Source organism: Gymnodraco acuticeps, unplaced genomic scaffold, assembly GCF_902827175.1.
Source record: "Gymnodraco acuticeps unplaced genomic scaffold, fGymAcu1.1, whole genome shotgun sequence".
Classification (NCBI taxonomy): Eukaryota; Metazoa; Chordata; class Actinopteri; order Perciformes; family Bathydraconidae; genus Gymnodraco; species Gymnodraco acuticeps.
Genome location: NW_022989861.1, coordinates 1057086 through 1201264, shown reverse-complemented (window position 1 = coordinate 1201264; position 144179 = coordinate 1057086). Strand labels below are relative to the sequence as shown.

Here is a 144179-nt window from a genome sequence, read left to right as displayed (position 1 = left end):
CACACACACACACACACACACACACACACACACACACACACACACACACACACACACACACACACACACACACACACACACACACACACACACACAGAGCCAGTGCGGCTCACTTTCACTGCTATTAAACTCAGTTATAGAGGTCACAGGTCAAATTCATATAAACGTGTTCAGCCCCATACGCTTTGAACAGGAGATTGATGTTGTGTTATTCTTTTATACCTGACTCATTCTCAGATATGCTTTGTATAAATCAATATGGAAGGCTGATAAAAAGCAGAGTTTTATATACATATTGAATTTATAGTTCATAGATCTTTTTCAGGGATGAACCACAAAGACAGATACTGATTAAAATGTTTGCTCAAAATTGCAAATGTTTTAATCTGACAAGCCCAGGCCCCACATTATATGCATAATTAGTTCTCTTAAATCATACAGTAAGTCTCACATACTGTTGAGATTCTTTAAAATGCTCTCCCTTTCATAACTCATGACTCCCCCTCCCTGCTGCTAACTTTTGCCATCCCTCTCTATCATCCAGCTGCTCTGTCTGCAGCCGCTTGCTTCTCTGCTGCAATGCTACATGATCTGTTTACCAACACTGTACGGAGCTGCTGGGCAGAGGAAGAGAAAAGACTAAGGGCTGTTTTTAAGGGAACCAGAATTGACTCGCACAGTTAACCTCTAGCTCAGAATCTGGCTGTGGCACAAAGGTGACTCAGCGGGTTTAGGAGAAGGAACATTGAAACACATTTTGTGTGTCATTTAATCTACAAGACTAGTTTGATAGCTTGACATGTTTGGAACTATACTTTTTTTGTTGTTGTTGTTGCAGAAAGCAAGATTAGAAGAATTTGTTACCTTTGGACGGAGTCAGGCTAGCTCTTACCACCTGTTTCCAGGCTAAGCTAACGAGCTGCTAGCTGCTTGATCAGGACCCCTTGACGTCACTTTTCAACTTTTGATGGACTAGAGTCTACGCATTAGACAAAAATTAAGTACATTGGGTGCGTAACCTAAGCCACATGCCACATCACTATTTGGTTTTGATTGGTCAAAAACACGTGATGATTTTCAGGAAACGATCATAGTTTGAGTTAAAATAAGTATGTTTGTTACATGACTTATATGTTGGATGTTTCATGTGTGACTTAAGTTATGTACGGCACCTCAATTGAATTAAGTCAGTAGGTTCAAATAAGTTTAACTTAATCAAATCTGTTCAACTTTTGTACATTAGTTAAAATTGTCAGATTTACACAATACGTTGGTTTTACAAACAGCGGTCTCCTGTGTGAATGTCCTGTGTGCTCCTTATATTAACTTACTTACTTCCCTTTTTTACTCCCATCATACGTCCACTAGAGGCAGCCATGCAAAACAAAGGGGTACATGGAGTCTCTTTTGACACGTCCAACTGACCAAGCTTTCTTATTTTACAAGTTACATAAGAGCGTGAAGTTCCATGAACGCCTGCGAGTTATGCTTCCTCTCATGTAACTCTTGGCAAGAAAGCAAATAAGAAGCTATTCTTTTAAGCTGTTAGAATATCCAGTTGAATCAATAGGATTTTCTTTTTGCATTTCCATCCCAACCAGCCAAGTTCACCCACAATTCCCTCTTGCTCATCAATCCCCTCAACATGAAACCCCCCCCACCCTACCTCTTGTCCCATGCCCCATCCTCTTCATTGACCAGATCTCTCCATTCATCTGCCAAAGCGTTTCCTGTGCCCGGGGTGATGGGGGGTCAGCGGTTTGATAAACCCATAAAAGGCCCCCAAGTTAGCCCATGAAGGCCTCGGATGGCCTCTGTCACCCGTTCCCACAGCCCGTCTGTCTGTCAGCGCCTCTGACTGACAAGCCCTGTCACCCCACGCCCTGATGTCCCGCCCACTCCAACTTCATCCTCCCCCGGGCAAAAACAAAACACATGCATTAGAAATCATACGGTCTGGGCCTGCCACTCACTAATATGACGGACAAAAGCTCCGGCCCCACGCTCTTGCCCCTTGTCAGTGCAGCAGTGGGGGAGGAGGGGAGGGGAGAGGGTGGGCACGGTGCCCAGTGACTCCACCTCGTCATGAACAGGGTCTCTTTCTGTCTTTTCCTTTGGCCTTCAAGACTCTTTGAAAAGGAAGAATGCACCATGCTAAATCTGCCCACAAGGGATGGTGGGCGGCGTGAAAAGAGTGACACTGATGCCACCCTCCCCCTGGCACAATGACACAGATGCCGCTGGCAGGAGGCGCAGAGCACAGCCCCGTGTCCTGCAACATCCCAGGATATTTAGTGTTTGGTACCAATTTGGCTTCAGAGTATCAGGCTCAGATTTGTTTTTACTTTTCAGTTCCTACCATAACACATGTTGGATGAAAAGTGGTTTCAGGACACGAGGGAAAGATCTATTCTCATGTATATCCCATATCCCTAACCCAGCATAGAGTGTACAGTACAAACTGTTCTGGAGGACTTTTTGCGATTCATCCCAGTAATTGAGCTATTAATGTACTTTAAATGCCAGGATTTGTTTTCCCCCCTTTCTCTCTAGATTTTGAAACAGGGAGTTCTCTGTTTGTGGGCCACAACCCTATTACTTACCATTTTCCTTCAAATATTAAACCTTTCTATATGTTCTATAGGCCACTCTGTGGGTATCTGTAATGCCACAAATCACCATGTGCTTGGAGAAAGTTGACATTCAATTGAGCTGTGATGGAAGTTTTTTAATTGCACCTTGTATGACATTATAATCAGTGCAAATGAGCTGTGTTAAACCAATACAAAGTATTTTTGTCAATACTGTATGTATTTTTTATTAAATTGAAGGGTTTGCTTTAATAGGGAGGGCAATAAAATCCTTGTGACTGTTTTTGGTAACATTTGTTTTTCATATGTTATGGTGTGGTGAGGTTACCTTAGTATAATGTCCAGAAGAGTGTGTCTGTTTTATTACATACTGTGAGACTGCTGATATTCCAATCTGACCTTGTTCCAAAAAGGATGCAGTGACTAATGTTCTCTATGAAGGTTTCTCAATTCTCCAATTTCCCCTCCTCGACTCCTCGAATCCTTGGTCCTCCGGTAGTGACCCGGAAATGGATTTCAGCACGCCATGTTGAAGGACATATGTCTTCCGAGTCACTTGCTTCAGAAGCGAGGCAAGAATCCTTCCTAGCCTCGGAAACGAAGAATTGTGGAACAGGCTAACAGGTGTGCAGGGATATATCCAGTCTCTGATTGTGTTATTATGAGAGTGCTTTCATACTTGTTTGAATCTGAAATTGTATATATTTATATATATATATATACAGTATATGTGTGTGTGTGTGTATATATGTCCGCATCTGTAGCCTGTTATTGTCTCGTTATACTGCACGGTGAATGAATTAAAAGTAACTATCTGAGTCATCATGAACACATCTGTCCATCAGACAGAGGGCTGCTGTGCCTCCTGTCATCTTTGACGTCTCTTTAAAATGACCGCTCAGAGGAGAGGAGTTCTCATTTCTCTAACCGCCTGCTGCTTCCCCTCCTCTCTCCTCGGCTCCCCTCCTTGACTCCTCTGCTCGCATCTCCTGTGGGAGGGACTAAGACACGAGGATAGGAGTCGAGGAGGGGAGTCGAGAAGGGGAGTTAGAGAAATGAGAAACCTTCTGTGTCTCCATCTGTCCAGGTTTGCCATCAACCGCAGCCCAGCCCCATCTCACCTGCATTGAGGGCCACGGTGGGGTATCGCAGCTAGAGGAGGCCCATCACATCTCTGTGATGGAAAGTTGCCTCTGCAGGCCAGGAACTCAGCTCACTCTGTCTGAAGCCAAGGAGAGGAGAATTAGGAGGAATCTGATGGGAGGGACAGAGGAGGCTTTCTATCAGATGATGAGATAATCTGAAGAGGCAGCCTCACTCTCACACAGGTTAAGGCAGTGGAAAAACCACGGCAATAAATGGATTTTGGAAGAGCCACATGGTGTGTTATCTTAAAACCATAATGAATATGTCTTTTCCTGCGACTGAGTTTCAGTGTCTAGTTTGTGATGGTAATTTCTGTAGAGACGACAACCTGGTTCCAGTGTGGTGATCAGGGATAATACAGGTCATGCATGACTGTCTGTCTTTGTCTGGGTGTATCTCACTCCATCTGTCTGTATATCCAATGACACCAATTACTATTGCCAATATTTTGAAGAAAGATTCAAAGGTTTATTGTCATACACAACTATGATGTAGTATGTAATGAATGAACACATTGGGTCACAGGTTCCTCAACAATGCAATTACAAAAAAGAAAACACATTTTAAAAACAACAACAATAAAAATAGTGCAAACTCAGGCATTAAATAGTCTTATGGCCTTTGGGAAGTCCATTCAATTGAATTTAAAACACAAAATATGGCATTCATCCTGCTGATTTTCCATTATTTGTGTGGCTTGGATGCATAAAAGATCAATTTTCTTACAACCACTTCTAAACTCTTTACCCCAACCAGACGTCCTTCCCCCCCTCCCCGCTTCTAGCTGCTGTATCCTGTGTGGTGAAGCTGGCACCAGGCTTTTGGAGCTTTCCTGTGCACACGTTTTTGATTGAAGCGCTGAAGTTTCTTGGGTTTTCTACATGTGTGGCGTAGACCATCTTCTTCCCTTCTCTGTTTACTGAACAGTAAAACCCGGAGGCCACAGACCGACGTGGCTCACTGAGGCTCCTCGTTCCCACCAGAAAGGAACACATTTCATGAAGAATAATACTAATAATGTGACCAGGGCCGAATACATTTCCTTTCCCGCAGCTCTGCAGATCAGGTTTTTGTTATATTATTCTTCACATTACAGTATTGGCCACGGGAATGCCTCATAAACGCTAACCCCAAATTATCTAGTGCTTTTTCAAAAGGGTGCACAAACCCACACTCGCAGTAGACTTCTTCTTAACCGCTAACAGGCTGAAAGAGTAGCTTTATGCTGCATTTTGGGGTCTTTTAGGGTCTTACGAACTTCCCTCAACAGATGACAAGGAAAATAGACGAACAAAAGATAGAGAGCAAAGAGAAGTATGGTATGTAGAAGGTAAGTTGTGTAAGTGTAAGAGTTGAAGAAAGAGGGAGAAAGAGGAAGGAAAGGCCTGGTTTTCCTTTCCCCAACTCTGGATTCCTGGGTAATGACTGGCTGTAATGGTACTGAGCCTCAATCCGCCAAATGAAACAAGAGGCCCAGCCAGCCCGATGATGTTTATTTCTCTCCATTTTTCATCTTTTCCTTTTTTCTATTTTGACATGAAAATCACATATACAGAATCTGCATTTCATTGGTCCGACAGCCCACTGTTTTCTGCCCCCTTTTTCTCGTCTGCTACCCCCTACTTTTTCTTGCAAATTCAGCAAAGTCCTCTCGCCAAAGCAGGGATTTGTGGCCGGCGAACCGACGGACGGAGGGGATATTTTCTGAGAAATCCCCTCTGCCAACATCTTTCTGCAAATGGCCTCATATGCTGACCCAAGCAAGCGTCCTTTGAATCACTGCTGAAAGAGACTTTGGTCCATGATTTCTTTGTAAAGCAGTGACCCAGAGTTGATGGAACAATGTCAAAGAAAAGAGTATTGAAATATTTCTACTTAATGTGGCTGTTTTTGTGCTGTTATGAAGGAATAGTTGGTGAATCCTCGTTCATGCATCAGTAAAGTCAGCAGTAAACCTGCAGAGAGCACTTTAAGCCGGCACACTCACGCACATTCAACAGCCCCAGCCAGCAGTGTGGAACAGTTTGAAGTTCTGTGAGAATGATCAGCTCAGCAAGCCGCTGATGGGCCTCCATCCAGCCACGGCCACGGCGGCTGCATGCCACGGGGGATTTCTGGGATCAGTGAATCTCTCCTTCTATCTTGAAGCGTGCATGATATGTGGCCACGACCCTTATTTGGTTCGATTTACGGGCGCCATGCAGAGACCGCAAAGTCAAAACCCAGACATGAATTCTCCCCCTGCGTATACTGTGTCCAAGCAAACCACATCAACCCAAATATTTAATACAATTGTGGTTACTATTGATGTATTGGCTGTTACCTGAATTCAGAGCACTGGACGTATGAAATAGATTTGCATAGTTTCACATCATTCTCATGAGTGCTTTTGAGGGCAATTTTAAGATCTACAAAAGTCTTTAATGCTTTTAAAGGTGTCAGTTGATTTAAAAAAGGGTCGGTTGAAAAGAGGACTAATTATGCACATTTTCAGGATCATATTTGTATTCTGTGCTTCAACAGTGACATGTTTACCATGTTTAAAGTTCAAAAAGTGCTTATACTGCCTGTGCTGCAGCAACAGTCTGCTCTGATTGGTTAGCTGGCCAGCTCTGTTGGGATTAGGCAGCCACTTAGAGATGTCCCGCCCCTTAGCCTACCACGTACAATGTGTTGGAGCGCTAGCCAATAGAAGCACAATTGTTACATAGTGATGTCATTACGTTTCGAAAAGGAGTGCAATGGAGACATTTCAGTTTAGTTACTGGGGTAGTAACTATAGTAATGTAGTTGCATAAAACTGCCGTGACGTCATCTTCAATGCGAACAACAAAAAAACAAAACATCAGCCGTTAGCTGTTAGCACTCAGAGCTCACAGCTCCTCATATCTGTTCAGAAACTAGACAAAAGTTAAACAAGTACAAACCACAGACTGCCTGTGTCATGGCGAATACAGTCGCTGCTTTATTTATGTCTGTAGGCCGTTGTTGTGAGTGTGGACGGAGCATACAACGTTAGCTTAGCCTGATCGATCCGATCTCCATTCAGAAAAACACTTTAAAAGGTTTTTCTCCTGCCGTCTTGTCTGCACACTTGTCAAAGCATTAATTCATGGTTTTTACTAACCGGTATCAGTATGTTGTTACTTCGGCATAATTTTGAAATGTGTATTACAATTAAATCACGGTAAAATGTGTTCATTTTTGTTTTAGTTGTAGCCCCCTTGCCAGCGATTCTCTCTGACCAATCTGTGTTTACGTCACTAGTTTAGCATATTCAGCCCGGGTTGTTGGTCCGGTAAGAACCTCGATTTTGGAGGGCCAGAAAAAAGGCCGGAACTACCTAGTGGAAAAGCAAAAAAAAGTTCAGTTCAGGTGAAATCAACAATGGAAATGGAAGTGTCAAATGACATTTAAATGTCAGTTAAGGGGTAAGTAGTGAAAAATAATTGGAAGTTTCTGTTGTTGTGAAAGCATTTGAAGCCTCAGTTTCAAGTTTAAGTCCTGACAGCAGCTCAATTGTGAGCTTGTGAAAGCATATGAAGAGTTATTTAAAGGGTAAAAGATGAAAGCATAGGTCAATAGTCATCAACATGTAAAATCAGTCTATGGAAAAGACTGCACCTTTTTCCCAGCTGAAGTATTTTTCCAATTCAATTTGGAACTACCCCACCCATCCATATTTCCTTAGTTTCACCAGCAGACACACCCTTTTCCACTGCAGCCCCATGCCTGGCAGTTTGACGACCTGTGCCCTCTTTTTTCCCAGAAATAAAAACATTTGTTCAGTTAAAGGTGGGGTAGGTAATTCATTTCAGAAACACTTTTTGTTATATTCCATAGAATGCTCTTAACATCCCGATAGCAATGAATTATATATTAAATGCTTTGACAATAAATACATTACAGAAATTCATCTGTGGAAGCCGTGGTGACGAAAATCAAAATGACCAATCATTTTAAATAACTGGATGGCCTACCTGCCTGTCAGCCTTCCATCTGTGCACAAACTTATCTCGTGCCCTCATTGGTCATGTGCACGTTCGTGTGTGTTGGAGGAGGGGCTCTGTAAGGAAGTCTGAAGGAAGAGGCAGAACTTTCAAATTCTAGCGCACTCAAGCTGGTTTCTCCAAAATTACATACCCCACCTTTAAGTGTTTCTGCAAATGGCCTAACATGGTCCCATGGGCTGTAGGGGAACTGGAGTTCAGGTGGTGTGTTCCTGAGTGATGGACATGTCTCAGGTCAGCATGATTCTAGGAAACATTAGCAGAGGCTGGCTGATGGTTCAACCTCTCAAACAAAACACTGCCCCCCCCCCGGCCCGGAGCCTTTATCAGTCCTGTACGGACATCTGACTGCACCATCGAGCTGAGACAAGACGCATTAAACATTTCTGACATTTCTCGAATGCGTGGCTAATCAGGAATGGCTTCTCATGTGTGGAGGATTCTCAAACTGGTGGTGGTGGTGGGAGGGGGTGATGCTGTACAGCTGTATAACACTTTGGAGGTAGTATACTTTCTGCAAATGATCTGCCAGTGATTTATATTTTTTTATAGGTTTGTAGGCTGTTCACGTCAATATAAATTAATGGAAATTATAAGTATATATGTCAGTCATGCTGTGAGGACATAAATCCAAGAAAGTGATATGGTGTAACAAATACCTCTTTAGCCAATGTAGCCAATTAAGAACATTCAAAAATAAAAAAACAATTGTTAGTGGAAAAAATATTAGGGGAAAGATTGGATCCTTTATTAGTTAGATTTAGGGCCAAATGCATTTAGAGCATTAAACGGGATGTGGGGAAAGTAAGGTCCTGAAAAATGTCTTGTTTTTTAAGATAATCATCAGAGATTTCCTAGGAATTTGCAAACAACATTTCCACAGCAAATTAATGTATACCACAACAACTCCATAAAGAGAACAACATTACCGTCACAGTGAGGAAAAACAACTGAAGTAATTTGAATCGGTTTTTCTGCTAAGACTTAACTTTCTGGAGTTTTGTAGCCTGCATAGGCCATAAATCTCATTGTTTTAATAATGTTAATTATACAGACATTTTCTGTTCTCCTTCATGGGCCAGCTCCCCCTCAGAACCAGCAGGTTGCCGTGGTGATGCCAAGCCCTCCCCTCTACAAGCAACAGCAGCATTCAACAGGCGAAGATTTAGAGCTCTGCAAATATTGGCTGCGCTGGCTTTCATGTGCCAAAAACTGATGGGTGTAGAAGTTTAGGAGGCGGTTGGTGTTGATCATGACTCTCACCTCTAACTGTTCTGGAAAATACATCTCCCATATCCAATAGAGTGGACGGAGACACGGAACGTTTTTCACTAGTGGAGTTAAAGGAGAGGCAGAGAGAGAGAGCAATCAAAAGAAGATTTACATTCCACAGTTAAGACAGCGCACATATTGAGAGGTGGGTTGACTCCCACCACCACCAGAAAGCACTACTCCTTTCACCCTGACACATTAGTATTCTAATGCCAGTGGGAATATGTATGACTGCCTCCGGGAGAAAGAGATGCACAAGTCTGTGCCAGAGGAGCAGCGGCGCACACAATGGAGGAGTAAACAGAAGAGAGACATTAATGTGGTAAAGACCTGTAGGGGGAGAGAAGCAGTAACACCATAAAGGGGGGGGTTCATATGATGACAACATTTATCTCCCTGCAGTCTTTGTCTGTGTCTCCATGCCGACGCAGCAGTGCTTTAACACCAGGGGGGCTCTCTTCTCATGCCTGCACACCCTGGTTCACCTTTATAGTCACACAATGAATTGATAATGATGAATTAGTGAATCACTTTTGTTCCCGGTTATAGTTTAACCGCTTGTGATCACATGCAAAATACTCCCTCTATAAGCTGATGTTCTATTATATGTCCTTTAAAGGCATGGTATGGAAGGCATGGCACGGAAGTATTATCATAATAATGTACTAAAATATCACAAGAAAAAGTAATTGGACACTGGGCTGCCACTTGACAGGGATTTATTTTCACTAACTAAATAAGTTGTTGCATCAATAAGCAGTATTTTATGGCAGGTGGAGTTGGAGCCACTTTTAACTATTTTATATACAGTTAATTTAGTCCGGTGGCTCCCGGCTCAGGTGTCAGGCCCCTCCAAAGAGTCACAACATAAATCTGTGGGGTCATGAGATGATTAATGAGGTCGGAGCTTAGAAAAAACAAAGTGCAAGATACATTTGTATTCATCTTTAAAAGTGTGCTATATTGCTGTTTTTTTTATATTGAATAGTTTTTCATCTTTAAGCCTGAAGCAATTATTGCAATAAACTGACTGATTGTTAGAGGGAAAATGTCTCTTTTGGTAGAACTGCTAACAACTCTTAGACATCTGAAACGTGACAAGGGGCCTCGAACAGCTTGTTTGAGAGTCAAGTATTTTTTATAAGGAGGTCATTATTCAGAAAGGTTTAACCTTTAAGAAGGCATTGTATTTTATAAAAATATTTTTATGTCAAAACTTAATCTGATTTATTAACACATTTGCACTACACATTTCCTTCTTAATTGAAAAATGAATATTAACAATATTTCAAAAAAACTAAATTGAATGTTGAATTGCAAATTAAGAAGGTACAAAGGATAAACAGTTTTAGGCTGCAGTGTGTAAACCTCAGCCATCACAAAGTAAGAAACCGTAAATATAATTCTATTAATAAGAGTTAATATGTTATCTTCTTATGAACTACATCATTTTGACAGTACTACTACACACAAAATGAACTCTAACTATTTTGAAAATACACTAGTAAATACTTTTCTGTTTTCCTCATGCCAGCATCACTGACTAAAAATATGTACACAACAACCTAATGCTTTGAATATTTTCACCACGTCCCACAGCGAGTTGGATCAACTTGAAGCCCCATGTCAAAATGCATTTTCTACGGTCCCTTAATAACTCTGGCTAATCACTTTAGTATTGTCTCTGGGGGCACAATGCCTCCCCTCATGTCCTGTATCCTAGCGAGGGGGCTAGGGAGCGGTCTGGTGACGGTGTGTTGAATTTGGGTGACAGGGCCCCAGTGGGAGTGGGCGCCCCCCGGTCCCTCAGATAATCCCCAGTAGAAAGGGCCTGCATTTAGGGTGCGATACGCTTAATCCGGGGGGGCCTTGCTCACAAAGGAGCCCGGCACTTCCTCTGGCCTGGGAGCTTCCGCTGGTCTGGGGGGCCGGGGGTCCAGGGCAAACATGAGCCAATAATACACGTCTGCATCACAACAGACATACACACAGACCAAAAATCATGGACAGAGTTGTGAGCATGGGCGAATAAAAAAACAAACTTGGAAATTCACACTGTCCGGGGAGCCAATCCAAACAAGCAGCCCACGCTCAACAAGAGTAAACACACACACACACACACACACACACACACACACACACACACACACACACACACACACACACACACACACACACACACACACACACACACACATATAACACCGTGGGCAGAGGCCATGTTTACATTCGGCCCCCGGGTACGATGAAACAAAGCTTGCGTGCACTGCAGAAAGATTAACACAGTGAAGGACTGAAATAGAGAGGGATCAAACAGCTCACTTTCTACAGATAGTTTTATAAATGTACAAACAGGAAGACAACGTCATGTACTCACGACGTACTGTACAGCGGATGTGACCAGGTGATGCTGGTGGATGACACATTTACTTCGACAAACATTTGTGTTGCTGTAAGGGAAAATGGATATTTAAAACAAGATCAAATCTGCTAAAAATGTTCCTTTTCCTAAACACACTTTTCCCTGTTATTTACCACAAAAGCAAAAATAATAAACAGTATGTTTACATAAACAGTTGAGGGAAATTATTCCATATTTCTCTGACATGATTACACACGAAAGTTTGGATTTGAGGTTTGGAAAAAGGGAAATACGTCAGGAATGGCGTCTCTTTTTCCTCATTAACAGACCTGCATATCCTTCCCATAGTATTTCATGCTGACACATCCTCTTTGCTCTGAGAGTCTCCTGGCATTTTCACTTGGCCACAGTACATGTGTGGGAAAACCACGGCAGATAGAAGAGGGATTAGGGAAAGTTTTGCGGGAGAAAGGATGGCGGTACAATTACTTCAACCATAAACAGTGCACAAACTTTATTAATTTAATCCCGCACTACCACAGTAACTAACATTTAACCTTTCATTTAAAGTTGTGTTTCAGTTGTTTCTTGTTTCACTCTTTAAACTATAAAAGTGCATGTCTCCATCAGGTGTGTCTCTTTCAGGCCCGGTTCCAGAACAAAATGACTCAGGGTGCATCTGAGATTAGAGAGGGTGCAGTGGTAAAGTGCTATTTTTATAAGTGGGGAGTGGACCTAACACCCTCTAGGGGGGTCCTCACCTCCTCTAGTGGGGGGGCATGCTCCCCCGGGAAGATATTTTTTTAAATATTGAAGTTAAAAGCATCAATCTGGTGCACTTTGAGAGCAACATGAAGAGATCTATGGATCTATGTGCTCTTTGCGTGATTCATGCCTTCCCAGTCCCTTATCACGTAGCCTAAGAGCATGGTGCCAGTTGTTGCAGCCAGTTGTGGTGAAGGCATCTGACTTACTTGAACCGAAATGTCTACATGCATAGCAGAAGATGGCATCTTTTTTACATGAATATTCCAGCCAATCTCTGTTTTGAAACCATGAGCTGCAAAATGAGCGCCTTACCCCACTCTACAGGTGAGTTGGGAACTTGTTTAAATATACCTGGACAGGCTCTGTTTTGCCGAGGTCCTCTGGCACTTGTGGGCCGCTGAGGGGTGGCGGTGTTTGGGGCAAGGAAGACGGCTGCGGCTGCTCCGCCCCCGTGGGCGAGGCGCGCAATGCCGGCGAGTCGCGCGTTAATGTCCACGACAGTGGCCGCGGGCAACGTAATGTCCCCATGATCTGAACTGTTATTACCTGCAGTAGATGCAGTGTTACTGCTGGCGATAAGGGCTGGTTGTTTTAACCATTTTCTGAGTTCCATCATTGACTGCTGTGTAAGCACCTTGCAGATGACGAACGCGCAGCGGCACACGTCACGCACACCTGACATAATAACGTTACTTACCGTTTAAATTGACCAACAACAAAAAAAGCAGACAATGTTATTTAACCACAATTACAATTTATTTTATTTCAACTAAATTCTTCTTATTATTATTATTATTACTACTATTATTATTATATATGTCATATTTTTCACTTTAAATTTTTTTTTTCACTTTTCATTTTTCAAATGAGGGTGCATAACGACTCAACTGAGGGTGCAATGCACCCTTATGCACCCCCGTAGAACCGGGCCTGGTCTCTTTCGGCCAAACAAGGAAGAGTTGAATCCCAACCGATTGACCTTCCCTTCCCCCTTACATTCAAGATGGTGAAGATAGCGAAAACAGGGATTCTGTCTCAAATAAATTGTTACGTAATTCAGTTGATCATAACATATCGTATTTGGTATTAATCTTCAGATGCTCCGGTTAAACATTTGTCATAACATTTCTAAAGATGTCATGTTTTCTAGCCAAGTCAAAGGCTAACATTTGGGTTTTGCTACTAAAGCAGTGGTTGATCGCTTGAGTGCTTGCGGCCAGGACAGGCAGGAATAGGGGAGTGAAGAGATAGCATTAAAGGATCGATTTTTCACATATCAATCACCGTAAAATATGATTAGCTGCAGACAGACAGATAAACACACACACACACACAATTACACAATCCCAGAAGCTCCGGCCTGGATGAGATAATAACAGTTTAACTGATTTCATTGTCTATATATATTGGTAGATAATGCTGATGCGTTTATTTCTTTGCTTCGACTACTTCCACAAGCCCACAATGCAACAGGACAGCACTAGAACTAAAGTTGTAAAAGCTTTCAGTAAATAAACTTCAACTGATAATTTGGTAACACTTTATATTAAGGTACACAAATTAACCATCAACTAGTTGTTAATTAAATCAAATCAAATCAAGTTTTATTTATATAGCACATTTATAAACGATTTTTGGTCGAGCCAAAGTGCTGTCAGGGGCGTAGCTGGAAATTCTGGGCCCCATGAAAGAATCTATTTGTGGGCCCCCAATCCATGCGAGTGCGCGTTATACATTCGGAACAGCAGTTCAGCACCTGAACTGTTGGTGGGTGAGCCTAGTAAAGGATGTCGCATTGCGTTCATCTTCAATGAATGGACCAATGCTATAGTCTACCAAAGAACCTTGAGTCGCACTAGCTAGGCATATTTTCCCCTATTCTTGTGACAATGTTTTCTGATACTCAACATACAAAAGCTGTTACATGTCCTTTCTCTCTGTAATCCCATCTCCAACACAAATAGTCTACTCAAGCACATTATTAGGTTGACAGACACTTAAATTTTGATGTGCTCTGTAGTATACAATCATTCCCTGCTTGGATATACCTTTTACGAAGCAGATTTTGAACTGTCGCGGGCAGAGCACTAGCTTTTTTGCTGTAGCGGCCGGGTTGCTGCCTTTCTCAGCAGAGTGCTAAAGCCCTACCTGTTACACGCGCAAGTAATTTGAGGAGGCGCGAGTGACAAGTGTTGAGCTATTGGTGGGGACAATTCAGGATTCTTGGATACTGGTGGGGTCATGACCTTGCGTCCACCCCCTAAACGACACGATGAAACCCAACCTCGAAAACCCTGTTGAAGTTAATGAACTGTAATGGACTGAAAGAAATCAACATGCACTGACTATCAACTTTATCTTCTGTCTATTTAATTGAAAATTACACCCAATACAGGAATGAACAAACAAAAAATCTCAACATTCTTTGACTTATTAAATTAAGATTTGAACAACACAAGGACAAAAGTATAAATTAACTGAAGATTTGAACACAATTATAAAACAATAAACTCTCAGGACATGAACACACTTACAGCAAACAATGAAAAATGTAGTGCTAGAGGACTATGCATCAGATAGTAATTGTTCACAATGTGGGCTGTAGCCTGTCAGCTTACTATAGGGAAACATCCCACAATCTTGTCATAGACTGGATTTTTATCCCTAAATCCCGAACGCCAATCGCCGGACCTTCTTGGTGGCAAAATCTTTTACGAGCTCTTTGAAATCAAGTGACAGAGCCAGCTTGCTTTCAATCGATAACATTGCAAGGCTGTTCAACCTCTCTTGCGACATGGTAGATCTTAAATAGCTCTTGGTAAGTTTCAACTTACTAAATTATCTTTTACCACCAGCTACGGTAACTGGGAGCATCAAGAAAATTCTGAGGGCAATGCAAACGTCTCCAAAAATGCTCTGGAGTTCCATCTTGTATATTGCATTCAGTAGATCAAGAGAGCTACAATCAGGGGGGAAAGTGGCAGAAAATATTTTATTGAGATGCCTTATCTCACTCTCAAACTGATCTGTGAGATCCTGTGAGTATTTCTCCCTCAGTGGCTGACACACAGAAGCCATGACACTGTCACTCAACTTCCCAATTTTAAGTATGGCAGCAAATTCTTCAACAATATTTGCTGTTGTTTGGAACCGAGTGTCCAAGTCACTTATGATCTGGTCCATGGCAGTGAAAAACACAGTGTTACTGAATGTTGTTTCTGGCCTATCCTCCTGACCTGTTCCTTCAGCAGTTTCATCATGAAACCTCTTCCTCCTCCTCTCACGGCAAAGTTCTTTTTTGAAATGAGGTGGAACCTCCATTTCCTTAGCTACCATTGATGCCTCAGACAGAATAGCATCCCATCCATTTCTGAGAGTCTGCATCTCATCTCTTAGTGCAGCAACATTACCTGCCTCCACCTCTATTGAGATTTTCCCTGACTGGAGTATCACATTTCTGTCAATAGATTGCAATACTTTCACCCAAATGGTGAGAAGGACAATGGCATCAAATGACATGAGGTAGTTCCTCAGACCAACAGCTTCAGATCTGGCCTCACCTGTGAGACTGCATGAGCTCAGTATGGTAGCAAGGGCTTTAATGACACCAGGTAGGTGCTTTGCTACAGGTTTCACAGCATCAATTCTCGCACTCCAGCGAGTGTCAGATAGCCTATGTACAGAGCAACCTGTTTTCTTTTTGTATATAGACCAACGAGATGGACTGGCACTTACAAATGTGTAGAGGTGGTTAATGTAACCAAAAAAGTTGGACACTTCAGGGCTCGATTCTGCAGCATGCACGCCTGCCAGATTCAACGTGTGGGAGGCACAAGGTGAGAAAGTAGCAAGATTATTATTTTTCAGTATTTGGGCTTGGACTCCCTTGATTTTCCCTGACATATTCGCCCCATTATCATACCCTTGCCCCCTGCAATCACTAATGTCTATCCCTAGATCCAGAAGCACACTCTCCATCATGCCTGCTATTTCACATCCTGTTTTTCCGTTGAAATCTTTGAATTCAATACATCTTTCAGTGATCTCCCATTCGCCTGTGTCTTCATTATAATGTACATATCTTATGAGCACAACATTTTGCTCGGTGTGGGAAATGTCAGGCGTTGCATCACAAATGATTCCATAGTATATGGCATCCTCCCTTTTCGTCAGAATGGTTTTAAAAACCTTTCCCCCACACAATTCAATAAACTCGTTCTGGATGTCTGGGCTCAGATAATGAGTTAGCTGGCTTCCTTTTTTGGATGTCCTGATTTTGTCTAAGTGGTCTTTCAAGAGTGGATCATATCGTGACAAAAGTTCTAGCGTACCTACAAAATTTCCATTGTGGACATCGCCCAAAGCATGCGTTTTACCTCGGAAAGCTAAATTCCTCGTTGCCAAGTGCAGAGTGACATCAAGGAGTCTCTGCAAGATAGCTTTGTTTTTCTCAATTTCAGACTGTAGCTCTCTCTGCAACTGATGATCAACGCCACATGCAGTCATAACCGAACACTGTAGGTGTTTCCATCGCAAATAACAGTCCCTGTGATTCCTACTTGTTTCATGGCTTGGGAATGTATCATACATGCGACGCCACTCGACGTCACACATCTTGTATCCCTGGTCACTACTCAAAGCACTAAGAGAGGGTATTTTTTGCTCCTTGGAGAAAAGAACACATGGTATGCAGAACAGTGCATTTGCACTTTCACTGTGAATCAACCAGTCCCTTTTCACTTTTCCCCTACCCTTATCTGCTTTGGTGTATTTCAAGTAATCTGGAAATCTCTTTCCCTTTGAATCATGTGGAAATTCTTGATCTGTTTCTCGCATTGCTAATTTCTTTACAATAGTTTCCCTGTCCTTGTCACTCATCCTAGCTGAGAACAACCCTGGGTCAAGTGATAGCAGATCTTCTACCTCAGACACCACTACAGGTGGCTCAGTATCTGTGGCATCCTGTGTCGGAGCCTCACTTTGTCCCTGACATTGACTGTCCATAGCTGCTTCCTCCTCATCTGTGCTGCTTTCATGGTCCTCGACCTCTTCTTGTACTGGTACTTCTGCCTCTTCACCTCTGCTCTCCTCGTTGGCTGCCTTGCTCGAGGGCCCTGGCTCTAGAGTATCCATAGTGTACATAATTTATAAAATGCGCTATAATAGTAATAACACAGTACAGCTCGAGCTATCTCTTAATTGTTATAATAATAATAATCATTTGTATAGATATTTTCCAATTGCTCAAATCTAGCTATAGCTACTGTAACAACCTCAATTTAATGTGCCAGTGGTCAATGGTATTGCAATTACTGGAAGAACTAGAGTAACTAAATGTGAATATTACCTAAAGTTGTATTCAATGCATGATAAGCATATTTAAAATCTGTTTGTTAACCCCAAGCCCTGCTGCTTTACCTCCCTCTCCTTCAACTGGGAGCTGGCCTGAGGGAAGGGGTACTGATCCTGAAGCCGCATCTGTGCATTAGAGCGGATTGTTGTGCACCGTCAAAAGTGCTAGTCAATCATGTTTCATGTTTATTTTGTATTGTTTTTCACTTCCTGTTTTGTTTTTGTCACGTCTCATTTCAGGTCCCTTGACTCCCTTTCCTCATGTGTTCTCCCGCCCTCATCAGTATCAGCCCCGCCCCTGATTGTGTTCACCTGTGTCTTGTTGTTGAGTGTTTTAAATTCCCCAGTCTCCCAGCGTTCAGTGTCAGTTCGTCTTGTCCTGTCCTCATGACAGAGCTATGCTCTTCAACTCATTTTGATTCAAAGCCTATGTTGGCTCCTGAAACTTATTATAAGTTTAGTTCCTCACGTTGTGAGTGATTTTCTGTTTTGCCTTGCTCAAACCTTTTTTGTCATCTCTTAAGAGTGATCTTCTTTTGTTACCTTTTTGTGCAAATAAAGTATCTTAATTGTACTTTACCTTTGGCTCCCGGGTCGTGCATTTGAGTCCTTATCCTTGTGTAACCAAGTTCATAACACGGATGTGATTAGCATGTAACATTATACAGGTTAGGTTAGCTAGCCATAGCAAAAGGGCATAGCTGCTGGATACAAATTCACTGGGCTCATCTACACTCATCTAATTTTTTATAGCAACAGGTAGCTAACGTCAGCCACAAAATGTTGGCCAAGCTGTTATGGGCTTCAAAACAAGTTCTGTGAATAAATACCTTTCTTGTGAAAATACTTGGTGACTAGCTGTCGACCTCTTTTATTATTTTCCTCTTGCTGACGTTTTTTCTTTCGTTTCTGAGCTCCTGATTCATGAGCTGTAGAGGACATTTTCCTGTCAGTCTAGCTGCAAGCTGCTGGTGCGCTGCTGTGCCGCCTAGTTATAGTTGAAAGTGGGGGTGCAAGATTAGTAACTGGCAGGCATGGGGTGGTTTGGAGTGGGTCAGGCACGACCACCTCCATGGCAGAATTTTTTTAATTTAATGAACACCTGTACGTGCAATTTCCTGCAATATAGAGCACAGAACTGTCTCAAAATCCTATGGGATCCTAAAGGATTCCTATAGGGTTCCAAAAATGTATAGAGATTCCTATAGCATTTTTTGACCAGGGATGTTATCCTACACTTTAAGCTGTCTGATATCCCATTACCTGTAACTCTTGGGTCTCTTTCTCACTTCCTCTGCCTCCTCCCTGAGTCTGCACAGTCACCACATCATTCTACATTAAGGAGAGCAATACACTTATGAGTACACTGAACTGGTTTGAATACACAATCTTTATGCTACTCTGTAAAGAAAGGGAGAGAGGGGGGAATATATTATCCAAGTATTTGTGTCTTAATTTGTTATGTTATCCTACACTTTAAGCTGACTGATATTTCCATTACCTGTAACTCTTGTGTCTCTTTCTCTCCTTCTCTGCCTCCTCCCTGAGTCTGCACTGTCACCACCACATCATTCTACACAGGAGAGCAATACACGTATGAATACACTGAACTGGGTTGAATACATGATTTTTTCTTTTTTCTGCCATGTTCTACCTGGTTGGCTGGCTACACACACAAACACACACGGTGTGCAGGTTAGTTACAGTAGGAGATGGGCTTCTATCATATTATCTTCTATCATTCTATAATTCATTCTTCTTTTATTTTCATTTCAGGTAGTTGTAGAATTGAAGGCTGGCATCTGTAAATGCAGATAGATATAAGTACTTTATTCTTATTTTATTATCATTATCATTATTTTCTTTCCAATAAAATGAAATCAGAAAATAAGTGGTATAGGATGGAAAATATGAATGTCAATGCTTGAAGGAAAATGGACTTCGGAAATCAGTTTTTTATTTTTTATTTACTGTTCTGTAAAACAGTTCTGTTCTGTCTTGTCGAATGTAATGTTTTGTGTGGACCCCAGGAAGACTAGTTGTTGTCATGCAACAGCTAATGGGGATCCTAATAAACTCAAACTCTAATGGGCTTCGATCTACCAGGTAGCTAGCTAGTCAAACACACACACTGGTTGATGTTACTAGCTAGCTAGCAAACGTCAGCTAGCCGCTAGCTAACATAAAGAGTGACCAGTAATTCAATGCAGCGAAAATGAAGAGAAGGTGATGATTATAAATGTGTTTTATTGTATTGAGTGGTAGAAGTAAAGACATGTCTTACATATTCTTTGTTTGAACAACTTACTGAAAAGGTCTGCCACCAATGACAGACTGGTCGCGGTGATTTACACTCAGCCTACCTGCATCAGGACTGCTGTGGGTGGGAGGCAGTTGATCAAACCATTGTGAGCGAAATGCGGAGGGGGGTCACAATCTTTGGAAACTTAAAAACTCGCTATTAAGTGTCTATAATCAGCACAAGTTGTTTCATTGCGTATTATTAATTCAATTGAAATTACATACTTATGTTTACAGTGATATATTGGGGGGGGGACATATCATATTTTTCATATGATCAAAAAGTGGGGGTGCAAAAGCACACGTTTGCTCCCCCAAGGTCAATTGTGGGGATGCACCTGCTCCGCTTGCTCCATTGCTCAGGCGCCCATACCATGCAATGAATGAAGGGAGGGGTGCTCATTCTGTCAAACAGAGTAACAAGCACCTGTTTGTTTCTTTTGTGACGTTTTTTTTTAATACAGGCAATTATATTTTTGAGTCATCTACATTAACTTACTTTAGGATAATAATAAAACCATATTAAGTGCTGGGCCCTTGGAATCATCCTAACCTCCCCCCCCAGCTACGCAATGTACATATAATAAAAATTAGCCTACAGTAGAGACACTTTACAGCAAATACAACAGCACAGATTGTTCAGAATATCAGTATGAGAAAAAACGACACCCTCTATCCTTAATTAACATGCATATTAGCAGTATATTGGCTCTTTATTAGTCATTATAAAACACTTATTAATGCCTTATTCTACATGACCATATTCTACAAGTAATAAGCCATTAGCTGAGAGTTTTTCCTCAATAAGCCTCTAATTAGTGCTTATTTATTGCAAGTAAGGAAGTTGTTGTACATGAGTTTTGGTCTTAATATGCTCTGCTCAATATGGGCCTAATAAGGCAGTAGTACCACAAGAATAGTAATTCTCCCATAATAACACTTAACAAATATGATCTATTCTTGTAACAAGACATTAAACTATAAGTGTTAATTGTGTCTAAATAACTCAAAATTAGATATTTATATCTAAGAATAACTCTGCTGCCCGCTTCCTCACCCACACCCGCTCCCGAGACCACATCACTCCCGTCCTCCAGAACCTCCACTGGCTCCCCGTCCGTCAAAGAATCAACTTCAAAGTCCTCCTGATTACTCACAAAGCCCTCAACAATTGGGCCCCCCCCTACCTCACAGACCTGCTGCACCACCACACCCCTTCCCGCTGCCTCCGCTCATCAGAAGCCAACCTCCTATCCATCCCCACCCGCATCAATCACCGGACCTGGGGGGACAGAGCCTTCTCCGTCGCTGCCCCCTCCCTCTGGAACTCACTCCCACAACCCATCAGAGACTGCACTGACCTCACCACCTTCAAAAAACTTACAAAAACTCACCTCTTCAATCTGGTGTGATTGTTTTTGTATTATTTGACTTTAAATGTAACTATATATTTATTTGTTGTTCCTTTATTTTATTTTATCTTCACTATATCTGTAAAGCGTCTTTGAGCACCTGTAAAAGCGCTAACAAATTAAATCTATTATTATTATTATTAAGAATATGTTTTGGGGTATTGACAGTTCAGCTATAGCAAGGTGATATTGACCTGTATGTTTCATATTTGCACATTCATATTTTTGTAAAATGTGTAGGCTACTGACAGTGGCGCCTACAGAAATCTTTCATAGGGGTGGCCAAATGGGGCCACTGAAAATCTTGGGGTGGCCCACCAAAACCAAGAATATAATTGTTGTAAAGGTATATACTAGATTAAAACAATGGCAAAGAGAATCACCTACTGATATACTTTGGTTTCTTATACTATTCATCTGAAGTGAATATAATACGGATAGTTAACATTTAAAAGAACCTTGTTTTGTGTTATGCATACATGTGTTAGGTGATTTATTGTTTTGTTTTTTATACATGCTAGTTGTTCTTTCCTTTTAAAAAGACAAATACAGCTTAATTTAAATAAGTTCCTTTATTGTAAGGCACAAAATGTTCAGCATTCTCAACACATACAATACACAACAGCAACACAACATGTTCTTCAGTTATATTATGTCTCTACTGTAGGTTATAAATAGTTTTAGACTGAACAAAGCTGTTTGTGTCACACTGGGATCAAAGATGATTGACATGACTTTATTAAATCAAGTTTTAAAACATGACTATTTTATTTCAACAGGACCCAAAACCACAAGGGGTATAAAATGGTAAATACATACTGTGATTGAACACAAAAACACCATCTATTATTGACCTTTATAGCAAATTCAAAACATTATAAATGATACAAAACACCACCTTTAGTATTAGACAGAAAATAGGTGACGAGACATATTTCAATTTTTTTTAGATTAGGCCACTGTGGTGAGAGTAATACATATGGCTTGTATTCCATTTGTTTTGAAAATGTATATTTATACTTTATAAACAAACTGGTTACCCTTTTTTTAAATTAGCATACAGAACATTATGAAAACAAACTTGACTAATGGTCGGCTCATAACCTCAGAACACAGAAGAGGAAAAACTGCATAGATTCTCGTTTCATTTTGAAGGAGCTGCAGACCTAAAGTGTGTAGAAGACTTAAATGATTAAAAAGGTCACAATCACATTAATAAAACTGTATTTAGGTTTTAGTTTCACTTTTACAAAACAGAGTTCCACATGTACTTTCTAGCATGTATGGCCATCTCCTCACTAGCCCTATATGCTGCTCCCCTGCCAGCTCTGTCTCTCCTTTACTCATCTTCTTCTGCAAATAAGAAGAGATGTCTGTTGACTTTCTCTTCATTTTCTGCAAATTGACATTACACACAGCAGTGATTAATAGTAGCCTACGCATTACACCAGCCCAGCATACCGACATCAGCTAACGTTAGCTTATCAAGCTAAACTAACGCTAACTAGGATAGCTGCCAAAGTGTGTTTACAGACGAATTATACCTGAAGTCAAGCCAGCCTTTACTGAGCCCCGAGCCTGTTTTCCAGGTCTTCCAGCGTTTTTCTCGTTTTAATGCCATTGAACACACATTTTGATCAGAATAACAGCTAAAGGTTAGCATATCTCCGTTTTTTGCTACCTAAAGCTAACACACTAAAGCCTAAGTGTTGTGGGGCTTAACAGGCAACGAACGTATACGACTTACCTTCTAGAAGTCCGGTGGATTTTTGTCAAGTCAGTAGAAAGAAACGTTTTGCTGCAACCTGCTGCTGTCCGTGCGAATCTCAGAGTGGTGCGCACGAGTATTAGAGTGGGGCGCGCGAGTATCAGAGTGGTGCGCCGAGTATCAGAGTGTTACCATGGTAGCAGAGGGAGAGGGAGGGGCTGCAGTATGAGTGTTGGAAGCTCAAATCAAGCGACTCGCTGGCTGTGTATTTGTTGTTAAATATCAGATAAACTACTACGCATACGTGACTGGCAAGGCGGTGTGTGTGGTGGGGGGGGCCAACAAATATATCAGGGTGGCCATGGCCCCCCCTGCACCCCCCCCTGCTGGCGCCTCTGGCTACTGAAGACAGGAAACCGGGTACCGTAGGAGAACGTGAACTGAATAGAATGGCAGATATCCATGAGTAGACTACTACTAATTTTCCCTATGCAACCTGAAGAGTAAAAGGGTCAATTCCGTCAGAAAGCAATGACTGTAAGTGTAAGTTTAAGCCTTACACTAAATTGACCTGAACAGGTTCCCTATTCTAAAGTTGCCTCCTCTTCACACTTTGTAAATACATTATAGAACACAACTACTGAAATGAACCTCAACAGCACATGAACAAAGTAGGAACACACACAAGGCTGAGAACACATGCAGCCTGTACTTTTTAATAACAACAGATTTTGAACAGAGTTTATGTATGTGTGTGATCATACGGTGTGACCTGCTTGTATGTACTAACACAATAGGTGTACTGTTCTCTCTATGTGTTGTAGCCTACTGTCTCAGTGTGAACCTAGATTAAACAGCCAGCCAAACTGTTTTGAGAGCCAGGGAATGAGCAGCCATGCTCCTTTATTGACTTATTTGCAGTCCACTGACATTCAAACGGAGTGAAACTATAAAAAAAAAAAGAAGTTACAAGGCACTTAATGATCTCATACATGCAACTGTGTAACATACACAGATTGTCACATAGGACCGCAATAGCGCGAATGCTAACACATTTTCTCATTGTGTTTAAACATCTCCAAATGTCATCACATAAACACAATACATGTTACTAATCCTTACAGTGTAATGGCGCGTTTCCACTGCAGGCCTCGCTCGGTTTGGTTAGGCCTTATTAGGCCCGGCTCACTTTAATGCTGCGCTTCCATTACAGTTTAGGAACTGGGGTAGTTACTATAGTAACGCAGTGTAGGCGGAGCCGTGACGTCATCTTCAATGAGAGCCCCAGAAAAACAACACAGCCGTTAGCTCTTAGCACTCAGAGCTCACAGCTCTTCATATCTGTTCAGAAACTAGACAAAAGTTAAACAAGTACAAACCACAGACTGCCTGTGTCATGGCGAATACAGTCGCTGGTTTATTTATGTCTGTATAGGCCGTTGTTGTGAATGTGGACGGTCGGAGCATATATAACGTTAGCTTAGCCAAGCTCCATTTAAAGAAAACACGCATTTTAAAAGGGTTGTTCGCCTGCCGTCTGTCTGCAGACTTGTCAAAGCATTAATTCATGGTTTTTACTAACCGGTATCAGTATGTTGTTACTTCGGCATCATTTTGAAACGTGTATTATAATTAAATCACGGTCAAATATGTTCATCTTGTTGTAGTTGTAGCTAGTGATGGAAATTCCGGCTCTTCTTGGTGAGCCGGATCATTTGGCTCGGCTCACCAAGAAGAGCCGGCTCTTTCGGCTCCCAAACGGCTCTTCAGTTTACCACATATTATACCTTTTAATTAAATCAAATGTAGCCCTGTTTTGACTAATTATATGTGTACACATATATCACTTACATTATTCAATACAACCTTTGTACTGAAGTATTCAAAAGTAAAAATTACATGTTTAATATAAATGATTTGCTATGGCCAATTGTTTTCATTGCATTTACAGACCCGTGTAACTCTCTGATACCACCCAATGAATGCATTGACTTGCTTGTAGAACCACGCTACACAAAACAGATAGCAACATCTATAAAAACTATTTAAAAAAAAAGGGGGCTACTGTATCGACCTATATAAAGTATATAAATATAGTTTTTTTTTTCAAAATACCAAAAAGATCCTGCATTTTAGCCATGCTCTATTTGCTCTTTCCAGCGCTGTTTTTGCAGGGGGCTGATTCTGTGAGCTGCAGCTGACCACGCCCCCCTGAAGGAGAAGGGAGCGTGCTCTGAGATCAGCTGCTGGGCTGCCAGAAGAGGGGGAGAAAAAGAGATCTCCGTCCTCCGTGTTTTATTCTTATAGAAGTAAGAAGAGAAGTATTGGGGCAAAAACCCTCCTTTTTACGCAGCGGTCCAGACATAGACATCAAACGGCGACACATATTCAGTTGCCAGTTACTTTGGCATTCGGGCAGGGATATCTAGATACTTTCCAAGGTTTGACATCATGAATTGTGCTACTTTTAAAGCAAGCAACGATGTTTTCAAATCTGTAATCAAAAAGCTCCTCAAAAACACTATCGAAGCAGTTCTTGCCGTTGCTACGTTAGTTCAAACAGTAACAACGGACTACTTTTCTTAGCGGATGCATGTCAATTTAAATCAATACATACAACTATTTTTTAAATCAATAAAATCATTTTCTAAATCCATAAAAGCATTTCAATTAATATTGGGAGTCATGTCGTTACTTTGTTGAGAATGTGGCCATGTAATAAGCGGGATAATGTGCACAGTGCATAATGTGCCTTCAAGCTGATCTAGATCCCTCCGCAAAAAACAAACAAAAAACGGCTCGTTCGCGGGTGAGAGCCGGTTCCCGTCGTTCACTTAAAAGAGCCGGCTCTTGGAGCCGGCTCGTTCGCGACCGACACATCACTAGTTGTAGCCCCCTTGCCAGCGATTCTCTCTCTAGTTTAGCATACTCAGCCCGACTCAGCCTGGTTGTTCCTGGCCCTAGAACCACGATTTTATGGGGCCAGAAAAACTGTGAATTAGGACCCGCTAGCCGGTACTAGGCCAAGTGGAAACGCAACCAAAATCGGGCCCCGCAGTGGAAACGCGCCATAATAGCTTATTGGTTATGAACCATACTTCACTTTAAAATAGGGAACATATTCTTAGATAGAAATACCTAATTTTGAGTTATTTAGACACAATTAACACTTATAGTTTCATGTCTTGTTACATAAGAATAGATCATATTTGTTAAGTGTTATTATGGGAGAATTACTATTATTGTGGTACTACTGCCTTATTAGGCCCATATTGAGCTGAGCATATTAAGACCAAAACTCATGTACAACTTCCTTACTTGCAATAAATAAGCACTAATTAGAGGGTTATTGAGGAAAAACTCTCAACTAATGGCTCATTACTTGTAGAATATGGTCATGTAGAATAAGGCATTAATAAGTGTTTTATAATGACTAATAAAGAGCCAATATACTGCTAATATGCATGTTAATTAACAACTAGTTGATGGTTAATTTGTGTACCTTAATATAAAGTGTTACCGATAATTTTTTGCTTTCTTAAACTGACACTTCGTTGACCTTTACTGACATTTTCAACATCTAAAGTGTATCAACAAAACTGCAATTGCAACTCCTATACATTGGTCACATTTAAAAAAAATTAAAGACATGTCTAACTTGTTTACAGTGCATACTTAAAATCGCACCTTTAGTTCTTAAAGGTGGGGTAGGTAATTTTGGAGAAACCAGTTCGAGTGCGCTAGAATTTGAAAATACACAGCCGGAACAAATCTGCCACTTCCTTACAGAGCCCCTCCTCCAACACACACATGAGTGACCAATGAAGGCACGAGATAAGTTTGTGCACAGATGGAAGGCTGACAGGCAGGTAGGCCATCCAGTTATTTTAGCCGGGCCGGCTAAAATGATTGGTCGTGCTTTTTACAGTACTACTACGGCTTCCACAGATGACATTTTTTTATGGATTTTTTGTCAAAGCACTTAAGATATTCATTGCTATCGGATGTTAACAGCATTCCATGGAATATAACAAAAAGTGTATCTCGAGCCGGTTTCTCAAACTTACCTACCCCACCTTTAAGGTTATCTTACTACAGTGTCATACTCTCCTTTCCCAGCTTTTTGGCAGTCCCTTTATTTTCCAATGTGACAACCCCCCCCCCCCATCTGGCACCAACACAGCCTAAAATAAACCATCAAGTGTTTAAACCATCTCTGTGACTCAGGTCTGACATGAAAATAAAGCCCTCTCTGCAGGCCCCTTTATTCTCTGAAAGCTGACCTTTGGCTGAACGGTATTTCAGCAGTGGTGCATGGTCAGTACAGACCTCATACTTAATAAGAATTATATATCAGCGTAATGTCTAAATGCTGCCATGCTGAGTCTCGCAGCATTGTGGACTCATTATAAAACAGACCGGCCGGTCCAGGCCACTTGTTTTGACAGAAAGAGGTCCACCACAGCACTGGCACAAGTCCTTATTTGCTGCGTCCACCAAGACTAACTACCCTTGACAGTGCCAGGAGTGTGTGTGTGTGTGTGTGTGTGTGTGTGTGTGTGTGTGTGTGTGTGTGTGTGTGTGTGTGTGTGTGTGTGTGTGTGTGTGTGTGTGTGTGTGTGTGTGCGTGCGTGCGTGCGTGCGTGCGTGCGTGCGCACATTAAGTCCGAGGAGAAGCATGCCTAATGTGGGAGAGAAACAGTGAATCCAACATGGCCGCTAGCCAGCGTCAGTGTTCCCTTCTCGGAGAATTAGCCTGTCAATCTGTCCTAATTCCTGAAGACACAGGCTGCCCTTAAAACTCAGGTTGAGTTTAAACTGCATAGACTGACTCTCTCAACTGTTTTCTCAAGATCGGGTGCAGACAGGCAGACCTGGCAGAATGGGTGTCAGGTCAGAGCCGCTGCACAAATACAAGTCCAGGAAGGGTCAAGCTGACATTTAAAAGTCTGCTGTTACACTTCTCATTCAGTTAGTTCTATGAGTGGGTGTTTCCAGGTGAGCATCCAGATAAGTTACTAACAGGCCTGGCTTAGAGAACACATACACAACCAGAGTATGTTGATGGCCTTATAACACAACTTGATATCCTGCCACCACTGTCCATGTACAAAGATTTCTGAGGACTCGCACAACCAACACTAAGAAACATCTTTTGTATTATGAAAAAACATTATGTCACTACAATGACAAATAAGAAATACAGCAACTACTGTCCTAGCAGTTTCTATCGCACTGTAACGACCACAGATAAAGTAAACTCGATCACTTTTACTACCAAAAAAACCATAATATTACTATGAAGGCAAGGTTTAAAAGTTGCAGCAGTTTTGCTCTTGCCTGCACAAAAACCTATATAACAGGAAAGGGAAAACCAAAAAAAAGCATAATATGGCCTCTTTAAAGTTCCCGTTAAAACACAAAGGAAGTGCATCAACAATTGTTAAACAAAACAGAAATGTAGGTTTACGTAATATCATACTATATTACTAGCCCGTTAAATCTGTTGAATAGGTAAGTTAAGTAAGCCTTTCTGCTGGCACCAGATCAGCCCTGTGGTTGACACTGTTAGAGGGCATCAGCGTTTGTGTTCTGCAGCGCGTATATCCGACACCTGTTGGTAGGCCCGATTCACAAGTCTCAACTCAAGCACTCATGTCTGGGTGTGCATGCGTTAAGCTTACTACTGTATGTGTCACTAGAATTACCGCGTCATGGTTGTAAGCCTCCGCAACATAGTGAAGTTGCAGTCTACATAAATGTCTGTCCAAAGTGTCATAGTAAGCATATCTATTACTTTCTATAATAATGTATTTATGCTGTATTTGTTCTTAAATATCTTTTGCTTTTAATCTGTAAAGCACTTTGAATCGCCACGTGCTGAAAAGTGCTATATAAATAAAATTGCCTTGCCTATTACTGAGCTAAATGACCAAAACACTTGTTTTTTTATGTGACCTTGACCATTGACATCCTAATTGTATTCAGTACTTTCCTAAGTCGAAGTTGATGTTTGTGCAAAATTTCTCTCCAGCAATTTTGGGAATATTGCCTTCACCAAAAAGTTATCCCCAATGCAATACTGTTCCAAAGATAATTCCACTGGTGAATTCAGTGTTATGTTCCAAAATTAGAATTCAAAGAAAAGCCACATAGTCCAAGCATGGAATAGACAACCCCTTTATTCAGTTAAACAAAAAATAACAAAAAATACTGTCAATATTAAAAGAAAAGCAAATAAAACTTTAAAAAATGTTCCAATGACAAACAATTATTGAGAGGTGCTGTGTAGAGAAGATTGAGCAAAGTAAAAACCACCTTCAAAAATCACTGAACATTCAAAAGAAAAAATGCTCCTCAAGTGATAACGCTGACATATGGCTGAACCTGAGTCAGCTCGGAGGAGAGCTGTCACCTGCATATGACATCATCAGGAACATCACTGCTTAAGGGCTGAGAATAGAACATAATAATCTAAATAACATCCAAGGTACAGGTCCCTGTTGGGAGTCAAATCAAACAGAAGGAAGAAGAAGAACTGAGAATGGATAATGCAGGATATATTGATGAATATATATTTCTTTTTTGAAATAAATGTGAATGAGGCCAATGGGTGAATGGCTACATACATAGATAGATAATTATTGGCCACTGCATTACACCAGCTAAGCGCGGTGAGACTACTGGAAGCAGAAAGCACTTTGACAGACAGCGAGGAGACACACAGACGTACGAGAGACACACAGCTTGCTGGAAGGTGTGTATTCACGTGAAATTGAAAGGTACAGTGGTGTGTTTTAGGTGCGGTAGAGTAAGATCCTCTCGATGCAGTCCTGGCCGACCAAGCCGCCGTACTGCTGCACCTCTGCCTCGTCGCTGGAGCCTTTACGTTTACGGGAGTAGGCGGCGTACGGCATGACGGCCCGTCTGTAAAGCACCAGAGCTCTGCCCACGTCCTTCAGCACCCGGGGGTCTCCTGAATCACAAACATGAGAATGTAAATAAGAGCAGAGCAGAATCACACCACAACACTGTCTTTATTGTCCCCCTCATTCTTATTAGTTATCCTCTTGAATGATTTGGCAAGGATTCACTATTATTCCAAGAAACTGTTGGAGGAGCAGGAGCATTTTTCTTCCCCTCAAGGCCCTAATTCCCCTACGCCCTAAACCTGGAGCCACGGTGAGTTAGTTGGCCCTTGTTTACGGGGCCTTGCTCCCTACTGGCCTGCCAGACTCAGTGTTTCATTAGGTCCTGTGTCGTGCACTGCCAGGTCCCATCAGACCAGTGAAAACGCTGCTAATATAAGAAGTGTGCATGTTCAGCAGCTAACAATGGACCTCTGGAGAGTCAGACGGAAAAATGGGTTGAGAAGAAAATATGATGCCCCCTCACTCCGACTCTAAAACCGCTGCCTCCAGGAGTGAGAGGTTGACCCAAGCTGCCCACGGCTGGCGCCAGGAGGACATGCAAGAGGTGGCACAGCGGGGAGCATTAACTACAGCTAATATAGAGAAAAATATATACTGCAATTTGTTTGTGAATGTAAATGGGTCCCACTGTGAGCTCTAATCATCTCCCACTCCAGTCAGAATTGAGGAGTCTTTCATTTTCTGTCAGAACTTCTGTCATTCTTAGTGCCCTCTTATAAAGCTTTTATCTTTCTCCTTAGCTATTAGTGAAGCCTCCTCCAAGCATTCTACTTTTACACCAATTGCAAAATGCCTACTATTTTACATTCATACCGTGCCTTCTGAAGAGTAAAACCCCATACTTCGTTCCATCTGTCTGCTATTCTGGCGCAATCCTGAATCTGGCCTTGCTAAGAGGAAGCAGATGAGAATAAACTTCAGGCCAGGCAGTGGATCGGACCCTCGCCAGGCCCATGGCGACACATCAGTCGAACAGGAGCGAGTAAGATTTGGTATTAATAGAGCACAGGGGCCTCCCACTCGCCACTACTGCTCCCCATGACAATACCCATGTGGCTCGCAGCTGACCAACCAGGTGGTACGAGCGATGCAAGCGCCAATATTTCGGCATAATTCCTCAAATATTTGCCTAAATACTGCTTAATCCCACATGATCACCTAATAAACTGGGATAACTGGACAAAAACAGAAAAAGCTGCAAAACTGTGATGTAATGCTGCAAACAAAAGGTCTTTCTCTTTTGCCAGATGTTAAAAGAATCCCCAGTTTACAAAGCAATCTTGGCTATTTATGGGCTGGATGTGATCAGAAAACCAACTTTGCTGCTGTAATCAGTTAAAATGTTTTCATTGATCATAGAAAAGACTTGACACGAGTTGAAAGGCAGTTTTTTTACAGAGAAACATCTGAGAAGCCATCAGTGGAAACGATCACCATGTATCAAGGGCCACCTTTAACCAATCAGATCAACAGAGCCAGTTAGTAAATCAAACTCTTTCAAAACTAGTTGGAAGAGGAGCGGGAAAAAAACACCTTTAATTCCATTCAATGCTCTTCTTTTGATAAAGTAATACTCCAGTTGTAATTTATAACTGATGCTGGTGCAGCATGTACTTCCTTTCGAGGCATTGCTGTTGTTTTAACACTAGAACTGCCAGGGGTCGCTGTATACCTAAAACCGCCAACGGGTCAAATGTACCCGGTATTAGAATGCATTGATTTTCAAGGTACAATGTTCTTTTATTTATCATACTAGAACACAGGGTTAACAGTGAGTTTTGATCGCACAGTGATGAAACTTATACTAATATAATCTGACTCTATAGCAACACGTCATGTTTATGTTTACGTGCAAAATCAATAGCGCGAAAATCAATGCATTTCCTATGTAAAAAATGTATTTTGTGCCTCTGCTGTGACATGTTTCCATGCTTTAATGTTCAAAAAGATCTTTATTTTCCCCTTACTGCCTGTGCTGCATCATCTCCTTTCACCCTCTGTCTGAAACCAGAGCCCAGTCTGCTCTGATTGGTTAGCTGGCCAGCTATGTTGTGATTGGTCAACCGCGAGAATTGTCCTGCCCCTTAGCCTATCACAAACAATATGTTGAAGTGCTCCCCAAGAGTGTGAGTGTTACATAAGGATGACATTATGTTACAGAAGTAAACAAAGGAATCAAATCGATGTGCCATATAACACTACAGGAAAGGGACAACTCCAACAAGCATAAAGGGCCCCTTTAACAGCCACATCTTCGTGAAGTTGCACAAACCTACACCACACAGTATTTCCTCAAAGGACACTAATGTATCACTTAGAGCCTGACAAGACGGATTATCTTGTGATATTGGCAGTATCCAGCTGCAGTGCAAGGTAAAATCAGGACAGCAGCAAAATTCAAATAATCTCATGTGTTTAGGTAGATGTACAGTAAGTGCATTTCCCAACCATTTATGTATCACTATAGCATCTAGCTCAAGCACAGGCACTACCTGAAAAGGAAGCCAGATGAAATAGGAGAGCTGGGAATAAACATAAAGCCCAGAGGCTCCTTAGCTCTCACAACCAGTAAACTATCAAATATATTCATATTTTAACCTTCCCTTTTTTTTCAAACTATCCTGCGGATTCATATTTTATTTATTAGCCTCATTTCCCTGCACAGTAATGCCCTAACCACTGTGTATTTCCCCTTCTCAAAAAACTGCTGAGTTATCCAATTGAAACATGTTTGATATCAACTTTTGTATTAAGAAAATCTGCAGTGTGAGTTTTAATAGATGTAAACATGTTGTGAATCTTCCACATAGGGTTACATTTGGTCCATGAAGAATGAATGTGCCCTGATGGGATTAAAGTGAAAATATGTAAACGTTTGATAGTTCCTTAATAACTTAAGCTGGCTTCAGCGTTGTCCCTCCAAGCTCTCTGGGCCTCCTCATGTTCTTTATCAGTGTGATAGCCCACTTACAGAACAGTTACGCAAAGGTACACTTGTCCACTCGAGCGTGACACTGCTCTGAAGCACCACTGTCCCCTCGCTGAGCAGAATGGGTAGCAGATTTAAGATGCTCTATTAACCCCAACAGTAATACTGAGCAGAAGGCCCTATCTCCCTCTCTTACTCAATCCAAACATCCGCTGCTCACATAAACATCTTTCATTACTTCTCCGCTCACTCCGTCCTCCAGCAGTGCCCCCCCCCCCCCCCCCCTCCTCACTTTGAGCAGCTCCAGACCCCGTTCCTGCTGGGCCCACCGGACGTTCAGTGACACGCCGCTCTGAGGTCGCTGCTCCTCGGGGTCGGGGGTTCAAGGGTCGGGGGGAAGAGGAGTGGTGAGGGTCGGTGAGGGAGTGAGAGGGTCAGAGCCGAGGCTTCAGGCCTTGACACCTCGCCACGCTCCTCTCTATCTTCCCACCCATTCCTACTTTCAAATACTTGCTTAACACCGGACGCCGCTCAAAGGCAGGCCATCAGGGTTATGACCACTTCCTATGACCCAATGTTGCAAATCAAAAACAGGGCTCAGGTTTGAAAGGAGAAAGGCCAAAATGGTGGTGTAGGGTAGAGAGTATTAAGACTGCTCTTTGACCGGAGGACCTGAGTTCAAGCCCCTCTGTTAAAACACATCCTTCCTGCTGACCCTGGAACTCTGAAGATGAACGTGGATTTTGAACTCCAAGAGTCTTCTCCTGGATTAAAAAGGATAATTATTACAATAAAATGAATGAAAGGTTCTTCCCCAGTGGTCAAAGTGCAGCATATCCGAGGGAAGGGCTGCAACTAAGTATTATTTTCATTGTTGGTTATTTTGATGATTCTTTTCTCAAATAACCTTTGGTCTATAAATATCAGAAAATAGTGGAAAAAAAGGTCCATTACAGATTTCTCAAAGACCAAGGAGACTTTTAAAGTATTATTTTGTCAGGGCAAAACAAAAATGTTCAGATAACATGATGGACTAAAGATAAAAGAAGGAAATCACAACATTTGAGAGGAAATCTTTGTTTTAATCGATTATCAGGTAAGTTGACGATTATTATTATGTCAAGTAATCATTGTAGCTCTTATCCAAAGGGGAAATTGAAACTCTCTCAGGTAATGAGTGGGTGCTGTCGGGCTATCACCATCTCCCCGACCTAATGTTTTGGCTTCACTTTTCATGGCTGGAAGCACAGATACTGTACAACTCAGAGGCAATCAGCTTTATTAGAGGAGAACGTGTGTATTCATTTAGACATGAACGAGAAAGAGTTTGAAAGAATATTCTCATTTAAAATGTTTATCTTAATGCAACAAAATATTGTGTGTGTATGTTTCATTGTGTGTGTGTGTGTGTGTGTGTGTGTGTGTGTGTGTGTGTGTGTGGATAGTAGTTCGGCGCCTGCTGGACATACTCAAGGTCCAGGGGGGGACTACTTGTGTCACACATTCTGCATGTGTTTATCCTGCTCCGAGGGCAATGCTCCTACTTCTTCCTCTGCCAAGCAAACACTAGATTATGAGTGTGTGAGAGATAACACATATGGTGTGTAGGATTTGAGTGTGTCTATGTGTGTGTGTGCACATACTGTATGTACATTCGTTAGAGCCTAAATGAGGCCCCGGGGCCCTCGACGTGTCAGCGTGTAATCAATGTTAGCCTGCAGCTCGGACTGAGTTGTGTAAACTTTAGATGAGCTGTCTTTACGCACCTCATTAAGACAGCTTTGGAACCCGGTCACACTTACATCAGAAAACACACCCAGCTCCCCAATCCTGTCCCCCCCCCTCGTCGTGAGGCCTGGAGTTCATGGCACGGCCTCATAACAAGCATTAGTTGGAATAAATTGTGACTTTAATTAAAATGTTTGTGAAACTGTTTTCAGGTTCATATTTGTATTTTGTGCCTCTTCTGTGACAAGTTTCATGCTTTAATTTTCAAAAAGCTCTTTATCTTTCTCATACTGCCCGTGAACTTTTCACCCTCTGTCTGAAACCAGAGTGTTTGAGCACCAGCCACCAGTGTTACACAATGACGTCATCATGTTATGGAAGTATACAATGAGTCAAATCAAGTCGTTCAGGCAGGGGGGGGGAACCCTGAAAAGCATAACAGGGCAGCTTCAAATAAAAAATGTTGGGATGAAGATCAGTTGTTTCCTTATTCTCATTTTTAGATATAACTCACTGTGACATATACATGTTATATGCCCAAAACCTTTTCTTTTAACTTTTAGCATTATTGATGCAGATTTCCAGGTGCCATCCGGGACAACCAGCCTTAAGGTGATTGGTATAAATAATTTATTCTGTTAAATGTGTAATGACAGAACAGAAACAGAGTTAAGATTAGAGTAGATATCTTGAAAGCATAGAGAACCGGCCAGAATACAAAACATCTAAAAAGTTGTATCTTTTAAGTTACTCCCTAAAAGTTAATCCAGTCTGGAATTACCCAGGATTTGCAACGTGTCTTTCTTTAGACCACACATTAATATAATGCCAATAAATAAATAGACTAGCCATCAATGTGCCATGCTGCTAACCTGAGTCTGCATTCTGACCTGGTGACTGACTGACTTTGACTGTCTTTCTGGGGGAGACACAAGCCTCCACGCAGCCACTACAGTCTGGCACCACACAGCTTTGGCAGCAGGCCTGAGAGCTAGCCGTCCAGACAGCCAGCACTGAAATGTAATGACACCATGCTTGGACAGCTAGGCCTGAAATAATGTCCAGACCCGTCCAAGATCAACAGTCCACGCAGGAATGGAGGCACCGCAAGAAACACAAACACTCTCTGGCCACGGTTAAAAAAGGTTAACCTTGTCCTCAGTCATTTGTGCAGGGATTAGTGGTATGATCGACAAGAAAGGGTTGACTAACCACAGCCTAGATTGAAAATGACCAGCCTTAGAGTGGCCTTTTCTCTCCTGGGTGTGGAGCCTTTACCATCACTTGAGTAAACAAGAAAAGCTAGCCTTAAGACTTCTGTTCCGTAAAAAAAAAAAATACAGATCAGAGGCAAAGGGCATCCGTGCCAGTTTACTTTGAAGTTCATCATTTTTACCTTTCTGCATGGCGTCCAGGCCAAGTATGACCTCATTACAACACTCTCCTAAGCCGTCTCCTCCACCTCCCTGTCAGTCTGTCTCTTATTTTATTCTACTTCTCTCTCTTCTAGTGCCAGCATACAAGTACCAGCCTTCCTCCCTTTCTTTTTCTATTTGTATCACGTCTCTCCACTCTCCATCCATGCTTATATTACTCCCTCATATCCTTCATCTATCAATCCAAGACTGCCTGATAAATCGTATTCTTATCTTCTCGTATTTTTCTATTACTTATTCCTATCCATCAGTGTCTCCATTAGATGAATAAGGAAGAGTAAGCAGGAGCTGACAAGCCCCTGGACACTCCATGCAGTCAGGCACGGGAAATATTAACAGTCAATTTGTAGGTATTAGTGAGAAATAACAATCTGGCTTTTTTATATGTATTTTTAATTTATGCGGGGGGATCTTATGATTGATAACTATCTTGTTTAAGATTGATTGAGTGGATTGTCTTTAACACAAAAAGTATTGAGGTAAGAACTGCCCTATCTGTGGTGGAAAAAAAAGATTTGTTCCTTAACAAAATGTAACATTTTTCTGCCATTTTGAAAGCTCATCAATATTGTGATGATTATTAGGATAATATCATGAATCCTAATTATTTTGGCCAGGATACTCGTGAGATGAACTACTATATAAGTCTTAATGCTTGAACCCATGCTCAAATAATTCCCATAACACCGTATTGGTCAAATAAACCATATTTTATTTTTTTATTCTGAAGTTGAGCAGTGTCATGCCCATTAGACTGTCACATACAGTAAGGTGTAAGAATATCTGCTCAGCATGCAGAGCAATTAGAGGCAAATAATTACATGTGTGTTATGTGAGAGCTGCAGGAATTTTACTGCATATTTTCCTAAAAACAGCCAAGAGCACAAACAAGCCGAACCAACACTGGAAAGTTGGCAAAGAGAGATATTAGAAATAAGGAAAAATAAAATGTATCAGTCTTTTTTTGGCATCATATGTATGCAGTAACTCTTCAAAACTCTTCTTTCAAAACTGTCAAACTCACTTACACTCCATTTCTCAGCCAGACGATGGCCGTCTGCCAGTCTACCTTCTGCATGTGGTTTATTTTTGCTAATATCACTATTCAACTAATGGCAACAAGGTCCTTTGGCTCCTTTTCTGAACATGCTGAAAGATCATGTGGAGAAAAGACTGAGAGATCAGAGCCACTGGCCCACCTTCTACCCCTGAACAGTGGCTGCCTTGGAGCAAGCCCACAAGTTCTCAATACACCATCCCAGTGAAACCGGATCAGATGTTAACACATGGTTCAAGGGTTCATCCAGAAGAGCATGTACAAAGAACTGGAGGATCCAAAACCAAGCTTACATTGGCAGGTCAGTATGTTAGAAAAATGCAGTTTTTTTTAAACATTCAATAAGAAGGAATAGTATGAGTATTGTGTTGTTGTACCTGCATCAGGATCCTGGTTGAAACGAGCATAGCGGGAGTTCTCCAGCATGGGTACGCACTGCTCTATTGGAACCCAGGCGTAGGTTTCTGGGCACACGAGGTCTGAAGGCCGGTACTGCCCCTGGGGGGGAAAACATTTGACATAGGATTAAGCCTCCTGCTAAAGCTATGTATTATCATTTTATCAAATCGACAGTTATTATCCACAATGTTGGAAATCCCCATTTGTTTAAAACAGCTTCTCACAGGCAGACTTGTTGGGATTTGTCAGTGGCAGTTTGTAAACACATTATTTAAAGTTGGGTACGGGGCACGTCAGCACGTCAGCAGGTGAAACACAACCCCATTGTGGAACAAGCTTTGTCCTTTTGGTGTTTCGCCCAAATATATTTGCATATGTTCCGATGCAGAGCCTGCTATTTCCGTAGCTTCCTCTTGGATGCTTTCTTACACTGTGTCTCCTGGTCGATATGTGAGACACCCATAAATAAATGTCCCACAAATATGTAAATAAAGACCGAAGGCAGGGTCTCTGCAGATGCGGACACTGCCCCACACTTCTACTGGATAATGTGTGATGATAGAGAGGAATTATGTAGAATATTTCCATGCATATTTCATTTTTTGGGGGGAAATCCTACTTATTCTGCGTGTAACCGCCAGGATAACCTTACATTTAGTTGTTTCCCCTCATAAATTCATCCCTGTAAGCAAGACATCATCTTGGTTTGTGAGTTTTGTTACTTCATTAATTATTACCTTTTTTCCCCTGAATTTGTATAGACATATAAACACAAACACAAAAGTTACCGGCAGTTAAATATATATTGAAAAGTATCCTTTTTTGCAGCCCTGGCAACAGCACTTTCACACTCCGCTAGTGACCCTTCAGGGTTAAAGGTTTGACAAGTTGTAAACTGACCTCAGGGTCAGGACCAGGGTTGAGACCTGGTCCAAGCTGTGCTCTGTTAAAGTTCTTTGTTTGAGTCATGCTTCTCGGTGTCAACATTGTCCGCGATACTGAGCAGCAAATGTAAACACACCAGCATATTGTAGTGTGGGCTTGTGAAATGGGTACAAGTCTGTATTTGACCAAACATTTTGGATGGGGAAAGTAAACCAAGCTGATCAAAAACAGCTGCGGGGCAGAGAGAAAAATGAGTGAGGGGTCGAATGAACAGAAAAGGAGGAGGAAGAGAAAGAGACTCCATTATCAGAGACCTGTGTTCTATCACACGGCACCACCAAACAAACACAAACAAACTGCAGAGATAGCTCTGTAAACAAGCTGGCGCCTGCAACAGCCCGCTGTACCGTCTCAACACACACAATAATATTTATCTAGTTTTAAAACATTCAACTGTAGGACAAAGACTCCAAAATCTCTCCAACACATTTTTTTGTTTACATAACTGAGGTCAAAGAGTGGTGGACGATTAAACTCAGAACAAAAGGAGAAAAAACACGGATGTCATTACGAACTCAAAATAAGCACGACAAAGGAAATACCATCCCTGGCGCTCTGACCACGACCCATCTGTCAGTGGGCCTATATGGAAAATATGCTGCTTGTTTTGACATGCAGGATGGGATGCCAGGAGAATAAACTACTGTAGGCTGCTTTGCGGCTCTGAGAAATAAAAAACAGAATCATTTTGGGGATATACTCAACAGGACTAAACTACAATTCATGCAATGAAGAGTGAAACAAAAGACACGGACATGCTTTAAAGAAATATGATATGGGTTTTGAAATGGGTTTGCATGAGGTACACAGGAGACAGCAGCAGACACGAGTAATGGCACAGAAGCAAAACAATGAACTGCTTTGGGCTGGAGCAGCAAAATGTTTCTTTACCTAAAAAAAGGCAGAACTAAAAATTCAAATGGTTCTTTTGACCTCCCTTGAAATCATATATAACCATCTTCTGTATGCTCTCTTGGTATGCTTTTGCAGAACACCAATGTAAAACGACTGTTTCGCGCTGCAGTACATTCCTTTTCTTCTGTGCCGGTACCGCTGTCCGTTTCTCAAAACTTTGGGCGTGCCGACCACCATCTACTGATTTGAAATGCACTCACTATGGATCCTTATACAAACCCCTTCAAAACATCCGAACTATCCCTTTAAGTGCTTCAGCTAACAGATGGATGGCGGTGGAATGCTATGCATCTGTAGCAGCGATGGACACACACATTGATCGGATGCTCTCCATGTCCCGACAACCTACAGCCTTCTGCAACTGTCAGCGCAGTCAGCCTGACACTCTCACACTCTGCCTCACCTCTATAGGCTCCTTCAACAGCAGAGGGACACACCTATATATGCAGAACACACCTGCTGAGCGGCAGAGACACACATACTTATCGCTATGGGTTTGCACCCTGACATTGCACTCCAACCCTACACCGGTAGCATATAGGGATGGGAGAGGCAGAGCAGGAAACAGAGTAGCAAGAACGTAAAGAGAAAGGCATGTAGAAGATGAATACAAACATGCAATGGCACACTCTTTGGGTGGATTCCTGATTTCTGAAGGCCTCTTTTTTGCATTTACAGTCTAAAATGGTATAAACAGTCCTTCAACAGAAAGATATCTTTCTAACCAACACGAGAGACATGGGGTGTTTCTCAATCTCGAGTACGCTTGCTTGGTAGCACATGTCTTCCGAGCATCTTGCTTCAGAAGCGAGGCAAGAATACTTCCTAGCATTTGGAAAACGAAGAGTGGAACAGGCGAGCAAGTGTGCAGGTGTGCGTCATATGAGAGGCCCCGCCTTACATTTTCCGCCACAGATTTGGGGAAATTGGTCCGTGCGCAAAGCATTGTGGGGATTTTAAGACCGCAGAGTCTACACATGTTCAGCCTCGAAATGTCTCCAAACGAAGTACGCCGGGCTCGGTAGAATTCCAAGTATGCTGGACATTGGAACTTCGGCGGCACTCGATGACGTAGTATGCTTGAAATAGTGGCTCTGCAGCAGCTTTACTCGAGATTGAGAAACACCCACAGTCTAGTCATGGCACAGGGACAATTCCTCAATTCTTCCCCTGGAAAGAATAAAGGATAAAGAGTATGAGAGGACACTGCTATTAGTGGTCTGGACAGGGGACAGAGAAAAGAAGAAAGAAAGATCTGTCAGCTTTCTTTTCTTTATTGGCCTGAAAGTGTAGACTCAGCTCACCACTGTCTGTCTTTATCTTCCCTCTTATTTTCTTTCTTTCCCAGGTTGGCTTGAAAGGCCCTGTAATTCACAGCTACCCCTTTGGCTCTTCTTCAGCCGAATGTGTTCTGCCTTTGTGTCAGCCTGCTCACAATAACCATCACTATATCTCACAGTTACTTATAGCAACAGAAGAAGCCGTAATAGTTTCCTGAAAAGTTACATTGTTGAGAGAGAAGACTGCTGGGATTAAAATGGCCTTTTCCTAAAAATCTATGTTCCAAGAAGTGATAGGGACTGCACGTGAATGGCCTGAAAGTTACGCGATATGTTTTTTTCAGGTAATGATCAGGATGTTGTCTTTCCAGATGAAAAACATATTATTTTGGTTTGGTCCTTCTATCTTCCCCGTTTCGAAAAGCCAAAAGCCTCCCCCATAAACCAATCCGTCACCATCCCTCCATCGTTCCCTTCTCTCTGCACTTGCATGTTCAGACGGATACGAGGTGACGCCGATGACTGACAATCTTTGAAAGGCTCGTTAAGCGAGGCGGAAAGCGAGATGGGGGATGAAAAAAAAACAAGTGGAGAAAGAGGGAAACATGTATAAACCTTGGCGGGTAGACTTGGCTGCCGTCATAGGTGTGATAAATGAGAGGGAGATAGGAAAGAGACGGGGAGGGACAAGAGAAAATTAGGTGCAGATGGGTAATGGGACGTTCGCTGGATGGAACTGATAGGAGCAGTCTGAGTGCCAGTATGGAGGGAACCGCCAATGTTGGAAGCTTTGGATGAAAAGGGAGGACTTGGAAAAAAAGGGGGAGAAGAGCTAAATACATAGAGGGGTGACATGGGAAAAGTAGGTATAAAACAAAATGGAGATGAGACATACATTTAAATCTATTGTTTGTAGTGTGATAAAGGGGCCCTATGACGCTCATTTTCAGGTTAGATATTTGTATTTAGTTCCTCTACTGTGACATGTTTAAATGCTTTAATGTTCAAAAAGCTCTTTATTTTTCTCATCCTGCCTGTGCTGCAGCACCTCTTTTCACCCTCTGTCTGAAACCAGAGCCCAGTCAGCTCCGATTGGTTAGCTGGCAGGCTCTGTGGTGATTGATCAATAGCTTAGTGATGTCCCGCCCCTAGAACATCACATACAATGTGTTGGAGCGCTAGCCAATAGAAGCACGAGTGTTACGTAGTGAGGTCAATATGTTACGGAAGTAAGCAAAGGAGTCCAATGGTGGCAATTCAGGCAAGGGGTGGGGGGGGGGGGGGGGGAGACAACTTTGGGATTTAAGCCTTTGCAGACCATTTACATGCACAAAAACCTATATAACTCACTACAGGAGAGGGGAAACCCAAAACGCACAATAGGGCCTCTTTATCATGCGGAGGTTGACGATTTTCTACAGTGCAAGTTTCGCAATGAACTGAACTTTAACGTAGCAGAGGGGGAAATTACACAACCTCATTTGAATAATGAGTCGCTCCAGGATAAACATTACACAACCTCAATCATCACAAGTAAATAAACACATAACTCCACCGGGCTTGACATGCAGTTGCACAATACTCCAGATCTATTATCACTCCCCCCTCTGTGACACAGCATCACTCATTCTTTTCAGGCCACACAGACTCTACACACACATTGAGATAGCAGGGGCCCGGCTGTCATGAGTGAACTTTATTACCAACTCAATGACTAACGAATAACTGTCACCTTGTTCCTCTCCTTCATTGTGCACCCTTTCCCTTGTCTAGTTTTCTCACACACCTCAAAAAAAGAGAGCGATGCCCCAGACCAGTACCTGTGATTTATTTGAAAAGCAATTAATCAGACACATAAATCCAGGGCCTAGCTGCGGCCGAGGAATCCTCGTGAAAACCTACTAAGCTTTTGCCTTCTGCTCCTTTTCTTCCTCCTTGCAGTGAGTTTGGTATGTGAAGGGTTGAGACAGCTTTCATCATGTTAGAGACTGTCAGCCACAAGTGGCTTTCACATCTGCAGCTTGTCCAAAATGGAGGACAGGTATGGACACAAATTAATAAAAGAAAATCTAACTTAAAGGTGGGTTAGGTAAGTTTGAGAAACCGGCTCGAGATGCACTTTTTGTTATATTCCATGGAATGCTCTTAACATCCCGATAGCAATGAATATCTGAAGTGCTTTGACAACAAATCCATAAAAAAATTTCATCTGTGGAAGCCGTGATACTGTAAAAAGCACGACCAATCATCTGAGCCGGCCCGGCTAAAATAACTGGATGGCCTACCTGCCTGTCAGCCTTCCATCTGTGCACAAACTTATCTTGTGCCCTCATTGGTCATGTGCGTGTTCGTGTGTGTTGGAGGAGGGGCTCTGTAAGGAAGTGGCAGATTTTTTCCGGCTGTGTATTTTCAAATTCTAGCGCACTCGAGCTGGTTTCTCCAAAATGACCTATCCCACCTTTAATAACAGTTAAAAAGTTCATCAAAATGTATATTTGATTAAGTAAAAGTCTGTGTCAGGCCAGTCTAAATCAGAACCCATCCTCAGGAGCCTCTGGTAACAACAACATTGGTTGTTCGGAGCAAATGCATGGATAAATACAGCCCTGCATTTGGCTTTGGCACAGCAATTCATGCCATTTAATAGAAAAAAACGTTCTCTGGTTTCAGATTTTCATATGCAATGATTTGCTGCTTTTCTGTTTTGTAGCATTGTACATTGAATATCGTTTGGTTTTGGAGTATTGGTCATGGACCTTTGCTTGTGCTTTGGTAAATTGTGTTGACAATTTTTTGTCAATACATTGACTTAGCATCAATCAGTACATGATAAATGCATGATGAGCTAAGGGAGAATCACGAATGAAATGGTGTTATTTCCGATATCTTTTGACATTATCTTTCATTGGAATTACCGTATTCCACCGTATTGGTGCAATACCAATATGATGATAAGATACCAATATGGTGTTCAGGGTTTTTTTCTAGAAAAATATAGTATGAGGGCGCTTAGGTCACTTCCAGCCAAAACGTACGGCCCTGGCCACTTTGCGGTGCAAATAATGCATTAGAGTGAAGCGGATAGTAATAGTTTCTTAATTTCTTAAAGCTGCCGAGTCATATATTGCACCTCAAACAACAAATAAATCCCTAGTTACGGTTTATTTACTTCCTCTACAGAAAAAAGGACAATAAAAGAAACAATCTCATTCAGAAATCACAGTTTGAATGTAACCGGCAGACCAACAGACAATCCCCTATTTATTCGGAGCTCCGTAAAAACAAAGCTGTCTGTCACGTCTATATTTTGGAGTTATTATACCGTTTTTGATGAATAGAAATATTGTTTTCTGGCATCCCTTTAAAAAATTGGCATTTTGGTATGAGGTCGCACAGCGAAAGTAGCACCCCCTGTTACCCGGTTTAGACAAAACCCTGGTGTTATAGGGGAGCTACTATCACATGTTGCATCATAGAGAGGCTTTGTGAGGATGAGGTCATTCATTGCTTGACTGTAATAAATCCATGTCATGGCTCCAAGTGATCCCCTTTCAGGCTTGGTGGAGGACAGCCCATGAGACAGTGGGTGTACCCAGTGTCCTATAGTAAGAGGGTTCCTCTGCCTCCATCTGCATCACTTTACACCCACATCTGCTGCTGATTTCCTGCTCATATCTCCAGTTGGGTTTTCAGCCAGCCTACCCCTAGCTGAGGTGTCCCTTTATGTGCACAAGTCAGGCACTGTGAATGCAGTCTCAATGAGCCTATTCTTGTTAACAGTATCATTGCAACTCAACAGGAAAGGGCAGTAAGTTATACAGTAATCTGCTGGACAACTGAACACCTACTCCAGTATGAGACAGAGTGGCTCCACGTTGGGCTGTTTGCAGGATAGATGAGGTCACTAATGTTAGACCTTGCTCTGTTTGCTTCTGGTGAAAGATATCCAAAAATAACATTCAACACAAAAAGGAGCCTGTTTTAAAATATAGGAGGCTGAACAAAATGGTGAATGGGATATTATGTCAGGATTAAGAATTTGTTAAGCACTCTTGGCAGAACAAGGACATTTGACCCAAACAGACAAACACGGTCACATTTGTGGTCTCCCTGCAGTACGTTATTCAGCTGGTTGTCACTCAGGACCAGCCTGAAGTCGGCGGGTGTACAAAGGGGCCTAGTGTGACCTGGAGCCGAGGAAGGTCTAACCTAGGCCGGCCTGGGCCAAAACTCTGACCCAGGGTCACATTCAGTCGATCTTCGTCAAAAAACAATAAACAGAGGCCCTGATCCCTACATCCGTACTCTCTCTCAAACATACAGCCCTCACAATGCACCCTAAGACTGTTGAAACGCATACATTCTGCCCAGACAAGGGGGCACGGCCGGGGGGCCTCTAGCTGCTGATGGACACACGTAAACAGCGCAGCGCAGCTCAAACAAACACACACACACAGCTAGACAAATAACACTAAAAAACCAAGCAGGCTGGACAGAGGGGATAGCGTCAATGAAAGACATGTCCAAACAAGCTGTGCTCGGAATAGACCTTAGAGACGCACTTTCCCCACTGTCTGAGACAAATATATACATTTGTGTGTGTGTGTGTGTGTGTGTGTGTGTGTGTGTGTGTGTGTGTGTGTGTGTGTGTGTGTGTGTGTGTGTGTGTGTGTGTGTGTGTGTGTGTTGAGGTCTCTGAGTGCCCTGAACTTGTCTGGGGTCTGCGTTTGGGGAGATTTACGCTAACTGCTGCTGTTTAAACACTCCGGGCCCACCGAGGCCTTTTCACCCTACTCAACACATTACCACAGGACAACCTTCAGGCTGCTAAGTCTCCCCCTTGGGCCCCTAGACAATCTCCTCCACCCTCCTCACTCTGAGCACTCCCTTGCCTGGCTATGTGTCACGGCTCCACGGATGACAGGTTAATGAGGAGAAAATATTTCTACAGGATCGCATTTCGAAGGCGCCCTGAGAACCGACGGCAGCGCTTTTATGGGCATCAGCTCACAGACTGGGCACTTTTATCTCTTTATCTCCTCTTGGTCTTTACGGGCAAAGGCGAGCTGTTACGCCTGTGTGACACAGACCGCAGATTAACGACTTGCAGTCAGAGACGCAGCTCCCCTAATCTCGGGTCTTAAAGCCCCACCTCAAACCTCTGACTGCAAGGGCCTCCACCCACACTCTGAATAAGTGCGTTTATGAGGGCAGCTCATTCTGTCCAGTAGTGCTTATCAAAGATCTGAAAGCATTCCCTTGCCAAAAAGAAACCAGGCGTTTCAGACAAAGTGGCGCAGCTGCAGCGGGTTTGAAAATAAATAGTGGGGAAGCTAATGGCAAGGCAAACACCTTAGGCTGGCAGCTAGAGGGCTCTGGGTCTGCTCAGCGTGACAACATCTCCGAACTCTCATTTTCACCCTTGTGACCTTCACACCTTCCCCTCGCTCCTACCCTCCTGCCACCCCTGATTCCGTCCATCCACACACAGTAAGACTGAATCGTCTGACCCGACCCCTTGAACTCTGCTCCTTCTGACCATCACCCTGTCATCGCTCCACCTAGGGGGTACCAAGCGGTGACTGCCCCCAGTCTGCGCTGTAGCCTGTTAAAGATTTGTTAAAAACACAACAGTGGCAGGGCTCATGAAAAGAAAATGAGTCATAAAAGAGAAGAGAAATTATCAAAAACTTTAAACAAATGTTTCTGCTGAGAGGTGCACTGTTGGTGGTCTCCTGTCGAGCAAAATCAAACAGAACTGTTTCTGTCAGAAAGGTTCCACTTTAAGAGAGGGGGAGGAGAGCTGGAAGGCAGCAAAAAGGGGGTATGCTTTGGCTTATACATTTTACACAGAGGGTGAAAATGAGCCTGGTTGGGTTTGATCTTATTTTGATGGGGCAAGGATTGTTGGAAGGTAATGCCAGTTGCAAAAAATACCTTAAAAACCACTGAATGTAATCTGAGGACGAACCACACAGCAGAAAAGAAAGGGGACAATAAAAGTGAACAGAGGAGGCCATCCATAATCAGCCCCCAGCAGTAAATGTATATCACCTCTCCTTGAGTTGTCATGACTTAGTGCTCCTTAATACTCAGATATGAAAACACACTGAAACACAAATATTGAACATATAACTCCTGCCTTCAAGCTTTCAAGTTTTAACAATTTGCTAAAATGAATAAAATATGATGTCATATTTGATCTCTGAATGAAATCAGTTCAAAGTTTGTTCAGTCCGATCCCTTCTCTCACTATCAATCTTTCATCCTGACCCGCATGGTGGCTGGTTTCCTTAAAAGTTGCTGAAAGACAAATGGAAACAAAAGAAAGGGGCATAAGGAGGAAAAGGGGGTGGCTGTACGGTGCCTGGACCTGTAGGGCATGTGAAGCGTAAACTCAGTTCCACACAAACACTGTAAACCTTTACAATACAACTCTATCAAAAGGGCTATAAACTTTATGCAGGGATAAAAAGGGGAAAGGAAGAAAAAACATTGCCCTCAAACTCAAAATAAAAGCATTTGTGTACTACACAGTATGCAGGGATGGGGGCCTCTAGATGCCTCAAACTCACTCACTGTCACTCTCAATCTGCCCAGATGTACAACAATGACACGCAGAATGTGAGGTCACACACGTATGCATAACACACTGTCTGAATGGGCCCCTGAGTGAAAATAACATGCATGCAGGGTCCTGATAGCTGTGGCTGGGAGCCTTTTAGCAAGTCAAAACCTGCCACAGCTTACCTGGAGAGGGGATTTAAAGGAAGGGATTCACTACATTATTATACACTGCAGGTTTTGGATGGCTCTGCACATATTCAGAATATTTATTTTTCATTTTTGGCAATTCAGGGTTGATGTGAAATTAAGTCAGTGAGAAAATGTTTACATGCTTTAACTTTCAAAAAAGCTAGGCAGGCTGGTTAGCTGGCTGGCTCTGTTGTGATTGGTCAATCCCTAAGCCTATCAGAATGTGTGTTGTGTTGATGTCATTTTATTGGGAAAGTAAACAAAGGACTATGATTGAGTCATTTCAGGCAGGGGGGAGTGTGTGGGAGATAAACCCCCTCTTTGTACACCATGTACATACATAAAAACCTGTACAAAACGATACAGGAAAGGGAAAACCCCCCAAAAAGCATAATAGGCCCCCTTTAAGTATTGATCACTATTCCAATGTCATGAGAACTAAGCTCATGCAGCAGGTGACAGAAAAGCCTGCAGGCACACACTGATTAAGGCAAACATTAGCAAAGAAGCAAGTGACTGAAACCAACATCAAATTCTTTCATATCCCGACACTCTCTTCCCCACAGTGGCTCACACCTGGATGGATTTATTTCAGGTCCACTGAATTCAAAAGCCATGCGGTAAACTGCTGGCTGATGCTAGAGAAGTGGCCGGCTCTCTGACAGTGTGTGTTGTTTGTGGGCGAGGAGGAGTTGGTTTGAAAGGGAATGGAGGTGCAGCTGCCGCAAAAGGGGCTCTTTAAAAAGTCAGTGAAGTACTGCCGGGGAAACGAATAATCCTTTTCATCTTACCTCCTTTTCTCATTTGGCACACAATTTGTCACTCCTTTTTTTCACTCTCCATCTGTCCTCTTCCTCCTTCTTTCTTCCCCTCTGTGGAAAATGTAATGGTTTCCTGGGCTCAGAACGAGACATTCTTTCACTGTGAACAATAATAACAAGAGTAAGAGCCACTTCATGAAGCTCTCTCACTCCCTCCACTACTGGGTACCGCTCAGTATTCTGGCTGTGTATGTGCATGTATGCCACACTTGAGAAGTGCTTGATCTGTTAAAAAAAAAAACAGGTACTCTTACGTCGGTAAAGCCAAGTGGTCGACCGCATCGTTTGTTATCATCAAAGTCTGCTTATTACACACACACACACACACACACACACACACACACACACACACACACACACACACACACACACACACACACACACACACACACACACACACACACACACACACACACACACACACACACACACACACACACACACACACACACACACACACACACACACACACACACACACACACACACACACACACACACACACACACACACACACACACACACACACACACACACACACACACACACACACACACACACACACACACACACACACACACACACAAAGAAATGGAAAATCACTACAACGCAGCATGGATCTTTTACTTCTTGTTCTGTCCACAATGAAAAGTGGAAATGTATCAAATGAAAGCTAATGAAACTACATTTTTTGCGAGCTGCTGAAGCTGGATGGCGGAGTTATTGGAGGACAGGGGGAATAAAATATTGTGAGAAAAAAAAGGGCAAATCACCTCTTCATGGTTTCACAAAGAAAGAAGCTAATGCAGATCATGTCAAGAGCTGAACCTCAGGTACTATAAGAAGATTAATAAATACTGCATCATCTAGACACATAGGCTTACTTGAAAATGCATGCAGTGACAGTTTATTTTGTGTCAGGGAAGCCCCAAAAAATGTGTGTCTTGTCACCAGCCTGCAGTACACGTTCAGGGTTTCTTCCCATTTGACAACAATTCTTACAAACGAGCTACACATACGCTGCGTGACATTTCAGACTAAAATCAACAAGCCGGAGAATTCAGCTCAGGGTGATTTTACAAAACATTTAGTCAGTTTAAATCAGATTGGAACATAGTAATCGTATTCTGGTACGGACAAAATCAATTGTGAGACACTGCTTGTGAAAGGTGGCATTGGACCGTTTCCAAGCAAACCGGTTCAACACCACGTGCGGTTAGTTTGCAGTATGAATATAATCCATCCCATACTGACAGAATTTCAGGAAGTTGACCGAAAACACAGGATTTGTGTTTACCTTCGAAGGCATTTGTTGACAACAGGTCAATAGGTAAACATGAGTTGGAGAGGATTACTCGGAGTTGAGAAAAATATACCCAATAAAGTCCAGAAAATAAAGTGCATTGTCAAAGTGAAAAAAACGACAGCAGCAATATTTTTAAAATCCGCAATTTCCTTGCATTAATAAAGAGGCAGATCTCGAGACAAAAGCTCCTTTGGACACACCCCAAGCAAACAGATAGATTGAGATGGTCTGATTTAATTTAAGCACTTAACTTAACCAGACTAAATTGATAAAAACTAACAAAATGATTTTCACTTGGACTACCCAAATGGATTAGGATTTGCGAGAGCCCCCTAAGCAAAAAAGCCTCAGTTTCTCTTTATAATGTGACGAGACATTAGAAGCAATGTGGAAAAGAAAGGAGAGTGGCAGAAGGGCCAAGACCTTTGGTCTCATTTAGCCTCCAACAGCTTCACCTTCTGCTCTCTGCAGCTCAACATCAGAGGGCCAGGAGCCAGGGGCAGGATGTCACGTCTCACCCCGGACCCACCAGCCAAACCAGCAAGGCTCTGTGGGACGCTCCGTCCCAGCTTTGAGAACAAAGGAGAGGGTCTGACACTGGCCATACGCCCCCTGTTCCTGGATGGACTCCAAGTCTTCTAGGACTCTTTAAGGCTGCTCTCTACAGGACCATGTCCAGTCACTGGCACTAAGAAGTTTAAACCCCTCACACATGGAGCTGTTCCCCTGGGCATGAAGAGATGTGTGACCTGGCAGAAAATACTTTCCTCCAAACTCAAAAACACTTTAAAAAGGAAACTCTTAGACAGGAGCCACATGCCTAACACTCATGCAGCAGGAGGATACGAGGGGACAGGGCAGACAAAAGAAAAGCTCAGGTAGAGGCTTAAAAAAGTGATACCTTAATAGTTTTAAATACTCTCCTGTATGTCAATGAACACTTTATATAGTCACCATAAAAAGCCTTTTACAGTGCTGCTGGTGTCAGTTACATAAACAATGCACTTGTCTTGATCCTCAGGGAATGAGGAGTTGTAACAATTCCACAGAGAGGAAACTGGTTTTAGATCGATGTGTTTAGTATTCCTCTCAGCATGTTAAATGGAAGTCAATCTGAGCTTCTACTGAAATTCAGCCAACGTTCACCATATTATCTTAGATGCCTTTAATCAGTGATTCTCAAAGTGGGTTTATTTAGTGAAGGCTCGAATGGAGGCGCAGAAATGTATTTTTGAATGTATATACATTAGTGTGAGTGTTGTTTTAAATGTGATGGGTAGAGGGAGTTTCGTGAAGAGGTAGCAAAGGGGGAAAGAAGGGGGTTGATGGGAAACATGGCGAGAGGGAGTGATGTTCAAGGGGTTTGAGAGGTGTCCAGCAGGGTTCAAGTACGAGTGTTTTGGTCTTTATAAGAGGCGAGCAGCAGGACTGAGATCCAGAGACCAGAAAACCTCCAACACAATAAACAGTGGAGTTTAGGGCCTCCCCATCTTAGCGGACAATTCCACCGTATGTCTGTGCATTAATGAACTACTTGGGCTCATATGCAAATCCAACAATGGAGCGAGACACTGTGCATATGGTGAGAGTGTGTTGGAGCGCGGGTGTGTTTTCTGTGGGAGTGTGAGAGCCCAAAGGTGGGAACTGGGCAACCTTCTCACCCTTGTTCTGTGTTCCTCCCCAAGGGTAAAATAGGAAGAAGTGGGGAGGTTGTGAACAAGACGCAGAAATGGCAAACACACAAGAACAGATAAGGGGGGGTAAATACCAGCGCAGGGGGGGTTTGGCGCTCTGGTAACAGCATGATCAAGATTCAACACACAGACACATAAACAGAGCAAACACGCTCACATGCATTCCATACTTCCAAACTGAGCTAGGCAATCCCCAAAACAAGATGTAAATGGATAAAAAGATGTGGCACTTTGCCATAATCCCCAACAAGACATCAGTCTCCCATGGACAAGAACAAGCTCTGGGAACATCTGAATGAAATGACAGAGAAATAGAGGAATTAGTAGATGGATGAGAGAAAGAATGGATGAATGGTAAATCTCAGCCAAACTAATGGACTTGAGAGGCTGCTTTCTTTCCCCAATGCTTGTGAAGCTTTAGATCTTTTAGGCGTGTTTGGTTTGAATGTGAGCATGTTTGTACGTGCATATACATTATGCATTTTGTGTAAAAGTACAACTATGTGCGCATTTGGCGAGTTACAGTTGCCGACACCATTGTGACCTTCTTCTCAACCTTTAATGTCTTCAGCAGCCTCGTCCTCTCTTCCTTGCCTGTACCTCCCCTCTGTCCTTTTTCTCTCACACACACTCCCTTTACTTACATTTCTCCTTGTTTTATCCATCCTCCCTTAAGGCTTACTGCGCATGAATCAGCTGTTTAGGTTTAATAACTTTTCCAGGTGCATTTGAGTCTGTAATGCTGACAGGGCATCCCTTTGGATTGTTACAATACTTAGCTACTACTGCTGATGTGAAATATACACTTACATTACATTTGTTGGTACAATTTACATATAATTTGTACAATCTGTAAACATTACGGGCTCTTTCCAAACTTTTGTGTTTCACTTACTTTTAAAATAATGCTACTAAATTGTTGTACTTATTTGTTATATTTGTTTATATTCATGATAAAATGGGACAAATTTTTAATATAGAAGTATACTCTTTTGCCTTTTGTTTTTTATCTGCCTTACTGCTGTGACGCAGTAAACATTGCCCCGCTGTGGGGCGATTAAAGGCTTTCAGATTCAGATTTATTGTAACCGACTGCTGCACCATGCATCTAATGTTTATTCTTAAAGACGTACACTTGATATGTATCACTAAGTTGGATAGACTTCTGGACACTTACATACCAAACTGTAATAAATGAAAAACGAGAGCAGGTGCCAGGGTTCCTGTGGAAATGAGAGAGAAAAGATCACACTGTAGGTATGCCCCTGTTGAGAACTTCGCACCTATAATAACAAAAGCAGTAGAGGAAAAAGAGGGGGGGGGCCGGTCTTCCTCTTCCTATACAATCAGGCAGTTGGGACATTCAAAGCCTCTCAGGAAGATAGAAACCTACATTATGCAAAAGTAATCAGAGGAGGATAGCACTTGGTCACTGGCTTGATAGACGGGTAGCAAAGAGACTTGTGTAAATAGTGTAAGAGGGGACAACACTAATGACAAGCTAGTTTTAGGCCCCATCCACACAGAGACGAAAACGAACCTTAGTCGTTTTCAAAAAAGTATTCCGTCCACACGGAAACGGCTCAAGAAACGTGAAAACGCTCGAAAACGCTGGAGACGCTGTAGTACATATGCCGGGCCTGTAAGTGGCGCTGTACTTAAGCTAATACTTAATGTACTTAATGTATGTACTTAAGCGTCTTTGAGTTGTGAAAAGCGCTATATAAATAAAATGCATTATTATTATTATTATTATTATTACTTCCGCCACAAAATACACCAAAAGCAGCGAATAAGACTGATGACGATTATTATTATTATTATTGTTGCTGATGGTTGTAGTAGAGGAGCTGTAGATTTTGCACTAAAATCTGTATCATGGTCAGTAGCGTCTGGATTCACGAACGCAACCCTGTGATCCGCCATTGTTGTTGTTGTTGTTGGCAAAACGCATCAGCAATGGGAGAGCAATGGGGGAGAGCAGGAGAGGTGGGGAGAGGCGGGGCTATGGCGTCATTGTTTTCAGGAAATTATCGTATAGGGCAGTGGTCGCCAACCAGTCGATCGAGTGTGGTGCGGGTAGATCGCGGACCGTTAAAAAAAAAAGTAACAAAAGAAAGAAAAATAAAATAATAATGTTTGAAAAATACGTTTTTAGATGTAAACCTATCATCCACCACCCCGTTAGCAGGTGCCACTTGATTGCCATATATATTGAGACACCTCAATAATATAATACATTAACCGTGCTTTACGTGAACCTCATCATGACACAAGAGAGGACGGCAGAACTGCAATTTCCCGTGTTCAGTGAATGCAACAGAGGCAAGTCACCAGACCAATCAGAAAGTTGCATGGAAATACACGTGTGCTTGTGTCATTCAAGCTCGGCTCTGTGTGTGTATGGCAATAGCGCATTTAGTGTGATAGAGAGAGAAGGAGAGAGAGGGACCGGTGCTAGCGGGGACCGTGATGTTAGCATCTGGTTAGCTAGCTGAACTAACGGACATAAGAGGCGCATTCACACCGCAGTACTTTTCCCACAAAGGTTCATGAGAACTCTTTTGTCACGTTCACACCAAAAAGAGCCGGTACTAAAATTAGTTCATGAGAACCTTTTTACCCCCACGAAAGTCCCTGCTAGAGAGCAGAGAGCTGCTAGAGAGCAGGGACTTTCGTGCGGCTCTCTTGTGAGAAAAGAGCTATATTTCTGATTGGCTGGGCGGATTGCAAACCATGCCCCGTAAAACTCCCAAAAAGTTTTGTGAAGCCGCCATTTTATTATCCTCGCATTAGCATTAATAGCATTAGCCCAGCGCAGAAAAGCAGAGAGACTAACTTATGGCAACACAAAATAAAACATGGGAGCGGTTGAGATGAGGAGGTGTCGGCGTCCTGGCGATTTACTCGGAAGGCTTCTACTGAAGCCAGTCGGAATACCATGATCATAACACCAGAGGGAGCTCCACAAATCATGTGAAACCCAGATTTGGCACAAAAAAGGGGGAATACACGTTTCGCAATTATGCCACATCAAGGTGGAACGCTCTTCCCACAACTGTAAAGGAAAGTAAAACTATACTTACCTTCAAAACCTCTCTTAAAGAGCACCTTCGGGGGAGAGCATTGCAAAACTGGCCCCGGTAATGGTACAAATCTCAACCTGTCGTTCAATGGACAGCTTCCCCCCCCCCCCCCCCCCCCCCCATCTATGTATATACTACTCGCATTTTAGACTCTGTTACTAACTGTATATCTGTAGACTTGGTATGTCTTAAATGTCCGGTTAGGATGTATTAGAACGAAATCTAAAATGAAAATTGTAAATAAGCAATCTGTATGTAAAAAAACCACCTGTATGTAAATTGTAAATAAGCCATCTGTATGTCAAATATGTCTTATATGTCTTAAATTACATGAATTGGAAATGGGGGACCCTGATGTAAACAAGACGAAAGTCTTTCTCTGGTCTGCATCCCCTTAACAATTGTATGTTTTGAGCTGTACTGTACTGTACCCAATATACAAGCTGTTAATAAACTTTTCAATCAATCAATCAGTCCCCAACTCCGGGGACTTCCGGCCGGGGACTTTGGGCGGCAGTATACGCCGTGAAGTGGTTTGCGGCCTGCCAGTAAACCCAAAGCAGAAGAAGAAGAAGTGACGTCAGCGGCTTCATTTGCCTAATCCTCCCCCAGGGACTTATTCCGGTGTGAACGCGATCTGTACTTAGTTCATGAGAACTCTTTAGTTCTCATGAACTAAGTTCTCATGAACCTTTGTGGGAAAAGTACTGCGGTGTGAATGCGCCTAAGGAGCTGTTTCCACAACAAACTGGAGGAGAGTCTTCCCCTGTCAGACTGAGGGGCTCAGGTGAGCTAAAGGACTCTGAGTGTTTAGAACGGTTTTGTCACAAATTTTTCAAAAGATTATTTCCGCGGCACACCTTCATATGATCATTATACAAACAATAAGAGAATAAATGAAAAACAGGTATGAAATACTATATGGCAGTAAAACAAGAATACAGTTTAAAAGGGGAGTGATTTGTAAAATATCCATAAAGAAAAAGAAAATCTGTTTACAGTTGTGTTTCATATGGGTGCTGAGAGATGTATCCATAGATCTCTTTATGTTGCTCTCAAAGTGCACCAGGGACCAAAGAGACCATCCCCCCGGACCCCCCTAGAGGAAGTGAGGACCTAGAGGAGGTGAGGACCCCCCTAAAGGAGGTGAGGTCCACCCCCCACTCATACAAAAATAGCACTTTACCCCTGCCTATATGCCGTGAGCTGATTATGGAGCCTTCATTGTAACAGTAATTCAGATGCAATTAGCCTATATAAAAGGCCTTACATTGGAAGCACTGTCTGGGCCGTCTTTTTCACTCAATTCTGCAATAGGTAGATCTCGCCTTTCACCTAGGCCGAGGTCGGTGATCTTGGGCTTAAAAAGGTTGGTGACCACTGGTATAGGGCATACACACGGAGCCGGATTTTAGTCCTCTGTTTAGGTCCGGAACAAAGTGACATCACTGTGAAACACTCGCGCTTCTACTGGCTAGTTCTCCAACACATGGTATGTAATAGGATAAGGGGCGGGACATCTCTAAACGGTTGACCAATCACAACAGAGACCCCCAGCAAACCAGAGCAAATTATCAGAGAAGACTTAGCTCTGGTTTCAGACAGAGGGTGAAAAGAGGTGCTGCAACACAGGCAATATGAGAAAATATAACACAAAACTGAGCGGAAACATTTGTCACACATTTGGCTTGCACATAAAAATGTTAAACAAACATCATTACGGCCTTTTGGGAAACACGGCAAAAACTCTCCTTTTATGTGAAATATTATAAACATAGCATGGGGATATAACATCACTGAGTGTAGTGCTAGACATCCTTTAAAACTGGTTATTATTAACAGTTGGATTCAATTTAATTTGAGAGAGGAAAGGGGAACACAAGTTTAGAAGTGTTGCCATTTAGTTATGTGTGGACACAGGTGTAAAATGTAATTGAAAAACGTCAGAGTGTATTTGATATTGCATTTTATTAGCACATATTATCATATGGTATAAATAAAGTAGTCAATGTGAGACAAGGCATACCTTATACCGCATCTTGGGACAGGAGTGAATGTAGAAGCCCAGGTAGTAGTAGCACAGCTTGGGGGACTGTTTCTGCAGCTGCCTGGTGAAAGCGAGCTCCCTGCGGCAGGACGGACACACACACACACACACACATTTTCAATGAGACACTGGAGGAAAAAAGGCTCAGGCTTTTAAAAAGAGCACATATGCATGCAGTCGATGTTGTTGCTTCATACAATGATGGCTCACTCCAGCAAAAACAGTTTCCGCTGATACTGGTTAGATATGCTGAACGGCAGTGCAGTGTTGTTTTGTTTGTGTTAGCTAAAGGGAGAGCCAAACAAATGACCATCCACAGTTGATCAGAAGTTTGAGTAATTTAGAATATTTAAATGCATCTTCCATTACCTGAAAATAGTGTTAGTGTTTTAGTGTTAACCAAAACACCGTAAAAGTTTTTTTCTCACAGGTTATTATATCAGCAGCATATAAATGAGGCCATTAGGAATTCAAATTGGTACTAGCAGCTCTGACTATAGCAGTGCCTGAGCAGAGGAAGTAAACACCCACACTTAAAAAGGCAGCTTTTCTTAGTCTCATTTCATTACACAAAAACAACTGCCTTCCCTTTATCGTCATTGGGCCCTTTGGCAGCAAAGAAAATAGTGAAAAAGGAGGGCGAGAGCGTGTAAAATAAAGATTTAGAACTTGGAGGATTTATATAGCTTCTTCAAATACAGTAAATGTCTTCCCTGCTTTATTTTTCCCCAATAGTTTCTTCCTTAATTGCATCCTTTTTCTAAAAGCCTATTTTCCCCCTTTCCCCTCGGCCGTTTCCTTTACTATTCCATAACTAAATTCCAGCTCCTCTTTCTTCTCTCTTTTTGTTTCACTCTTCCTTCCACCCTCTGTGTTTTACCCGCTCAAATGAAGGGGGAGAATTCCCTTTTCTTACAATACTTACCAGAGAGAGAAAGAGGCCTTAAAATAAAATAGATGCACTGAAAAATAAGACATGGGACAAAGCAGACCGAGCCAGGGAGGGTGGGGGGACAGGGTGAGAGAGAGAACAGGAGGAGAATATAAAAGAGGAGGGTCAAGAAAGAGAAAGGGAGGGAGAAAAGAGGCAGCGAGAGCGAGGTGCTAGAAGGTCACCCACTTGCTGCCAGGTTCCTGGGTTCCCATCCCCTCTCCACAAAAGCACCCCGGCAGGCCTGAATTGGGGGAGGGGGGTCAAGAGAGACGAGGGGCCCATTCACAAAAAGCCCTGTGTACCCCCCTCCCCCCTTTCACTTGAGGCCTTCACACCCGCACCTCCACCCCATGGCAGCAGCTTGAGTCCGCCATTATCCCCTCTTCAGCCATCTGACACTCCAGCACAAGCCAATTATCAAGCCCTCTGCTCCTGCACAGCTACACACACACACAGCTACACACACACACAGCTACGCTACACACACACACACACACACACACACACACACACACACACCACACACACACACACACACACACACACACACACACACACACACACACACACACACACACACACACACACACACACACACACACACACACACACACACACACACACACACACACACACACACACACACACACACACACACACACACACACACACACACACACACACACACACACACACACACACACACACACACACACACACACACCACACACACACACACACACACACACACACACACACACACACACACACACACACACACACACACAGAGAGAGAAAGATTTCATTACCGGACACGACAATTGATTTGCCAGATATAAAAGGCAATTTATAATCCATGAGCGATGGGAAGCACACAGAGGCTTATTCAGAAAAAATAAGTCTATTGCTGAACTTTATACATTTTTAAAAAGACTCGGGATGTACTGAATCAGTACAAAGTTGAGAACAAACACAAACTAAACATGTTTCAGGTGTAACACACTTTGAACAAGTGGTTTGACCTGGACATTTGAACTTAAACGTCCCTCCTTCTCTTTCAAAGTATGCTCGACTATGGGATAATCAAAATGTTGATGGGAAGTTGTAATGCAGATCTTTTCAGTTATCCAAAATCTCCCTAGTTTATCTATGCTAATGTAGGCTGATTGAAGCCTATATGCACATTCTGCAACTTCATTATTTAAGAAAAAACCTATTAAAAAATAAATAGGATGCAGTATCAGCAATTACTGAAATTTAAGAACTCGGATGAAGATCAGGGGTAAAACAACATAATCAGGACATCCCTGAAGAAAGTGATGGAGGTTGGACACCAGCTGTGTTTCCAACACACAGCGCCTCAGGCCCCTCATTATGTGCCTCTTTACTTCTCCTCCTCCTCCATTCCTCTGGGCCTGTGGCTGAAAGAGCCGCAGTCCAGCAAGACATTTCTCAATATCTCCCTCTCCTGTTTCTACGGCTGAATAACACGTATACACACATACTGATGGAGTGAGGAGTCAAACACACACAAGGCTCTACTTGTTTTTGTACATTTGTAACATTAATATGTAATCACAACTGCAACATAATGCACATTTAAAGTGTTTTTCTCAGATCAGGACTGGTACCACAGTTCCACTGAAGATTGTGTTTTAAATTAGACAATTTGACCTGTTTTTACCTTTCTATGGAAGCACTAAGAGCAAAATAATAATTGAATCTGAAGCTCAAAATGGTTTTCTCCCATGTGTTTGTGACGTGGGAAGATAGGCGGGGAAAAATACGTCTTTCTTAGCTCCTTTTTCCATCGGGAAAAAGTTCTGGCCGATCAAATTCTAACTTGTGTATGGGCAAATAAAAATTCACCGGAAAGAAAATATGGATCCTTTTTAATCCTATTTAAAACATATAGGCAGAGGTGGACTTCAGCGTCTTGTGGCCCAAATGATCCAACAACAAACCCTAAAAAGTATTATCATGACAAAATGATCTTTGATTCCTGTCCTAGTCCTGTTTTCGCTAGACTCAGGAGGAAAACATTTTTTGATCAGACCTGAAACTAATTACAAGGATGATTTTTTTTTAAGCTGGCTTCTCAGGACTTCTGTACATTTAGATGTTTATTCCTAGGAAAAAGGTTTCACACATATACTTTATATCTACATGACTTTGTTTAAATGCTGTTGTTCTAAAGGAGTGCACTTGCCCACGGTTGAACAGCTCCGGTTCCAATCCAGTTAGGCTAGCTGCTGAGAATAAACACCATCTAATGTAATGAAGGTTTGTACAAGTTTCATGGGGGTGTGTGCACACATGCATTCTGAACAGTACTTTTGGTCAGAGTCGGCCAGGCCCAGCAGACGAGGGAGGGTCCAGACCTGATCAAAGGCCCGGGGCTCTGGTGTCTGTAAACAGGCGGGAGGATTTTAGTCCCGCTGGCTCCCTTCTCAAAGGCCTCCTCCTCCGTGTTACTCTTGGACTCAGACTCTTGGAATAATAAAGAGATGTGGAGCTGTGTGCTTATGATGACCAGGGTGTTCCCTCTATATGAGCAGAGAGTCTGTCCGAACTGCTGGGCTGACTTTATACAAACAAATGACCGCTCACAACTCGCACACGGCAACTTTAAAAGCCGAGATCACCCAGTCTCCCACATCTGTGCAGAAATATTTTTAAAAGCCTTTCTCACATTATTGGGTTACATTTTACAGGAAACGCCAGATATGTGCACCTGTAGCGTAGAGTACGTGTGTGTTCTCTTATTTCATCTTGGCAGAGGGAACTGTCGTCAGCTGAACCACAAACGGAGCACGGCCTCGGCCAATCATGTGTGAAGAAAGAGGTACTTTTCTCCAACCTACGGTATTATGGCACTTATAGTATACAGTTCTAAGGAGAGATAGAGATTTGGGAGGAGACCCAAGGATCAAGAGTCAGGGAGACAGCAGGTTAAGGGGAGGGCACATATGAGGGGATGAGAAGGGAGGAGGAATGAAGGAGAACAAAGAAGGGAATGCATAGCAAGGAAAGCAGAGGCCCTCCTCTCCTCAAGTGAGCTACATCAAATCATTAAACTAATCATTTTACAACTAATTTGGGGATGTCCTGATTATGTTGTGTTTAATATACTCTCTATATCTGATTAGATGTGTTGTTCAATAGCCGATAATCAGAAATATGACAGTATCCTCTTTGTGCCAGCGAGCAACAACAATATTGTCCTGACATGCCATTGGAACCTGAACTATATGAACACTTTAAAAACTATAGAAAACTATCGATGAGTGTCTAAATGCTGCATTCATGAGCTGTTGGATAAATATAAAAAAATGTGTTCTTGACAGGAGAAATTCTCATGAACGATCCTTTCAAGTCGCAACAAGTGCACATTTTGACTTGGTGGATGAAAGTAGATGGGATGATTGAGATAGACTTTACAAAATCAAGTATTGCATTTTTTTGCTCGCATGTAATTTATAATAGTGGATAGGTTGCAGTTGGTGCTTGCTATCTACATCAATTTACAAAAATCTGCAAAAAAGTGATGGGCAATATTTTAAAAGCTTTAGGGAATGTACTGGTGCAGCAACATGTTTGGGACATAATCATTTCTATGAAGCTTCAAACTGTTCCAGCACGCTTGGATAGCATGGTCACAAAACTCAAACTGACTAAAGTTGGAAGCTTCTCAACTTGGGAAATGTGTCTGAGATCTGAGGAGCATGTGAAACCAACCTGAGAGCAGAGTAGGAGCCCAGAGACAGTGAGGAAAAGTCTGGGTGGTAGTACAGGTAGACCGAGGACACACAGGTAGGCAGGATATCGATCACCCCCACCGCCACGATGCGATCGTCCAGCCAGTACTGCTGATGGAAGGAGCCGTAGCCCTCCTCGGGCCCATCTGGAGAATGTTCCGCCTGAGCAGAGGCAACGAGAGGAAAAACACAAGAGGGAACGTGGTCATTGGTCAAAACCATAGTAAAACTCTTGTGTGCCATATAGTTTGTATGTCAAATATATAAATCACAGTGGAATGAGAATGTGGTATTTAATGGGACTGTTTTTACTTACACACACACACACACACACACACACACACACACACACACACACACACACACACACACACACACACACACACACACACACACACACACACACACACACACACACACACACACACACACACACACACACACACACACACACACACACACACACACACACACACACACACACACACACACACACACACACACACACACACACACACACACACACACACACACACACACACACACCTGTATGGCAGTGTATGATAATCCAGGCTTTTCCCTGCCAGGCCTCACACATTATGTGTGGGGGTGTACAGTAGCCTCACGTTCAGCCTGCTAATGGCTCCCAAATGTGGAGTGAGAGCAGGAGCAGGGTGGAGTTGGAGTGGGGGGGGGGGTTCTGGCCACAGAAACACTCCAGGAGAGGACTTTTTAATAAAAGACCCTGCATGAGCAAAATCCATTTCACCAGGCGGCAGTGGAGTGTTGCCAAGCTTTCTCCTATATGTCTGTGTCTGCTCTCTCCATGTGGCATGAAAGAATGTGGGTGTAGGTGTCCACCCGCATGCTCGAGTCTACCACCATTAATAAAAGCGTTAAGTGTTTGACACACGTTGCGTTTTCTCATCTCAAATCCACACGCTGGGTTTTTCAATCGAGTCACTTTACTGGTGTTATCACAGAGGCTTAAGACGAGAGTCTTGGGGTTAAGGTTAAAAGTCAAAGTAAGCCAGGGTATTGCTTTGTGTGGAGTGTGTGTGTTTGTGTGTGAGTGTGTGTGTCTTTCTTCAGTGATATAGTAACAAGATCCTTCTCCTTTACCAGCATTCATCTGGACTCAGTTAAGTAGTGCAGACGCTGCTAGTTATCACAACACAGAGAGAGCTAGCACGCTAATCCATCGCGCCACTGGGCCTTAACTCTGACCAAATTAAACCTGGCCAAATAAAAACAATACACACACACACCAAAGGGATAAGCTTCACCCACAGGGAGACTCTTTGCCACATTCCTCTTTAGTACCATGTAAGGTTTTTAAAAAACACAAGGAGTTTTTGCCTGGTTATGAAACAGTCTGATTTTAATAGTGATGCTTCTAAATGTCCATCAGCAAGCACATTTTCTAAAGTTATTCTTAATGCCTGTCACTGGGTCCAATTCCCAGCAAAGGATTTATGGCAGAAAGGAGAGTCTATGTTTACATTCTCGCATGAAAAGTTTGTCAGCGTGTAGGACGTTTGGCAGTTAATAAGAAATACTTTTTAAATGATATTGCGGTTATGGCTGATGCTGGAGGAAATTTAGCAAAGAAAAAAAAAGAAAACGTTTGAAAGAGCAAGAAGGAACATGGGGCGAGTCAACTTTGGTTGGTCATTCAACCAATCAGGAGAATTGTGGGATTTGAACATATTAAAAACGGTTTGATAATTGTTCCTTTTCCTCCTTGAGTGGTATGTATTATGTCTATTGTATTTATAAAATACATTTAAAAGAAAGCTAGCTGATTCATTGGCTAAGTTTGGTTTTTAAAAAATGAAAAAGTAAAACGAATGGATCACTTTTCACTTGCTTCCAAACCAAATGCTACTTTACAACACAAGGCAGGGGTGTTCATGGGAAATGCAGTCTTCAATCCGGCAAACAAAACCACATCGGCCATTAACATCTAGTAGCTTTGAGTAGAGCTGTTAGTAAAAAAATATAATGATATCTGGCCCCATGAACACTCAATTCTGATTACCTGTCAGACACAATATACGCCAGTCCATTACTTCTGTGTATGGGAAGTTGAGTGGGAGGGGATGATTAAATTGTCTAAATGCTGATCCACATCAGAGGAGATATGATATATTATAAGATAAAGATGATGTGAATTGAGGCAAAAAAGAGGGATGATTTAAAAAAAAAAAAATCAAAGTTAATAAGAGGAAAGCTAGGGGTGTTGAAGGGTGACAGGCATCACATCTGGAGCAAGCACTGCACTCTATTAGGCTGTGTGTGTGTGTGTGTGTGTGTGTGTGTGTGTGTGTGTGTGTGTGTGTGTGTGTGTGTGTGTGTGTGTGTGTGTGTGTGTGTGTGTGTGTTGAGGGAACTGTCCGTCTGTGAAAGCAGGCAGCCTGTTATTTCTTGGCACCGGTTCCCCTAGAAACACTGGAGGCTTTGTCAGAGGCCCCTCTGTCAGTTTAGAAGTTGTAAGTAAAAGGGAAAGAGCGTGAGGTGATCAGAGTGAAAGAGGGAGATCTTTTCCCTTTACCCCACCTCCAGTATACATGCTTGGGCACAGTTATATAAATGTAAATGCCTGTGTGCGATATAAGTAACGTCTGTCTGGGTTTGCTTGTTTGTTCCCCCTTTCAAGGCCGATTCTGTCTGACTGACCTGTGCGTCACCTCAGACGACAGCTTAATGGTTGTGTCCTTGCCACTGTGACAACAATCTAAACATTCTCTGGAACACTTTAAACCACCTCAGAGCTTCCCCTGCAGCCCCAAATCGCTCTCATATGGCCTCAAATACAGGGTGGTGTGGGCAGGGTGCACGTCTGGACAAAGTGGGGAGGTGGTATACTGCATGTTTGGTTTCCACCATTTAAAATCTTCAGAATCTGTAACCTAGTATGCAATACTGAAACTTTTCTTGGACTGTTCAAAGTTGATAGAATGTGTTGATTTACTTATTTTAGCTAATTCTACCTCAATATTGCTATTAAGGTGAGTTCAGGCAAAGACGTGAATAGACACAAATGTCCTCAGGGCCAAGTGAAAAGACACAAATACAGTTGAGTTCAAAAGTTTCAACTTCAGATAAAAAAAACGTGACCAAAGCGGTTGTTTAAAAAAAAAAATCCAAGGGCAGATTGGAGAAAGACTTGGCTTGTGCCAAGAAGATGTGGCAGATATTAGTTGAAGAATAGATTTTTGAATATGGCTTTGGATTTATTCCATCTCCTCACAACAATAGTCACAAGGTATTTGGTATGAGACTGGTTTCATTTACGGTGACTTACTTGTTTTTCAGGAAATGTTGCTATTGATCCTCATGTGTTTTTATTTATCGTATTTATTTGTACTTTTTCTTGTATTATTATTTCCACCAGGCTCAACCATGTGGGGAGAATTAGTTTGTGTGTCTGCAGCTCATCTCGCATCCAATTGGACACATCATTCTAATATTTTATGTGCATATTGGGTGAATCATCCATTTTGAAAATCCCATTTTATTGAGTGTTTTATACCATTATTAACTGCTGACTTCTCACTCCTTTTAACCGGCCAATCGGGCTGCAAGAGATCAACAATTGCTTCAGAAGCAAAAGGACTTTCCAAACATCAACTAGGCTAAAAACAAACCTTATCTAGTTTGTTGAGGGCTAAATATATATATCAGTCGAAAATAAGGGTTTACAGTGTTACCACTTTGTGCAACATCAAGGTTGTTAGTGCTACAGTAAAGAAGCAATGACGCTCCAGTGATTCTGGCACTGACTCACAACAGATGTTGAACTCACATATTTCAAAGTCTCTCCTTCTTTCACTCACAAATGTCATGCACTCACAACAGCAAATGAACACAGAACCCGGTATGAAAGGCTGCAGGTGTAGCATATGAGCAACACTATCATGTGCATGTCAGAATGCACATATATGCACATTTGTTTTAGCACTTAAGTCCCTGACAGAGCTGTCCTGTTGTTTAACTCTTTTCCGTTTTCAGCTTACAGCTGACCCAGCTAGCAGGGAACATTCTCACAACTTTGGCTAACGTTACCTACAGGTTCTGATAACGTTTTAAAGAAAACGTTTGAATCTTTTGGGGATGTTTATCATTTTAAATAATGTTCCTATAAGGTTTAAGGTTAACTAAGACATAACGTTTTAACTGCAACATTCAGAGGATGTTTTGAGGATGTTATTAAGGCCTGAGATGACAGAAAGATTTGTATAAAACGTTCCTGGGATGCGAAATATTAACATGGTCATCGTCAACGTCAGATTTATTTGTAGAGCGCTTTAAAAAACAAACCAGGTTTGTGCCAAAGTGCTTTACAACAAACAGAATTGAGCAGAAGTTGTCATAAAACACAAGTTGTTGCATTTGTTTGAAAGGATGTTTTAAAAAATCTGATGTCACCACATTTTCCTTCTGAAAAAAACAAGCAAGCACGTAATTCATGATAAGCTGTAAGCAGATATTGCATGTTTGCGGTGGCATGTGTGAGTTCCCAGCTAGACGTTTTTGGTTCTAAAAACATTCTGAGAATGTTACCATTCATTGTTCGAGGAATGTTTTCCGCGGGACGTTATATTTTGTTTCCCAGAATGTTCTTCTGAAAGGCTGTGTGTGGTTTGTGAGGGCTGCGTATAAACAGTGTCCACTGTTTATGCATAGTGGATGGAAATCGTAATAGCACCCTTTAGATTTGAGACCGACAGACATACTGTATAGAAGAATGGACCGACTGTCACTGCCCGTCCCTGAAACCCCTGTTAGTGTTTGTTTCTACTGTGTGTCTCTCTCTATCTCTCCCGTGAACGGTTTGTTGCGTGCCGCTCTAGCTTTTTGCCAGCAGATTTATTTGACAACTTTGCCTGCTTATACTTCACACTCATTATTGTGTCTCTCCCAGGAGGAATCCAAGGCCTTCCACACTCCCAAGACCAGCCATGCCTCTCCACCCTGGAACAACTGTTTCCCACTGCCGCCATAACCAACCTCCACTCCCAGCTCCCCTTTTCTGATAAACAAATGTTACGCTCACCAGCTGATTGCGAGTCTAATTCTGGGTCCCCTCCAGTACATGTGACACCGACAGTGACTTGTACTAGCTGCAGGTCGCAGCTTTTTCTTTTTTTTAAAAAGAGACTTCTGATAAATCAGTACGATAAAGCACGTGATCCTACTCTAAAATAATAACATTCTGGCAACATAAAAAAATCTAACTTGCAGCTGAAAACGTTTTAAGAATAGTAGGGCATAATGTTCTAACAATGTTATCAAAAACATTTAAAAAAGGTTATTACCAAGCATTTTAAGATTTTTTTTAGAGAACGTTATCCTACCTTTCAGAAGAACATTCTGGGAACACTTGCAGCTGAAAACACGTTATGCCCTGAGCCTATTTTTCAGGTGTCAGGCTCGAAAATGTCATTCCCAGAACAAAATGACTATATCTTCACTTCTAAAAAGGGGTAAATGAATCATCTTTGTTCTCAAAGCAATGATACACCTGTGAGTTGGATGTAGAAAAGTCAGAATCAATACTTTTTTTATTTTAAAGTAAATTCAGATTGAACATAGTAAAAAAATAGTACTGTCCGTCCAAAAAAAATACATTACTTATAGTGAAAACCACCTTGAATGATGGGTTAGTAGACTAAAAGTTTTAGGAATCCAAACTATAACATATAAGTACCCTGTATCAAGATTGATGCAAAACAAGTGAAGTTTGACCTTTTTAGAGAGATTTAGAGAAAAAACCCACTTCTGGGATCATTTGGGTGCATTTTCCATATCTCTGGAACCCACCGGTCGATTTTGATGATTGACACCTCCTTTTAACCGTTAGAGCCAATAGAATCGAGGGGAAGTTCCTAAAAATCCATCTAAACATTACCCATTGGGGAATAGAGTGATGCGCAGCCAGAATGCCCAAAACCGGAAGCTGTCATACACTCTCGTAGCTATCATAGCAGCTATACATGAAAACTCGGTTTTTGCCATAAATATGACGATGGATTATCAGTAATCATTTCAAAGTGACACAGACACATTGGACTAACCTTCAGCAGCGTTTTTATCATTTTAATGCCATTGAACACAACTTTTGATCAGAACAACAGCAAAGGTAAGACTATTTGCCGTTTTTGCTCCGTAAAGCTACGTGGTGTGATGTCTGGGTTTGATCGCACAGTGATGATACTAATACTTTTAGAATCTGTGGAATCTCAGCTTTAAATCTGATATCTTGTTTGTGCAGATCCGATAAGTGATTAAGTATTTCTACCGTGAGTTCTGCGCTAAGTGCGTTAGCATTTTTTACACTCAGGGCTCATTTAGATGCTTCTTGTGGGCTTGTTTTGTTTCGGTAAAAATGGTTCGTATCGTCAGTTAGCTGAGTTTCTTCCCGTTAAGTGGGTATGACACATTAATAGGTTGTTAAATGTTAAGAAGCCCTGAGACACAGTTTCGTGAAGAAAAAAAAACCTGCAGCCCCCCACAGGTTAAGAATAGTAGTTCGAACAATGTTATCAAAAACAGCTTAAGAATGTTTTTAGAGAACGTTATCCTAGCTTTCAGAAGAACATTCTGGGAACCAAAATAAAACTTCCCGCTGAAAACATTCCTCGAACAATGAATGGTAACATTCTCAGAATGTTTTTAGAACCAAACATTTCTAGCTGGGGAGGCATGTGTGTTCACAGTGATGTATGTCAGCTGGTTCTCTCCCTGGTGATGTGTTTCTCTATTTCTCAGAGAAAGAGAGAAACACCAAATCACAGAAGGACAGAGGGAGAAAAAACTGAGAGCCGTGGCCATAAAAAAGGTAGTGAGTAATTGGCCAACAGCCCTGTTAATGAGTGTTTGCCCCTTGGTTAGGCACATTAGGAGCTGTAAAGAAAAATAAATAGAAACAGAATGAGTGCACGATCCCCCACACAGCCTATAAAAGCTAAAGTTTGTCCAGCACAGCTCTGCCACTGAGGCCTCACTGAGGCAGGGACAGACACCTGCATGACTGCTGCTCATCATGTTTGCATGTATACGAGCCACTGTTTATCAGAATGCACAAATATGTTTACATGTGGATTAAAACAATTAGGCTGTTCATTACCTCAGTTTCAGCATGACATCTCAGAATTGTATGGGAAATTAAACAAACAAGTCAGACAACGTGCATGCTAATTAGTTGGATTTGTAATTATGCCGTTTGCATACATTTGTATAAATGGAGGATTACATGTGAGCTGAACCACACAGTATAAAGGTCCATGTGGTGAGTGTGTGTTTGTGTATTTTAATAGCGTTCTGATTGGAGACAGATGAGGCCGACATGCACAGGTAGCGCAGAAAGCCACACATAATCCCTCTGAAAAGGAGAGTGTTTGGAGAGAGACAGGAGAAGACAGAGAGGAAGATCAGAGAAAGGAATAAAAACCCTTTGGACGAGAGGATGCCAAACGAATGAAGAAGAGGAAGGGATGGCGAAGGAAGATATGTGAGGCAGTGTGCCACATTATGTGTGTGTGTGCAGAAGTGTGTAATTCAGAGTGCCAGGCCGCCAGCCTTGACGAGGTGATAAAAGCTTGTTTCCTATAAACACTAATGATGTTCATTAGTGGAGACCTTAGGGGGCCCACAGAGCAACACCGAGTGACTGTTATTGTGTGTCCGTCAGTTTGTGTGTGCTCCTCGCCCTCAGTCCTATTAAAGTGGCTGGTATAAGTGCCCATCCTGGGTCTAATTAAGTGTGTAATTGTTCTGACCCAACAGGTCCAATGGTGTTTCTAAAGGCTGCAGCTCAAAAAGCCTGCTAAGAAGGGATTTACTCCGATCAATCCTTATTCTGTCGATCTGCAGCTTGAATGGCCATCAATCTAAAATATAGCAAAATCTATGCCAGTCAAATTTACATGCACTGTTTTTTTTATGTCTAGCACAGCGGCAGAGCTTGTCTCTCTCGAATACATTTGCTTGAGTTAGAGATTGAGAAAATCCTATAACCCAAATGGAGTTATAGTTATTTCAATAGAGATACTACATTTTATAAAGAGAGAAGGACAATGGATGACAGGTGCAGGCGCTACAACTGCCCAAAACACAAGGAAAATGTCAATCATAATATAAAAGCACAAATGTGCCAAAACACATGCATCCTCACCAACTCTCTTTAGAAAACAGGAACCAACTTGATGAAACGTGCAGCGTTTAATAAAAAAATTACTTTTATTGCCTTATTTAAACAATGTTATCACATGATTCCTTCCGATAGTATTGCAGATTTGCTAGCTAGCTAACCTAGCAAATCTCCTGATGGAAGTGTTTTGGGCCAGTGTAACGCATTTGCACCTGTCAGCCACCGTAGAAGTAACGGAAATGGTAGTGTTTTCTGTTAATTACAATTATTTTGAATAAATAAAATAACACTCTAGTATACTGCTATGTGTTCAGTGAGGCCTTGCTGCTTCCACATCCAACTCAGCGATCACAGAGAATACCATAGCTTAACACTGAATCCTTTTCCAAATGCCATCAATATCCATCATATTTGAAGCATCTAAAAAAAAGCATCTAATCAGCCAATGGATTTCATTCAAGATTGTATCAATGCACCAGGAGACAATAGACATTTCCCATGATGCCTAAACAATAACTTGTTTTTGTAACCATATGTTACTGTAGGTCCCTAATTGAAGTCCACAAAGCTGTCTCATCAAACACATATCTGTAATATGAAGAGCAGTAGTGTGTCCCATTCTGTGAATGCCAGAGGAAAGTCTCTGGTGCTCACAACGCAATCTGGACACCACATTTTTCTATTTTCTTCCCTCAACACCCCCTTTCTCTTGGACAGGACTAAATTAAAACCCCTCTGATATGAAACAAAAACCTCTTCCTGAATCCCTTAACCCCCCTCCAATCCAGCTGGAGGGCTCTTGAAGAGCGAGAGCAAAGGTGGTCGGGTAGGTATGTGCTGGAGGAGAGGAACTAAGTGAACCTTCGTGTCCTTTGAGCGTGTTTGATGGAGAACTAAATACTGAAAGTGGACATTTTTCCAAACATTATCATCATCACCATGACAGTAATTTCACCGGGAGGACATTTTCGGTGCTGTTAAATCATTACAGGTAGTAACACATATGGATGAAGGGAGACATTTTAAAAGGTGGTTTTATTAAACTGTCAACAGGCCAAAGGAAATACATACCTCTAGTGGTGAATCACAGAGAAATCTCCGGAACTGTGGAGTGAGGCAGGGGGGGGGAACAGAGAGAAAAATAGTTAGTATTCTGGGTCACCAACTCTCTTGAAAAAGCAGAAATGAAAACCATACATGTCTCCCTGGCTCGCCTATATAGTTTATGTCTCTCTCTTTTCTCCTAACCGAGGTGTCACATATCATATGCAGCCCCCCCCCCCCTCATTCACAAAAGGGACATGAAAAGGAAAATTGTATTTACACAAATGAAAACATTTAGCCTATCAAGGGAAACACACAGTCCGGAGAGGACATAGTGACAACTTAAATAATAAGAGCTGCCGTCAAAATAGCATTCCCCTGAACACACTTTTAAATGCGCATGAGATATCAATTACTTGGGGGACTTTAGAAACTTTAAATCTTTCTTCCATTCTCTCTACTATTTCCTCCTCCTTTTTTACCACCAAGGTAGAGAGCAGTGTGTTTACAGACAAGCAGTACTGGAAGACAAACGGGGCATACCTCCATGTCTAGGGCCAAAATCGACGCATAATGAGAACCAGCTCGGCCACAGTGGAGCAGTGATGGACAGCTTTTGGTTTATTCGCTCTATCTCACCCTCATGCACCGCACCACAGTTTCAAGTTCATATTTCACAGGAAAAATGTTTCACAGCTGTGTCTTTCAATTGCAGAGATGTTCAACCTTTTTGTTCCTCTCTCTGGTGAGCAGGACAGGAGTCTAGAATAGCAAGTATCATAAACGTAGGATGGAGAGGTTTCAGAATAACTAACTAAACAAGAGGGTATGAGTTATGTTTAGGGCTGGTACTGATTTTAGGTTATCAAAAAGTCACGGGACAGGGGGCCGCTGATTGGGGCATTTAGCCACACACAGAATACACAGTATGTAGATGCACGTAATGTGGAACCAAATTTCAAAACCACAAGTTCCACTCAGAAACGTTTTAGCTGTACGCCGTTGGCAACATATGCTAATTAGCATAATAAGCAGATTGTCGAACAGATTTCAGTGTAAACCACTTGAACTGGAAGACCCACCAAGTGTCTCCTGGTCATCTACAACGTAGAAACACAATGCTTACGAACATTCAACCGCATCAACCAGATGTTTCGACTGACAGATGTTCGGTTGAGGTAACAACTAACTGAAGTCCAAATTCTGCTGCTCTCAAGAAGCCTTTAGACACCAAAGAAGATAAAACAATCCAATAACTAATCAACATTTACTACTTGAAAATAATTAAACACACTGTTTTATAGTTTGTAGTTCGTTATTCCATGTCTGGGTATTTTTCAATGTAGTTGCATAAGAAAAGCCTCTCAGTGTTATAGCTTATTGTGACCTGTTGACTTTTGGGATATAGTTTGTTCGGTGTTCTTCAGTGAAATACAGAATGATGTGAAAAGTTACTTATTTTAATTATAGATGTAGGTTAGCAAGGTTAGCAGTGGGCGAAATGCTTAAAAAGCGTTTTGTTCAAAGTAAATTCAAAGGAACAGATCTTTAAGCATTTGTTCTTTCCTAAAGACAGTGCGTCTGTAGGAAAGAACAAATGCTTAAAGATCTGTTCCTTTGAATTTACTTTGAACAAAACATGAGCTGCCATTCTCAAACCGGGTCAAGAACAGAATGGTGATTTTTGTGTACTTTTACAGGCTAAATGATGCTGGTACATTAAGACTCCTTAATAATGCAGTTTGTTTTGGCTAGTTTAGTTCCTCAATTGAACCGTGTCTCTCGGCTAACAAGCGTCTCTGCCCTTCATGACCTAAGACTAGACTCTCACATAGGTCTTGGTCAATAAATGGATTCATCAGAGTAATTCTGTACACAGCTCTGTACAGCCCAATACTGGGACAGAAAATATGTCTCCCATTCTTATCAAAACTAATAAGTTACACAAGTAACTGGAAAACCCACAACCACCTTTTCTTTTTGTTTGTTTCTATGAAGACAGTAGTAAAGCTAGTAATAGCACAGCCTGCTGAAGGCAGGGTTCATTGGGTGGGACAGTCATAGCTTAAGTGCAACTCAAAGTCCTGCCAGTATCCTGCACTCATCCAAAAAAAGAGTGTGATTCTCTGTGTGCCTGCCACAGCTGACGTGTGTGTTGATGACACCAACGCGGTGTTCTCTAACACGGGGACATTTTGGCAGAGCAGGGCTAACAAATGATGCACTGTCATCTGTCATTTCTATTTTACCTCTGCCTGAAGCAAACTGTTTTGCTCCCTTCAAACTCGCCCACTTGAGTTGGATTCTTGTCATAAAAATGACTAAATCCACAAATTATTAGTGAAGCACCAGTCAGGAAAATAAGTAAATCTATTAGACATGAGGCTCGAGAAGGAAGACAGCTAGTGTACAGAACTGAACAAACACATAACTGAAAAATGCACTTCTTGCTGCGAGCTGTTGTTGTGAGCTATAAAAGACTCACAAACTGTGCACCCTGCAGAGCTGAACACTTCAGCAAGATGCAACGCACAGTTCTGCTTTTACCAGACTAAACCTCACACCGGGAGAGGAGGGGGGGATAGACAGAATGGCTCAAATACAACAATATGTAATAAAATGTAATTTGTACCTTTACATTCTGCTGCTCTAGGCAATAAGGGCCATGTGCACTTGCAAAGTATCACTTGAAATTACTGCAACCCCCATTGAGCCAAGATAACTTTAAGTAGCAGTAGATGGCAACTCTACAAATACTACTTAATAACATGGTAATAGTGGAGTCATATTTTAATATGAAATAGGGACAAGTAAAGGAAAACCATGCAATTACCAAAGTAATAACCGGGTAATATCGTCCTATTTATGATACGTAATTTCGGTAATATAAGCCCAATATCAGGAAAGCTCAAATATGCAAATATATTCCTAATTTGGGTTTCCAATGTTTATTTACTCTTTGGATTTTTAAGGTATAAGTGTGCCCTAATAGTAACCTTTTATATTGTGAAAACGTCAACCTATTTTTCCTCATTATTATCAGATTATTACCCCAATAATGTATGACCATATGCACAATATTAAACCAGTTTTTTGTTAGCAAGTTACCAAATTGTGACCAAAATACACTCTTACTAAATAGTATTAATTTTTGCTGTCATTAAAATAGTTTCTCATTATTACCCTTTATTTTTGGCATCCAAATAATTCTGTTAAATACATTTAACTAATAACAACCGGATAAATCCATACTTAACACCAGGCTACTCCCTTGTTATTAATCTTGTAAATCATTGTTGCTATTAAATATTACCTTGTTATTGTCAAACTACTACTATTTCAATGTTATAAACAAGCTCAAATGTAAAGAGCTAATATTATTTTTATTTAAATGTATTCTAATTCTATACTGCTAAACAGCATTTTCTACACATTTAAATTACAATTGCATTCGTTTTAGATACCACTTCCAAGTGCGATCAACGAGGAATATGCAAACCTAAAAACTATATTAGCTTTCAATTAGCCAACCAATTTAACAACGGACTGGCTTAAAATGAAGAAACCTACAAACAGATATTAGAAGGGTATTTTGTATTGTTTTATTAGCTAAGGTGCAGTCGGAACAGGTGGGTCTTCAGTCTGTAACTGATGATGATGTGGGACTTTCTGCTGGACTGACTTTCAATGCTCAATGTGGAAAGACTGTAGAAACTACATGTGTTCTGTTGATAATGATCTTTCTCGTGCAAAACAATGCTTATCATGTTCCCCACCTGTGTGTCCAAGCCAGTAAAGAAGTGTATTTTTCCTCTACTAACTTGACTACTGCATTGCCAATTGAACAAATGACCAACAGCAAAGACTCCCAATTTGTGCAATATTGCCTAAGGGCACAAATGAAACTTTAGTTTAAACCTTACAAATAAAACTAAATGGTTTACGAAACAACAGCTGCAGTTATTACATGACATCATTTATAGAGCCAATGCTACGACAATTGACCTTGTATTAAAATGCTATTCGATTAGCCAATGGAAAGTGAGAACTCTTTCACATTAGAGCCCGTTAATGAATGCAAATGCATTCTTGGATGTGGGAAATCATACCAAGGAGCCGAGGAGCAGCTTTCCACTGCTGTGTAAACTTAATTGGCTGGGTGAGGCCGCTCTCCTGGAGCCTGGCAGGACTGACTCCTCTCTAGCCACTGACACTCAACAGACCACCAGGCTGACACGGACACAATCAAAAAGCCAAAAGTAATTAACACACACAGACCGGGCAGGAGATAGTCAGTCTAATGTGTAAGCGCAGTCACTCGGGCATGAAGGCAGCAAGGGTACAAACATGTGAATACAATCCCAGCTTCCTCTCTGTATCTCTAATACAACAACACACATGCCGGTAAACAGAGCCGTGTCCATGTTGCCCTCTGGAACGTTCTCATGTGCAACACATGGAGTCCATCACTTCCTCTCTAACTCTCCCTTTCCTATAGTAAACACTCATCTGTGTACCATTAGAAGGGCAAGCAGCCGTTTTGAAAGCACGCACACACACAAGCTATCGCGTCTTCCATCACACACATAGTTACATTAGACACACGCATCTGCTTAAGACTAATTGCTACTTAGACCTCTAGTCATTGTGCTCCTTACTCGCTCGATTTGCTGTACTTATTTTAGCAACATTTTACTGTTACTGTATGAACTCTTCACGTTAAAAAAAAAGTCTTTCTCTGTCCTAGCCAAACATTTGCTGACTAGATAATGGTTTAGTTAAGTGTGCAGCAGAGAAGCTCCAGAAACCTAGCTGCAAATCACAGATTAATAGACAAAATGCTATGTGCTCTGATATAAGACATCTTTTGTATTGTACATATTTATGTTGCAATTGGTTTATGAACCAATCTGAGCCAAAAGCTATTTTCTTCATTCCTTTTTTCAAGTTAATTTGTTGCCATTTAGCAGATTTTTCCATATACTTTTTTTTCTTTTCGCATTTCTTGGTTAAGGTCCTGGCCTTCAAGAAGAGTAAATACAGATTTAACAGAATTTGTTTTCTTCAAAATGAATGCCACATGTGCAGGAACTCAGAGTCACGGCTCAGCAAAACAGTTAAGACCAGTAAGTGTGAGTTAGAGTGTGCGCGTGTGTATATGCACGTGTATGTCTAAATAATTGTGCTGCAACTCTGTCAGGAAAACCATGATTGGATGTGGAAGAAATCATGTCTGGCTCCTTTCCAGTCATGGTATGACAGGAAATGCTTACACCCTTAAACAAACAAAGCCATTCCCCTCTAGGACATTGTACTATCTAATAGTAGTACAATTTTGACAATTTTGGCAACACACACACACACACACACACACACACACACACACACACACACACACACACACACACACACACACACACACACACACACACACACACACACACACACACACACACACACACACACACACACACACACACACACACACACACACACACACACACACACACACACACCAACACACACACACACACACACACACACACACACACACACACACACACACACACACACACCACACACACACACACACACACACACACACACACACACACACACACACACACACACACACACACCACACACACACACACACACACACACACACACACACACACACACACACACCACACACACACACACACACACACACACACACACACACCACACACACACACACACACACACACACACACACACACACACACCGCCTGGCTCTGAGCCAGGATGGCGGTATTCCACACTCAGCCCCTAGGTAATACTTTAATGGATTAATAAATACCTCCACAGATCCTAAATGACTCAACTTCTCGGTAGCAGCAGCAGGCATAAAATGGCATGACACCAACATGTGCCATCACCACATCAACAATGTGTTTCTCATTTCTTTATAGGGCCACAGGACAATAGGGGAGCTCTGAGCTTCTGGGAAAACAACTGGAGAGTTAACCAGAAGCTTGACGTGGAACAAAATAAAAATCAGTAGTGTTTAGCACTGTGGGCTCAGGAGAGGTTGTCACAGTGAGTCCAATTTAGGGAAGTTGCCTATAATGAAGTTAGATTAACTTAAATTGGAACAATTAGAGATGACTACGCACAAATAAACCTCAGAGGAATGAGACAAATCCAATGAAGGGACAGCATGGCATCACCAATTCTGGCATTAATGAGACAACAGCAGCCATTATTCAAAGCTGCCAATCCAAGGAGGCTGGAGCGTTGTGGAGTCGTCTCTGTGTCTGTCAAAATATAAATAGTGTAAAAAATGTAGAATATTGCTATGTAGCACAGAAAATGTGTGAATGTATAACCCTGCTTACACTTGGTTTTAATAGACATCTTGGGCGATGGGAAGTGGACAGCGCTAAACGACCACTCACACATTTTGTAATTTGATTGCTCAAACCTCTTGCCCATGTGGTTTGGAACGCATTTAACAACTTTTTTTTCATAATTTAAAAGCTGATCCTCCTTATTTTCATCTTCAGTTGGTTTTCAAATCACTGATTTTGTCAATGATGAATTTCTGAAAACCCATTGAGAGTTATTATGAGTGCGTAAAACACATTTGGCTATTTTGTTTTTGTGGAATATGTCAGGCAATACACCCAGCCTGTTTTGATTTGATTCTTCTTTAATTGCTGCGGTTAAAAACAAATGATGTATGTGTTTATTGACATATAGCATGGGGTAGTTAGATCCAATCACAGCAGGTCACCCTGTGGAGATGCATTATATTGCCAGGTGTGAACAGACGTACTAAGAGCTGTCCAATTGTGACCAAATCCCTCAGCTTATAACCAGGCGTGACTATGGCTTATGAATTGTACACACAATCATCTTTATAAAAGCGTCCGAATAAAAAATATTCAAGCACTTGTTATACAATTCCCTATGGTGGGGCTGCCAAGTTGAATTACAATGAAAGGCCTTTAAACGTAATTAACCCAACCGTATTTCACTCTGTGCTTAACACTACATTCAGTCAGTATCCAACCTGGAAAGTCCATCATTAAAAAGAAAAATCTTTATGATCTGGTAAACCCAACAGACAGACGATTTGTTTACGGAGCCTCACACCTTTTCGTTTTTTAATACAAAAATGTAATTATTCTGCTAGTTCTTGAACCCATCTGATCCCGGTACAGTTATAAACCGGAGCCGAAGCGCACACAAACACACACGTTCCCTTTAATAGAGCTGGTGTTATTATGGCATTAGGAAAGAATCTGCCACGGTCTGCCCAATCCGACAGCTTTTATTATTTATTAATTACCTTACTTTTACAAGCTGGAGAACTCAGTAATTTACGGAGGCCTGCTGGCAGGAGGGTGGAGGAGGAGGTTGTTTTTCCAGCCCTGAGGGACAAAAGGCCCTCTCAGGATAGTGAGAATGTCCAGCACCTCTGCATCCTGACTAGACTTTATTTTCTTCTCTTTTAACATGTAAAAGTGGAGAAATGGAGGTGTTTTATAGTGCAATTAACTGTGCATTAAAATTCATTTTTAAACTATTAATCTATACCTGGTTACTGTTTCCCATTTCCATTCATTACTAGACAATACTTCTCTTTCACTGCAAAAACTACTGAACTCTGTCTCTCTTTCCTTCGTAGAGTCTCAAGTTACAGCTTTCCCCTTCCATGTGCAAAACAAAGTTTTAATCGTCAAAATTATTAATCGTGGGATCAATGAATGCTACAATTCTCCCAAGTGAACGCACACTGCTCATGTAAAGGACTGGGAGTTGTTGATGGCCTTCATCATCAATTAAAATAATGATTTAGCTTCCAAACTATGATTTACTTTCATTATCAATGAATCCATCATTTTTTAAAACAGTTTTTCAATAAGGATATTCATTTTAATGTTGAAAATCCCAGAATATATTGAAAAAAAAGGGGAAAAAATCAAAGAGAACAGTCAAAAATATCGAGAACTAATTTTAAAAAACGACACAACAGGACAGCAGCAAGATGCTGAAACAAGCGTGTGCAGCAGTGCCCTACCGTACAGAAGGTGCAGAACAATAATCATGCAGTACCTCGCTTTCACTACATGCGCTGAGGTCATCACCATGAATGGCCATCTGGTAGCGGGCGTACAGCGCCACCGACTGTTGATAGGACGCTGCGAACTGAGGGTCCTCAAAGTTGACCGGCACTAGCCTCACCTTCAAGCACAGGGTGTGGAGGGAGGATTTATAAAGGTTGACAATCAAATCAAAGACGGTTAGAAAGAAAAAGGAAGAGGAGGAAGCATGGGTGCTTTGGAGGAATTGACAGTGCAGGACTCAACAATAGAAGCTTTAAACAGTGTTATACAAGTGTTTTGGCATCATAGGGTACACGTCAGTCTCCCAGACCCCGAAGCCAGAAGCTAATACAGCAGGTCTGTTTTGAGTTGTTTTGGGTATTTATCAGATTGTTCTGCAAAATGAACACACAGAGCGAGAAAACAACAGGATTCTAGGAGACTGAAAGTGGGTTTTTGAAGTAATAAAAGGACTTGAGGATGAGGCTAGTGCATATTAATAAGGGGGAGTGGTGATTCAAGGTTCAACACATTGTCGGCGCGCGTGTAAAGTCCGGGGAAGCAGAGAATCCAACATTGTGTCGCAATGAATCATGTCAGAAAGACATATATACAATCTTGCAGCTCTACAGACTCCTCTCGAGAAGATAAACAAGGTTAAAACAGACGCGGCACGCACAAAGACAATTAGAATCTCATCATCACTGCATAATCCTCAAACGCAATTCCAGTTCAGACACAGGGAACTATGGTGATGGTGAAGTGATGGGGGCGAAGACGAGGTAAATGTGTGAAGGTCGAGAGGGTTCAGCTGACAAACTGCCCCCCCCCCCCCTTACACCGAAAACAGCTCAAGACTGAAGACCTGGCTGACTGAGGGCCAACTCAGACACCTGGAGAAACACTGCTCTCAACCATGGCGTATGGAAACATTCCCCCCCCCCCCCCCCCCATTTCCTCTCCCTTTCATTCACGCTTCTATATACATAGTCATTTAAATACCGACATGTTAATTTAGTTTTTTATGAAATCACAGAGACTTTCTAACTGCCTTTCGGTTTGTTGTTGCAATGTTTTTGCATGAATAGTTCATTTACTACAATCTATGTCCCGTGTCAGAGTTTGAAGATATATACGGAACATTTATGACTGCTCCTTATGATTTAAACATGTGAAATGGGTTAAATGTTTGACATTTCTTTTTAAATGCAAATAATAGCCACTACAAACTTTAAGGGTAACTTTGGTATTGGTTTGGAACTGGTCCAATGTACAGTAGTAATAATAGTCCTTATACGTTTAATACAAATGCTTGTTCTTGCCACTGACAGCTCAAAGTGTTATTAGAAGTGTCTGACAACATTATGGAAAGGATCGCACAACCTTTTGTTTTGTATAGCTAGATCAGGTTTGTTTGTTATTGTGTCACGTGACCTGATGCTAGATGGTGGAAAGGTGAGGGAAAGTTAGAGATATGAGTGCCGGTGTTGTCAGAGTTGGGTGTTGGATTATAGAAAAAGTAGTGTAACCCTAAAGATTTATAATGGGGAGTATTGAGCTGATTTAGATTGTGTGGATGCAGCTTATGAGTTCAGAGCAAGTTTTGGTTAGACAGGATCAAGAACAACTCTTTATTTCTCTGTAAGGTCCTTTCCATAATGTTGTCAGACAAACAATCTGAGCCTGCACCGGCAAAAATGTAACTGTTTTAGTGGATGTACAGTGACGCTGCCCTTTTGCGGCCATCTCAGTTGTTACTCGTCAAATTTCAAACTGGTGTCCAAATTAGTCATATAGACACAACAACTTGGGTCGAAAAATACTAAAGTTACCCTTTAAGGTATAAACAATGTTTTACTATTTTGGTAAATAATAATGACTAATAATAATTTTTAAAAATTAAAACTACTGCTTTTGTTGCATTCTTTCAAATAAAACAATATAAGCACTTAAAATAAGGAAATCATTGAAGAAATTATAAACTTTAGACCATTATATGATGAAAAAATAAATCTAGGTTAAAATATTCATAAGAGATTAGACCAAGGTAAAAATCCTTTTGATGTCCCTGTAGGTGCCCAAACTTGTAGACCCTGTCCCTCCCTCCCTCCCTCCCTCCCTCTGTACCCCTAGAGCAGGTCGACCTATACCCCCCACCCTCTGACCTGGCTCTCGGAGGGTTTGTCAGGAGGGTCCTTGTGAATGGCCATCTGGTAGAGTTTGTACACCTGGTAGGAGGCGTCGAAAGAGGCTTTGAACTGCGGGCTAGGGGGATTGGCGCGCACTAGCCTCACCTTCAAAAAGAATACGGGCAGACAAAGGTTAACATCAAAATGGACAAAGTACAGAGAATGACATAAGTGGTGATTCAAATCCTTAACAAAGGGAAGAAATTGTCACAAATCAAAGAGGGAAGAAGAGCGAAAAGAGTGTGAAAGGAAAGAGGGACACACACACACCCTCTTAAATGGGTGACACGCCTATGAAGATTTTGAACCATCTTACAAATAAGATGAAAACGTTTTGTTATTTTCACCAATGGCAGCTGTTGGTAGCCTTAGCAGTAGCTTGACTGGAAAACAAGAATAATACAAAGAGGTTGTGTTGTGTCCATCTCCATAGAATAACAGCAGGTGTTCCTCCAAATAACTAAATAACAAGCAATCAAGTCAAAGAAAAATAAGGTAGAGCAGGAATAATCATGAGCCTTTTCTGTTTCCATCTTCTCTTCGTATTGTGTATTAAGGGCCATTTCCAGTGCTTCACCATGCCATCATATAAAGATAAATAACAATGTTCATTTTCACGAACATTCACAGCCCCACATTCTTTTTGCTGACCATGAGAAAAGTTCAGGGGAAACAAATCAGCTTTCATTTGTTGCTCTTGTTCATTGGTCATTGTTCAGTTAAGCTAGATTTCTAGTAGAGCTAGATTGATAAATATCAGCCAATATTATATTATTGTAGACCTACTTGGACATATTGGAAATGCAGCTAGATTTGAGATCACTTAAAAACAGTGTCTTCTTCATTATAAAGTGTGTCCACCAGAGAGCACTGACACATTGACATTAAAACTGTCAAATGTCCCCGGCAGGATGTATCTTGGTCACAATGTCCATTATGTGTTATGCGTTATCATAATAATACAAATAGTATATCCGCTGATATATCGATCCAGAATTGTTTTAACTGCCAATTCATCACTATCAGTATCAAAGTATTGGACTTTAGTGTCTGAAATGAAAAGGGTCTGAATGTTGCGATTGTCAACCAAACTAAAAGAAGATTTCATCTTCTAAATCCCCCGGCCCTTTTTAATTAACAATCTCATGGTTGTGAAGCTTTTGTTGGCCACAGAGTATCTGCCATTTGAATCCCCTGGAGGGACAGGATAGAGGGAATTGAACCTGGGGTTTGTTTGAGTTGGACTAAAGTGGGTTTCTCTCATATGACTTGGCATCTATATCCTTTAGTGAAACATAAACGTTGGGCCTCTTACATAAAAGAACAGTGGTGGAGCTCAACCCTTTTAATTTCAATCTACATTGAGAGATATTTGGATAGGGTTAAAGCCCTTTGGTGAAACAATACAGCAGCAGAGAGTAGAGAGCATGGAAATTAAAATGTTAGCAATTCCCATAACAGACTTGAAATGTAACACCAACAGCCTGACTGCTTTATAAATAAAGGCTTTTTGTTTTACTTTCATTCAAATCAAAGATCATGGCGCATCAAAGCTTTAACCAATTATATGAACCTGGATCTCAAATACTTTACAGAACATCATTATAGATAGATACTATACTAGACATGTAAGCAATATTTTATTAATAAAACGTTTTTTTAATATGAGCACAGTGTGGAGACAGTAGAGAAGACTCTTTAGGAGATGAACAGTTCCACACCTTCCTGAGGTGCCTGGGGGGCTCTGAATCACGATCTCACACTGACCCCTAGTGGAGACTACTGGAACCACAGCTGCAGTTAAGACAAGCACTGAGGTAATAACAAATCCATTTGTTATGCATTTAAAATCATTTTTAATCTAATACACTTCCCCAAGCTCATAGACGCCAGGTTTTAACCATGGCAAGAGAGAAATTACTTGAAGCGAGCAGAGGTGAGTCTATGACAACACCAAAGGTGTAAGTGAGGCTGAATCAATCTGTGGACGTGCTGACCGCCCTAAACTGTAGATAACACACTGACCATGCATAAGTACTTTAATCAAACCAACTGTAAATAATCCAAACTATTCCTTTTAATGCTGTAGTGTAAACTTGGTTTTTCCTGTTACCGATTGTGACTTCCTGAAATCTTTAAACTTGTAGCAACAGTCAACGGTACAGAAGCCCAGGACTAAGAACCAGATTCACTCGACTGCTTATCCTCCAAATTGTCTGTTAGCCACAAAACAGATGCCGCTTAGCTGCATGTAATAAACAGCTAAATGGGTCAAATAGAGACATCTTCCAATTATTAGCCTTGTAAGACGTATAATTATCCTTCCTTTGCAAGGGACGACCGAGTGTTCATGCCCACTTAGTGAAATGGAACAATAATTGCTGGCAAAATAATGAATCCAATAGGAGAGAGCAGACTGGGGGGAGGTCTTGCGGGTGTAGTCTCGGAGGGCGGGGGGGGGGGCATGTAGACAAGAGACAGACACTGCCGGGTTCATCACAGCATCTGGCTCACATTTTGGTCAATACCAAGAATGACGTTACTCTACCAACCTCAGCTCGAGGCCTTCGCCAGGGATCTTTCTGCATCGTCATGCCCCCTGCCAAAAGTTCACTTCCATGTCTTCTCACAGCAGGAGCGGGGAGCTGTGGTTTTAATGTCATCAGCAGGGAAACGCGACCCAGTTTGTGTGGTGTGTGTCATTTGGTTGAATTAGATCTAGGAAGAGGTGGTTTTTCCACTCCGCTCTGGCCAGCTATCCTCTCCGCACACATAAACACATGGTGAAGTCACTGGAGCAGGGGGAGAGGGCTCTATGAAACCCAAAATCAAGATGACTGAATCCAAACATTTTGGATCGAGAGAGCTCAACTAAAAATGTTTCTAAATGAAAAGATGGAATCATCACAAAAGGCTAATGCTTATTCCAAGTCACATTAAAAAGAAAGAAAGCACCCACTCTAGATTTCTGCTTACCTCAAGGCAATGAGAAGAGTTGTCAGGCAGTGACTCATTGATGAAATCTTCCAGGGGTTTGGTCTGGGCCGCAGTGGGGGGGGAAGGAGAGACAATGGAGGGGACTCCATCAGCGTTTTGTCTAATCTGGTCTTTCTGAAGACGTCGCTCCTTTCTCAAGTCTTTGGCCTTCCGGCATGGCGGCCGGGCGGGATCAGCTCCGATTCCTGCACCCCAGGAGAAGAGAGTAAAGAAAAGGGGAGAAATGTCAAAGCTTTCCAAAAATGCTTGCTAGGTTGGGTGTTACAAAAACAGTTTTCTTTTTAATGCAAAAGACGTGGCCTTCGACGCACTTCAAGGTGAGAATATAGAATAAGGGGGAGTAATAACTAATAATTGAATCACTCCAAACTTCAGTTGGAAAGGTGGTAACTTCGGGCCGCTGCTATTGATGTGTCTCAAGTTTGATTTTGAGTGTCAGACCATGTTTCCGATGGATTTCTCCCGGCCCCTGTAAGCAAATGGGCTGCCATGTTTACTTTTACTCCCTGCCTGAGAGGCCAGTCTCAACAGAAAGGCTGATGGAAGTCATTTTCTTGTTTCCCTGCCCCACTAGTCTCTACATTACATCATTGCTTAGGAAGCTATAAAACAATATGACCTGTTAGCCCAAAGGATTAGCAGCTAGCTAGTGTGTATTTATAAAGAAACAGAAGAAGGAGAAGCCATCATGAATCCAAGGGTGTTTCTTTCTTATGACTACACTGACCAAGATAACAGAGCTTGATGAGCGCAGGACACACACACTGGTGACACACACACACAAGACTAACATGAATATTCTCTGAAGAAACTGAATCTCTCCCCGTTTCCCTCTCTCTGTCCCCCTCTTCATCCTTCTTCTTCTGCTCCTCCTCCACCACCACAGCCTCCTCCTGGGCTCCTTCCAAGCCCCCTCCAGCTCTCCGGGCATCCCATGTCAACAGTTTACACGCCCACATCCTGTTTGGAGCAATAAGGAAACGAGAGCCATTTCCTGCTTGTCTTATTGCCAGCCGCCGCCATCAGCTCACTTACTAACTTTCCCCGGTGTCGACGTAACAAAAGGAGGGAGGGGGGGGGCTCGGTCCTGACAAGGGGAGAGGGAAACTCTGTGACTGACCACAGCTCACTGGCAGTGTTCAGCTTCAGTACAGTGAACAGTCAAAGCACACCATAACAGGAAGGATATGCAGATTCTGCCGGTTTATTTCCAGCAGGGTTTTCCCTAATCTGTTGCAAGCCCGCTGGCCTGGCAGGTCTCAAATGACTTCCCGCCAGGCCGAAGCATCCTTTTTTAAATAAAATAAAAAGGAGGAAACCATGGGCTATCTTCTAATTTCCAAAAAACAACAGTTTAAAATTCTTGCATAATGTAACTAAATCATAATCCAGCTGGGACTTTGCTGTTTTTCAACCTAGACCCAGTTTTCCATGTGTTTGTGTAAAACACACTAATGAGCATAACAGCTTTTGAAAAAGTGTTTGAGCGAGGGCACTCCAGGCACAACACAGGATACAATATAATACTCTGAGCACAAACAAACATATAAAGATGTACGTCTACCAAAAGGTCATGTTTTTGCCAGTGGAAAAGTGATCAAGATTTGGCAAGAGGAGTGCCGATAATGCCAAGGTTTGTTGTGTTGGAGTAAGGACAGTGGGCGGTATGGCCAAAATATGTGATCACTATATATTTTTCCTTTCTCATCCTCATCCAGCTCTGTAAAGTTGAACTCTTCTTATCTATGTTAACCCAAATCGTGTTACCTTGGGCAGCAGTCGATTAAGCGTTATCTCAAAATCCTGCAAGAACAACATTTCAAATGGTTTTGACAAATCTTTGCTACTACCATCATATTAAACTAACTTGTTGCAGTACAGAAAGCATCACTTCAAGCTTGATATTTGAAATGTCATGGCTGAATATTCAGCAGATTTCAAACAATATGGATGAGGTTTAACGCTCTTTTGAGACTTCTGAACTTCTACTTGAGCAAACTTGACAAAGCACAATAACCAACGCTCTTTGTACACGTCTTAAGCAAAGAGTAAATAGTTATCTCTCTGTGGGGTTATTTCCACAATGCTGCTTGTCAGTGGGCAAAAACAAATACTATAAGTGGACATACATTGACAGTGCGCAATTTTCCAAAGCACTACATTGCAGCCTGTTTGCGCTCTTGCTCAGTACAGTCAAAACATTTTATGTATCCATGAGTCACAAATCATCTCAGTGTATCTGTTTTCTGTGTTGTCTTCAATGTTAAAGTGGACCTATCATGCTATATTTGAAACTTATATTGTAGGGCCATACCTATTTTTCCCCATAATGGCCGCGTCGCTGCACATTATCCCTTACATACGAGTCATTATTCATTTGTTTTAAAGCAGGAGGCGCAAAAGCTTGCCTCGGGGAGGGAGAAAAAGAGCCACAGCGGAGAATAAACAGAAAGGCAACCATGGCAACCATGCAAGGGAAGTCTTCTTCGCTGCTTTTGTGGCAGACTACAGCGCCACTTACCGGCCTGGCATATGTACTACAGCGTCTCCAGCGCTTTCGAGCAGCAATGGCCGGCCGTGGCCCAACCTCTCATTCCCCTGATAGGTGGAGAGTTGACCAATAGCCGTAGCGCCACCGTCCTGACGTCAGGACAGTGTTCAAATCTGGATCAGTCTGTATCAGATCTGTTGCAGCCCCTTTTTTTAGAGATTTGGGTATGGAGGAAAATAGAGAGGGTTGTGTTTTCTGACACTTGGTTAGTTCCCTGGAACACCGGGGACACATATTCCTGTATGAAAGACGTACTAAAGTGCATTTTGCGTGATAGGTCCCCTTTAAATGACTGGAGGCACTAAAGGACGGAGGCCCTCTGTTACAAACACACAATCCTGCCAGCATAGCATGGTAAATGGTTTTCTGGATCACAGTAAACACTGCGGGGTCAAGTAGGACTGGTTACACAGAGTCTGAAATGTGTTCATCATGCCATCTTAACCCCCAACACATAAACCCTTATCCATGTGCCTCTAATTACTATCTCACTGCACACCTTCTCTATGTCTCACACATAGGGACACAGGTACTCCTCAGGACAGTGTTTACGCAGCCGTGGTAAAGATAGAGTCTGACAGATCAGTTCCTGTGGAAGGCACATGCTCCCACTCCAGCAGTTAGCACTTCATAAAAGCTGTGACACTCTGCCTCCCCAAACACACATACAACTCCGAAGATCTGCCTTAACTGTCTGGACTGGTGACATACTGCTCTCCCGCATGTAAACATGTAGAGACTGTAAATGAATTGACTGTGGGAGGAGGATGCTGTTATCTGTGAACAGGCCCTGAAATATTAACATGGAGCTATGTGCCGTTTCTCTGGGAAACAGTACCGTCTGTACTGTTAATGTTGCCTCCGTTAAAACACACCAGACTGCTTCCTATAACAATTGCTTACAGCATCTTACAACAATTTGCCCGATAAGTAGTCATGCTACCACTTGATGAACACCACTCTTTTATAGAAATGGTGCTAACCTGCGTAGACCGGGCCCTATTATGTTGTTTGTTTTTTGTGCATGTAAATGATCTGCAAAGGCTAAACGTGATCTCCCACACCATCCCCGAAACACCTCGATTAGACTCCTTTGTTTTCTTCCGTAACACTTGCACTTCTATTGGATAGTGCTCCAACACATTGTACATGATAACGCTAAGGAGCGGGACATCTCTAAGCGGTTGGCCAATCAAAACAGCCGACCAGCAAACCATTCAGAGCAGACTGGGGGAAAAGAGGTGTTGCAGCACAGGCTGTATGAGTAAAATAAAGACCTTTTTGGAATGAAAGCATGTAAGCATGTAAGCATGTCACAAAATACTCATGAAACCTGAAAGTGAGCATTATATGGCCCCTTTAATAACTTTTCTTTGTAATGAAAATCATTTTGCACTAAAAGGGCACAAAGGGAGAGTGGACCACAGCCAAGGCAAATTCAATAACTTCAATGCAACATGTGTATCTGCCTTCTGTGTGGATCCATTCCAAAATGTTATAGGTTCTTCCTTGCCCCATGCTTCACCTTTCCACCGAGTTTAATCAAAATTGGTCAAAGGTTTTTTTCCGTAATCCTAAACGACAGACCAAAAACCTGAGCTAAAACATGACCTCCTTAACAGAGTATATTGATGTTTTCCAATCAATTAACACTGCAACATAACTCTGGAGAAAGCAAATCTATTTTAGCTTACATGCCAGAACTGACTAGCTCCATTGCCTTTACTGAAACACATACAACACATTGATCAAATACTTTTATAGGAATACAAATACATGTATGCAAGTTACTTGATTCCCTGTAAAGCAGATCCAAGGACAGCTTTGCAATACATTCCATATGCACTTCTGTATCTGTTTACCTCTGGCTTTACATACTCTCTATGGGGAATGGGGAGCCGTGTTCTCTCCAGCTAAAACTGGAACCTGCCCAAAGCTATAAAGCGCTTCAGTCATAAAACTACAGGAAAGATATGTCCAGGTGTTTTCTGTTGGAGGTGAATAAGGGGGGAGTGGAGAAACACCGGTCCAACACAGTAAATCCTCCTTGCTTCCGCTTTGCTAGCCTCCTAAAAAAGCCAGTTATTCCTGAGAGTCTGAGGAAGAACAGTGTGGAGCTGCACCTGCACCGCTGAACGTTTTCTATCTATGTGTTTATGTCTGCATCAGGATCGAACCGTGCCCACACCAAGCCTTTCCACTCAAATATAAGTCCCTGCTTTTTGATTAATGAGCGTGGGGTCATGTTCTCATTAGAGGTTTAAAAGGGAAATAAGTGGTGGAGATCTTGAACATGAGCAGTTGTAAGAAGTACTGCTTCCTGTGTCTAATAAGAGTTTATTATCTCCTAAATGCGAGTGATATTTATTCATTAATGGGAGTTGGCCGTGAGGATATCCTGTACCGGAGTGTGAAGAGGAGAACATGACAGATAAGCCCTGACCAGACACACTACTGCAAACACAGAAGAAACAGCAGCCTCCTTCACCAAGTTGCTGCACAGCGAAGTCTATTGCAAGGTGAACAGTGACACACTCTGGCCAACAATGGTGCTTCAGTTACCAAAGTGGCATCTGAATAGATGATTGTCAGTAAAGCTACTTTGACTGTTTTTAAAGTTGTTCTTACGGCCCGTCCACACGGCGGCGTGCGTTGAAGCTTCAGCGCTTCTGCCCATTCACTTTGAATGGGGTGACGTCACGCTTTGCCGAACTGCATTGTGGTTTCGTCGCTTCGCTTCAAAAGTAGAGCAATGTTCTACTTTTAAAGCTTTGACGGAAGCGTCAGCCAATCAAATCATATGTCAGTACAAGCTCTAGCCCAGCGGTTCTCAAACTGTGGTCCGCGGACGTACTGCAGGTGGTCCGTGGAAAAAAGCTAAATAAAATCCACTTTTTATTATCAAGGATTTTCGGGGACCACCTCATATGTGACTAGCTCTATCAAAATCAATCGCATTGACCCGAAGACACATTTTGAGTTGTATACACTGTCGGGAAAGAGGAGATTCCTAGCTTTCTAATGATATCAGGCAGTGGGGTAGTGGTCGTTGGGCTCATCGGACATTTATGAGAGAAAATCTCTAATGTCCGAGTGCAAGTGAATGCACCACAAGACACAAGCCTTGTAACCCCTCCCCCGGCCCTGGCGCAAGCGTGGAAATATGATTGGAGGCGATTTCATTTGAACAGGACGGCGCAAAACGAGAAGCATCCGGACCCAAGTACTGTAGATGGAAGGAACGAGGTATTTGCGGTCTACAATGACAGAGAAGAGACTATCAAGTTTGGCTGTACTCAGCATTGAATCAAAACGCACTAAAGCTTTGGATCTTAATCAGTTTGTGAGGCGTTTTGCTGAACAGAATGGTAATCGCCGCATCATAACAGTGATTGACAGCTGATAGGAATAATATGATTGTTAATATTATCTTATGAATTCAGACAAACATCGATGAGACAGTTAATTAATGTACTTATTGCAGCAGTCTGCATACATTTTGTACCCCTGGTCTAAGAGTGAAACAAACTCATTCAGTTATTGTCCAGTTAAAATGCATTCAATTATGACTGCCATCTTATATTTCTATTTAAGGCTTTACTGATGTGCCACAATAATGTCACCTAATGTTATTCAGTTAAAATATCAATATTGTGGCTTTCCAAGTTAACATTGATTGATATGACTGTGATTAAATCAGCATATACTTCTGCCAGGGGATGCCATCCCTCAAAATCTCCTGCCACCCTCTTGCCACCCCATGAATATTTTTCTAGATCCACCCCTGAGTAGGCTATATTTCTCGTTTAGTTTAATAAGTTAATTTCAGGACAACTTTGGGAATTTGGGAGTTTGTTTTGAGATTTAAATAGATTTTGAAAGTGGAGATAGAGAGAGAGAGAAACAGCGCTGTCTGCTTAGTAGCAATAATGTAGCTCAAGCCTTTATGCAATTTAGGCCTATACATTGTTTATGTTACTTATATGCCTGTGTGTCCATTGTTTTGAGTCTGTGTGTGTTGAGCACCGTCTGCTTTTTGCAGCACAGTAACTAAATCATACCGGTAGTTTTTTTGTAGACCTGTCTGCCCGTTTTGTGCACGTGCGTGCGTGCGCACTTGTGGCATTGTTTGGGATGACCTAATTAAAATACCGTCCGCAGTCCTCTTTGAGAAACATACACAACGCAGACAGACACCGGTCACAAAAGTATCAGATAGGCTTCAATTTACTTTTGATTATCTATGATTAACTATAAAAAAAATATCGGCGTTTTAACACTACATTTATATATGTACTTATTTGTATGGTTTGCATATGAGGTGGTCCACGAAAACCCTTGATAATAAATAGTGGTCCGCATAAACAACAAGTTTGAGAACCCCTGCTCTAGCCAATCAAACCGCGTGCTTGTGTGTCCGGGGCGGGAGATTCATGTGATTGGTTGTTGGTCAAGTTTCAGACACGCCCACCGGCAAGCTTCAACGCACGCCGCCGTGTGGATGCTGCGTTGCTGCAGTTCAAAAGAATAACAGACAAAGGCTGCATGCGCCCACTAACATTTAGCATAAGCTATCCAAATTCATTCATTCATGTAGGGCTGCAACAAACAATTATCCTGAGTGATTTATCTGTTGATTGTCTGAATGAATAACTGCCAACTCATTTTTCAAGTTTAATTAAATCAAATCGTTTTTTCAGCTCTATATTTAAAGATCATGTCCTTTTTTTCTTTGTATTTATTTGTATCATCAAGAATAACCCCAACTGCTGATGAGCATAACCAGCTATTTATCAGTTAACCATCTCACCTGGTTTAGTAGCTGTGGCTGTCCTCTCATCAGATACAGACACTCGATCTTTTCTTGACATCTCTGAGACAGCAGGTGCTGCAGGTGCTGCATCCACTACCTCTTTCTGGCCTTCTGTGATAGCGGGACACTCTGGTAGTTCCTTCTGAATGTCTGTGATAGCAGCACACTTCACGTCTGAGTGACAGGCTTTGCTGGGCTCCCGCGGCCCCGCTTGGTCACACACCGCGTCCATCGGCTCGCCTGCAAGGGACAACATTGCTGACTATCATGTGTCCTACAGAGCTACAGAGCTAAACCTGTTTGAGTCTGTCCCAATCCCTTACTGTACTTCCCACCGTGCACTCTGACCCCTATGCAACCCAATAGTCCAACAGTGTTGACTGCTTTTTTCATGCATGTACTGTATACCAATAGGGAACTTTATCAGATAACACATTGATGATAACTACTCAAATCTCATAATGTTAGAAATGTACTCTCACCATTATCCTGATCTTTTGGCATTTCCCCTTTGGAAATGAATTTGCTGATCTTCTTCAGGACTTTCTTGTGGGATTTGGAGGGCTGGAATTTCGTTGCATGACATCTTGACAGAGAGCACAAAAATAAACTATTAATATTTGCATAGAATGCTGCTGTTATTGCTCATATACTAGTTTATAAAAGATGTATTAGGTAAATTAATATATGAAACTAACTATGAAACATTTTGAGAGTCACAACTGTTTACTTTAGCTGTTTTAACAATAGTGATGTCTGTTAAAATGGTTAATTGGTCAGGTCTGAAATCAGACAATCAGCAATATTTGCACACTCGCCTTTGTTTCCCTGAGGTGTGCTTAACCCTTCTCTTGCGTTAGGCCATACCCCCCTTCCCATGCTATTTTCGGTCAAAATTGACCGGTGTGTTTTGCACAGTGATATCTCTGGAACCTCTTATCCAATTTTGATGTTTGACATCTCCTTTGAACAGTCAAAGCAAGTAGAATCAAGGGATGACAGACAGAATGACACCAGGGGTGAATTTCATATTATATTTGGCAGTAAGTTCAAAGATAGTGCTTATTTTACATTACTGTATATTATAAAAATGCTTGCCATGTAGGCTGTGTTTACTGGAGATGGAAATTATTTAGTTAGAGTTGTAGCTGAGATTCTTCCCGTTCCAATGATGTATGGGATGTATTGATTTGTACAAGCAAGCCAGTGTTTCATGTCATGGTCCAGACCCACCGGTGGGCCCATCAAGTTCAGCATTCACTGTGATGAATATAAAATAAGACACTGATACTGTTTTCTTAAATGAACATTTATTGAAAGAGAAATATACCATAACAGAACATGTGTGTGTGTGTTCACGTGTGTTCACGCACATGGTTGGCAATGCAAAATTGTGGAATGTCACCTCAGGCTCCTCTCCCTCAGGGGCCTCTATCTCAGGGGCCTCTCCCTCAGGGGCTTCTATCTCAGGGGCCTCTCCCTCCTCTCCCTCAGGTGCCTCTTCCTGGTCTGTTGTAGGCTCATAATCTGGATCTTTGTTGTCTTCCATTTCTGAGACATCTGTCTCTATCTCCTCTTCATCTGGTTCAATCTCCTCTTCATCTGGTTCAAAAATGTGTCCAGAGCCCCTCGTACAGAAAATAGCGTAATCGGTCGCCTGCTCATTGTGTCAATGAGTCAAATGTGAGCAAGGCACAAATATAACTGCTTGAGAGACAGTAAGAGAGGCGCATTTAGCGTGAGAAAGTGAGAGGTTTGTGTTTCTCGAGGGGCACAGAGCTTGGACCTGTGAGAAGGTATGATACATTGTATCATACAGCACGAGAAAGGGAGAGGTTCCCGTAAAGTGTGTGTGTGGCCTAGCATTACTATACTTGTGGGGACCTAAATCTGTTTACACAGTCACGTGTGGGGACTCGCCTCCCTTATGGGGACAAATTGGAGGTCCCCATGAGGGGAATCATTAATTTTAGGGTGAAGACTTGATTAGGTTTAGGATTAGTGTTAGAGTAAGGTTAAGGGTAAGGGTTAGGGTTAGGCATGTGTTGGTTATGGTTAAGGTTAGGATAAGTCTCCAGGAAATGTATGTATGTATGTATGTATATATATATATATATATATATATATATATATATATATATATATATATATATATATATATATATATATATGTGTGTGTGTGTGTGTGTGTGTGTGTGTGTGTGTGTGTGTGTGTGTATAGATGTTTTCCATCTACAGGATGAACATAATACACTCATACCCATTCATTTTCTATGGCGGTCAAATCTGACCGAAAACATCAAGTGGTTTCACTGTTGAATAAATAACTCAAAATTCAATGAAAGTGGTGATCATCAAGTGTATATGTTCAGAGGCCTAGCGTGGAGGATAACATAAGGTATTGAGGCAATTGGATGAAAAATACAATATTTATGATTAAAATAAAAGTCATTTGGTCACTTTTGACCCGAAACGCAAGAGAAGGGTTAAATGAAAGGTTAAGACCTACACAGTCTATGGTTATGACCCCTTTTTCGATACAAAAATTATGATATTTTCTCTCATCTTTATAGTATCGTCCAGGGGATCAGTATTAGCGAGACATATTCCATATTTTGCATCCCTAACCGTGGCTCATTCTTATGTGTGCCATGTATATCTGGCTGTGTCAGTTCTAAAGTGAACTGAATCTTCAGGATGGAAGTTACCTGATGGTGTACTGTGGACAGCATGTCTTGTTCAATGTGGGCTTATAGACATATTTCCCACTTCTGAAAATAAAATAATGGAAAACCATTATTGAAACAGACAATCACACATTTGAATTATCCCCAAAATGTATTTCTTTCACCATATTAATCAGAAAATGAAAAAGGTCCATAACACAATGGGCAGGATTGCCTGAAGGTAAAAACAGCTTCTCACCTTCTCCACCCTCGGTCTATCAGGTCTTGGTAGTCTTGTACAGTCATGGTGTGAGACCACATCCCTATAGAATACAAAAGGGACATCAGAACATTTCATACATTTCATGATTCCACTCTAGTTTTGAAATGAAACGTCAGCATAAGAGCATGCTGTTTCATGCATGAACAGGGGCGGATCTAGACAAATATTCATGGGGTGGCAAGAGGGTGGCAGGAGATTTTGAGGGGTGGCATCCCCTGACAGAAGTATATGCTGATTTAAATCGCAATCATATCAATCAATTAGGGGTGTAACGGTACCCGTACTGAAATTATTCGGTACGGGCCCTTCGGTTCGGTACACGTGTGTACCGAACGAATATAGCGTTAAACGTAAAAAATTGAGAACATGAACAACTTTCTGGAAGTAATCTCAGGTATATATCATAGAGCGACCAAGTCATTTCATTGGACGAGAGGCATACTATGAGAGCTGGTCACAGGGATGCGTTCAAATGTAGTCAGTAATTTGAGGAACTGTCGAAATGGCGAACGCAGATAAAGTTGAGCTCGAAAATCCTCCAGCATCATTGAAGGCTCCGGTTTTGGAACATTTTGGTTTCGCAGTTACGTACAAGGATGACGGACAAAGACAGGTGGACCGAACCAAAGCTGTTTGTCTGTATTGTTCAACTAATATTGGTTACGCGGCTGGCAATACATCACACTCATTTGAAAAGGCATCACCCGAATGTGAATATCACCGGTACCAAAAGAAAAAAGACTGAAGTGCAAACCCAACTCCCACTAGCATTTAAGCCTCCACCACTCGCAGAGAGTTCAGACCGAGCCAAAGCTATTAGAAATGCCAAGTATCCTTATGTTGCCATGTCAGCAAAGCGCTACCTGGCTGTATCTGCTGCCACTGTCCCTAGAGAGGGTGTTCTCCACAGCAGGAGCCATTGTTAGTGCCAGCAGATCTGCCCTTTCGGCAAGCAATGTGGACAAGTTCATCTTTCTTTAGAACAACATGAAAATACAATGACAAGCAAGTCCTAATGTCAAGCTGGCTGCTTAGGAACTAGTACAGTTCAAATACAGATTATTTCAGTTCATCGAAATGCTGCACCTTAATGTTTATTTTACTATATTTTGTATTTATTTGAATACATTAGTCACAGTTTAATAATAATTTTAAAAAAATATTTAATGTTTTGTGATAATTTTTTATGCTGTACCGAAAACGTAACGAACCGAACCGTGACCTAAAAACCGAGGTAGGCCTAGTACCGAACCGAAATGTTTGTGAACCGTTACACCCCTACAATCAATGTTAACTTGGAAAGCCACAATATTAATATTTTAACTCAATCACATAGGTGATATTATTGTGGCACATCAGTAAAGCCTTACATACGGCAGACGTAATTTAATGAATTTTAACTGAACAATAACTGAATGAGTTTGTCTCACTCTTAGACCAGCAGGGGTACCAAATCTATGCAGACTGCTGCAATAAGTACATTAATCAACTGTCTCATCGATGTTTGTCTGAATTAATATGATACTATTAACAATCATATTATTCCTATCAGCTGTCAATCACTGTTAATAAATAATAATAGATTTAATTTGTTAGCGTTTTTACAGGTGCTCAAAGACGCTTTACAGATATAGTGAAGAACTGTTATGATTCACATATTCATTTATTATTGAATAAACTATATTTTTTGGAGGAGTTAATGATGAATGTTCATCAAGATGCTTGCTCGCTCTCCTTCAAATTTGAAAACAAGTAATTATATCATTATTGATATACAGTTACAACCTTGACTTTACATCAGAAAGAACAAACATTAAAGAAGTGACTAACTGCATCAGTTAGGATTAAAAAACCTGTATTCAGCTAAAACATCGCTGCAGTTATTATCCAGTGGAAGGTCCTTACCTACTGGCCTAGTTAAATCAAAGTGGTTACTTTCTGTTGGCTGGGCTGTGTAGTTTTACACACCGTCTTATTTTACTTTCTCAGGACTTAAAACTGTTTTTTGGGGGCAGACCCCCTCAAAGAAAAAAATATATACACGCATACAAGGTCATCATCTTAACAGTTTGTTATTCTCATCGAGTCATCCGTGAGCAGAGCATCAAGTTGGCATGTCTATTACAGCTGAATGCGGCGATTACTATTTTGTTCAGCAAAACGCCTCACAAACGTATTAAGATCAACAGCTGTAGTGCGTTTTGATTCAATGCTGAGTACAGCCAAACTTGACATTCTCTTCTCTGTCATTGTAGACCGCAACTACCTCATTCCTTCAGTGCTTGGGTCCGAAAGGCTTCTCGTTTTGCGCCGTCCCCACGTTCAAGTGAATTCGCCACCAATCATATTTCCACTCTCGCGCCAGGACCGGGGGAGGGGTTACATGACGTGCATCTTGTGCTGCATTCACTTGCACTGGGACATTAGAGACTTTCTCTCATAAATGTCCGATGAGCCACAACTTTTCTTTCAAAACAAAGATGCCAACTGGGGTGGCAGCTGGGGTGGCAAGGCTATTGTTTAGGGTGGCAGTTGCCACCCCATGCCACCCCGGTAGATCCGCCCCTGTGCATGAAGTGAATCATAATTAGCTTGGCTCTATGAAATAAAGCTCAATTACAGCATTAAAGAGTTACAGATATTCTTTTTTTAAACCTGAATGAGGAAGCATGTAAACAAGTAAGGAGTGCTTTATTCAGAAGCAGCTCATAAAGTCTTTTGGGAGGTCCACATTTTTGTTTTAGCTCAAATCACAGTGTCCCCTAAAGTATTCCCACAGTCCCTACTGGTAACATACAATATTATCGGTGTCCACAGCAGCTTGGGTCCTGCTTCCCAGAGCTGAGCTGTGAGCTCCCCGTTTGACCTCTTGACCTCATCCTCTGCAACTATATACAGTGTGACGCACACACCAAAAAGTAAGTCTTGAAGACAAGAGAGATATCAGTTCACATCTAGAGCAGTCGAGGGAATTCACTGTAAACACTTCACACAACACAGAACCGAGATTGCAATGTCCAGTCCACAGAGACACACGACTACAACAAGGAAGCAATGACTGAAGAAGACTACAGATTTTCTTTAGGGGTAGAGCAACATCTTTTAAAGATCAGATCTCCACGCTTGCGTGATATGATACGATCCATATCATATCACAAATGTTCATCTATTATCATCTTAATAAATAACATATCTGATCATCAGAGTAGGTCAAGATTGATCCATAGAGTGTTTTTTTTCACATGCCATTCAAATGACTTAAACAGTATTCAATGTGTCCAGATAGTTTTTCACTATCATGTTAAATGGAAAAAGATTAGGGGAATCCAACCGGACAGTTATTCTTAGAAATGTACTGGAAGTGATCAAATATTATCATATGTTGAAGGTTTAAACCACTTTAAAATGGAAACGGTTACACTTGAACTGCTGCTGGTTTATATAGCATTAAATGGTTTAGGCTCAAAATACATTTCTGACCTCCTGCTAAATGATGAACATCCAGAACCCTCAGGTCTTCAAGGACTGGTCAGCTTTCTGTCCCCAGAGTCAGAACTAAACATGGAGAAGTTCAGTTATTATGCTCCAAATATCTGGAACAAACTCCCAGAAAACTGCAGGTCCGCTGCAACTCGGACTACTTTTAAATCCAGGCTGAAGACTTTTCTTTGTGCCGCTGCTTTTAATTGAACTATTCATATCTCACACTGCACTGTAACTTTTATTCATGTACCTGTGTTATTCATGTTTTATTCATGTTTCTTAATGCTCTTAATGTCTTTCATTTTTGTTAAGCAGTTTGAATTGCCTTGCCTTGCCTTGCCTTGAACGATGAAGACAGAGCAGCATTTTTCAGGGAAAACATCCCAAAAGATGTGCAGCATACTATATCCATCATTTAGGATTGTTGGGGAGATCTTTCAATACCACACATACTGTATAAGGCCTCACAATTCATTCAGAACATCATTTCTGACGGGGTTTCTGCCCTATAACCTCTATTCTACGACCCTAAATGATCATAATCTCAGAGATGTCAAATTATCATATGAATCTGATTATTAAATACTTTTTTTAGTATTCTGTTCAGTGGTTTTTTATATTAAGGATGCTTTTAATGGAGTATAAATAATGTATATGGGAAACATTGCACATCAATAACAACCTTTAAAAGCAAATGAATAACAGGGCAGGGCTAATCAAAGCCGGATTACTTGTTAGGCAGGAAATCCGGAGATGGAAAAGATATTTCCAGAGAAAACCTCTAATGTCAGTTTTTCTGTAAGTGTAAGACACTATGGGAGTGTCTCTCTATCGCTCTCATCTGATCCATTTGTTCAGCCTTCCCTGAGGCCTGACAGACACTCACACAGAGGAGGGCAGATGTTGAGCTCTTTAGAGTGGGGCAGGGTTTGCTTTGCATGTAACAACACTGTTGATAACATCAGCAAGCCAATCAAATAAAAATCTCGCTTACCACCTGCTTGGAAAGGTTTAAAGTACAACAAAAACACTGATCTGATAATCACTGTTGACCTATACTGTTTCATAAGTCTTCCCCGGTAAATCAGCACTAAGGGATGATTATAACATGACAAAATGAAGTGTTTTTTTTCTTTTCTGCAGTCTGAAAATAACCAACTTGACAAGCTTGACATCTTGTGTACAGGTCTGGTGTACTGATTGAACCTGTATCAGCACATGGAGGAACACACAACCTTTTAACACTGTTACTTATTAGAATCCCACTGGGAGTAGTCTACCTTCCTCTCCAGAATCTGCCTTGCCCACACGATGCAACATATCCAGATTACCACTCTTATCTTAGATTAGACAGCTCTCGTCTGCTGGCTCTGAGCCCAATCTTTCATTGACAGCAGTAGGAACTGCCTGAACCCTAAACCTAGTCGACTTCTCACCCTCTCTAGACACTAAATTAAAGCATGCTGTCACATCCATCTTACACAACTCAGAAATGCCACTAATACATTACATTGACCTTGGTTTCCCTTTAAATGGAAGCCTCTCGCAGCATGCATATTTTTAGTTTTCTGGTAGCTCAGTTGTCTTGTACAGAGAGTTTAAAAACCTTTACGACACATGACTGATCCGTGTCACCCTCCGTGTGAACAGATTTCTGGAAGGAATGCTTCTGGCGCTGAAGGATACTTGAGGGCTACTGAAACTCTACCCGGAGTTAACCTTTTATACAAAGCTTGCCCTGCTTCTCATTAAGTAATCCAGTTATCCAGCAGGTTCCCTCCTGGTTCATCACTTGAAAATATAGTCTAGCTTTCTCAGTTATTTTACTAGTGTTTTTCTGTAAATTGTACTTTATGTAGTTGTGACAATATTGCTTTTTGTAATGACAAACAGTTGCATTGACAACTAGTTGTGTGGTTTTAAATATGATTAAGTATTTAAAGTGGCATGCCCTGTAGAAAGTGTTGGTACAACATATATTAGGACATTTGTATTGGAATCAGGCATTATTAAATGCTATTGAATACAATTTGATTTTTCACTGCAGCTGGATAGAGCATTTGTTTCTTATATCCTTTTGCCAGCATTTACTTTAACTACAAGAATCATTTCTTGCAGTAGCAATAGGCTCTTATCCCAGATGCCAAAGTGACAGTAAAAGCAACTTCTTGAGATTCCAAGGAGTACTTGGTAAACACTCTGATTCAGCATGTTGTGAAATCTGCCTCATGTTAGCTCTCATGTGTGTGCTATTGCAGCACTTCACACATAGTTAAACGTCAAATAAAATCGAATGAGCCCTTACTGAACATCACAGACCTCTCCACGCCAAAACATATAAATACATGATAGATTTTACGCCAGTCTTTTTAGCAAACATTTAGAGAACCCTACACTCAGTGCCACTGCAATAACGGACTATATGAAATCGAGACAGCTGCACTTTCGCTTGTGAGGGCATCTTCCTCCTGCTATGAGTTGTTAGCTAGCATGATGCTAGTGGAAATGTACCCAAGTCTTCTGAAGCAGCTAAATGTTACAGCGTTAGTCTTGAGTAAACATTATAGCCAAAAGTAGTTCCACAATACCAGCATAACCTTACTTACATATGTTTTACAGCAGTCTTGTGTTTTCCTAATAATAGCGTTGGGCAATAGGATGCTAATTGCTAAAAACCCAGATAGCACAAGTAATGCAAACAACCTGACACTAACCAATTACGTTAGTTGAGCACTAGCTTATGTGCACTCTGTTAAATGTTAAGTGTAGGTAAGCACACCTAACATAAATTACTCAAATTAAGTGACATTTAATATTTAAAGAGCCAACATTAGCTAGCACCAAACCCAGCAAGTAGACGGGGCTAGGTGGTTAGCATGAGTCAGTTCAGTGAAGCGACTGTTTCCTACTGGATTAAGACACTCACCATGAGAAAAGTTTCCTTCATCATTCTTACAGTAACCACACCGGTAACCCGAATCCCCGCCAAAATATTCAACTATAGTATAAGAATTGTTTCCTGCCATTTTTAGCATCAAGTCAAATGACAGCTGGGTTTACCCGGTGTTCAGTCTGGGCAAGTACTGCAGTTCGACCACGCCCCCTACGTCACCAGTGCTGCGTTCAAGAGAGGTGGAAGCTAAAATCAAATAAATCTTAAAGGTCCCATGTCATGGCCATTTCTACTGATCATAATTCCATTGTTGAGGTCTACTAGAATAGATTTTGCAATTTTCCAAACTCACATCTCATACAGCATCTCTGGCGTAACAAGGTTGTGATTGGCCCCGGTGGAAATATTGTTTTGGCTTAAAAAGGTGACATGTCGTGCTTTTCCGGTTATTACCCGTCCCCTGTGTGTTATGAAGGTTTGTATGCATGTAAATGGTGTGCAGAGTCAAAACCCTCAAAGTACACCATGTAGCGAGTAAAACTCTAAAACAGAAAATACCTCCCCAAAACGCCTAATTGGAGATACGTCACTGGCTGCTTCTCAGGTCGATTAAATGAAATCCTTGCTTCCCTCACTTGCGTCGTTTCCCTGCGTTTAGTCCCTCCCACCAGGGAAGCATGGAGGGACGCAAGGAAACCACGAGAAGCAGGGAAATGAGTTTTAAGAGCAATGGGACGTCCTTTCCTCCGGAGTGTCACGTGAAGCGACGTCCGTTTGTGATGACGCTGCACAGCTGTTCGTCTGGCAGCAGCCAGCTCTGTACCCGTTATTTCCACAAACACCCCCGCCTCTGTTAGTACACATTTACTGACATAAACATTAGTATCATCTGTTGTAGATCCAAATACATGAAATAAAATAAGAAGTAATTCTCAAAAAAGATAAACGCCATTCTTAAAATGTATTTAAACGAACAATAGTTTGATTAATATTGATTAGAGTGCACAATAGGAATACAATTATTCAGAGAACAACAACAGATATGTTATCTATCAAAACCCAGTTAGATTAACATTCATTGGACTGCACACTTTGTTTGTTTGTGTGGAGCAAATTAATATTTTAAATAGTACTTAATGAATGACTGAATGGAAATGACAATAAATGAAAATGTAAAACGAAAAAAGCGATCATGAAAATGTTTCCAATAAATGAATAAAATGATTTTTGACCACTTTGTTGTTCAGATATATCTCATATTTGTAACTAAATGATACATTAATTGAAACAAAACACGGTATAAACTGAGGAGTGAGTCCCGTGAGGTTCATGTATTTTCTTCACTCCGCTGGGGTATAGAGAGGCGAAGTCCCTCCCCTTCCGGGAGCCTCCATGGGACCCCGGAAGTGGAAAATTATACATTGAAGTCAATGGAGAGAGAAAGGTTATCTTTTAATCCCGTTTGAATTGTGCCACGAATGACACATATGATGTTTGTCAATTTAAAAGAACATTTTACAAGTCAAAAAAATAAAAATGTGTCGTAAAACTGTGAAGTTACACATTTGTTTGTGTGAAACCGCTCAGTGAACTACAGGTCTCTGGTCTCGCACAAAACGCGTCACCATCACAAAGACGGCTGTCACGTTAGCAAATTTCACCTGTTTCTTTCAGAATGAGGCGAAAAGTATAAAACGAGGTGAACATCACTACAAGTCTGGGCATGTTGAGAGCTGTACATACACGAAAGGGGAGTTAGTCGGTTCTGTAAGAGCAGCGGGACCGGCTTTACAAGGTTTCGGTGAGTAATATGAGTGCAATGTGTAACGTTAATGTCAGCTAGCTAACAAGGTACACTAACGTGTTTTTGTTTTAGCAACTAGTTTTCTCCTTAAGAACTTCGTGGTCTCTGTGTATGCTGTGGATAACATTAGTGTTCACAAGAACAAGGTATACTCCCGTGTTTTGTTTTAGTTGCTCTTCAGATTGAAGCGGCCAGTTTTATATCGACTATACTGTATTTGTGATCTCCTTTTTCTCGTTGTGTCATTTGAGTTGATTTGCTGTGTGTAGATTCAAGGATTTTGGTTATCTAGGCACAGCTGTGTGTGACTCCCTCTGGTACACTGGTATAGGGCTGTGCGATTATGGCAAAAATCATAATCACGATTATTTGGTCAATAATTGATATCACGATTATTTTACCAATAAACAAGATCAATAAATGTGTTGGAGCGCACTTCCAAAACCATACTAAACATATATTAATATGATAAATAAAAATAAATTAGACCAAAATAAATGAAATCAAATATGTTGCAGTGCACTGTCACAACCTACTGAAAACTCCTTAACATATAGCCAACATTTTGGTAAAACATATTCAACATATTCCACTCAGTTAAACGTTGAAGGCTGGCCAACCGTCATGGTCCAGAAGTAACAGGAAATAAATGTTGAACTACAATTTAAGACCAAATAAAAATGTTTAGGCCACCATGGCAAATGCTGGTAGGGCTGCTCATGTCATCTCTTAAAGATTTTTTGCAAGAAATACCAGCCTGTTTACATGGTCTGGTTTCAGAGATGAGCGCAGGCAGGTGACAATATTGCCACCTGTACTGAAGACCCTCTCTGAAGAGGAACTTGTGGCAGTGCTGCCACATATGACACAGGAAAAAAAGAAAAGACTCTGAACCCTTTCTTTGCCATTATATAAAATTAGTGTTGCTACAAAAGTATAAATTAGGCTTACTAATAAGACAACTCAGATCTGAAGCGACACAGTAATCTGCTGCAGCAACAGTGCAATAAAAAAGACAACATTAATAGAATCAAACCCATTTTTTTGTTGCATTTTATTAGAGTATACAAATAAATGCCTTTAAAATAGGATGCAAGCAACACTAGTTTCTGAACTGATAGACTATAATCAATTTAAACAGAACAGATCTTAATGTTTGCATTCTTATACCATTTTGTACAATAATTATCATGAATAAATTCAAACAAACTAAAACTTACAGCAGATTAATAACGGTATCTAAATTGAGTTTTTATTATATCAAAAACCTGTTGAAATGCTCCTGTTATTTGTACTGTCCCACAAAAGCGCGTCGCAGCCTCCAGGAAAGCTTCTTTCATAACTTCGCCGTCTTCGAAAGACTTCATGTGTTTCGCAAGAACGTGACTGACACGATAAGATGCTATGGTAGCAGCCTTGCTCTTGTTGTTGGGCCTGGTGAAAATGGACTGCTGTGCATTTAGCTGTGCTCTCAGGCCCCTCCCCTTTTGGAGCGTAGGGCAGAATTAGGAGGGAATTCCGTCTCGTAGCGTTTGTGCACTGTTTTGAAATGCCGCTCCTAAATTACCCTTCTTCGATAAAGCCACGTTCGCATTGCAGATGAGACAGATGGACTTTGAATTGGAATAGATACAAAAATAATGATCCTCCCACTCGGAGTGAAAATTATATATTTTGGGCTTTTTTGCTTCTGCCATAATTGCGGTCTTGTGTGTGTGCGGACTGGCACTCCTGTTGACCATCCATGCTGTTGACACGGACAACGTCAGCGAACTAGTGCACTGCTCACCAGCCACGCCCGGACACATGGGGTGAGGCCGGCCAATCACAAAGCTTTGATGCGTTCAAGTGCATTATTCTGGCACGGGAACATTATGTTACAGGACATTAACGATAAAACAGAATATTGTTGTTCTATTTTTAGACACATCTCACGATCGACTGGGAATCTCCCCGCGACCCTTCTTTTTAACTAGTTGCTGCTCTTGTTCTGACATCTTCGCTTGCGCTGAACACTCACAACACATGTCACTCCCACGTGGCCGAGTGGGCTTTTAGGGAGGGGCGAAAGCGCACCCAGCAAAATAATCGTATTTTGTCAATTATGCTGTTTTCCTAATCGTCGCAAGCCATAATCGTAATCGCGATTAAAATACGATTAATTGCACAGCCCTACACTGGTATGTGTTTTCCTAATGTAGAGAGCATTGATTAATTAATAAACTACACACTGAGTCTAGATCCTGACCAAATCCTTTTTTATTGTTGATCAAATGTTTTTCAAAAATGTATTCATACACATTTAGAAAAATACAATGTACAATCACAACCAATACAGCACAAATTACAAAAAATACAGAAAAAACAAACAATAACAACAATCAGACAAGAGGACAAATATGGAAAAATAAACCCTGCCACCCCCAGATCCGGACCATCCTTGTATTATTGCTCATTCAATCTATTATAGCATGCTAACAAATGGTACTTACTTTATTTTTACAGATCTGCATGGGAGACGATGGCGTGATGCAGAGCGCTGTCTGTGATTGTGCAAAGGGGATGTACAAATGCAGCCACGCTGCAGCATTGGCAATATTTGCCATGTGGCAGATCAGCTCCACAGATGTTGAGTGATACGATACGATATACTTTATTGTCCCCGTAAGGAAATTCGTTCTGGGCTCCGTCCAGCAGTTCCGCATACATGTACATAATATACAAACATAGTGGACATTTAAGAGACATACACATATCATCAATCATACACCGTTTGAACAAACACAATACACGCAGACGCACATACTGACAATGGCGACCTATTGCACAACCCTCATGGCCAACATTTAAAAAAAGTACATTTCATTACATTTGACTTCGACTACATTTCATTTCCTGTCAATGTTAAGAAGTTTAACGGACATTGGTAGGAATGAGTGCTTATAGCGGTTCAGCCTGCTCTTGGGAACCCTGAATCTTCTACCAGAAGGTAGGAGCTGGAATTCTGGGTGGAGTATGTGGGTGGGATCAGACACTATTTTGTTTGCCTGTCTGATAATGGACTGCTCATATATGTTTTGGAGTGCCAGTGGAGGAAGCCTGGCACTTAAAAAGTAGTCCAGCCGGTGTCTCAACTTTACCAACAGCGAGAGGAGACATACAACCCACTGGCCAGAGACATCGCCAACTGTCAACTGGGGGGTTGTAAACGAGGCAGAAGGGGTGAAGGCTTTTGTGGAGGCCTATCAAGTGACAGTGTTCGAATCGAGTCTGGTCTCTTTGTGAGTGAGTCGGGTGTTTTGGGAGCATCACCCGATGGACTTGTGCAGCCATCTGCCCTGCTGGAGGTGAAGTGTCCACACAGCCAGAGGAACATGACCATCGCGGAGGCAGTCCAGTTACCATCCTTCTGTCTCCGTGAGGAGGGTGGGTCATATATTCTCAAGGAGAATCACCCATACTGGCACCAGGTCCAAGGGCAGCTGCACATCACAGACCGGAGTCTCTGCTACTTTGTTGTGTGGACCACGAAGGAGGCGATCATCATCCCCATCCCCAAAGACCCTGCATGGCATGGAAATCTCCTCCTCCTGGAAAAATTGCTGTGTTGGCCAGTAGAGAGGAGGACATTTAAATAAACATACTCTTAATACCCTCGGACTCTGCGTTGTGTTTCGTATGTGTGATGGGGTGTTATGCAGAGGGGAGGAAAACAGGACACAGCAGATTGGGATTGTGGTGGAGATGCTGAGCAGTTATTTAATTGTTGCATGTAATTATTATTATACTGCGTGCTTCTTAGTTATTCCATCTTTTGCTGTAACATGGATCTGTATGTAACTCTATATTTAGGCCCATTCCCAAACCGCCCCCTACACCCTACCCCTCCGTTTGCGCGTTCACGCGGAGGGTCCGCCATATTGAGGGCTGTTCCAAACCAACGAGTGTGGAGCGGTGTGGAGGGGGAGTGGGCTATCAAGCCCTCAAACAGCGAGTCTGCAGCGGTGCTGACTTGAGACCGGTCTCTACCTGACCGGAGTCACGCTGGGTGTGTCCATCAGGAAACAAGCTGTTTACAAGTAGTTCCAGCAAACATCCACTGATAAACTACAATGTTAACAACCTCATGATAAGCTCATATGTTTTTAACTTAGGATCATACCTGTGTTTAGTATAGAAAAAGGTAAATGTGTGCATTTTATTATAAAGTTGTGTACATTTACAGACTGTTGCAAAAACTAAGAAGCTTATAAACATCAGGTTTAAAACTAAAAGAGCTTTACAAAAAAGTAACACAATGAAAGATGTTTGGAGTTTTATTTGAGTTATTAATTTACATTTTTTGTCAAAGAGATGCTGATTTGAAACCGTTGTTACATACAGTTACGGCATTTCCTGTTTCTGCCGGAGAGAGGGGAGGCCGTCCCAAAGCTTGCTGCTGTATTTACTCCCTCCATCTGACAGGAGGGAGCCTCGTTGAGCTGCGAGTGTGCCTACAGACGGAGTTCACTCCCTCACGGAGGGGTAGGGTCGAGGGAGTGGTTTGGGATTGGGCCTTACTTGTTATCTACCACACTTCCTTCTACATCATACACCATCATTATACATGATGGTGTATATAGGATATATATATTTGTATACATATCTGTAAATTGTATAATTTTATTTAAACGTCTTTTTGATCTCTCTGTCTATAAACACAAACTGAGTAAGATTGACAATAAAGTTGACTTTGAAAAATATATATTCTTTATGAAAATAGTTGACTGTTGTCAAATGAATCCAAATGAAACGTTGGACTGAACTACAACTACGCCTTTAAATCTCTACGGACTGTTTTTCAGTGGGATGGCAAGTTCCTATCTTTAAACATTTATTAGTTTTTTCTCAGAACAGATTTGATTTTCTGAAGTTAATTTAACTTTGGCGACCATGTAAGGTCATTATTAAAAGGTACAATCAATTTGTTTAGGGTTGGCTAAAATAATGAAAAACATTCATTTGGATAATTTACTGACAGAATAAGAAACTCAATGATGCTCTACTCACCTGTTCCCTTTTTATAAAGTGAAACAGTTGAAACGATAGATTTGAGTAAACTTAAAAACAACCTTCTCCAAAAGCTATCAAGGAATATACCGAATACTTGTTTTAGAACTTTATTACATATTTTTATATAGTTTGAATGATCCATAATTGACAGAAGCTTGTGTTTACACTGACCTGTTACTCATATATTAATGTCTTTGTAACTTCAGTAAACCACTACCTCACTAATTTCTTTCATTCATCACGGTTCAGTAAACTAAGTGATACATGAACCAGTTTAATCATTATAATAACGTAGGATTGCAACTCTTTGAAACTGTAGGTGGCTCTTAAAAGAGCTGTTGTGTTTGGGTGTGCTGGTCTCAGGTCAGTCTAAGCCCTCTCTCCGCGGATGCGGCGGGCCAGCTGGATGTCCTTGGGCATGATGGGGACCCTCTTTGCTTGGTTCATCTTACTAGGGGGCAGCTACATGGATGTCGGTGCAGTCCACAATCATTGTGCAGTTGAAGGCAGAATGAATTTATTATTGACTCCGAATGAAGCACAACTTCATGTCATACAATACAATGACTTTATTTGTAATTGTGTAAAAAAATATGAGCATTGATTAGCAAGCAGGACCTGCAGGAACAGAGAATGGTGATGGATGGAGCTGGGAAAAGAGAAGAATAAAGAAAACAGATCAACTTTATTATCGGATATTAAAAATTCAATTTCAAAACAAGTTGCCGCTCCTACAGTTTTCTAGTATGTAAAGATGATTTCACATGACCTATGCAAAATATCACACTCAATACATGTGTGTCTCTGGGGGGTGCATTGTGCCTTTGATGTATATAAATAATATACCATAATCAAATACTATTACGTACAGTGGAAATCAGGTTGCCAGAGCAGGTCAGTGTGCATGTTCCTCAACGTCTCAGCAGTTACAGGTGAGGTAAAGAAAATAAAAGAGAAAAAGGTCAGTAACAACACTTTAAAGTAACAACACTTTGAATAATTATCTCTTCTAACAATTTTCTCTCAATAAGCACACAACGACTGTCTTTCCAACAAACAGATTGACTCACCCTCACTGTCATCACAATGAAACACGTCCAGAAGAATGTTATGCAAAGCTCCATTCCTGCCTTCGACTCTCCCTGAACTGCTTCCTTAGCATTGATTGATTGAAAAGTTTATTAACAGCTTGTATATTGGGTACAGTGTACAGCTCAAAACATACAATTGTTAAGGGGATGCAGACCAGAGAAAGACTTTCGTCTTATTTACATCAGGGTCCCCCATTTCCAATTCATCATATAATTTAAGACATATAAGACATATTTGACATACAGATGGCTTATTTACAATTTACATACAGGTGGTTTTTTTACATACAGATTGCTTATTTACAATTTACAATGTTCTAATACATCCTAACTGGACATTTAAGACATACCAAGTCTACAGATATACAGTTAGTTACAGAGTCTAAAATGCGAGTATATACATAGATGGGGGGGGGAAGCTGTCCATTGTACGACAGGTTGAGATTTGTAAATCTGCACCCGGTGGAGGGCGCAGTAGGCTACTCTTCAAAAGTTTCACGAAATACTTACCATTGTAGTGCCGAGAGATATGGAGTCAGAGGCGGTGCAAGGACGGTGCAAGAATAGTGATTTATTCACAAGCTGCAAAGGACATGTTGTCGGGTCGCAGCCCGGGTCGACAAGAGAGAGCCAAGAGGGTACACACTATTTATAGGTAACCCATAACATGTCCGTGTGGGAACAATAACCGCAACTGTAGTTCCAAGTTTGAATTATGTCCCAGTGGTTAAATAGGTGGTCACCACACAAGCCCCCCCTAGAATTCAAACATGGCAAAAAAAAAAATATCCCCACGTCCGTGGAGGAAGCACCACAAGGGCCGAGGAGGGTGGGGCCGCAGGTGAGGACCGGGCCCTGGAACGGGCCACGAAAGGGGGCCGCAACAGAGGGCAGGGGCCCTAACGAGGGCGAGGGCACCCACACTGGGGGCGGGCCGTCATAAGGGGGCCGCAGTAGGTGTCGCGGAGAACCCAGCAGGAAAGAGCGCAACCCGGCCGCAGGCAGACGCACAACGGCGGCGGGCACGAAGTCCTCGGCAGGCGTCGAGGTATCCCCGGAAGAGAGGAGCAGTCCCCCCGGGAGGAAGGAGCGCAACCCGGCCGCAGGCAGACGTGCAACGGCGGCAGGCACAAAGTCCTCGGCAGGTGTCGAGGTATCCCCAGGAAGCAGGAGAGCAACCCGGCCGCAGGCAGACGTGCCGCGGCGGCGGGCATGAAGTCCTCGGCAGATGTCGAGGTATCCCCGGGAAGCAGGAGAGCAACCCGGCCGCAGGCAGACGTGCCGCGGCGGCGGGCATGAAGTCCTCAGCAGGCGCTGAGGCATCCCCGGGAAGCAGGAGAGGCCAGACAGGGTCCCGGAGCGCGCCACCCATGGGCCGATGGAACATGGGCGACGTCCGGAACTGTCGAGGCGAGAGGGGGTCCAGGAGTGCGCCACCCAGGCGCCGATGAACGTGAGTGGCGTCTGGATATCCCCGGAAGGCAGGAGAGGCCAGACAGGCTCCGGAGCGCGCCACCCACGGGCCGATGGCAGCATGGGCGACGTCCAAAACCGTCGAGGCGAGACGGGGTCCAGGAGTGCACCACCCAGGCGTCGATGAAAACGTGAGTGGCGTCTGGAACCGCCGTGGAGGTGGTGAAAAAGGTGAGAGTGTCCACATAAGGTCAACCGGCTGGTCGAACCTCCTCTAGCTAGCCGCTAGCTGCCAGCCATGGGTAGCTGCCAGCCGTCGTTAGCCCCACGTGGTTAGCAGCCGGGACGTGCAGCCGCACGCCCCGAAGAACAAACCCATGAGGTAGCAATGGGGTTGCTGGTCGACCCAGCAGGTCGTGCATCGTCCCCCCGTTGGATAGAAAGCCGATGCGGGAACGTCGAGCAACGTCTTCAGCCTTCTGCGGAGCACGCACCGAGCCTCAGTCCGCGTGCCGGTGGCAGCCACGGACGTCTCCAATCAAACCCCGGCATTTCGAGAAAGGAACTCGAGTTCCTTTTGCCGTGTTCGGCTCCGTCCCGGAAACTTCTCAAGACGTATCAGGGTCACCAGTGTAGTGCCGAGAGATATGGAGTCAGAGGCGGTGCAAGGAAGGTGCAAGAATAGTGATTTATTCACAAGCTGCAAAGGACATGTTGTCGGGTCGCAGCCCGGGTCGACAAGAGAGAGCCAAGAAGGTACACACTATTTATAGGTAACCCATAACATGTCCGTGTGGGAACAATAACCACAACTGTAGTTCCAAGTTTGAATTATGTCCCAGTGGTTAAATAGGTGGTCACCACACAATCATGTTTGGTTACTGTTTAACATTTTGGTTTACTTCATGTAATAAAATAATAACTTCATGGTAAGGCTACTAAAAATGACAAGGCTAAGTAATGTAATGCTAACTAACGTGCTCGCTACTCGTCGCTACTAGCTAGGTAGCTAACTTGACTATGTTCCATGCACAACATGTATATTACCTATGATATTACCTGATATGTCTGATCCAGCGACTCCTGGTCCTTTCATCAGACGGGAAGCGATAGAACGAGCAAGTGGTATGATCACTTTTGTGATTACAACCTGGTACAAAGCATACAGGCATCTTGTAAAAGTGAACCAACCACTTGGAGCATTATCGCCTGTGACATCACTTACGCGACCCAGAATGGGATTTGGGATTTGTAGTCTCTTTGTAGTCGCGTATTTTTCATAGTCTTATATTTCAACAGTTTTACGACAAAATGTGACTTTTTTGACATGGAAATGATTGTTTAAGATTGACAAACATCATATGTGTAGTTCGTGGCACAATTCAAACGGGATCAAAAGATACGTTTACTCTCTCCATTGAATTCAATGTATAATTTTTCGCTTCCGGGGTCCCATGGACCGGAAGTAGATGGGCGTGACTTCGCCTCTCTATTGCTCTCATGTCAAGAAGCATCAGATCAGTGCATGCACTGCCTCGTCCAATCAGTGAGCGATACACAGTAAGGGGGCGGGGTGAGTATCTGAGGATTTCATCGGAGGATGGTCTGGTGGTTCCTCGGTTATCGCTCCTCCATGATCGCTCCTCGCTCCTCGATCCTCGGTCCTCCGGCAGAAATAAGAGCCATGGGACGGTACTCAAGATGGCGCAGGCAAATCAACTTCCGGTGAGACCGAGGACCGAGGAGAGAGGAAATGAAAATAGTCGACCTGAGAAGCAGCCTCTGTCCATTTGATTCTTCCGGGTACATCATGATGTCATGTCGTCCCTGGAACGAAATGGACCAATCCGTGGAGCCGTTACGTTACGTCCGCGGAGCCGTTACGTTAAGCCCCCGCTGATTGGTCCAAATTGACCAATCCACGGACTTCCTCACACACTCAGTGGAAGCAGCTCTGCTGATTTCTCCTCCCGGGCTGCAAGCTGATAACAGACAGTTGGGATCGCGGCGAAATTCTCTCTGCAGACCCATTCTCACAGCGTTTATCAACCTTTTTCTTACTCAATATCAAGCCACACTTATTGTTTTTACTTCGGCTGTGACTTTGTGTGTGCTCAGGGTGAGTTTGGCTGTGTTTCGCTTTGTATAGCTAAACAAGGAAATAACACCTCCACGGAGCTCAGCGCGATTCACAACGTCCCGACTGGTCCCGACCAATCGGAGCACACTGGGCTCACAGGGAGGGGGGGGGCAAGAGCTGCATTGAGCCGTTTAGTGGAGAGAGTGAATACACATATTATACAGAGATGCTGTATGCGAAACCAATGTGAGTTTGGAACATTGAACAATGTAAATCTATTCTAGTAGACCTCAACAATGGAATTATGATCAGTGGAAATGGCCATGACATGTGACCTTTAAATGATTAATCTGTTAAGCATTTAAATGTTAAATGACTAAATACTAAAGTTCTCAATTAAATTGGGTAATAAGTCAATAAGATTGAATACTAAATGCATGTTTAAAGGGACAATATGATGCAAAACCAGAAAACACGAGTAGAGAACTGTACAGATTGTTTATTAAATCATTTGTGGGAGGAAAAAGGACAGAAAAAATAAATCATAACCAACATCCAGCACAAAAAACACGTACAGTAAATTACAAAAAAGTTTTTACATAGAAAAATAATTTACATAATCACGGCCAGGCCAATGATTTTTTGATAATGCTACTATAAAAAAGGACCTTGAAGACGAAACAGCGTTGTGTTTGCACATGTATCACTGGTCACACAAAATGGAATAACTTTATTTGTATCAGTTTAGCAGGATACAATTCCCCCTCATCAGTCATGTTACACTCTTTGTCTCAGGAGATATCAGGGAGTTTTAAATATAAATAGATTTTTTTGATAAATTGAAGTTTATGAACAGGTCGTCCAGGTAAAGTATCCTCTATTCTGCATGCAAGTTTTCTGCAGCGGCATAGTGGATGATGATGATGATGATGAAGCAGCGGCTAAAAAGTTGAAGTGTTACTGGCAAACACAAACCTTTAAATAAACTCTGCATAGAAATCAGTTACTCCTGTTGATGGCTCTTTGATTGGGCACTAAAGTTCCCCTGGGGGACAGGGATGTTTTCATGAAGGTATTTCATACTGCCTTGTTCAGAAAAGTCAGCCACAGTGTGCCCTTCCCCTCGAAGGACCCATTTGGTGGTCAGAAGCCCCTCCAGACCTACTGGACCTCTGGCATGTATCCGGGCTGTACTGATACCAACCTCAGCTCCTGCAAGAGAAGAAAAGTAGAATTAACTCTCCTGACCTATCTTCAAAACAGTTGTAAGTTAGTTCCAAGGATGTATGTCGTCATGCCTGGCACAGTACTTACCTAGGCCAAAGCGGTAGCCATCGGCAAAGCGAGTGCTGGTGTTCCAGAACACACAGGCGCTGTCCACCTGCTGCAGAAACTGTTCAGCCGTCTCTTCATTTTCTGTAACAATGACATCTGTGTGGGAGCTGCCGTATTTGTGGATGTGATCCACAGCATCCGACATGCTGTCTACCACCTCAATGCAGCACTCCAGGTCCCCATACTCTGTCCTCAGGGACTTCACCTCGGATGGGCTGAAAGTTAAATACGATGCAAACCGAGGGCCGGCATGGATCTTCACCTGAAAGAAAGCAAAGATTTATCAACAGAATTAGTAAATAAATGAGTCCAGAAAAAACGATTCACTGTACTGAAACAAACGCCTAGCACTCGAGACGGTTGCTGGAGATTCATTTAAATGTAAAAACACATACCCTTCAATTGTGATGCGTAATACTTAGTAAGTTTGAGTTTCTGTGTGTTTGTTTCTTACATGTTGTGTTCTCAGCATGTCAATCATCTGGTCAAACATAGGAGTGCGCAGTAAATCCTTGTGGATAAGGAGAGTCTCCATGGCATTGCAGGCTGCAGGGTAGTCACATTTGGAGTCTCTGACTGGAATGAGAAATAAGTTAGTGATCTTATATTAATTTAGCAGTTAATAACCCTTTGGAAACATCAAAAAAATATAATTACAACTGCTCAAATAGGAAAAATATATTTTGTATTCCATTTCTACAACTTTGACACCAAACCATAGCAGAAATTGAAACAACATTTGTTCTACTATCACATTAGGACCATAAAGTACCACGTACCAATCGCTATAGCTTTGTCTATGCTGGCATCGTTGTCGATGTAGACGTGACAGACGCCCTCACTGTGGCCCAGCACAGGAATACCCTTAGCCGCCCTTTGGATGCTCCGGACGAGCTCCGATGAGCCCCTTGGAATGATCAGGTCGATCAACTTGTCCAGTCTGCACAGATCCTCCACCTCTTCACGTGTGCTCACCTATACGTCAGGGTGAATGTCACAGAACGTTATTATTTACAAACTCACTATGTGTAGTCATAACTCAATGATCAACTTCGGGCTGCATCTTACATGAAAGGTGCTATATAAAAACGTTTATATAATTATTATTATTATTTACCAGTTGAACGGCATCTGCGACTCCATGAATGGAAAGTGCTTCCTGAGTGAGTTGATGAAGAATTTTATTGGTGTGAGAAGCTTCTTTACCCCCCTTCAGCAGCAAAGCATTTCCACTGGCAATAGCCAGAGCAGACACCTGGAACACAATAACATAAATATGTGAGTTTTACTATCAATGGCAAAGATGTGCAATGTCTCCAAAACCAGCAGCTAACGGTGTAGCTCTACATGCTGAGCGGTGGGCTTTACTGACCTGTGGGAGACAATCTGGACGCGACTCGAAGATGACCAGCAGGACACCGATAGGGACAGTGATCTGCTCCAGCTCCAGGTTGTTGGCCACCCTGGTCCTCCTCAGCACCCGACCCACGCTGTCCTGTGAGGACACCGCGAGCTGACGGAGGCCGATGGCAAGGCTGTTCAGCTTAGAGGTTGACAGACTCAGGCGGTCGATCATTGGCTGGGAGAGACGACCTGCACGATTTTTTTTTAATAAATGAATAAAATCTCTGACAATGCAAAAGTCTACAGATCTGGAAATAAAATACTGTATGCTTTTGGTAAGCTGAGGCATCAAAAAAAGGAGTGAAAACTACACTCATACATTTAGGGGGTACATTCCCTACTCACTACAACACAATCAATGCAATCAATGACTCAAAATGATAAAAATGTAAGTATCATGCAATCTTAAGCCCCACAGATAACAAAGCTAATGCACACTGGCACATGTGGAAGTGGTACGGAGTCACTGCGTTTAAGGGAGAGCATAGCATGCAGCTGTAGGTTAAGGTGGACAATGGGTCTTCTCAACGCCCTCCGTACCTGATGTTGTTGCTAACTCCATGTCCCTCCTGTTGGCACTGAGAATCTCCTCTTTCTTCTCCGTAAGCATATCAGCAAGATGGCAGATGATTTCTCCTCTCTGGAAAAACAAAAACCTCGATATGATTAACAAATACCCCAATCAAGAGTATTTAAAGCTACAACCAGTATTTGTAAAAAAATTAATGAGTTTGGCAACCCTTTGCTTCATGTTTTGAAAATGATTCACTCTTTTCCCCCCAGTTTTCATGTTAATTGTTTTTTCATTTGTGCTAACCAAGCGGTTGTCTCTCCCTATTGTATTCATGTCATTACAATTCATTTAGGAATAACACGTTGGAGGTATAATATACATTTTGTTCAGGAAGTGTAACCTCAAAATAATCCTCATAAATATTTGGACTCATTCTTAATATGTCATGCTAAAGAAATAAAAAGAAAACCCACATATATATTTATACTGCAATCGAACCTTAAAATAATTGAGTGGACTCCAGGAGATAATGGTGTTCATATAATTTAGTCCAGAACTCACCTTCTCAGGGTCCAGTGAGGCCAGAGTCCTGCCTGCATGCCGGGCCATCTCCGTCTGCTGCTCCACAGTTGGACCTGTTGGTGTCAATAAAACTCATGAAATATAAAAACACAAACACAACAAGTAGGCAAAAATATTCTTCCCAGATGACGTTACGCCATACCTGCAGGTTTCACTTCAGAGAAGAAGGTGCCAACTTTCTTCCCGTCCACGATGTCTGTGATGACATGGCCTGTGACTTTAGGATGTGTGCCGTTGGCAATGACAACAGACGTCCCGCCCTGAAGAGCCCAGAGGGCTGCTTTCACCTGTTCAGAGGACATGATTGAGTATAATGCACATTTTTCATAATTTAACCAACTTATTCCTGTCAACACTTTGAGATACATTATTGATCGTCATGCTGACCTTGGCTTCCATGCCGCCAATGCCGACTCTGGACTTAGTGCCGTAGGTGATGGACTGCTGATCTCCAGGATAGAATATATCAATGAGCTTGGCATCATCTGTTCCTGGGGGTCTGTCGTATAAGCCTGTGGAACAGATTTGTTCTTGTTTAATCCTTTATATTGATAACATTTTATTAAAAGAATCAAGACAGTAAACAAAACATTTATATTATTTTGATAAACCTATGATTATTTGGATTCCTGATTAACTATTCAAAGTACTTTAGCATTACTCTTCTGTGTTGTTTTGGGAACCCACAAAAAACTATATCAGGGTACCTGATGCTGAGCTATCCTAACTTTTAGCCTCAAGTAAAGAAGAGGCTTAAAAACATGTATTCTACATTTCCTATTAAGTACATTATCTCATTAGCATCTTTCTTTTGCCCCCCTCTACCTGGCAAATGTCTCCTTCCAGTTTGTAGAACAGGCTTTCTGTTATCAAGTCCCAAAAGCAAGCTAAGAAAACCTTGATACGACCTTCTTTTCTCATAGTCACATAAGACATAAGCAAAGTTAAGTAAAGTTAATCATTATTATTCACGAACTAAGTGGTGATTTTTGTACCTTCAACATCAGAAAGGGCAATGAGCAGGTCGGCTTTCATTTCAACAGACAGTCGTGCAGCCAAGCTGTCATTATCTTTGATGCTTATTACCTGAAATACAAACAGAAATGTCATTAAACCTCAAAAAGAAAATCATATTATCTAACATCATACTGTAGAACAAGAGCTTATCAGTTGCTACCATGCAACAAAAGGATCCTAGTCCCAATCAGTTGCAAAGCAAACAACACCTCTTTCTAAAAAACACAAGCCGGTGTGTGCACCATACAAAAGCAGAACAAAAGACCACCACACTTTGAATGAGTGCCCAACATTTAAAGCAGCCTTTGAAATGAAAACCATGTGTCCAATAAGTGATGCGTTAGTGTGGGTTGAAATGTAAGTGATTAGAAACATATGTCTTTCATTTACGCATGATTAAAGCAATCCACCATCACAATTCTGGACCACATTCATCATTCCCAGCGTGCCCAACACACAATACTCACATTTCCCCCCTGCAGGTCACTGTTGGGAACAGGGGGAGGAACGACAGCATCGTTGGTGTTGATGATAGGAACTATGTTCATCCGCAGCAGTTCGTGGAGCGTGCTGTTCAGGTTGCGACGCTTCTGCTCATCATGGAAATCCAGATTGGTAACCAGAATCTACAGACATGGACAGAGATTCAAAGACATTAGTGACATTTCAAACTGTGTCAGCGTTTGTGAGAAAAATGGAGTACATACTTGTGCAGTGCAGGTGCTGTACTGGGTGAACATAGCTTCATACAATGCCATCAGACCGCTCTGTCCAGCAGCTGCACACGCCCTTGCTTCCAAAACTGGAACCGTCTGAAAAACAGAGATTTCACTGAAGTTACCAAGGCAAGGCAAGTTTATTTATACAGCACTTTTCAACACAAGGCAATTCAAAGTGCTTTACAAAAAATGAAAGACATTAAGAAAATGGCATTTAAAATCAGTCATTAAAAAGAAAAGCTAATAAAATAAACATTAAAAGAAAAAATACATGGATAAAAGTTACAGTGCAGTCTAAGATATGAATAGTTCAATTAAAAGCAGCGACAAAAAGAAAAGTCTTCAGCCTGGATTTAGAAGTAGTCAGAGTTGCAGCGGACCTGCAGGTTTCTGGGAGTTTGTTCCAGATATTTGGAGCATAATAACTGAACGCTGCTTTACCATGTTTAGTTCTGACTCTGGGGACAGAAAGCTGACCAGTCCCTGAAGACCTGAGAGATCTGGATGGTTCATCATTTAGCAGGAGGTCAGAAATGTATTTTGGGCCTAAACCATTCAAAGCTTTATAAACCAGCAGCAGTATTTTGAAATCTATTCTTTGACACACAGGAAGCCAGTGTAAAGACTTCAGAACAGGAGTGATGTGATCCACTTTCTTAGTGTTAGTGAGGACTCGAGCAGCGGCGTTCTGAATTAGCTGCAGCTTCCTAATAGATTTTTTAGTGAGACCTGTGAAGACACCATTGCAGTAGTCGAGTCTACTGAAGATAAAAGCATGGACAAGTTTTTCCAAATCCTGCTGTAACATTAGTCTTTTAATCCTAGATATATTCTTTAGGTGATAGTAGGCTGATTTAGTAACTGTTTTAATGTGACTGTTGAAACTCAGGTTGGGATAGCTCAGGTACCAAGACTGATAATACAATTTAACAAATGTTTATATTAGGATTATTATTCACCATTTCTTTGAGTTGGTTCTGTCCAGAATGCAAGGCTTGTCTGACACTCTGAGACAGCAGGATCTCATGTCTCAGTCTCTGCTTCCCAAATGCCACAGCACCACTGGTGACAATCATCATCTCCCTGCCTTGATTCTGCAGCATGGCCACCTGACGGGACACAAAAAAGCTATAACATTCTGCTTTTACAGCTTATATCAATTCTTAATTTTTGTATTCTTAGTAGAGCCCCAAATAATTGTATCAACAATATAAAAGTGGCGTTACCTGCTCTACTATTGAGGCCAGGCGTCCCAGTGCCAGACCACACTCGTCGCGTGTCACCACAGCACTCCCCAGCTTCACTACAATACGTTTGGCCTGCTTTAACTCGCTGCGGTGGACAAAAGACTGCCCATGGGGACGTGGGACTGAAGAGCATAACAAAGTCATGTTTTACTACACATCATCATGCACCAAAGAGCATATCATAGCAAGCAGATCAAAGAGACAATGAGAATAGTGTGCAGGTCCAGTATGACAAATAAGTAGGCTGGTAACTTACATTTACTCTGGGAATATGCTCTGATGGAAGCTGGATAGACATTTGACCGCCGGATTGTAGATGGCAGGCGAGAGCCCAAGGCCAGTTTGGCAAACATGGCACCTAAACTTGAGGACAGCTGTAAACCCAAAACAGTGTCAGGTTACTGTAACCTTGTGATAACCCCATCTGAGATAAGCAGCTGTTGGATATGATAGTGACGGTTTTAAATTGTATGTAACTGTGCTGCTGCCTATGTTGGGCCAGGAATCTCTTTGAAAATAGATGTGTAATATAAATGAGACCTATCCTGGTAAAATAACGGTACAGACAGGCTGAATGGTTGGCCATCCTCGCCATACTAAACATAAAATATATTAAAATATACAAACATTATTAATTTGAACATTATTCAAGATGCAAAGGCTTTATTTGTTATGCACAATATCTACAGTGTAGTGATGACAATTACAATCTTGAGTTCCAACAATGCAACATAATTATATAGACATAAAACAGTCAAACTAATTAAAAACAAGACAAAAGTAGAGCAAGAAATAACAGAATATAAATAAAATAGTGCGAGAGAATGTTGCAAGACTAATGTGCTAAGTAATGCAGGAGAGGAGAAGTATATATATATATATATATATAAAGTACAATAGACTAAAATGAGAAAAAAATAATATTAAATACTGAACATTGAAGTTACATTTCACTATGTCATTGGTTTAGTCTCACAGGAAAGCGTTGCATCATATGCCAGCCATGAGGTTATCAGCAGTGTTAAACTTGACACACTGACCGAGAGTTGGTGTTATTTGTATTTGTTAGCATAGAAGCATTAGCTAAAAGCTAAATAATACATGTGCTGTTCACATATTTAAACTCTAACGTGTAAAGCAGCTGAAGTTTGCAGGTTAATAAATAGGGCTAACATATTGTAGCTAAGTGTGTAGAGTTCCTGCTGTCAACATGTACTTGTGGCTAGCTCACGTTAGCTAACATTAGCTATTGTGAGTTACCTCACTGCTTAGCTCAGCTGCTATGTTCGACTAAATGGACCTGATAGATGTTTAAAAAAAAATACTCCTTACCTGTAAATAAGAAGGTCTAGAAACTCAACTGCAACTACACTTATGAGTGCAGTACTGCAGGAGACACGTAGTCAGCCGGTGCCTCGCTGCCACATCCACATCCCACGTTATTTGGGATCTTTTGGTATGTGTCGTAACTGTGGTATGCTCGAACGTCTTTTACGTTGAATGTCTGGCTACGTTCATGTAGTGAGAAGGGGATTACGAAAAAAAGTCTTTACGTACGTAGAAATTGTTCTGCTGATGGGTGGATGCTCACGTAGTTTAGGGAAGTCTAAGCACAAGGGAGGGAGGAGTAAACATGTATAACACTGACAGTATGTATTTGATAAATAGTTGAAGTTTTGTCGAAGTTAAGGCACACAACCAATTAGTGTAAATATATACAAATGTAAATCTACAAACTATTAAATTGTGTTTTTTATGGACCATGTTTTACAATGAACATATTGATTCAGTTAAACCTTAAACATAATTGCACCTCTGAAATTGAATGAAGGAGATTTATTTTAACGAAATTAACATATTTTAAGTAAACATGTTTTAATTATGTACAAAAGCATATCATATAAGTAGTGTTCATCTGTTTAACTTTATAACTGCTTTAATGATTACTGAACATTAATATTGGAACATTTTGTACAAAATATCAAATCAAGATTCATGCCATGACACTCCAGTAAAAACCATATAGGCCTACGGCTGAAGACCTCCAGATGCTGTTGAAAAGGCTTCTGAAAAATCTAGAAAGTGGACCTTGAGTTCAGATTATAATGTAAATGTACCTTACCCAAAGTCAGATCTGACTAGATTAATTAATTTGTTTGATTACATTTAAATGGTATTGCATTTTGAACAAATATTTTGTAATTTAATTCCCTTAGTCCACCATTCAATTGTGTGTGGACTCCTGAGCGTTGATGGCTTAAATCAGCGAGTGAAAGATGTCATCTCATTTTTAGTAACCTGACACTGAGGCATGTGAGTGAATGAGTGCATGCCAAGAGAGTCCTGTGAAACATTCATGAGCAGAGAGGCCAGGAGTGCATACTGAGAAGCCGTAACAGCTGCTTGCAGAGCTACAGCATGGACCCTGTTGAGGAAACTTTAAAGTGTCCCGTCTGCCAGGACTTCTTTACAGATCCTGTAACGCTGCCATGTGGACATGACTTCTGTCTCACCTGTATCCGAGCTGTCTGGGGAACAGAGGGGTCTGACAAGGCTCCTTTCTTCTGTCCAGAGTGTCAGATATTCCTTCCCTCTAACCTCACTCTGGAGGTCAACACCAGCCTTCAGACCAAAGTAAAGGACCTCGCCACTAACCGGCCGTCAACAGCAGAGCAAAGGACAACTACTCAAAGCAGGGCAACTACGTCATCTTCGACTATCCACTGTGACCACTGCATAGAGACGCCATCGGTGGCCATAAAGACCTGTCTGACCTGCGACGCCTCACTATGCCAGGCCCACGCCCTGCTTCACCAGCAGAGAACTGCTCTGAGGGAGCACACAGTGGTGGAGGTGACGGATGATCCGCTGTCTCTGAAGTGCAGGGAGCACCGTGATGAGCTCAAGCTGTTCTGCATGGAGGAGAGGATCCCTGTGTGCTGCCTGTGTCTCCTGGTTGGCATGCACAAGAACCACAAAGCAGTTCAACTCCAAGAAGCCTACGCAGATTTCAAGGTGAGATAGCGATTTGTCATCAGCTACGTTTTATTCATTTGGTATTTTCAGGATTATTTATGTTCTATAGGCCTGCTGTATTTCTGTCTACAGAGCATATTAGAGGCCACCATGAACCAACTGCTGAAGAGGAGAAATGAAGCAGAACATGCCATTAAGGACTTGGAGTCATTGTATACTCAAACACTGGTACAGTCATCCAAAGAATAGGCCTACCTTCTTACACTGAAAAAAATGAAAAGTTTACTTTAATTAAATGTATTATGTCAATAGATTTCCCATAATTAGGTTAGTTGAAAGCAATAATATTACGTTTAAATAAAATGTAAAAACATCTTAATATTATTTCTTTCAACTAACCTAATGCAGTGATGTGAAATTTGTAAACATAATACATCCGATAAAAGTTAACGTTTCCGTTTTCTAAGTGTATTCCGTTTATATTTGGAACCATTTCTTAAATAATGTGTTTTTTTTGTTTTGTATTTCTTAGAAGTCTGCTGCAGATTTCAGAGAGAGAATCTCAGACAAGTACAGCAGGATCCGTGTTGTGCTGGACGGGGATGAGCGTCTGATGATGCAGATTATAGACGCAGAGGAGACGTACATGACAGAGTGGCTGGAGGCCCAGAGAGGCAGCATGGAGGCTCAGATCAAAGAGATAGACAGCCTGAGGGCCTCCAGCAAATCCCTTCTCCGAGAAACAAATGAGCTGCGATTCCTACAGGTAAATGTCTTGTACAAACATAGACGGATTAATGAACAGGCTTACTGGGCATGTGCAGGGTCTCAGCTGGTTAGGGGATCCCTAGGCCAGACCAGACCCGGCGTCATGGGCGGGCCCCATGGGGCCGGTTCTTATTATACATCCATGGGCCGGGCCCGCCCATCCAGGATTTGGGCCCGCCCATCCAGGATTTGGGGCCGCTGTTTTAATGAGGGCTGAATACAACATTTTAATTGTTTTATTATTATGTTCAGTGGCGGCGCCAGGGTATACTGGGGTAGGCTACAGCCATACCAAGAAATGGCTTAGCCCAGTGTTTCTCAAACTTTTTCATACCAAGGACCACTTAACCAATAAAAAAACACTCGCGGACCACCTAACTCCACAAATATCAAAAAACCCATCGTTTTTTACAAATCGCCTGAAAATTGTACAAACAAGTGGCAACATGTGTGATGAAGGTGCTTATCTGGGCTATATCATGCAATCGAAAGTGAAACTTAAGCTCGTTCCATTGCGGAGATATTCCCGCGAGAGTGCGAAAAACTGAAATACATTTATTTATTTCAAATGTGAAATTTTACCAATATACTCACGGACCACTAGGGGGCGCTCACGGACCACCAGTGGTCCGCGGACCACACTTTGAGAAGCACTGCCCCACCATGAAAAATGATTTTAAAGTAAGAAAAATAAAGTCCGCCAACTCGCGCGGAGTAAATTGCACAGACAGCAGTAAATACCGAAGACTAGAAACGGTTTGAAAACTTTTGTCACGTAGTGATCATCTTCTCGATAGAACATCTTTGATAATGTCTTCTGGCCAATCAGAATCACGATAACGACGTGGTGTTGTCGCTGGAAGTCCCGACGGAGAATACTTTTGCTGTAGTAGGCCTACATCTCTATACATCGATACAACATTACGTGTTGATAGAAATCAACACATAATGAAATAAGACCCCACGGTTTGATGATTGATAGGTGTGTGGGCTGTTTTTCATTTTGACACACAGAACAATGGGGGCTATCCACAATGTAAAGTAATTCACACAGCCTCTTCCCTCTTCTCTCTGTGAGGAGCAGCAGGTTCAGCTTTCAGAACAAAGTAACAAAAAACTAAAATGGCATTAATTTTTTTAAATATGTCATGTAGTGATAGATTTATTTATTTATCTTCTCAAGAGAGTACCAGAATGTGTATTTTATGTTAGTATTTAAAAAAATCTCCTGGGGGAGAATCCCCCCAGACCCCAGGGGTTGGGTTTTCAGCATGTCAACTATTTCACCTGTGGGGAAATTGCAGGATTGGCTCCAGGTCGCCCTTTTTATTTACAAGACAAATGTGCCTTTTTATTTCACACAGTTCCATTTGGATTGAGACAGGGAAATAATCTAAACCTCACGCGTGGCGTTTCACTGTCAAGGGGGGCGTGTATGTAATTACATTGCAAATACTGACTTGAGCCCATGGGTTAGCCCTACCATATTTACCCAACAAAAATACTCTGGAGCCGCCACTGATTATGTTTATTGTTGTTATTTGTAGGGCTTTGTCCTAATATTTATTTTTGTTTTAAACTATGTTGAAAGATTAGTTTAATAGCATTTTTTTTAAATTTTGCTATGAAATTCTGAATGAAAGGCTGCGCGCGAGACTGGTTTTTCGCTGGGTTAAGTCGTGTGGGTTTTTGAGTGAGATGCGGCACAGCAGCCTGTCAGTTTACTCTTGCTAGGTTAGTTTGGCTATTATCATTTATATTTATCTGCAACAATGGATATCAGGAAGTGGTTCACACTTATACACTTGAAAGGAATATGGCAACTCAGCGCCAGATGCAGGCACATTAGAAGACATCAGTTACGTTACCAACGAGTTAGCAAGCCAGCCAGGGACAAGGGAGGCTGGCAATCAATTATATTTTGAAGAGAAATTGACACTCAAACCGGCTCTCTCACATACTCCTGCTCTGTGCGCAAGCAGACCGCTGTACATGCTCTCTGCCTCGCTCAATCTCTCTCTCTCTCCCTTTCTCTCCATCGTTCAACCTTACTCCACCTTTCCAACCTGTGTGCGCTCAAGTTTGCCTGCGTGCTTGCCCAAGTTGGCAAAGCGTTACAAATGTGCCACAAAACCAACCAATGGATGTAGCCTATACTAAGACCGTCAACAGCCTTATGGCAACCTAAACCCCCCCCCACCTTGACAAATCTCGAGATTTCCCGGGAAATGTAAGTTTCGGGGTGGGCCCGCCCTGGTAAATCAAATGCCTGCCCAGTGCCCAGAGACGTTTGTCTGCCGCCGGGTCTAGGCCAGACCCAACATTTTTTATTGCGATGTCACAAAGGGGTATTCGATTGCCACAGGGACGCAAGATGACCTGTGAAGGAGTCAAAAAACGTCAAATTAAGAAGCCAAATAAGTCCAACAAGAGAAGTGCATCTACCAACACATGCATTGCACTAAAGACAGACACAATACATTACCAAAAAGAGATGTTGCACAACCTCAAAGAGATGCAAAACAATCAGAAAGAGACATATCAGTCCACAGAAGAGACACAAAATGACTACTAAAGGACGTGGAAAAAAACCAAAAGAGACATAATACAACCAAATAGAGACACAATAACACCACGTTGAATCATAAAACATCTACAGAGACACAAAATGATCAAAAAGAGAAGCAAACAACCAAAAGAAGATGTAACACAACCAATAACAGTTTTAAAAAGACCATAAAGAGACACAAAAACAATACAAATAGATGCAAAGCCCTTTACATGTCTGTGCACAGGAACCCATTGCCTCATAATACGACTCTATGTGTACAAATGTTTTCTGCTATCGCGATATGTGCCAGACCAAATGATCTGTTTATTTCTTCAACAGCAAATCACTGCACAGAATCGTTGGTGAGTAAACGGTCACTCTGTTTGTAATTACCACATTCCATTTATTTCCTTCTAATGGTTTTCTGTTCCTTTTTTCTAGCGACCCTTTAGATTTAGCACCAATCCAGGAAGTAGACAAAGATCTGTGTGACCTTGAAAAGCTGAGAACAGTAGAGAGGCTGGTGGATGACCTCTCAGTGGCTCTGTCCCAACACTTTCCCAGGATGTGGTCATGTAAGTAAAGCATCCAATATTATGCAGTCTAAAATCAACCTCCACTAGTTGTGTACCGACAGTATATTTTTTATTTACAGATCTAAGTTCTCCTGCTCTGGACTCCAAGTCAGCCCATCCGAAACTGGAAATATCCCAGGACAGGAAACAAGTGTACTGGAGAAGGCCGTCTGTCAGTGAAGCTCAGAGCCCTCAGCCATATGACTCCCAGTGCAGTGTCCTTGCTCAGGAGTGTTTCACTACTGGTCAGCACTACTGGGAGGTCATTGTTCAGGAGAAACCTTACTGGCTAATGGGTTTGACCACAGGGCCAGTCGATAAAAAAGCTGCTCCAAATCACAGTTCCTCCAGCCTGGGTGTAAACAACACATCCTGGTGCATCTACCATGGGGACGGGAAGTATCTGGCCTGCCATGACACCCAGGAGAAGCTGCTGTCGGTGGGAAAGAGAATCAGGAAGCTGGGCATACTGGCAAATCTCCAGAAGGGGGAGCTGTCATTCTACGACGCTGATGCAATGACTCTGATTCACTCTTTCTGTGTGCAGTGCACTGAGCCTCTTTACCCCATGTTGAACCCCTGCATTGATTTACATGGACTGAACATGCAGCCTCTTACCATGTTTTGGATTAAGGACCCCTGAGATGTAAACAGAAACGGGGGCAAAGACTAAAATGGCTTACTGATGATGTGTGTTCATCACTTGTCCATGTTTATTGGGTTTTTGCTCTCATTAAATAACCTTAGGAACATTTCAAACATCCTCTGTCTGGATCTTTCCCGGTAAACTATGATCAAGGAATTTACCTACCTCTATATTGAAGTAATAACGAGAGCAGTTAAAGATAATGAACATATCAGCAGCAATATGATGTTCTGATACTATATCATTGTGATCCTATAAAGCTGATGTTTTATAGAAAGCTCTTAAGTACATATTGGTGTCTAGTTCATGATTCATAGTTGTTTTCAGTGTCATGAGCAGTAAATATTTAATAAGTGGTATCGGCTGCACCCTCCCTTAAAGAGTGACAAAATAAGAAAATGTAATCCTGTCGATTATATAAATGATGGTAGTCCTCATATACTGTAACTGTGCCATCATCACTGATGCATTTGAACACATTTCTTCAATGAAGGATTGGGATGGGGGTTATTTTCCAACAGTCCTCTCAAAACTGACTTACAATTATAATGTAATTCCTGTTGAGAGACTAAGAAAAACTGAGCTTGAGTACTAAGAAAATATGACACCATTTCCCATGTCTCTGGTTTGTCACATTTGAAATGTATCGAGTGTTTTCCTTTTCTCCACACTGGTCATTTTAATAAATTTGGGATCACCTTGGCTAGAATAAAAGTAAAGATTCAGGGGAAAAAACAAAGAAATATGACATTTATTTGATCTGTTCCTGACGTAACACATTAAACAGAAATGACACATTTTCTTAATTTCTTAGGATGGTTTTATTAAGAAGCATATGAATTTAAAATGGTATTTGATTACCAGATACAACTGCGTATAACCAAAAAGCGAAGTCATGATGAGTAAGACTTGATAACCAAGTCCTTTCGCTACACTGGCAAGATGCTGAGTAAGAGAGTTTGCTTATGCAGATGCTGCTTGTGTCTTTGACTTGATCCAGTCCAGGAAGTGAGTGACCCTTGTGTAGACCCCGGGCTTGTTCTTCCTTCCACATTTGTCTCCCCAACTCACCAGACCATAAACAACGCTGTTGGTGTTCTGCTCACATGTTAATGGTCCTCCAGAATCACCCTGAAACACGAGCAAACAGCTGACCAGATAGCATAAACACACACGTTTTAAAAGTTTACTGCAGGAAAGTAAGTAAGTCATGCAGATATTTGGACCGATGGGAATTTTCCTCTACTAACCTGACAGGAATCTACCCCTCCCATCAGGTGGCCAGCGCAGAACATCGTGTTATCCAGGACGCGGCCATAAATATCGGGTTCAGCGCACTTCTCCTGGTTAATCAGCATTACATTGGCCTCCAGCAGGTGGTTGGAACCAGTTTGAGCTGCAGAGAGAAGGTAGAACAATTAACAAATGCAACAAAACTTTCATACAGAAGCCGCTTCTAACTTCAGGGGTTGTGTGCAAATACAGATTAAGGATATAGCTAAAACAAACAATCAATCCTCTAAAATAAACTAATCTTAATTTGATCAAGTGTATGAATATGTGAAAATGGCCTTACATTCTTCTGTGGCACCCCATCCAGAGATTTTACAATCCATCCCATCAGGCAGCTGGGCATCAGGCAGACAGGCGGTCTTCACAAACTGAGTCTCATTGGCACAAACACCATCAGTGCCTTCCAGCCTTAATAAGGCTTTTAAAATGAAATTTGGATAAGATTACAACAAGTCCTCACATCCAATCCTTATTCAACTATAAAAGATCAAAGCTCAAAAGGATAAATGAAGTCAAAATGCTCTTGTTGGTAAGAAATACGTTGCTTGTATAAATTGAGAGAAAGACTTGGCTCACCTATGTCATTGTAAACAGCTTCACTAGTCTCTCTGTAGTTCTCATGCAGGATAGCCTCTTGAACTTTTATGACTTGCTCTGTGGGTTCCTCATCATTCAGTGACAGACTTCCTAAAACCACCTGCTTGTCCATCATTGGTTGACTGTGCAACAAAAACAAATAACACATGATTCAATAAATATTAAAGCAAAAATACATATTCTTTCTTTTGACCAAATTCTATGTGCCCAGTGTTGGAGATATGGAATTAAATAGCCCTTAGTTTGTGATGCTCAAAGCGCCACAAATACATACAACAGCAATGCGTTTTCAGAGATCCTGACACAGTTACTCATACATACTGTTGACCCTGTTGTGAGCTTTTTCATTTAGGAACTAGTATCGTTCTACCTTATCGACGTGCAAGAAAAAGCTTGCATCTTCTCATGGATGAGGGGCTCATGCTTTTGCTTGTGTGAGATTTAAACATGAATGGTGTCCTCCGGTATAGTTGCACACTTTGTTCTTTATGGTTCATAGATAAATCTGCTCACAACAAGGTCTGTAAATTATCTTAAGTATAACCACGTCATGATTTCTGGATTGGGACATCACTGTTCAATCTTTTGGGGTATTGAGCACCAAAAGCCAAGTACTGTCTAGTTACATTAAGCTTGAGAGAAGGCTGGAGGTTGAACTGTCCCTTTTATGTGATATGTTTACCATTATCAGCCAATGTGTTGTGTTTTTTGCTGATTTGCACTCAATAGTTTGGTGCTTACATGCAGTGTCCAGCCGTCAGCACCCAGCAGCTCTCGATGAGAACTCCTCCACACGTGTGTGTGAAGCGCTGGTTGGAGTTCTTTGGTTTCACTTGCAGGGACACCTGCCAGGGTACTGCCCCGGGAGGGACCTTCAGACCCCCAAAGATTCGGGTAATTTTCTTTTTCGGCTGAGCCTTCCCGCAGGTGGCGAACTGCTGCGGTCCAGGGGTGGCGGTAGGGACGAAAGTCTCCTTAGTTGGTGTAGGAGAAGCTGTTGGAGCCTGGGTGGGGTCCTCAAGGTTTACCGGGACGATTGGAGGTATTTCAGGCTGGGGGATGGCATCTGTAGGGACGATGATAGTTGGAACGATGACAGTTGGGACGATGACTGTTGGGACGATGTCTGTTGGGACGATGTCTGTTGGCGTCTCACCTGAAAACACATGCACAAGAAGATGACAGAAGAAAGCACATTTTTTCAGGGGAGACACTGCAGAAGAATGGGGTAAAACATTTAAATAATAGATTACATTTAACTTCCCAAGTTGATTATTTAAACTAAGACAATTCTAGTTTGTATTACCATTTTCCTCAAATTAAATGTTTAAATATGCAAATGAGGCATTATCTCATGAGAGCTTGAAATGTGCTAAATTACAATTGAGTAAAAGGTTTTTAATTCAACTTTGAACTGAATTGTTTTGTATTATTATTTTATTCGTATATATATATGTGTGTATATACTTTTTATATGAGTTGGTATTAAGTGTTTTGTTATGTGTTACCTGATTACCTGGGAAGGGGGGGATAGTATTGTTTTTATTTGTAAATTGTCTATGTTGAAGCATTTTGAGTTACCTTTGTGTATGAAAAGTGATATACAAATAAAGTTCATTTGATTTGATCATGCTCAGGAGGCCAACAGTTCATTTCAAACTGTAAAATGTATGTGTGGAAGTGTAGAGCTATTTGTGACGTGCTCCTGGACGGTCAATCAATCAATCAATCAATCTAATTGTATTTCTATGGCTCAGTATCAGAAATGACAGTTGTCCAAGAGGGCTTTAGTTAGAGCATAGCACGATCAATTAACACTCTACAGCAGTCTGCATTGATCTTTGAATTCATGTCAGTGATTCTCACAGTATCTGCCTATATCTGCGTTTCTGCATAGTGGCTCGTCTGAAGCTTTACCTGTTGGTACGGGACACTCTATGACATTACAAGTGTCCCACAACAACCTGGGGCCTTTTCTGTAGAAGCACCAGGGCATCGATTCTCCGTCTGGGTTTCTGTGTCATAGAAACATTTGTGAGTGAGCATCCTCCTGTAGATGTCCTCTGCTATTATACTTATTAATGTTATGTTCGCCCTACCTGCAGAAGTTGTGAGGGCCAAGTCCATCTTGGTCCTCGAAGGAGTTAAAGGGATCCACTCCTTTCTCCAGGATGAAGTGAGAGTTCCAGTGGAGGCATTCGTGGTCATCATCTGTCTCACTCACAGTGCCACGATACGACTCTCCGTCACCCACGTAGCAGTCATCTGGGCCTAAGACATATACCTCACCCAGTCAGTATATGAGTAAAATGATGCATATATTGGGTTGTGAGAAGAAAAATAATATTTTCACTTGTCGTATTTACCAACATGGCAGAAACGTCCTCTAAACCCTGCTGGGCACTGGCAGTCAAAGTCATTGCCTTCATTGACGCATTTTCCACCATTCCGACATGGATTAGGCTTACATAATGAATCTTTGTAGAGAAACAGTTCACAGTGAAAGTGTGCTCTCAATAACTGTAGCAACTTGTTGAAACATTTTTGGACAAAGACCAATTCTTACAGTTTCTGCAGTTTGGAGGCTGGAAGGGCGCCTTGCATTTGCACTCGTAGTATGGGCGAGTTGAAATCAGGACACATTCACCACGCCCGCACCTACCTCTTCTACAAGCCTTTGGACCTGTGATGATACAGTAGTTTTAACTTACCGTTGCTTTATACAAAGACATGGTAGAAAAACATGGTACTAATTGTCTTTTTTACAAACCTCTCTGGCATTTCTTTCCCTTGAAAGGTTTGGGACAATCACATTCAAAGTTCCTTTTCCTTCCCTCTTTTTCCTCACACAGTCCATTGTGGTGGCAAGGGTTTGGGTCGCAATGGCCTAAGAAATGAGAAAAGTCAAGAGGGGAACATAAGCTGGAATCAGAGCTTTCCAATATTATGTTGACAGGAGTTTGAACTCTCTTACCTTCTGGCTCTTGAAGTTCAAAAAGCCAGTCCGAATTTGATTCGTCATCATCGTCATCATCCCCAGCTTCGTCCCGGATCGTAAAGAATATGTCTAAAAAGATAATCTTACTTAATTAATTGTAAAGTATTATTGCCATCCTCCCACCTTTACCCTTTAAAACTAAATGTCACAAATGATTTAGCATTCATGCTCAAATCCAACAAGTGAAAATAATCAGAATTTACATGAATGGTAAAAAAACAGTAATATATTCATTCCTAATTGCACATCATAGGAAAATATATAAAAACGAGATACATCAAAAGTACAACACAAACACACTAACCGTTAATTATGTCCTCAAATCTTCCTCTTTTTTTGTCGCCTTTTTGATGGCCATGTCCTCGAAGCTCATCAGCATGATGATCATGTTTTTTCTTTTTGCGTTTTAGCTGAATAATAATTTGACAGTACCCCATTAGTCATAAGTATAACAGATATAGTGCAGTAGAAATGTGTTGCAGTGAATGTATCTTGTTTAACAGAAACTTCAAGATACTGTTGATACATTTTATTAAAAAGCCTTATCAAACAACATTACGAATAACACTCAATACATTTGCTAAATGCTACACAATTGCTGTATATACAATGAATACATACTTCAGCAGGTTTGAGGAGCACCGCCAAGAAGAGGCAAAAGAAGAGGAGCTTTAGGTTCATGATGGCAGGGGCTCAGAGGACTTCCAGAAGAGTGAGATGGGAGTGCACTGCTTGGCAGATCACACAAACTTTTCTAAGCATTTGGTTAAGTTCACTAACCTTTGATCCTGCTGGGTTCAGTGCCGCCCCTGTTGGTGAGTCACATTTATCGATTTTAACTGTGCTCTTGGAAACTTGTTTCTCCGTGATGAAGGCAAAACATGTTAGTGAATACTTAAAATAGACCCAAAGAAATTATAAAAAATGTTGACCCTCTTGAAAAAACGTTGACCCTCTTGAAACATTTTCCCTTATTAAAATTCATTATAACACATTTTGAACAAACAGCATAACTGAGTACTCAGTTGCAACATTAAGGCTCAAAGAGCATATTTGCATATTTGCCAATTGTTTGTTTGAGTATAGACTTTGAATGTAAATAAACTCAGTGCATTTCAGGATAAGTTTTAGATCTCGTACAACATAGAAAATCAGTAAAGTGTATTCCTTACAGTGTACTCACAATCAAAATGATCACTTATATACAATTATCACCAACTTTTATGACTTTCAAGTCACCTTTTTTAAACAAGACTTGTTATAAAGAAATACTATGTTAACTAAATATGCTTCAATATGATCCTTTCTCTTAGTTTATTAAATGTAATGTGCAGTGAGATCTTGTTCAAAAATAATGTATATAAGGAGCTGTAATCCTACTTGACATTTTTACCACATTGTATCTGTTTGTCATGTGAAATATATTCCATTATTTAAAATAGGGTTTTAGTATCAGCAAGAGTACCCCTTTCTATTGAGGCCCCCTTTATAAAGGGTTTTATAACTAATAGCTTTAATATATGTCAATGAAGAACTTAATGTTTTATAGATTATGTCTATCCTCGTTTAACATGAAACATTTAGTAAACTCATAATTTTATAACAAATGAATTAGGAAAAAACATTGACCTCTACCAATAACTTATAAACCTTTATAATTAGTAAATAATTGGAAAGTGATGCCTCAGCAAGGAATTACGTAAAATAAATGTGTGGAGCCACTCATCCTTGATCACTAGTAGGAGATGAAGCATTACAGATCACAATAGGATTAGCATTGGCGCCCTTGTGGTCATGACCCGGACACACGGCCAGGTGGAGGCAGTCTGAGAAAGTTCCTGCACAGAAGGAGAACAGCGGAGTCATGTTCTCCACCTCAAGAAACGTCACCAATCCTGCGGGGAAACTACACAGAACACCAATCCGGCTGAAGCGTTTCGTGAAAGGCAGCTGATGGGGCAACCCTCCGTGCCAGGCTGTATACTCCCCATCAAAGAACTCCACGCACCAGGACTCAACCCCCCGGCCCAGCCAGCAGTCCTCTGTGTTGCCCTTTCGGGGAATGCTGGGATAAGTGACGCCTAGCTCCCAGTATGTCTTCTCACTCACATCAATCTCCCAGTAATGGCGACCACAGCTGAATCCTTGCACGCTGATGACATTGAGGGTGGTATCAAAGCGTCCAGGGAGGTCCGGGAGTTGTTGCCAGGTGTCGGTATAGGTGGCACTGTCACCCTGGGGGGAGATGACCAGCTTTGGGTGGGACGTCTCTGGATCCAGATACACCTGGCTGAAATCTGGAGACACAATTGAATCAAGTTTTATACAGACAGAAAACTAAAAGCTCAAGTTGTATTTATGAATATATATAACACTGACAACTGTGGGTGAGTTTCCTGATTAAAGGGGTCTGTGAGCTGATGAACAGCAGCATGTTGTGGGTGAGGCTGAGGATCTGGTCAGCTTTAACTTCATCCAGGCTCACACTGCTGGGGTCTGTCCTGTTCAGCAGATCCATCACTCTGGAGGAGGCAGACAGCAGAGAGATTAGCCGCTGCTAATGCTACTGTTTTCATCATTGGTTTTGTTTTGATTCCATACCTGTCCACTGTCTCTGTGTCCCGCTGCTCAGGGAATGAGAAGAAAGACTAAGGAAAAATGCAGAAAAATTAAGATCAAATGAACTTTGAAAGGAAAATGTTTGGTTTCAATACACAATAGTACGGAAGCCCTAAGATGCCAGATTATTCTGGTGATCAATTTTCTAAGGCTAGTTGTCTGTCCTGCTATTATGATTCATGTCATGATGTATGTATTTGCCCTGTGCTGTGTGTTGTACTTTTTATTGTCTGTTTATTGTATGTTGAATTGTATGGAACAAGCTGTAATACTCTGCACTGAACACGAATTCCACCAGCCTGGCTGTGTGGTCATTAAAGATTCTAATCTAATCTAATGTGAAAACAAAGGTTTTGCCGGGATAAAAGTTGATTATTTTTCTTTTCATCTGTGATAAAGATAGGAACGTTTTCATCTTACTATAATGACAGACCTCAGTGTGTGTATGTTTGAGTTTGGATTATCTCGCTGTTAGGAAAATATCACTCGTCACCGGCTTGATCTTCAATATCAGGATACATGTATTTTTTATCCTTGCAAGAATGGAAGTAGTCATCACATACAGAGCTGCATGGGACACAATTGTTCCCAGAACAGTGTCCTTCACTGTGGCGGCGCTAGGGGGTGGCTACTTGGGCTCAAGCCCCGGATGTTTTCTGAAAAGCCCCGGATGTTTCACTTAAAAAAATAAATGTCTCGGGAGTAATGTGCAGTACCGGAGTCCACCAGAGAGGCAGCCGCTGCGGGACATTAGCCTGCATACTGCGTATGAAGAAGAAGTGATCCTTCCTAGTGCCTGACAAATTTTAAAGGGATAGTGGAAATCCGCGAATTTTGGGTTTAACTTATGTATTTGTATTAAAAATAAGCATAATAAACAATTTTTTTTAATTTCATGTGCCTAGTTTCATTTTATTTTCAATTTTACTGCGCCCTCTCAATGAAACGAAATACTTCGGGAATCGTCGGGAATCTTCGGGTGATGACGAGAGCAGAGGAAGACGGGCACAAACAATGGCGGACATTCAATAGCATTTGCATGTGAATAGCCGACCTTTATTATGGTGAATAGATGTGTTTTGTATGGCTGTAGTGCGACAGCAAATGCAGAGAATGGCGTATCGACTCATGCGTTTCCAAGAAACCCAGCCATTCGTCGTCAGTGGGTGAAATTTGTTCAGAAATTTTCACTATAGGTAATACTATAAGACTGTAAGACGGCAATACTTTATACCGGGTATATTGCCATAAATATGATGATTGATTATCAGTAAAAAATTCTACGTGACACAACGACATTGGATTAACCTTGAGATGCGTTTTTATTCCGTTGAACACAACTTTTGATAACAAATCAAAAAAGGTAAGACGTAATTATTGTAATATTTTTGGAACCGGATGTTGTTTACTTTCTCTTTTCTGGCTGATAGCTCCAGGAATTCGAGGTCTTACAGTGATGACATTACATCTGTGGAGTCTCAGCTTTAAATCGTATATCTTGTTTGTGCAGTTAAGATAGTAATAAGGACATTTCCACCGTGTGTTGTGTGTAAAAAAGCGTTAGCATTAGTTAGCATTGTTTCGCTCAATGCTAATTCAAAGGCTTGGTATTACTCTTGTGTTTTTTCTAGCTAACAATTGTTCTTATTGTCAGTTAGCGGAGTTTCTTACCTTTAAAAGGGTATGAAACATTAATAGTTTCATAAATGTTAAGAAGCCCTGAGACATGTGAGAGAAAAAAAAACTGTGGGAGGGGTCCACTGGGGGGACCTTCGGGCTTAACTGGTTAACAATGATTAATATTTGTAAAGGCTACAGGTGATCTTAAGATGCGTGAGCTATGCTTAGGGACCTACCAGTCAAGATTATTTGTGCGTAGGGGTGCATCATCTGGCGCCTGGTCCTGGTCATCCTCGCCATTGCCCATGCCGTGAACCATCACCTCGGGCTCGGGCTCGAACAAATAAGGACGTAATGGTCCATCGTCTGGCTCAATATTCTCACCATCGTCGCTTACTGAACCGGATTCAGATTCAGTTCCTAAAACGACATTTTCGTAGGAAAGCCGAGAGGATGTTTCTGACTCGCTATCATCACTGGATACCTCGTACAATCCTTCTTCTTTGTCTGGTATATTTGCCCTTCCACGTTCATTCTGCATAGACGCCATAGTTTGTTATCGTATCGTCTTCCTGAGTTTTCGTCACTTCCGGTTTGGCTGAGTCGAACATTTCGTTTCTAAAAAACTTCGGGGAAGCTGCAATAAAGTGCTTCTAACATGCGTAAGGCAATTATTATATTTTTTTAATCAGGTGTGATTGTTTTGGTACGTAATTATGCTTGTATATAAGTTAAAACGAAACTATTTGAGGTTCCATTTCCACTATCCCTTTAAGCTAATAGCCTATAAAGTTATGGATTTTAGAAAGCCACAAGCTGCAGCAGCAGTATCAGCAGCTGACAACAATGTCATCACCAGCAGTGAAGAAATGGATGATGTTTCAGGTTTGTGAATCTAATGGTGATATCTGCTGAGTAAGAAGTGAAAAAGAGTGATGTAACGTTAATGTTATAGCTAGTAAACATGGAGTAACCACACTAAGTATACCCTTATATGTTATATAACATGACTACAAATTATCCTAAGATGTAACGTTAACTCTTCATACCTCAGTCTACTTTTAAGACACCAAAATAACGTATTCCAATTATTTATTTTTTTCCGCGCGTGGAATTATACCGGCTCTCGTTTCAGTACACATAACAACGGAACCATAGCAACGTAACTGACAGGCAACCCTCTGAATCAGACTCCGATTGGCTGTGACTGCATCCAGTCAGAGTGTCCGATTCAGAAACGTGACTCTTACACTCTTTACGTCACAAACAAAGATGGTGGATGAGAATAGATCTATAAAACGATAAGCAATGCCCCAGAATCAAGGTGAGACTATCCACATCCTTTAAAACGATAGTTACGGCTGTAACTACGGTTCTATGAGTCCCGGATGACCGCCAGAGGCGGTGCTTTAGCACTGGATGTGTCCATCGCGCGCATGCGCAGCTCGAGTACCAATACCAACAAAGTCACCTGTGACCCACGTGACACCGGCTATATCAGCCGGTGTCATCAGTGGATCTGTTCCCAGAATCTTCTCGCGAGCACACACGAATTCTGAGTGACAGGATACTCTGGCGGTCATCCGGGACTCATAGAACCGTAGTTACAGCCGTAACTATCGTTCTATTTCGTCCCTACTGACCGCCAGAGGCGATGCTTTAGCACTGGATGACCTATACCAACCATGTCATGAAGAATCCAAGCACTTACTCACCTAGCTGGAAGCAGCGGAGCTTGGCAACAGGACCACACCCAGAGGGTGAGGAGTGGCGACATTGACTCGGTAGAACCTGGAGAATGTGCCAGAAGACGCCCATGATGCCGCGGCACAGATGGTCTCCAGGGGCACCCCTCTTAGGGCAGCCCACGATGTTGAGATGCTTCTTGTAGAGTGGTGTCTGCTGTGGTTAGCATATGGAAGGGCAGTACCCTCAAGAATCTGTTGATTCCTCTGAGGTCCAGAACTGGACGGAATCCGCCAACTTTCTTGCTCACAAGAAAGTACGCCGAGTAGAACCCCCCGCCCTGAAGCAGGGGGTCCACTGGCTCGATTGCGCCCTTGGCCAAGAGGACGGACAACTCTTGGGCCAGAGCTAAGGCCTTCGCCGGGTCGTTGACAACTGTCATACTGACCCGGCCGAAGGCTAGGGGCCGGCGTCGGAACTGCAATTCGTAGCCCTGGGTTAGGGTGGAAATCACCCAAGGGTCGGAAGTACAGGCAGCCCAGTAGCTGAGCTGCTGCTGGGAAAAACAGCCGACGACCGGCCTCAGGACTTCAGGGCCTAGCCCCCCGGCCCCTGGGGGGCGCCGGTAAGGCTCTGAAGCACGAAGCCGCCTGGAAGCCAGGCGACCTGGGGCACGAAAGCCATCGGCCGGTTGAGTGGGCCGCTGGGACCTCTGCAGACCACCCCTGTAAGCCAGTGGCTGAGTGCGGCTGCTAGAGCGGCCCCTGGGCCTGCTGGGAGTGGCCACGGGTCTGCGAAGACCCGAGAGCTGCTGCCTGGTCTGCCTAGCTTGCCTAGACCCAAACAGCTCCCCTGGCACGACTGGCACGCTACGGAGGACTCTCCTACATGTCTCCGTCAGTGGTGACCGAGCCAGCCAAACCTGGTGACGAGTCTGTACCAGAAAGGACATAACTCGTCCCAATTCCCTAGTCATTAGGGCAAAGGCCTGCAGTGATGCATCACTGAGGCCCAGCAAAGAAGGCTCGGCCGGAGCCTGCTGCAGCGAGGCGGAGACGGCCAGCATTAGATGGGAGAGGGAGTTCCCGATACGACCCATGCGTGCTGCTGCGTTGTAGGCCCTACAGAGCAGCCCATCTGTGACCCTGCAATGAGGCTGAGGGCACCTGACCACAGGCCTTAGAGCCTCGTCAGGAGCCAGAATCAGGGAGGCGATGGCAGGCTCAATGGGTGGCATGCCACCCAGCCCCACCCTCGCCGGGTCCTGCATGGCAGCCAAGGTCCGGGCATCGGAGCCAGCGTGGCCGAGGGCCCTGGTGTTCCTCCAGCATGCCTTGAGCTCCCTCAGGTACTCCTCTGAAGGAGGAACGGTGAGGGGGACAGGGGCTGGGCTACGCCTGAAGAAGGCACTAGCCTGAACTAAGTTGGCCTGCGGAACCGGAATCTGCAGGTGCGCCAGGGCCGTACGAATAATGGCCGCCATGGAGTCGTCATCCACGCCCTGCCGAGACCCCTGAGCAGAGGAGAGGGAAGCCTCCTCGAGCGGGAACTCGTCCTCCGTCTCTTCATTGAAGAGGTTAGCCGAAGCCGCTAGCGACAAGGCATCCTCATACAGAGGGGCGGCAACCGAAGGAGGGGCAGGCGGCACACTAGCAGCACCTATACCGGGCCCTGGCTGAAGGGCCAAGAGAAGCGACTTCATTGTGTCCATGTCGGTAGCCAGCTGATCCACTTTAGAGGACAGCCTGTTTCTAGTCCTCCTATTGGGGGGTGCACCTATGGCCATCGCTCCCTCAAGTCGCCGGGGACGGCCAAACTGATCTGGAGGAGGATGCTACCAAGAGAGGTGTCCGTTGGCTGCCGCCAGCTGTTCCACCTCAGTGAGTCTAGCCATTCTGAGTGCCCGGGGCATGCAGCTACAGTTCATGCAGGCCCCTACCGTGAGAGCCTCCCTTAGATGCTCGAGGCCGAGGCAAGAGGGGCAGCGGTCATGGCCGTCCTCGGGCTCAAGAGAAGCCATACAGGCGCTACATGCATGAGCCATTCTGTAGGTAGCCAGACGCAGCGTAGCCGGGAGCGGGTGCGGGAACACAGCCTTCACCAGCTACCTGCTTCACAGAAAGAGTAGAGCCGCGCCGCTACTCGCCAAACAGAAAGAGGGATGTAAGTATACCCACGTTACCGGCAGAGGGAGCGGGAGCGAGAGCACTGCCTTCACCTAGCTGGGTTAATAAATAAGGCAGTTTACCAGGAGCGGGGGCGAGAACACTGCCTTCACTGGTTGAGCTAGAGGCGAGTGCCAGATGCAGCGTAGCCGGGAGCGGGTGCGGGAACACAGCCTTCACCAGCTACCTGCTTAACGGGAACCGGGCAATTTAGCGTCTACCAGGAGCGGGGGCGAGAACACTGCCTTCACTGGTTAATTTAAGACAAATGCCAGATGCAGCGTAACCGGGAGCGGGTGCGGGAACACAGCCTTCACCAGCTACCTGCTCAACGGAATAAACGAGGCAGTTTAGCGTCTACCAGGAGCGGGGGCGAGAACACTGCCTTCACTGGTTAAATTAAACACGAGTGCCAGATGCAGCGTAACCGGGAGCGGGTGCGAGAGCACAGCCTTCACCAGCTACCTGCTTAAAGGAATAAACAAGGTAGTTTGGCGTCTACCAGGAGCGGGGGGCGAGAGCACTACCTTCACTGGTTAAATTAAAGACGAATGCCTACCTGCTGAACGGGAAGAGTAGAGCGGTGCTGCTACTCGCCCGAACAAACAAAGGGGATGTAGCTACACCCCCAAATCAAGAAGCTTTACACAAGCTAAGACCGGAAACTGGCTTCTAAAGAAAAAACAGCACGGGAAACTCCGGTGCTTAACACGGCGTCAGCCGAGTGGCTGCAGCGCTACTGCTAACTAGCTCAATGCTAATGAAGTTCGCAGAATAAGTACAAAAGCACAGCAAGGGCAACTCCTGGGAGAGGGAGCGGAAACACCTCCGTCACCATAAAGTTGAAGCCCAAAAAGCAAAACAGACAGTAACGGGACAACTAGGCTGGGAGAGGGAGCGAAAACACTGCCATCACCAACCAAGCCGACACCAACCTGTCCGAACGAAGTCCCTGCGCAGCCAGCCACAGCTCCTGGAGGACGGGTAAACCCGCGGCCCCGACTGGATGAGTTCGCGAAGCTGCACGCAGCCAGCTGTTTGCAGAGAATCCTTAACAAATATTCCAACCGAACGAACGCTGTAGGTTACAACAAATGTAGCCAAGGTACTCTCGCGCAGCGAGAAGATGAAAGGAACAGATCCACTGACGACACCGGCTGATATAGCCGGTGTCACGTGGCGGGTCACAGGTGACTTTGTTGGTATTGGTACTCGAGCTGCGCATGCGCGCGATGGACACATCCAGTGCTAAAGCACCGCCTCTGGCGGTCAGTAGGGACGAAATAGAACTCTACGCACATTCGTTTCACCGAAATAAGTAAACTACTGTATTTGAGTGAGTTAAGCCATTAGTTTGCTTCATTAAAGGGTGTTAATGAATAAGTGTTCTCCAGTGCCTTTTGTCCGCTTTAAGGTATTATTAAGGTAGGGTTAATGTTGCTCTCAAAGTGCACCAGATTGATGCTTTTAACTACGTACGCTTGCTTGGTAGCACATGTCTTCCGAGCGTCTTGCTTCAGAAGCGAGGCAAGAATACTTCCTAGCCTCGGAAAACGAAGAGTGGAACAGGCTAGCAAGTGTGCAGGTGTGCGTCATATGAGAGGCCCCGTTTTACATTTTCCGCCACAGATTTGGGGAAATTGGTCCGTGCGCAAAGCATTGTGGGGATTTTAAGACCGCGGAGTCTACACATATGCAGCCTCGAAACTTCTCGCTACGAAGTACGCCGGGCTCGGTAGAATTCCAAGTATGCTGGACATTGGAACAGTACTTCGGCGGCACTCGATGACGTAGTATGCTTGAAATAGTGGCTCTGGAGCAGCTTTACTCGCGATTGAGAAACACCCCAGGGCCGTTTCTCAATCGCGAGGATACTTGCTTGGTAGCACATGTCTTCCGAGTCACTTCCTTCAGAAGCTAGGCAAGAATCCTTCCTGGCAATCGGAAAACGAAGAGTGGAACAGGCTAGCAAGTGTGCAGGTGTGCGTCATATGAGAGGCCCCCGCCTTACATTTTCCGCCACAGATTTGGGGAAATTGGTCCGTGCGCAAAGCATTGTGGGGATTTGAAGGACGCGAAGTCTACCCATGTGCAGCCTCTAAATTACCCCCAAACCAAGGACGCGGCCTCTGTGAAATACCAAGTATGCTGGAGATTGGAACAGTCTTTCGGCGGCACTCGATGATGTAGTATCCTTGAAATATTGGCTTGGAAGCCAGTTTCCTCGCGATTGAGAAACGGCCCATGTGTCCTGACGTTCTTCTAGGTAATCATACATCCGGTTACGTACACAGCTACGTAGGGCCTTTGTTATCATGTGCTACTCTGATATTGGAAGAGTACATTCAGTATTTTCCCAACACTCGCCAAATCTTAGTCCGATCTACTTCACGTTTGGCATGTGTGTTGTTGAGGCCCCGAGATAGTGAAGTGGCAATTTGGATCAGAGGTTCTGTAAAAAACTTTGGTTAAAACCTGCACTAAGCCGCAAAACTCTAAATAGACGCACATCAAAAACTATATAACAGGGGGTACCACGTCCGCATAGCGCCAAGATCAGATTGAGTATGATGTCTTTCACAAATTTACACACCTGACTGTGACAGAATGGACGAAGTTTTTTCGTGTTAAACAAGCGGCATGTTTCCCCTGTAACGTTACGGTACATCTACCTGGAGCATCCACATTTGCTGTCCTTATGCCTGCGGTATGAACATTTAATCGGGCTTTGACTTTCTGCTATAACATTTTCATGGAAGCTTTGGCCCTCATGATGCGTAGCATTGCCTATGTAAATGTGTGTATAGACTCACTTCAAAACGCAAGGAGCAGCGGCACCAGCATGCCAAAGCAGGCACTTCACTAGTGATGATATATGATTAAAAGCATTCATGTTTACTTCCAGGTCAGTAACTCAATGCGCTTTTAACACAACGTACAAAACCCACAGTATATGTTTCCAGCTGTTTCACAGATGAAAAAAACATTTAAAGAAAGTAAGAAATATTATGCCAGCAAAACCTTTTGCACCCGTTCTTAAGTCTTTATCAAAGGAGAGAAATTCATTTTAATGTTAACGTGCCTCTCAGGGCTTCCATACCGATGACGATGTAAATAGGAAATATTAGGCCCACATGACTTGTGGTTTAATCACCATTGTATCATGCTCTGTGTCTGACTGGGCCATAATTGCCACAGTGAGTCTGGCCAGGTCCTGCTCTATCTCCTGAATCAGAGAACAGTTCCTTTCCATGAGCCCATCCAGAGCAGAGACAGCGGCGCGCTCCTCCATCTCCAGGTGGGACAGGGTGATCCTCAGGTCCTCGTCCAAGGCCGCCTGGATCTCTCGATACTTCCGTATGATTTTCTCTCTTATCACAGAGGACTTTTTCTGAGTCAGGCATAAGCATTTATCAGTTTATTATACTGCCGTATCACTAGCGAAGCCATTTTGTATATAAATAAATGTGTCTGTTGATTGTGTGATAGGATATACATATTTGGATACATATTTTTATATATTTGTATTTTTGTATTCGGGATTGTGGGAAACGGTATTTCGATCTCTCTGTCTTTACACACAAACTCAAAGATTGACAATAAAGTTGACTTTTACTTTGATTTTCAAATACTATATAACTATAAAGACAGAAATAATACAATTTCAACACTAAGTAGTCTCAACACAACTTACTGTGATTTCTGATTGCCGTGCAGCCAGTTTTTTCAGTCTGTATTTCACTGCATCCCTTTGCCTCTTCAGACACTCTTGGTGCTTTTCTAATGTCTCCTGTAGAAAGAGATTCACAAATATTCACTACAGCTCATTTTGACAAAGTCAGACACATTGTTTGTGGTGAAGTGAAGAGGCAGAAGCAGTTTATTGTGCGATATATATGTGGAAAGCTACAAAGCCGTGTGAAAAGTTGCTCTGACGTTCTTGTAGGACAACAATATCCATGTCAAAAAACTGCCATATAAATATTATATAATAATACTGTTTTCCAATTATGCTAGGTCAAATATTTTAAGAAAACTCAGTACTGATTGTCACTTGTAAATGTGTATTAATTTGTATTTACTTTAAATGGCAGTTTGTTGACATAATGACACTAAAGGGGAAAAAATGAAATGATTTTCTGTAATGTATACGCAAAGTGTGTGCTTTATCAAAATAACATGAGAAAATGGAGCAAGGGCTCCAGATTGAAAGCATGATATATTAGAAACCATGATGTTATGCCATTGGATCAAAAAAGTGTGTTTTAATGGGTCCAAATTGAAGAACATTGTTTCCTTTTGGAATCTGAGAGTATCTGTATTTGTCTACACAGTTTATTAAGGACTTATAGGAGCTGAGGTTGAACATCCCAGCAACAAAAAAAACACACACATGTTAACATGGCAAAAAATGTTTAAAATATATATAAATATATAGCCAAAAATGTCCCATTCTCTCTGCATTTTAAGATAGTATTTTTAAACAATCAGTTTATTGTAGCAGCATTGCATGCACTGTTGTGTTGCTGCCACCCAATCAGAAATGCTGCCCATTGATTCCTCATTGCCATTATATGACCTGCAAGCTGCAAGTGTGTGAAACCAGAGGGCAGCCATCAGCCCTCCATAAGTGTCAATGTTCGTCAGTGCTGCCTTCTCCACGAGGAAATTATAATTGTTGTGTCAAATCACTCAAATGTGTCCCACTATAATTCCCTCTGTGACTGAACGAGGTCACACAGCAGCTCTCTGAACAAGTGATGCATTTGATACTTAAGGAGAATAATTTGAAGCCCCAACTAGCACATGTGTGCACTCCTTAATACAAATTATTTATGCTTTACACCACCATATACATTTTCAAGAGTACACCATGGTTTTCTGAAGTGTTAAAGTCTCCCTCCACACAGAAGTAAATTGAGCTTATTGTTACCTCACTGTGCAGGATGTATATGTACACCATTAATGCCCCGGCCACACGAGGACGAAAACGGTCGTTTGCGTTACTGTTTAGTGTCATATAGACCGTTCGGCCACACGAGGACGACCGAATACGGCACTAAACGACTGCGGAAACGATAACGGTTCCCAAGGTGGATAGAACGGCATACTCAACGCTCTGGGGGGTCCAACGGCTCCGTGTGTACGCCCTATACGATCATTTTCTGATAATGATGAGGCAATAGCCCCGCCTCTCCCCACCTCTGCTGCTCACCCCCGCGTCAAAGTAAACTGCCACACTGAATTCAGATTATTTCTCTTTTCTCTCGAGATGGACATAAACGCGAGTGAAGTCTAATCTGACAGGACGGAGAC

At 42.2% G+C, this 144179-nt stretch overlaps 6 protein-coding genes across 10 annotated transcripts in view; 1 reads left to right on the top strand and 5 right to left on the bottom strand.

The window, feature by feature from the left end:
• Nucleotides 1–29084: 29084 nt before the first annotated feature.
• Nucleotides 29085–100314, bottom strand: LOC117562904 (arginyl-tRNA--protein transferase 1). Of its 4 annotated transcripts, XM_034240897.1 has the most exons (13): nucleotides 100145–100314; nucleotides 93712–93775; nucleotides 93495–93557; nucleotides 91269–91372; nucleotides 90784–91026; nucleotides 83402–83607; nucleotides 80402–80530; nucleotides 78247–78375; nucleotides 70171–70203; nucleotides 60925–61106; nucleotides 56232–56331; nucleotides 37382–37502; nucleotides 29085–29898 (listed from the first exon to the last, which is right to left on the bottom strand). In XM_034240897.1, exons 1-13 carry the CDS (start codon nucleotides 100251–100253, stop codon nucleotides 29720–29722), a joined length of 1662 nt encoding a protein of 553 aa, XP_034096788.1. In that variant the 5' UTR covers nucleotides 100254–100314; the 3' UTR covers nucleotides 29085–29719. The 4 variants fall into 4 exon arrangements, with proteins under 4 accessions (XP_034096788.1, XP_034096756.1, XP_034096766.1 ...); XM_034240865.1 differs by lacking the exon at nucleotides 78247–78375; XM_034240875.1 differs by lacking the exon at nucleotides 80402–80530.
• Nucleotides 100315–112034: 11720 nt separating this feature from the next.
• On the bottom strand, nucleotides 112035–119871 carry LOC117562661 (delta-1-pyrroline-5-carboxylate synthase-like). The gene is made up of 17 exons (XM_034240496.1): nucleotides 119702–119871; nucleotides 118626–118743; nucleotides 118349–118491; nucleotides 118082–118231; nucleotides 117111–117215; nucleotides 116871–117029; nucleotides 116382–116472; nucleotides 115774–115898; nucleotides 115529–115673; nucleotides 115366–115439; nucleotides 114831–114930; nucleotides 114259–114479; nucleotides 114004–114141; nucleotides 113666–113861; nucleotides 113341–113462; nucleotides 112866–113148; nucleotides 112035–112763 (listed from the first exon to the last, which is right to left on the bottom strand). The coding sequence occupies exons 2-17, from the start codon at nucleotides 118720–118722 to the stop codon at nucleotides 112555–112557; spliced, it is 2358 nt and encodes a 785-aa protein (XP_034096387.1). The 5' UTR covers nucleotides 118723–118743; nucleotides 119702–119871; the 3' UTR covers nucleotides 112035–112554.
• A 900-nt stretch (nucleotides 119872–120771) lies between these two features.
• On the top strand, nucleotides 120772–126545 carry LOC117562851 (E3 ubiquitin-protein ligase TRIM41-like). Its single transcript, XM_034240781.1, has 6 exons — nucleotides 120772–121384; nucleotides 121478–121573; nucleotides 121878–122111; nucleotides 125004–125026; nucleotides 125106–125239; nucleotides 125320–126545. The coding sequence occupies exons 1-6, from the start codon at nucleotides 120788–120790 to the stop codon at nucleotides 125880–125882; spliced, it is 1647 nt and encodes a 548-aa protein (XP_034096672.1). The 5' UTR covers nucleotides 120772–120787; the 3' UTR covers nucleotides 125883–126545.
• Nucleotides 126546–126620: 75 nt separating this feature from the next.
• On the bottom strand, nucleotides 126621–131589 carry LOC117562846 (hyaluronan-binding protein 2-like). 2 transcript variants are annotated; one of them, XM_034240767.1, is made up of 14 exons: nucleotides 131395–131589; nucleotides 131078–131183; nucleotides 130750–130842; nucleotides 130546–130662; nucleotides 130342–130458; nucleotides 130142–130252; nucleotides 129875–130046; nucleotides 129693–129790; nucleotides 128903–128931; nucleotides 128517–128872; nucleotides 127755–127897; nucleotides 127462–127596; nucleotides 127136–127281; nucleotides 126621–127016 (listed from the first exon to the last, which is right to left on the bottom strand). In XM_034240767.1, exons 1-14 carry the CDS (start codon nucleotides 131452–131454, stop codon nucleotides 126849–126851), a joined length of 1851 nt encoding a protein of 616 aa, XP_034096658.1. In that variant the 5' UTR covers nucleotides 131455–131589; the 3' UTR covers nucleotides 126621–126848. The 2 variants fall into 2 exon arrangements, with proteins under 2 accessions (XP_034096658.1, XP_034096648.1); XM_034240757.1 differs by having other exon boundaries at nucleotides 128517–128931.
• Nucleotides 131590–131861: 272 nt separating this feature from the next.
• LOC117562897 (zinc-binding protein A33-like) lies at nucleotides 131862–135308 on the bottom strand. Its single transcript, XM_034240853.1, has 4 exons — nucleotides 135249–135308; nucleotides 133375–133421; nucleotides 133153–133295; nucleotides 131862–133070 (listed from the first exon to the last, which is right to left on the bottom strand). Exons 3-4 carry the CDS (start codon nucleotides 133289–133291, stop codon nucleotides 132496–132498), a joined length of 714 nt encoding a protein of 237 aa, XP_034096744.1. The 5' UTR covers nucleotides 133292–133295; nucleotides 133375–133421; nucleotides 135249–135308; the 3' UTR covers nucleotides 131862–132495.
• A 7271-nt stretch (nucleotides 135309–142579) lies between these two features.
• Nucleotides 142580–144179, bottom strand: part of ablim1a (actin binding LIM protein 1a) — a 50268-nt gene continuing 48668 nt past the window's right edge. Inside the window, exon 24 of the transcript XR_004571621.1 lies at nucleotides 142580–142653. The gene's annotated coding sequence lies outside the window, so the exon portion shown is untranslated. The remainder of the gene's footprint in view (nucleotides 142654–144179) is intronic.

What these genes read in the sequence shown, in the direction of transcription:
- LOC117562661 (XM_034240496.1), bottom strand. Translation starts at nt 118,722, where the DNA reads ATGTTTGCCAAACTGGCCTTGGGCTCTCGCCTGCCATCTACAATCCGG. An exon ending in ACAGCACCTGCACTGCACAA is followed by an intron (nt 117,030 to 117,110) that starts GTATGTACTCCA and finishes CCATGTCTGTAG; the next exon opens with ATTCTGGTTACCAATCTGGA. An exon ending in ACATGCTGAGAACACAACAT is followed by an intron (nt 113,149 to 113,340) that starts GTAAGAAACAAA and finishes GCTTTCTTTCAG; the next exon opens with GTGAAGATCCATGCCGGCCC.
- LOC117562897 (XM_034240853.1), bottom strand. Translation starts at nt 133,291, where the DNA reads ATGGATCTGCTGAACAGGACAGACCCCAGCAGTGTGAGCCTGGATGAA. An exon ending in CAGGAAACTCACCCACAGTT is followed by an intron (nt 133,071 to 133,152) that starts GTCAGTGTTATA and finishes TTGTGTCTCCAG; the next exon opens with ATTTCAGCCAGGTGTATCTG.
- LOC117562904 (XM_034240897.1), bottom strand. Translation starts at nt 100,253, where the DNA reads ATGCTAAAAATGGCAGGAAACAATTCTTATACTATAGTTGAATATTTT. An exon ending in ACAAACCCTCCGAGAGCCAG is followed by an intron (nt 78,376 to 80,401) that starts GTCAGAGGGTGG and finishes CTGTGCTTGAAG; the next exon opens with GTGAGGCTAGTGCCGGTCAA. An exon ending in CAACCAGGATCCTGATGCAG is followed by an intron (nt 29,899 to 37,381) that starts GTACAACAACAC and finishes TTTGTGATTCAG; the next exon opens with GAGACCCCCGGGTGCTGAAG.
- LOC117562851 (XM_034240781.1), top strand. Translation starts at nt 120,788, where the DNA reads ATGGACCCTGTTGAGGAAACTTTAAAGTGTCCCGTCTGCCAGGACTTC. An exon ending in AAGCCTACGCAGATTTCAAG is followed by an intron (nt 121,385 to 121,477) that starts GTGAGATAGCGA and finishes TTCTGTCTACAG; the next exon opens with AGCATATTAGAGGCCACCAT. An exon ending in ATCACTGCACAGAATCGTTG is followed by an intron (nt 125,027 to 125,105) that starts GTGAGTAAACGG and finishes CCTTTTTTCTAG; the next exon opens with CGACCCTTTAGATTTAGCAC.
- LOC117562846 (XM_034240757.1), bottom strand. Translation starts at nt 131,454, where the DNA reads ATGAACCTAAAGCTCCTCTTCTTTTGCCTCTTCTTGGCGGTGCTCCTC. An exon ending in TGAACTTCAAGAGCCAGAAG is followed by an intron (nt 130,663 to 130,749) that starts GTAAGAGAGTTC and finishes CTCATTTCTTAG; the next exon opens with GCCATTGCGACCCAAACCCT. An exon ending in AGCTGTTTACAATGACATAG is followed by an intron (nt 127,597 to 127,754) that starts GTGAGCCAAGTC and finishes TCATTTTAAAAG; the next exon opens with CCTTATTAAGGCTGGAAGGC.